The 144179-nt window shown below is 38.5% G+C and overlaps 4 protein-coding genes and 1 long non-coding RNA gene across 6 annotated transcripts; 3 read left to right on the top strand and 2 right to left on the bottom strand.

Annotated features, from left to right (window-relative positions):
- Positions 1 to 1093: 1093 nt before the first annotated feature.
- On the top strand, positions 1094 to 15257 carry igfbp5b (insulin-like growth factor binding protein 5b). Its single transcript, XM_072397911.1, has 4 exons — positions 1094 to 1844; positions 10617 to 10831; positions 11103 to 11222; positions 12077 to 15257. Exons 1-4 carry the CDS (start codon positions 1511 to 1513, stop codon positions 12206 to 12208), a joined length of 801 nt encoding a protein of 266 aa, XP_072254012.1. The 5' UTR covers positions 1094 to 1510; the 3' UTR covers positions 12209 to 15257.
- Positions 15258 to 16506: 1249 nt separating this feature from the next.
- LOC140320113 (insulin-like growth factor-binding protein 2-B) lies at positions 16507 to 53009 on the bottom strand. 2 transcript variants are annotated; one of them, XM_072397910.1, is made up of 4 exons: positions 52556 to 53009; positions 41131 to 41282; positions 31834 to 31974; positions 16507 to 16902 (listed from the first exon to the last, which is right to left on the bottom strand). In XM_072397910.1, the coding sequence occupies exons 1-4, from the start codon at positions 52914 to 52916 to the stop codon at positions 16810 to 16812; spliced, it is 747 nt and encodes a 248-aa protein (XP_072254011.1). In that variant the 5' UTR covers positions 52917 to 53009; the 3' UTR covers positions 16507 to 16809. The 2 variants fall into 2 exon arrangements, with proteins under 2 accessions (XP_072254011.1, XP_072254010.1); XM_072397909.1 differs by lacking the exon at positions 16507 to 16902 and adding an exon at positions 28109 to 30002 and having other exon boundaries at positions 52556 to 53007.
- LOC140319932 (uncharacterized) lies at positions 19847 to 22900 on the top strand. The gene is made up of 3 exons (XR_011917990.1): positions 19847 to 19963; positions 22520 to 22575; positions 22837 to 22900. It is a non-coding gene; the product is annotated as an uncharacterized lncRNA (long non-coding RNA).
- A 9311-nt stretch (positions 53010 to 62320) lies between the features above and the next one.
- On the top strand, positions 62321 to 70385 carry LOC140320116 (receptor activity-modifying protein 1). The gene is made up of 4 exons (XM_072397912.1): positions 62321 to 62543; positions 63422 to 63467; positions 64636 to 64789; positions 68206 to 70385. Exons 1-4 carry the CDS (start codon positions 62475 to 62477, stop codon positions 68438 to 68440), a joined length of 504 nt encoding a protein of 167 aa, XP_072254013.1. The 5' UTR covers positions 62321 to 62474; the 3' UTR covers positions 68441 to 70385.
- Positions 70367 to 138811, bottom strand: slc4a3 (solute carrier family 4 member 3). The gene is made up of 23 exons (XM_072397908.1): positions 138631 to 138811; positions 126518 to 126866; positions 114310 to 114484; positions 111085 to 111335; positions 110756 to 110943; positions 107398 to 107624; positions 95933 to 96078; positions 94345 to 94525; positions 93912 to 94047; positions 89274 to 89457; positions 88376 to 88481; positions 87967 to 88151; positions 87506 to 87725; positions 85724 to 85939; positions 85497 to 85645; positions 85206 to 85400; positions 84907 to 85098; positions 83580 to 83669; positions 83322 to 83488; positions 82942 to 83195; positions 81143 to 81312; positions 79687 to 79860; positions 70367 to 76525 (listed from the first exon to the last, which is right to left on the bottom strand). The coding sequence occupies exons 2-23, from the start codon at positions 126569 to 126571 to the stop codon at positions 76448 to 76450; spliced, it is 3738 nt and encodes a 1245-aa protein (XP_072254009.1). The 5' UTR covers positions 126572 to 126866; positions 138631 to 138811; the 3' UTR covers positions 70367 to 76447.
- Positions 138812 to 144179: the final 5368 nt, after the last annotated feature.

Raw genomic sequence — 144179 nt, 5'->3', positions numbered from 1 at the left:
TAACAGACAGCAGAGAAGATGTGAGAGGGCTTCTCCGCAGTGTTAACCGTTGTTAAGAGCGCCTTCTGGTGGTCAACAGCTGCGCAAGCCACCTCTCAGAGGATCCTGACATTACACATACACTGGGTCAAGAGAAATTATTTCCAGTGAGCAGATACGGGAATGAAAACCAGCCAGTACACTCCACTGAAGGCAGTGAAATTCAGTTTTAAGGGATTGAAATCGGTCACATTCATACTGCGTATGTGACACGCACTCTGCAGCATTCAGGCGTTTTTTTTTCCAACTTAACGTTATATGCTTAAAGTTCGTGACATCCCCTTGGTGCTCACACACATATGTGTGAGAAAGGAGAGAGCCAGAGAGAAAAGTTGTTGGTGGAATTCCCTTCTGATTAACGCAAATGGTGTCCGAATGAAGCAACAGGTGCAGGCTTTAAAGGTGACTGACAGACCGCAGCAATGCTAACCAAACGAAGCGGAGAAAAAGCTGTCATTTAAGCAAAAGAGAGGCAATTTCCTCGGTCCAACCCTTATGTAAGTGGATGATGCAGTAATGATCCCACACATCTTTTCCTTTTCCGATCCGTGAATGTAAAGCACCACTAAAGTGGTTCGCACACACTTTTCCCTCCCTTAGGATGTTCCGTTTAACTCGTGAAAAAATAAGGCACTTCTGAATTAAGCAATGGGTTTACCGAGGATTTTGTTGATGTTTTTTCTTTTTTTTTCAAATCTGAATTTTGCGCAGTTAACATGCAAAATAAAAGAAAATATTGGCTTCTCTGAAGCGTTGTCTGGAAGTGCAGTTTTTGTACACTTTGTTCCTTTGAATCTCTAAACAGCATAAAATTCCTCACCCACAGTAAAATAGAAATGAACAGAAAAAAGACTGAGCGTAGTTTTTTGTAGTGTGAAATAAAGATCTACAGGTTTTGATGGCTGCTCAGATGGTGTCGCCTCTTTCTGCTGTCGCTCCTTGTTGCACCTCGGCATCAGTTCAGCCCTCAGGGTGAGAGAGCGATCCTCCTGCTGCTGAAAAAATGTTTGGCAGACTGCCAAGCTGTGGAACAAGTGCGCCTCCCTTCCCTGCTGTTTAGCGTATTCGGAGTTGGGGGGTTTGGGGCACGGCTGTTTTTAAAAAGGCAAGGCAAGTCTCAAGTTGATCAGTCTGCTCAGGAAACTTGTGCTGGAGAAAGTACTGGAGTCTTAACTGAAGGGGCGAGAAGTTGAGATTTTATCCACAGACTTGTTTTGCTCCTGCAGAGGAAAATATTTCCGGGAAAATAGCACATATATTTTCAATTGTTCATTTAAAGTAATTTTGCAGCGTGCATAGCGCAAAGACTGCCATTGATGTTTTTATACATAGCACTCCTGGATAAAGACTATTGGCTTTAACTGTAAGAATCGGATTATCTGACTGAGGCATTGTGTCCATTAGACCAGGCTACTTCCCCCCCTCCTCCTCGCATTTGAGCTTTATGCTATAACTGAAGAGAACGCCAACGATGTTTCTGAGTTTTTGCCTCTTGGTGACATTTATCTTGGGGCTGTCGGGGTGTTTGGGCTCGTACGTTCCGTGCGAGCCGTGTGACGAGAAGGCGCTGTCCATGTGCCCGCCGGTCCCGGTCGGCTGCCAGCTGGTCAAGGAGCCCGGTTGCGGCTGCTGCCTAACGTGCGCCTTGTCTGAGGGCGCGGCGTGCGGTGTTTACACCGGGACGTGCACCCAGGGCCTCCGCTGCCTGCCCCGGAGCGGAGAGGAGAAACCCCTGCACGCCCTTCTCCACGGCAGGGGAGTGTGCACCAACGAGAAGGGATACAAACCTGCTCTCCCGCCCGTAGGTAAGGACGCGCACTGGCTGGTGAATGCATGATGGACAGGAGTGATGTGGTTGTGAATGCTTTAACCAGAAGAGGACCGCGGGTCTTCTCTCTCCTCTCGATTTGATGGCATGTTGAGGCTGTGTCTTTCGGGAAAAATCTTCATAAAAATGTATAACGGTCTAAGCATTTTTGTTTTGTTAAATCAATATCCTCAAGTTAATTTCCCAATTCCTTCTCCTTTATTTAGGGACCTTATAAATGTAACCTATAGGTGCCTCCTTCCCTGACTGAGACCAAGAGTTAATGATCATGTGCGGCTCAGCTTTGTTTGACAGATGGTTTAAGGTGCCATCTGATTAACTTCTATCCACTGTCTCGAGTAAACTGTGTGCAGGAGCTTATTCCGACTCTCTGCAGATACGCAGATATATGCACTTTCAAAATGTGAGACTCGGAACCCAGCTTATCATGAATACGAATTTCACAAAAATCATTGGCTGTGAGTCCGGTGCCAGTTCATCTGTTGCGCCTAACTCACCGGGGAAAGTGGCTGTTCAACTGCGGTTGACAAAGATCCAGGTAGTCAACTCTTCAATAATGTGTAGATTGGAGGCAGATTGGATGACAGAAAGGGCTAATTTTAGGAGTGTGTGTCATAGACGCTGTTATGCAGCGCACTTTATGTTCAACGAGTGAAACGCTTTATGAAAAGTGGTCTGTGGACTGCGTGGTAGTTTATTTATGTAAGAGATATTAACAGGACAGTGTGGCTGCGCCTGACGTGAGCTTGTTCTCCAAATACTCGACTTTAATATCCAGCCCACGATTTCCCTTTATTTTCTCCAGTTTTTGCGCCTTTTCATCATTCGAACGCTTGAGATGTGAAATCGGTCCCGGCAGAGAGAAAAAGTGCATACTAGCTCATATTGGAAGGAATCAGATGCTGCTCCACTGTCTGAGGGTCTTGTTGAAGCTGAATTTAGATAGATTTAGAACTGCAGGGAACCCAGGATCGTGTTTAGAGTTGGATTGCCACTAGATCTGCATGTGTGAGAGAAAAGAAGGAAAGAAAAAGAGTTAGACAGAGGGAGAAGAGGAACTGAGCCAGTTGTCTTGAATGATTTAAGACGTTTCTTGGTGTAGCAGGTTCCCTGTCACCGAGTTTTAGCAGCTTATCAGTGACAAGATTTGTAGGTGGTAACCGCAAAAGTTTTGGCTGAAGACGGGTGATGGCTGATGGAGTCATCATCAGGCTGTGCTCTCGGAGAGCAGCCCTCCCCTGTCCTTCTTATGACACCACAGGAAAAATGTGCTCTTTCTATAATTGCTATTGTTCCAAAAATAACAGTATGCTTTCCAAACCATTGATCACTATCTGAGATAATGTAAAAAGGTAGTCCTCCCTATCAGCACTGTGTGTGTGTGTTTCAAGTCTCAGTCAGAATGCTTTCTCTCACACATATTTGGGCGGGACTGTGTGGGTGTCTGGGTGTGCATTGTGTGTGATTGTTAGTGATGACACCTCAGGCAGTTTTGTCTCACTCTGGCCTCATACACACACACTCATGCACACACAGAAGCTGACTCCTTTGTTGGCCCTCAGAGGTAATCGGAGCATCTTTTCCTGCCTCTTGCAGTGCATTCATTGCACGGCTGCTGTGTCACATCGCCCGTGATTCAGCAAAATCCCTCCAGCTCTGTCTCCCTTTCCTCTTGAAGGGCCTTCTGTCAAACAGCTCCTTGGTTGGGAACTAGTGAGGTGAGCCTCTGGTTTCCTGTCGTGTGGGGTTGCAGCTGCTAGCTGAGTGAGGCAAACGCAGGGAGGTGGAGCTCAAGTGTCCACCACACTCATGAGGCCATGAGAGCTGCAGCCTAAATACTGACTTGGACAGTAAAACAATGGTAGAGATTAATCTTTGCTATCCTATAGTCCCCTCACCCCCTTCCCCCTTTTCAAGAAAAATAACCCTGGCCATCATTTTATGTTTGTCTTCATGTCCCAGTAGTGGATTCATTCATGCTTTCGTCTTGCTCTGTGATCCCAGGAGCTGCTTGAATTGTAAGGCACAGGCAGTGGTATGTGCTTAGGGGGCACTCTGCGAGTGAATCAGGCCCAGGAAAGCTTGCCAAGAGATATGACTTCACGGCAGCAGGCTTCTCATCCTTTCATCCTTCAGGCTTCTGAAAGGGCCTAATGTTTTAACAGATTGCTCTCTGCCAAGAAACAAAAGATCATAAAGGAGTAGTTCCAAATCCACGATACCTTTCTCACAGATAAGACAGTAAGACTGAGCTCCTTTTAAACATAGCTACAGGAAACCTGCTGCCCTCACTTAGAATTTTTATTACTTTATATTTGTTTCAGCATTTTGCATGCATGTGCATGCAGTTTGAATGCAGACAGTCTCAGCCGCAACAATGTACTGAAGACTTTGTGGTTTTTCTTTTGTGACATGGAGTTTTCATTAATATTTAGAATCATCAATAGGTTCAGTTACTGCAGGCCTCCAGGATTCCCAAATCATGTGTAATCACCATGCACAATGTCATCACTTACTTGAAGAAAGCTATTCAACTTTGAGCGTTAACATCTGCTTTTTCCACACTAACATCATCACTGGCACTGCCAGTTATTGGGCAGTTGCTGAGAGACCAAAGCAAGTGGGAAGAAGTAGATTCTGCTTCCCGTGCACTTTGACTTGTCATAGTAGTGTGCAGGCATGCCACGTTAGATGCTGCTCCAGTTATATGTGGGCCCAGTTGCCTTACAGCTGGATGGACCCTTCCAAATTGCCTCTGTCTTGTTCAGTGAGAGCTTATTATGCTGCAAGGCATCTGTAGCAGGTGCTTTGCAAGGAAGGTAATTTTCTCAATATATAACATGATGACTTTCAGAGAAAAACTTGCATTTTGTGGAAAATTTGAAACAACTTTTTGGATGTGAAGCTGATGCTGTTGGTTACATCAGTTTTACTGCCTGTTTTCAGTTACAGTGGGATCACAGGGACGGTCAACAGCACTGGGGTTGTCACTGGCAAGCAAATAACTTATTTGGCACACTTGCTTGATTTCTCCCTGTAAAACTTTACAGTGGTATTTGTACAGCTTACTGGTTACTGACACCTAGCCTTCTGGTGGCAACAGCTGCAGAAGACATCAACCCGCAGTGCAGACTTTTAAAAATGATATCACATGTGTTTGACCCGACCTGTGTGCTGTGATCTCAACTCCTTCACCTGGTTACATACTAGCATGCTGTAAGAAAGGACCAAAATCTTTTCACTGTTACTATGGGGCAGTTTTTAGAATTTCCACTCACAAGCAGGACAAAAAGGCTCAAGTTTCTCAGGATTTGGGAAACAATGGAGGCTCCAGTGAATTCTCTGGAATGTTGATGTTGCTCAGAATGTTAGAGTGAACCTTATACTGTTATTAAATAGCAGTTCCTCATAAATGATGAACAATGAATCTTAAAATTATTCAGGTCTGATAATGGACGTTTCTTCAAATTGCTTGCTGTATGCATTGCATCACATTAAATAGATGTTCATGAACTTGCAATTGATCAAAACATTACCCACTAAAATCACACAAAGAACAGTATGAACCCTGATTTTTGTTTTTTATTCTGCCTAAAGATTTCTGCACAACCTGGAGCACTCTTCTCTTGCTAAGAAAAAGCTGCTCCTGCCACCAGGAGGGAGTTAAAATTTTGTCACACCCAGTAATTGTGTTGTGGTGACCCAAAAAGACATTGCATCCATGCGCGTAGCTTGTTGAAAACCCAGAAATGGGACGAGACCTCAGACCAAAATAAGCAATGTACAGTAGAACAGTAATGCATGTCACTCTGATGATTTACTGTTCACACTGTTTTTTTTTTGTATTGTGAAAGCTGTAAACATGCAGATAGTTTGCTTACCTATAGCTGCATTTCCCTCTTGGAAAGACGTTGCATCCTCTCATAAGTCCTGTTTTGCAATTTATGATCCTTGAATTGTTCTTGTTGCTATTTATACCTTGCATTCAGAAAAGCAGGAAACTTTTGATTGCAATGAACAGATTCTGTGTGCACAATACTGCGGGAAGCGTTATTTCCTGCATATTCAGAAGCTGATTGAGAGCATGCACAAGGCCGAAACACAGAAAATTCCACTGACAACAGGACATACATGTCTGGTGGCAGAAAAAAAATTCCTCAACAAAACTTATTTACAGATTCTTCCAGCTGGTCTGGACGTGAGCTTCCTTCAGTCACTTAATCTTTCTCATGAAAGCACTTTTCTGTTTTCATCTTATGAGCAGAAGATGTATACTATTGGCTTTTTGACTGTGATTGTACATACTTGGATTAAAAGCACCCATCCATCCATTTTCTATACCCGCTTAATCTGTCAGTCAGGTCGCAGGAGGGCTGAAGCCTATCCCAATGGTCATTGGGCAAGATGCGGGGTACACCCTGGACAGGTTGCCAGTCCATCACAGGGTCACACAGAGACAAACGAGACAAAGAACCACACACACTGGATTAAAAGCAAGACTTTAAAATATACCTTTAATCTATAACTGCATTACATTGTGAAAAAAAAAAGTTTATAAAAGGCTCACTTTTATCTGTTCAGAGTACGTCAGCTAAGAAAACTTACCTTTACAAAATTCTTTTATTCTGAACACTCAACCTCAGCAACATAAACAGCTCTGTCTCTCAATATGCCGCTGCTACTTTCACAATTTTATTACTAACAGCTAGCATTAATGTTTAGTGACAGACCTGAGCTAACCAAACAAATTTTAGCTTAGTTTCATGTGGAATAACAATTTTCCGAACTGTTGTTTCTTTACCCCTTAAATCATATTATTTGTATGACAACAAAAATGTAAACAGGTTCTCACTTTATTTTTATTTTTGGTTTGGAAACTCAAGCTGGTTTCAGTAACTAATGGGTATTCTTGCCATTTGGAATAATGTGAAGTGATGAACCATCACTCACATCTTCCCGACACAGTTCACAATATGAAGTTAGATCATGCCATGTTGTATGCTGGGTGGAATCTTTTAAAGAATACTCGCCCATTATCTCTGTTTAAGTCCATCGTTGCCTGGTTAGATTTAGTTTTGTTTGGCTAAAAACTGTCCCATCTAGTGGAGTAGAGAAAGCAGACGTAGAGAGAAGATGGGCCTTACCAGGAGCTATTGAATCGCACTGCTAAATTTTAGATTTGCAAGCTGAGATTGTGCCAAAATTTGATCTCTAACAAAAACCCTGCTGTTTTTTGACTCAGTTATTTCAGTAAACAAATCATACATATCAATACATTTAGTTAAGTCTCAATTTTATGGAGTCATGTGTAGTGGATTTTATGAGACACTATCAATAATAAAGATATGTTTTAAAATCAAAAGTAATTTGAAATATGTTTTTTCTTCCTGTGAACAGATATGTTTAACATTTTGTTATAAGGATTAGAAATGGACTGAGATATGATCATTGAGGATGATCATACAGCATAAAATACACTATCCTGAAGTTAGAATTCAGGATCTGTACATACAAAAGACACCCTAAGAGCAAGGAAGATTACAAAATGGTATCTAAACATACCAACGCATGAAATCAACTTCACAGTCTCCAATGTGTGTTTAATGTTTGTTGTTTTCTAAGGGTCACTAAGGCGAATACCAACTTACAGAGAAATACTAGGCGAGTGGAAGGCACCCTGTCACATCATTCATCTGTCTTTGACGTTATGGACATATGGTTGTCAGAATGGGAAAACAGACATATTGATGGGTCATTCTTCGATTTTTTTAGAGAGGTACCACTGATTATCTGTGTCATCCTAAGACATTTTAGCATTACCAATCTTTTCCCTATTTTAAAATGCTTCCTTTTCTTTTAGTAGCCAGGACCTGACTTTTGTGTTGCGACACACAGTCACATTGACTGGCACAACTTCACACCTCCCTTTCTGCTCTAGAAACTGCCAGGTCATCAGGCCGTAGCCTGGCTTTCAAATATTAAGTAGTGGAGGCAGTGTGACACTGGAGGATGGGTTACTATAGTTGTGCTTTATGTGGCACAGGCCCTCAGGTTCATTCGTCCCCACAATTATGTTGTCCTACCCCCAGATGAGATTAAACAGCACCTCTATTCACTATTCTCTTACATCTTGTAAAGATGTAATTTCAGATGCAATACAGACACTGACTTAATCAAAGGCACGACATAACAAATGTGGTGTAATGCTGGGAAATACAATGAAATGGGGAAGGATCTATTGTCCTGGCTTTTTTGCTGTCTAAATGGTATAATTATAGTCTTAAAGATCCAGTGGAGTAAAAAAATCTAAAGAAGGGGTAGCTTATCTTTCAAGCTTGGACTTATGCCCGTAAGAAACTTGGGATATTCATGAAGCATAATTATGGGCAGATGTTAATTTTTAAACAGAGAAGTATCAAGTGCACCTTCTTTGGCTGCTCCGCTTCTCCCATTCTAATGAAATCTTTACCTGGAAACGAGGGAGAGATACGCCACAGCTTTGGGTTCAGCTGAATGGAGAACCTGCACATGAGTTGGCTCACTTGGCTTCCGTCCAGGGTCTTGGCTGTGTTTCAGGAGTTAAACCAGACCCTCTGAGCTTCCTTTACAAGCTTGGTACCCTTAGCATGGAAAAAATGAGTTTTTGTGGCCAAACTAAAGAGCTGAAGAGCCCACATCAGAATCAAATTTGTGTTTTTTTTGTGTTGATCTTTATCTTGTGAAAGTTACATGGATTTTAGAATACATGCTTGTATGTTGCACACATTGTTCTCTAAACACCGATTTTTTTTCCATAAAGTGACTGACTTGTAAGCGTAATTTATGTGCTACGGCTGTTTTAGTCTGACCATTTATGTGCTCAAATTAAATTACACATGAAACAAGAATGCATGCTAAAAAAACAGTCCTTTTTTCAGCAGTATGTTTCATTGCCAAATATGTGGCATTTTAATCAGGCGCCCTGCAAAATTATTGGACTGTACAGCAGAAATAAAGAGGTTTTCCACAGTAGTCACATGCACGGCGTACATAGGAATGCTTGTTTGAAATATTTATTTATAGCGAGCAATAGCTTTGCGGTCTGAGCAGGGAGACACAAGGACATATCTAAACACAAACCAAGGCCTGCCAAGTCATGAGTTGTGAGATTAATTTCAAAGAGACAGTAGTGCAGTGCAGAAGCCAAAGACCCAATTCTGGTAATCAACCTGCCCCCAGGCTCTCCACCCACCCCACCTCCCCTTCTTACCGAAAGACTCCCAGACACTCATGCTGTGTCAGGCTCTTTGAACGTCAGTTTCTCAAAGCTCATGGCCTTGCTCCGTCTCAGTGATCAGTTCTCCATGGTGGCAGGATACAAACAGGCTTATGAGCAAAGTTATGGCAACTTGTTAAATAATATTTTCCAACCTGTTCTCTATGTATGGAAGTTGATTTGTCATTTAGCAGCAGTTGGTCTATAGTCCAACATTCCTCCTTGGTTCAGAGCCTTTGGCTCAGTGCACCCAGGCGGGTTTCCTTGTCAGATAAATATAGCCAGGGTCATCCACTGGCACCATCACTAGAGCCAATTGGGGCTTGGCAAAGTCCCCATAACAACTCTGTACTTATGGTACAGCTAAGCCAAAAGGGGTGGGGGGTGGAGGGCTTCTTTTTGTGGCCTCAAAGAACCTCTGGCTGGGGGTTCAGGCTTAAGAGGCTGAGCCCCAAAGATAGGAAAGGGGGGGAGGGGAGGGTTTGGTTTAGGATAAAGGACCTGAACTGGTAAATATCCCAGCAAGAGACTCTTTCAGATCTTTAGGACTACAGTGCCCCCTGGGGGACCTGAAATTACATCTAGGAAGTATATAAAATGTGACACAAATGTACAAGCATTTATATTCACCCAGAGAGCGACTAGATTTTCCTCAGCTTGACATTTCAATCAGCCTAATGTAGGACACGTTACTGTAAAGTTACGACACCCAGGAGCCTCAGTCCCAGTCACAGTCAGCAGCCCAGATGATACGGTAACACATTTTCCAGGCAAAGTTTAGGCAGTCATGCTGCATGTGATACAGTTTTCCCAATCTGTTGAAGTCTCTCCGCTCAAAAATATGTGTCAGCTACTGTCATTGTGTCTGTATTTCTGTCTGTGCTTTGAGCTCATCATGTCTCACTCATAAATAAGAAAAAAAATTATGGTACATTGTTGGTACTGACTGCTATTAGTAGTTTTGGTGTCTGTCTTGCTCTCATAGATGCATCTCGGTGAGGTTGGATGAGAAAGTGTGACTTTAAACTGTTGTGTTAGCTGTATATGCTCATCAGCTGTTGGTTCAAACTTATGCCTCCCCTTCACTGTCAACACATGTATCAAAAGCAGAATCTTTTTTTTATTTTGATGCAGATAAAAACCTAATATGTAATAACATTACTAAACATAACTAAACTTCAATAGTTTTCTGTTTGTGAAATATTGCAAACTGTATACATTATGATTTAATTATGTGAGCTTTTTTACATTCCAGCATTTTGCGCCCCATTTCAAATAAACTTTTTAGTTTTTGTAGTTAAATGTTGAAATTACATAATATTAGAGAAAGGCGTGTACTTTTCAAGTCTTCTCACAGCTGTGATGCATTGTCCAACGATATTTTCTTTTCTAACAACAATAGTCAAACTGCTGTATGCTAACCACACACAAATAAAAAAAAACTTTTTAAAAAAGGTACCATTGTTTAAACATCTCTTTTTGGTTCTGGTGCAGATCGTGAGTCTCGAGAGCATGAGGACACCATCAGTCCAGAGACTACTGGGGACATGCTGCAAGCTAAAGTGCCACTCCATCCCAAAGACATTGTGAAGAGTAAAAAAGAAATCGCAGTGAAAAAAGACCAGAAGAGGAAGCTTGGCATACAGCGTTCTATGGGCTCCACAATGGATTACTCCCTTCTATCCGTGGACAAGCATGAGCCTGAATTTGTAAGTACTAGCATTTGTGACTGGCAGCTCTTAGCTGCAGAATAATACTAACACATATAGTTGATTTTTTTCAAGTAGACATTTACATTACTGAAGTGAGGCAAGGATTTAAACCACTGGACATAAAAAAAAAGAGCTGCCATTTCTAGATTATCTTAAATCACAAAACTTCATTGCCATAAATCTGCCTAAAATAGGCATTCACGTTCTCAACATAGCATAACTTTGACTATGTTGCTTGTTTGTGACCCTTTTTTGCATTTCTCTGAAGGGTCCCTGCAGGAGAAAACTAGATGGGATCATTCAGGGTATGAAGGACACTTCTCGTGTGATGGCTCTGTCTCTCTACCTTCCCAACTGTGACAGAAGAGGATTCTTCAAGCGCAAGCAGGTGAGCTTGGCCTCTTTGCACTTTCAATTTAAATGGTGATATTGTGCGATCAAAACTAATTGTTACTTACTATTACAAGCATTTTTAAAGGTAACCCTTTGCTAATCATTTGTTTAGTCTCTCTGTGCTTTTGGATCAAACTCTTGTAAGGGCTTGCTAAGGGAAATGGGAACTTGGGAGCTTCTAAAAGTACTACAGACCTTTATCGACTTTTTGTAAGATTGCATTTGCACCCCAGACAGAAACACTGAAGTGATGTGGTAGCCGGTTGGCAGTTGGTAGATGAGCTGAAGTAAAATAATTCCTCTGTTGTTCTGTAGCCCAATAAACCCCATTACTGCCAGCCCATTCCTCTTTATTTTGTTCACTGCACATTTGCATCACAGATGGTTTCCTTCAATGCTGGAAGAGTACCCAGCCTGAGGTTAGAGCTAGAAAGTACTCAACATTCTACAAATAATGATTATCCGCTGCTCCTGAAGTGTGTTATAATATGATTTGATACACTAAGATTAGATTTGATACAATGTGATACGATATCTTACGATACAATGCAATACGATACAATAAACTTTATTTTCCCTGTGGGGAAATTTTGCATTGGATTCAAATACTGTGCACATAGATACCTTCACAGTTACAACAAAAGATTATAAAAAGAAAAAGAAGAGATACTTCCTCCAATAGCTAAAAGACCTATCAAAACATTTTTGCAGTTTGAGCTTATTAGTAGCTTATTACTCATACATATATACATTATTCTTCCATATCTTGCCTTGTGGTGAACAGGGTTTGAGCACCTTTTGTTATACAGCTACATTTCCAATAAAACTGTTCTCTTTTCTCTCCCACAGTGCAAGCCATCACGTGGTCGCAAAAGAGGCATTTGCTGGTGTGTGGATAGATATGGTGTTCAGCTCCCAGGTACAGACTACAGTGGAGGGGACATTCAGTGTAAAGACCTGGAGAGCAGCAACAACGAGTGAAATGAGGAAGACCATCCTTGACTCCCCAACCCCTGTCCCCCATCCCAAAACCACCGTATGACGCAAGGCCCATGCCTCTTCTCTGAATCACACGTTTGTTCTGCCCTCTGTTCACTTCAAGATTTTTGTTATTCAAGTGGGGAAAAAAAGAAGAGATCCAGACAGAAAGAGCAGGATGAAAAAAAGACTAATATGTTTTCCTTTTTTTTTCTGTTTTTGACCAAGCACTCTTTTCTGAATGAGGGGGAAAGACCCTGAAAATTCACTAGACCCCCTGACTATCGGTCATGGGATCCCTTGTATGAGCCTGGCTTTGAGAAAACACATGCACAGAATGGATTTATTTTTGCAGGAACTGAGTATTACAATACAATACTTTATGTAATGTAAAATTAATACAAAATCATTGTGGACAAAAAAAGAAAAATGTAAAAGCATCATGCATAATGATTGAAAACAAATCAGTTTTAGGCTTTGGAACATGATGCCACCATGGAAGTGATGATTGGCAGACTAATTTGTTTTTTTTTGTCTGTTTTACAAAAGAAAAAAATAGAAACAAGAGATAAAGATATACCGTAACAGTTGACTCTATCTGGGTATGTGGTTCTGTCATAGCACTTACGAATAGGGGACCCTGCTTAGATATGTATAACTTCACAAAATTACGTGTGCTTGGGTGTGGGCATGTGTACAGTGTGAATGTGTGTTATATATGAGCCCATGTTGGTGTATGATGGAGAGAGCCTATTACAAAATAGAATGTCTTTTTTTCTTTCTCTTTTATTTGATTTTCTCACTACGAGTATTGCTAGTGCTTGAGGTGGTCTTGTGGCTGGCTTTCTCTATAATGTAAAGAATGTCTCTCAGAAACAAAGGAGTAAGCAGATCATCACAGATGAACCTATCTAAGTGGCTCTTTGACAATGTAGCTAGCCTGATATATGCCAACTGTGCCTATATGAACAAACACTGCCATGCAGGGCGACACAGAACTAAGAGAGCGCTGACTCTACTGGTGAATTAAAAAATTTTCAGCTAAAAAGATTGGGGCTCAAGTTTGAATTTGATCTTTCGAGTTGCGTGCATAATCAAACTTGCCAGTTGGGCCAGTTGCTTCTCTGATTCAATTGTGTGAAGTTTAGTTTTGTATGATTGTGTTTGTGCTGTTTTCTTTGCCTTCAGTGAAGTAAAAACTGCCCACTTTTGAGCCATGTTCCTTTATCAAGTGGTTTCCCCTCAGTACTGCTACCACAGTGTAACCATGGTGTATTGCATTACTTTTAAATATAGTTATTGAATGTTGATTTTCCTGTAGAAAGTATGACAATTATGTAAATGTGCTTGGAAAAAAAAACATTTTCGCCTGTAAAGAATTTGAATAAGTCCTTGTGGCCTGTCAGTAGAGTGGTCCACAATCATTTGACTACAGTGCAGTCAAAGCTAAGCCTCTGGAATCCTACTGATTACATGCCTCCATACAAAGGTTATCTGCCTCTATCTCAGAGGAGCATGATCAAAACAAAGGTTACAGGATATAACAGGGTTTAAATGGACTTGTTCTCTCTCTGTGTGCAAATCACAGTGCCTTCCTACATGCAAATACATTTAAATACTGACGTAAAAGTGTGATATCATATGACGGCAACCTTCAGACAGCCTCAGCTGGGGGCCGATGCTTGATATGACAATAAAAATGTCTAGGTTCAATTTTAATTAAAACAAGAACAATGAATGTGGTAGATATTTTAAATTATGTCAGCAATACATTGCAAATCCTGTAATCTCTGCATGTACCTCCATTTAATTCTGGACTAAGAAGATGTGCAAGGAATCGCTGAGTAACAGTCAGTTAAACCTCCTTCTCTTTCTTTGACAACCAATAAGCTAAGTTTCTTGCTTTTTCAAGTGAATGCCAATATATATGACAGTGAGAGAGGGGAAGCCAAAGGATGTTTGGATGTTGTGAAAGAGAAATGATACATACATCCTACATGGCTTCTGGTTGTGAAAAATGATCAAGGCTCCTTCCCCTATTTCCAACACCAAATACCTACTACCACTTTTGAAAAAATAAAAAGGAGCTTGCACTTCTTTCATTTACTCACTATTGATATTGATACCTAACGACATCCTACAGTGTGGTATCAGGAAGTTAGTGGAAAAACAACAACAAAAAGCTGAATGTTGTGTTATCTTGTGCTTACCATTCAAAGATGGTGCTTTGGAGTAATTGTAAATGACAGGGGCTGTAAAGCCCATGCCTGGGACATTCAATACAGCAACATCTTTTAGAAAAGAAAATAGTTGAAAGTAACAAGCAGCTAGAGGTGTTCTTACAGCCTATTGCGCAGAGATGACAGCTGATATAGAAAGGGCGAAAAGAGACAGAGGAGAGAGGGAAGAGCGAGCGCCATGGGCGGTGGTCATTATCAGGGCCTAGCCACTTCCCCACTGTGGGGTCACCAATTACAAGACATTAGATACAGTTAGTAAGACAGTTACAAGGAGTTGTAGAAATCTGGGGAATGTAAATACTGCAACAAGGTGCACAGGATCAGGTTTTGATATGAGTAATCTCTGGACCAGTTAATGATGCAAACAGGTAGAAGATTACTCTTTTACTGAATAAGCAATTTCCTGTTTCTTCACCTGTATGTGAGTAGTAAATTCCTCAAGTTTCTCATTTCCTGCTTGGTTTAAACTCATATTCACATTTCATTTTTCAGTAGAACGATAACTTCAGTACAGCTTTTTTCTGAATACATAATGCTTTTGGATATGATGAGACAGTTCAATTGGTTTTCATAATTTGGTGTTCACTAGCTTGTGAAATAGACCCATTGGTGGCAGGAGGATAGCAGGAAATAATGGTCAGTATTTGGAGCTACATAGGACAAATAAGAAAAAAAAAGACAAAAAATCTCAAATTATCAAAGTGAATATCACTGTGTAATATTTATTCAACTTGTAATTTATGTACTCTTTTAACCTTTGTCTTTTTTGTTATGACAAAGCATTTATTTAAATAAAGTTATGTATTCATTTATGCATTTTTGTGAGTTTTTCATTTGTGTGCTTGCATTTTTAAGAGGAGTAGCTGCTAAATTGGCTTCAGATATACAACATTGCATTGGAATCATCCTGATTGTAAGCACTGGCTAATCTCTAAGGCACGAGCTGTTAAACCTCTTAGACCTAAGTCTGAGACACTTAGGCTAGTCCATAGGATCCCATGCAGCATGCAGGATGTGACTTTATAAAGCCTCACCCGAAGGCAAGTCACCTGGTTTTCAACACCATAGTCAGAAAAAACGCACAGGAACAAGGAAGTCATTTAACATGAGTTTGAACTTCAAGGGAAGGGGGATTGACCAAGTGGGACCAGCTCAGTATTCAAATAATGGGAAAGGAGAGATTTTTAGCCCGAATGCTTTATCATGTTATGGAAACTCTGCCTTTAGCAGCACTTAAAGGCAGAATGAATTCCCTAGAGACACTTTGATTAACAATGACTTACATAAAAACATTAACCGCATATACAGATGTATTCACATGAACAAGGACAATTATGTTTGTAAAAAATATTAGCTTTTAATGCTGCAATAACTGAATATTTAGATATTTTCTTTCAATTCCTGCAGCAAGCACAGACACCCATAACGATGAAAAAAGGATGTGTGCTTGCATCTCGGGAGATGGGTGTCATTTTGATTTCCTCTTTGATTTAAGCCAGGGACCAATTAGGTGTACTTATTTATCTATTCATCATTTTATTTAAAGTTTTTTATTGGGGGGTAGGACCAAAGCCTTTCCCGAGGGTCCCTTGTCTAACTTTGACCAATTCCAGATGTCTGTGACAAAGGCAGGGTACGAAAGGGCTGAGGGCCCATCTGCTCCCGTATAGCTAGCAGATCAAGCCATGCTGTAAAGGTTGTTCAGGTACGTTCCTTGTTTCTGTGTGTATGTGTGTGCATGAAACAGGGACAGCACTGACTTTGGGGAGGGTGGAAACATGTGTAAAAGATTTGATTTGTGAGGCAGTGAACATGACAATTACCATTTGCCTTCAAAGAAACTGACAACTGCACTTAGGACTTCAAAGAATTTAAGCCCCTTTTATTACATGATTAGACCAACAACATTGGACGTTTACATGTGACATCAACTCATGCACCTCACTCCATACTAAAGCCAGTCCAACTGCTGTGCTTTTGACTTGTCTGTGCTGCACAAAATCAAATCATTGAGCAGGTTTAGATTATCTTCCTTACTGAATTTCTGTTATAAAAATGATCAGTACCCTAAAATAAAAATTCATGTGTGTCAATTTTCAATTTGAGTTTCAGCAACAATCATGGGACATGAGTATAAATGGTATGCAGATGTTTACGCTGCATGATTGGAATCTTTGCAAATCACTGCTTGTGCTCTTGCTTAATGTCATCTTTTAAAGAGGTAATAGTGGTTCTTGTCATCACTGAGATTGAGATGAAAGGAGATTTGAAAGAATGTACAGCGGTTGAGTAAATCACATGACTTCAGGGCGGAATCCGCCAATGCCGGTGGTAGAATCCGGGCAGACAAGTGTCTGCTAGTTTTTATCCAAGCCCTTTCATCACAGATGGACTTAGACCTGGAATCCCAAATGGAGGGTTCCTCAGCAGGGATCGGATGTGGCTGTAATTTATGTCCTATAAGCAATAGAAGTAGCATTTTAAGATACAGTTATGTTGCTGCTTTTATATTTGTGACTTTCATACATTGTCAGTGGTCAGTTGGAAACTCTGCAGAGTATTTTATTGGTCTTGGGAAAGCAGTGCTTTGTATAAGTATTAGCTTTGTTGGCTTTGCTAGTTTTTTGTAGATTTGACAACTGGTTCCATTTATGTTGTGCTCACCAAAGTATCTACATACAGCCCCAGTTCCAAAAGATGTTTGCTGTGTAGAATATAAATAAAATCAGAATACAAACATTTGGAAATCTCATTAACCAATATTTTATTCACAAAAGAACATAGAAAACATACCAAATACTGAAAGTGAGATATTTTTGTATTTCATTAAAAAAGTTGATGGTTGCAACATGTCTAAAACAAAAGTCAAGATGGTAAATGGACTTGTACTTGTATAGCGCTTTTCTAGTCTAACTGACCACTCAAAGCGTTTCACTACATGCCACATTCACCCCACTCACACACATTCATACACGTCTTAAGATGCTTAACTACGTGCTTTTCTAATCATTCATACACACATTCATACCCCAGTGATACACTGGGAGGTAACGTGGGGGTTCAGCGTCTTGCCCAAGGACGCTTCGACATGTAGCGACTGCTCTTCCTCCTGAGCTACAGCCGCCCTATAATGGGGCTATGTAAAGTAAATAGTATCTGGTAAAGTAAATAGTACTAAAAAACAGTGGAAAGAATGTGCTGCAAGAGAGGCAGAATCTCAAAGGTATAGTTAGGTCAAGGTTTAGCAATCTGCTAAAAACAGTCTACAATTATCATACAATTTCTGGCACAATTTGCAGACACAGTTTTCATGAAGTTAATCAGTACTGGATGCCCCTGATCTTCTGGTGACCCCCAGGTGACACCACATTAAAAACAGATATGATTCTGTCATGGAATCCCTGCATGAGCTCAGGAACACTTCCTGAAATGATTTTCTGACAACACAGTTCACGGTGCCATCCACAAATTAGGCTGCCAAGAAGAAGAATGTGAGGACATAATCTGGAATGCTGTCATCTACTCTGAGTCAAAGCTCATTTAAAATGGACTGAGGTAGAGTGGAAAAACTGTTATATGATCAGATTAATCCATATTTGAAATCATTTTTGAAAATCATAAACTCTGTATCCTCTAGACTAAAGAGGAGAAGTGCTATCCAACTTGTTATGAGCTCTCAGTTCATAACAAGTTCATCTCCGTACTATGTATGGTACTACGGTTAGTGGTGATGGAACTGGCAAATTTCACGTCTGGAATAATATACTTCCATTCTGACATCTTTTTCAGGGAAGGCCTTGCATATTTCAGCAATACAATTCTAAACTCCATACCGCATCTATTATAGTAACATGGCTTTGTAGGTGCTGAACTGGCCTGTCTACTGTTTAGAACTTTCACCAACTGAAAACAATTGATTTACCATCCATCTATCCATTGTCATCTGCTTATCCATGGTTCAGGTGAGAAACCCTGACATCCCTCTGCCTAGCGACACTCTGGTGGTCCCAGGCCAAAGGGGATATATAAACCCTCCAGCAAGTTCTGGGCCTTTGCCCGAGGCCTCCTCGCAGTAAGACATGCCCAGAAAACCTCCAAAGGGAGGTGAGCAGGAGGCATACTAACCAGATGTCCAGATGATATGCCATGAAACACAAAATACATAAAACATCATGAAACACAAAATACATAAAAGATGACCCAGGACGTTTGAGCAGTTAGAACCCTCTATCTAGAGACTCCTCAGTTCTCAGATGTTTGCAGACTGTAGTTAAAAGAAGAGGGTATCTGAACCAGTGGTAAATATGGCCCTGTCCTGACCTTTTGGTGTTGCTGCCTTTAAATTCATGGTAACTTTTTCAATAAATTGTAAACAATTTTACTTTCAATATCTAATATGTTTTCTATATTATGTTGTAAATGAAATATTAGCTTCTGAGATCTTGTTTATATTGTACACAGTGTCACAACGTTTTTGTAACTGGGTTGCCAAATAGGAATTCTTCAGGCTTTGAATCACAAGAAGCCCATGTAGTAGTCCAAATTGTAAAATAAAGGCCAAATAGCTGGAAAGTTTTCTCGATATGACTCTCCTGTGATAGTTTTACATGCAGTTTTCTTTTTAATCAGGAGATATTGGCTGATATTTCAAGTGTGTTCAGTTTCCATCCCAAATAAAGCCGTAAAAGAGTAATCGAGTTAACTGTCAAAAAATGACTACATAGCTGTGTAAATCTTGTGTAGGGTTGACTGCTTATTTTTATTATCCCCTTGAATCTACCTTCTGTGTTACGAGTTTCATTCGTGTTCAGAAATTAGAATAAAACCATGTTGTTATGAATTAGAGTTTCCCTTTAAATGGAAAGCTTTCACCTTCAAATCAGCTAAAAACAAATGCCACGGATGGAAATGTAAAAAAAGATTTTGTGGCGTGGTAATATTTATTAGCTTAACTGTCACAATTCTTATTTTCTAATTGTAAGTATCAGTGAGAACTGGAACTATTCAAGTAAAACTATATATAGCATTCATGTAATAAATAAACTGTGTGGGAAGAATAAGTTTTATTTTGTATTTTCACATAATAGTCAAAGGTTTTATAGTCATTGTACATGAACCTAGAAATACCAAGTAAGTTTTACTAGTGTTGCGTGTTTTGAATCCGCGCATGCGCGAAGTGACGCGGATGATTCCGATGCATGAATACAGGACGAATGGACTTCGTTGTCTCCCAAAACACAAGAAAAAGACGACGACTGCGGTCACGTTTAATGGGAAAGAAAGTTTAGTGGAGGCAGGAGCAGCTAAATCATCTTGAAGGTAAGTCATTAAGCATTTATTAGCGGCCCAGCACCACCTGTCCATGCGCCGGTGTTTGAGTGTGTGTTGTCCACCCAGTGTAGGTAGCGTATTGTGTGACGTCATCTGCAGACGAAGGACCCCGAGCCGATCTGGCAGCCGAGCCGATCTGCTACCTACACCGACACGCCAGAGAGACAGCAGGAGGAGGGCCTGCTAGGTACCCAGTGCAAAATAAATAAAAGTCACCTCATTTGGAGGCCTTTATTTATATCTCCCTTGTCTATATTTTGCTTATAATTTGATACAAAGCCTCATTGTTCACTGCTCTGATTTCGTTTACACTGTTTAAATTTATATTCTGCCTTATTCTTGATACATATGACACACCTCTCTCTCAAAGATGGCCAGCAATGCTCTACTGCTTTTTTGAGGAGAGGAACAGAATCACAGCGGCATAAATGCAGGATTTTATTGATTTAAGATTCAACATATGTGGAAATGGTTCTGATTCTGTGTGAAAGATGTGTATTTCCTTTATTTTTTTAGATCTGAGCGATATTTTAAAGTATTTTGACAGTATTTATCAAAAATACATCGGTTTGACAGTGGTACAGTTTATTTTGGTTACATGATTCTATAGTTTTAATGTGGTATTTCTAGTAGTAACCATGGATCAGGGATTAGTGGGTCATCCAGTAACCGGAAGGTTGGCTACTCAAAAAGATTGGTGAAACTGACAGCTGGAGGTGTGTCAGTCCACCTCCTTGTCATGGCCCATGCCCCCTTGCTCCCCGGGCGCTGTGACTGGCTGCCCACTGCTCCAGTGTATGGCAGGCGTCTATGAGTGTGTGACCCTGTGCACGTGCATGTTGTGTGTGTCAACAGGTGTCAACCAAGATGGGTTAAAAGCAGAGGACAAATTTCGTGTGTATGCATGTATTCATTAGGGATGCACGATCCAATATTTGGATCGGATATCGGTCCGACATCGACAAAATATATGGATTGGTTATCGGAACACATCGGTACACATCGGTACAACCGATCCATGAGGGCGATCCATTATTTTTTTTATTTATTTTTTTTAATTAAAAAAAATAAATTTGTTAATACTTCTCAACAAGTACATAAAAAAATCACACAGGTTATGTGAGAGACTGCACTAACTACTGCAGGCCCCGCCCCCTTTGAAAAACGGGAAAATCTAGGTGCTTGTTGTCTGTTTCTCTGCACACTGTTGGATGCTATTTACATTTTACACTTTTCATTCAAATAAGCTAACGTAGCTGCCACATATGTTTATTTTCATCTGTGAGACCTGCATTTATCTTCCAAAATGAAGCTATCCAGTCCGCGTCTAATCTCCAATAAACTGCAGGTAAATCAATCGGCTCGTGTTCTTCTACTGGTATGACGGGAGAAGTTTTGACCGCAGTTCACCTCAGCAGACCTGGGCTGGGCTGCCCCGCCGCTCTGTTACAGGTGCGGCTGGTCTGGACTTTTCCCACCACGTCGGAGCAAATGTGCAAACAAGCGTTATTTGGATAAACTGGCAGCACAACGGGGAACTAAACGGCTACTTTCTCGCACGAAAAAGCTTTAAAACTTGATGTTACCGCCGCTATAGCGTAATTTAAAACAGAGTTTCAAGTGAGCTACAGCAAGGGGAGGTTCACTTCCTGTTTATAAAATAAAAGCGCAAATTCTATCCTTATGGTTTTCTTTATAATAAAAGAAAACGGGTGTTTTAGTTTTGTGAAAATGACCAGAAGTGCATTACTCACTACGGCTGGCGTGGGTAGCAAAAACTCTCAAATCAAACTCTTTTTCAGAAAGCCAAGGAAAATCAAGTGCTCTGACCACAGCTGCACAATGTGCCATTGAGCCCAGTCCAGCCCAAGCAGGTCCTGCCCTTCCCAGCCCCTAACCTGTCCTGTCCTGTCCTGTCCAGCTCAGCCCCGCACAGCCCAGCCCTTCAATGAGTGTTTCTGTTTTTTATTGTTTTGTTGTGTTTTAATTAAATTAAATTGTTCTATTTATTACCTTGAGGCTTACTTTTAGCTCAGAGTACAGAGTCATTGAATGTACATTTTCAATGTAATCTCTATCTATTTTATATCTATCTATTTTATAATCACATCTATTTTCAGCTGCATTTGAATAAGCTTGAGTTTCAAAACGGAATCTTATTTTAACTATTGATTTTATCTTTTTTCTGATTTAATCTATTGTTCTTATTTCTTTCTTTTGTTTAAATTTTAAATCATGCTTTTTATTTCTTCTGTTTTAATTTCTCTGTAAATCACCTTGTCGTTGAATTGTGCTATACAAATAAACTTGCCTTGCCTAAAAACTTTTCTGAAAAAAAGGTACTAGTTCTGTGTTCAGTTTTCCGTTTTATTTATTTAAATTTATTTCTAACTTCTATATTATTATCAGCTGGTTCATATATTTTATTAACAAATAAACAATGGTTCATTCCTTTTATTTAGATCTGTTATTTTGTTTAATTTTAGGATAAGTTTAGTTAGCAGATATTTAAGTCAAACCTGAAGCCTTCCACATAGTGAGGTATACAGTTTGTAAATTCAATAATGGTATCGGATCGGTATCGGGTATTGACCGATATGCAAAACCCAGATATCGGTATCGGAATCAAAAAAGCTGGTTCCCTAGTATGCATGACAATAAAAAGCTGATCTTAATCTTTGTGTTGTGAAGTTTTAATGTATTTCTTTGTGTTTTTGTCCTCAACTTTCTGCACTTGACACAGTGCCTTCAGCAGCAACTACAACAAGCTGTCACAAGCAAAGCCATCTGGCTATTCAGGTAAAAAAATAATTTGAAATTGTGTAGTGCTTTGCACTTGATAAGTTATAAGAGGTTTACCATCATCGCAGAATATATATTTTGAAGTTATGTGTTGCGCCGCATAAAATGTAATGTAGACAAAAGTTGAATGGACAAATTGATGTTATAGCTGTTCTAGTGATATGAATGTAACCCAAGAAATGCTGCTTCTCCATTATCCCTGGCATTAAAGTAACTGAGTGTGATGCATTAATGATTTTTCTTTTTTGTCTTTTTCAGCCTTCACTGGGAAAGCTCTCCTGCTACAGTATTTGATTTGAACGGCTATACCTTGAACTATGCCTTGTTGTTTCACTTAAGAAAAATAAAGGTGTTGTTAAATTAAACGGTTCCCTCATTTTTTTTTTTAGTCATTGTTTCAATAAAGAAAAACATTAAGAACAAATGTAGGCAATCTAAACTGCAGAAATTGTATGTAAAATGTTGTGTAAATGTTACTTAAATATAGTCCATAAATAAAAGTAAAAAAGTATTTAAAAATTACCTTAAAAAGCCATTGATTTTAGGTGAGGTTTTTCAGTGGGAAGCAGTCAGAGTCTAAGTAAAACTTAAAAAGAAGGAGAGACTAAAATTCAACGACCACATTAATAATAAGTAAATTACCTGAGGTTTGCTCGTAAAAGAAACTTATATCCGCATGTCAAGTTTACTTGATAATCGCCCTTGTAGAATTTACTTACAGTTTCTAAGTGCAAAAACTTTCCTAGGTTTTCACAAGTAAATAACATGCCAAATGTTTTTCAGTGAATAAAACTGACAAGCATTTACTCGTGCACTATTCCTCTTTTCTTTGCTCAATGCACATATATAAGTCCATACTCCCATCTTAGTACATTCCTATCACGGTATACAGTATAGAGCAGTGTTTCTCAATTCCGGTCCTCGTGACCCACTGCCCTGCATGTTTTCGATGTTTCCCTCCTCCACCACACCTGACTCAAATGAATGGCTCCTTATCAGGCCACTGCAGAGCTTGATGACAAGCTGATCATTTGAATCAGGTGTGGTGGAGGAGGGAAACATCGAAAACATGCAGGGCAGTGGGTCACGAGGACCGGAATTGAGAAACACTGGTATAGAGGGTTGAAAGCTTTCCTGCTGTGATTAGCTGAAACATAATATTTGGCTTTTTATGTTCGAAGATAAATGTCTATACTTCCCACTAACATTGGAGAACCTTGTCATTCCGAAAAAGATAAAACAGCAATTATTTTGTGAACATTCAACAAATGCATATTCTGGGTGTCTTTGAAACAAGCCAACCATCAACATGTCAGGAGAATGTTGCTGAATGCTAACAAAATAAATGCTAGGTCTGAAACTAGGGCAGGTTTGATATTCTTTGCGTTAATATACACACATAGAGTCATGTGATAGAAAAAGTACACACTTAGTTTTAAGGTTTCACATCTCAAAATATAAAAGAAAAAAAATCTGGTTCTGTGCTTTCCCAAATTCAAATATAAGTGCATATGAATAAGACTTGACTTACTGCCCAGTGTGTCATTATTTATTGAACAAAAAATAAGGCTAAAAAAACATCGTGAAAAACTAAGCACAACCCACTATTCAGTTAATGGTGAATTTCCCACATTTATAGAGTACTATTTTTTAAGCTCTTCAAAGGGCTTTTTATGTTGAATGAATGTTTCTCATTTATCTATTAACAGAGAGTCGTTCAGCACTGTATGTTTGATATAATCAGCACTTTATTCCCTATAGTCACACACTGATGAGCACATCAGGGGCAATTTGGGTGTAATGTGTCTTGCTAAAGCACACTTTAGCACAAGGGGAAGGATATCAAATTACCAATCTTTCAGTTGGAAGATGACCACCTGAGCCATGGTCACCCTTAAAATTGCTTGTAAAACAACATTTAGCAGCATTAACTTGAAGTAATCATTTTCTGTATGGCATTATCGCTTTCTTACATTGTTAGTGGAGGAGTTTTGGCCCACTCAGCTTTACAGCATTGCTTCACTTTGAGGTTTGCAACATCAATTTATGCACAGTTCTCTTAAGGTCCAACTACACCATTTAAATCAGGTTTAAGATTGGACATTTACAAGACCTCTGCAATAACTTGATTATTTTATTTTTAGTAATTTTGTTTTACATTTGCTGCTGTGTTTGGGATCATTGTCCTGTTGTATGACCAAATCTCAGCTGATCTTAGGCTGTCAGACAGATGGCTTCACGTTTGACTTCAGAATACTTTGGTATCCAGAGGAGTTCATTGTTGACTCAATGACTGCAAGGTGTCAAGGTCCTGCGGCTGCAAAACAAGTCCAAATCATCATGCCTCCACCACCATGCTTGTCAACTGGCACGAGGTATTTGTGCTGATACTCTGTGCACTACGATCCAACAACTTTGGTTTGAACTTTGGTTTCATCTGATAAAGGATATTGTTCTAATCTTGTAATTTGTCCAGATTAAACTCTGCAAACCTAAATCATGCTTCCATATTCCTTTTAAAGAGAGATAAGTTATCCTGCAACCCTTCCAAACAAGCCATACTTTTTAGTCTTTTTTTCTGATTCTACTGTCATGAACTTTAACATTTAACATGCTAACTGAGGCCTGTAGAGTCTGACATGTAGCTCTTGGGTTGTTTTGCAGTTTCTCTGAGCATAACATGGTTTGACCTTGGGGTGAATTTGCTAGGATGTCCACTTCTTAGAATACTGGCAACTGTACTGAATGTTTTCCACCTGTAAATAATCTATCTTTCTCACTGTAACATAATGGACTCCAAAATGTTTGGAAATGGCCTCATAACTCTTCCCAGATTAATGGGCAGCAACAATTGCTTCTCTAAAATAATTGTTGATGTGTTCTCCTTCCTTGTCATTATGTTAACGCACACCTAAATACACTTTCAGAAGATCAGTTCATCAAGTGCATTTGATTAGCAGCACCTGACAGCTACTTAGACTCTTAATTCCCATGGAAGCAGTAAGGGTGGGCTTTTTAATAAATTGTTCTTTTATGGTATGAGAATTACTTTGTAATATGTCACGTGTTGTTCATCTGAAGTTGAAATGATCAAACTTTACGATCTTGTCAGGATCAGATTGCTTAATTATTATGTTCTATATGTAAAACCATAGAATTTTGTGAGGGTGTACTGTACATTCTTTTTTAAACGCACACAAAGACATTATAATTTATGGACATATTCTCAACCCCACTCTTACTCCCACAGCTGAACTACCCTTCTTGGCCCATTTTGCCTGATCTGTTAACCCCAAAACAAAAGAGACTTGTTTTGATTTGTTCTCATTCAAAGGCCAGCCTAAAAGTACCATTAAATGTGCTAAACAACCCGAGGACGCCCACAATCCATGAACAACACCAAGCCAAACTGCCAAATATTTATAGCAAACTCCCTGCCAAAAACCAGACACAAATAAAACAAAATGAAAATAAATCAGAAAAAAAAACATGTCACATTGTCTGAGTAGAGCTTGTAAGATTGTTCATGTTTTGCTCAACCTGATTAAAGGCAGCTTTAGACTGGTGCTGAGCTAACTGGCACACTGGCACTTGTATAAGGTTACAAGGCCAAAGCCAGTCAGGAGTGGTCTCATATGATACGCTTGTGGTCAGAACTACAAAGAACTCTTTCTTTCTTTACAAGTCCTGAATCATTTTGATCACACATCTTAGGTGACTTTTAGTGGGGACATTTGGCAGTCTTTGCAGTATCAACCTCATGAGAAATATACTCTTGTCTGTTTAGCATGTATAACATAACATATAAAACATGGATCACAATTAGATAAACTTAAAAAAAACCTCTATCAGTTGATGCAACTTTGATCAAAATGAATCCTTTCAATTATGACTGACGCTTAAGAGAAAAGATGTAAAATATATTTTATCAATACTGACAATACAGTGCCACAAAGGTTGTGCCGCTACATATTGTATCTTAAGTGAGAGATGTAGATAGATCTTGTTCAGAGCTAAATTTGATCCATTTGACAGTAATATAAGACTTTTTGAGACAGTTTGAGTTACCTCCTCTGACTGGTAATTTCATCTACATGTTTACTACCCACTGCCTCAATTCATGTGAATACAAGAAAGGATCCTACCAGTGTGAAGTTTTCCCATAGCCTAAGATGACCAAATCCCCCAAATATGACATTTGCAGTGAGGTGATACCTAAGGCAAATTTTGCAGTTTTGCTTGAAGTTGAAACAATTGCCAAAACTTTGCTGATCAAGTTCCAGACGGTCAAAACCTAAAACTGCCTCGACCATTTTACCATCCTTTTCAGTTACAGTATAGTTGCCTTTCAAGGAGGTCATGTCATTGCTCTTATTAACACTGGGAATTAATACAAAACTGGAACTGAAACTGTTAGTTATTGAACCATTAGTTTTACAAGACAATATATTGCTGAAGCAAGTCTTCTTCAGAGGTTTCCTCAGCTTCAATGCAGTAAGGAGCACTAAAGGTCATTCCTTTGTTGTAATTAATTTTTTATTGATTAATTTATATATATATATAGGAGATGTATGTTTACAAAAAAAATGCACCGTCGCCTCACAGCAAGAGGGTTTCTGATTCTAATCCCAGCTCTGGCCTTTTTGTGTGGAGTTTGCATGTTCTCCCCGTGTATGTGTGGGTTCTCTCCAGGTGCTCTGGGTACGAATTGAGATTAGCAACAAAGTCCTAAAGCCATCTCTTTTTAATCTATCAATTGAATTCCTGTCAGAGATTATGGTCAATACCTTTGTGGTTGTTAATGCTCATAACTTCCCAGGTCCTGTCTTCAGTGTCCTCATAGTTTTTCCTACTCTTTGTGGCTTTGAATACAATGCCACATTTTTCAATTGAAACAGAAACTTTGGGGGGAGTTCTGATTTTGTAACTGGGCAAATTATTTTATTATGCTACGCTTGAGAGAAGCTGGTTATTCATTTTTATGTCTTTGGATAACCATTGTCTGAATCCACTGTCCCATATCGATGGGAGGAAACCTATGTTGGCAACTCGTTCTTTACAGAGATAGTGCTCCTCCTATGTCTTTCTGACTACAGTTCATAGAGAGCTATTCCATACATTCTTTACGTTAAGCTTATTCCAGAATTTTTCATATAGAATGGGCAAGGCTTTCCTGTGTTCTGTTTTACTCTGATTTACTTGATTTAACCTTGTACCTGAAACTGGACCATAAGTGTACAAACTGTTTACAAGTGCAGGGATCGAAGAGATTTTTGTAAAAACAGTAGCGTATTGTCTGCATATAGGTCTCTCTTGAGCTGAACTGCTAGTTTTTCTATTATACCTCCGATCTGAGGCTTTTGACTTTGCTTCAGCAAGAGGCTCTATACTATTAATGGCTAACTGAATGAGTTACTGTGAGTTATTACTCATTCAGCTACTGTAAAGTGATATACCAGATTGAGTCATGTTGTAGCAGAGTGATGTCATCTAAAACATTAAAAGATGTAAACATGCTAATATAACTTAATGAGGGTGTTGGATATTCTTTAATGTCATGTTACTGTACACATTTGCTTGATGACTGGCAAAATATACTATCTGCAAATAGCAGAAGGCTAACTATATGGCTAACATTAGCTCTCTACAACATGACTGTGTAACACACTGCAAGGAATGAGTTAAAAGGAATGCTGGGTGCTAGAAAAAAGATGCTTTGCATTAATAAGTATAATTCTGTGGCAGGGGGAACGGGGATATAACCCCATTGTTAAGAAACCAAAATAAGTACAAGTACAGATTTATCTGTGTTTTAATATTTTTATCAACATTTGGGATAATGTAATAATAAAAAAAAAATCAAATTTTACATCAATTATCTTGTCATTTGAAGTCTTGTTTTAAAGATCGTACATATAATGAAAAAACAATCAGCAACAAGTCGTTGGTGTGCTTCAGTTTCATCTTATATTTATATATATATAAATATATATAAATATATATATATATGTCTGTATATATCAGGCTGTTATTAGATTGTTTACTGAGGTGTTATTGCGGTGGGCATTGAGAGATCCTCCTGAAACCTGAAACCTCCTGAAAAATGCCACATTTTTCAATTGAAACAGAAACTTTGGGGGGAGTTCTGATTTTGTAACTGGGCAAATTATTTTATTATGCTACGCTTGAGAGAAGCTGGTTATTCATTTTTATGTCTTTGGATAACCATTGTCTGAATCCACTGTCCCATATCGATGGGAGGAAACCTATGTTGGCAACTCGTTCTTTACAGAGATAGTGCTCCTCCTATGTCTTTCTGACTACAGTTCATATAGAGCTATTCCATACATTCTTTACGTTAAGCTTATTCCAGAATTTTTCATATAGAATGGGCAAGGCTTTCCTGTGTTCTGTTTTACTCTGATTTACTTGATTTAACCTTGTACCTGAAACTGGACCATAAGTGTACAAACTGTTTACAAGTGCAGGGATCGAAGAGATTTTTGTAAAAACAGTAGCGTATTGTCTGCATATAGGTCTCTCTTGAGCTGAACTGCTAGTTTTTCTATTATACCTCCGATCTGAGGCTTTTGACTTTGCTTCAGCAAGAGGCTCTATACTATTAATGGCTAACTGAATGAGTTACTGTGAGTTATTACTCATTCAGCTACTGTAAAGTGATATACCAGATTGAGTCATGTTGTAGCAGAGTGATGTCATCTAAAACATTAAAAGATGTAAACATGCTAATATAACTTAATGAGGGTGTTGGATATTCTTTAATGTCATGTTACTGTACACATTTGCTTGATGACTGGCAAAATATACTATCTGCAAATAGCAGAAGGCTAACTATATGGCTAACATTAGCTCTCTACAACATGACTGTGTAACACACTGCAAGGAATGAGTTAAAAGGAATGCTGGGTGCTAGAAAAAAGATGCTTTGCATTAATAAGTATAATTCTGTGGCAGGGGGAACGGGGATATAACCCCATTGTTAAGAAACCAAAATAAGTACAAGTACAGATTTATCTGTGTTTTAATATTTTTATCAACATTTGGGATAATGTAATAATAAAAAAAAAATCAAATTTTACATCAATTATCTTGTCATTTGAAGTCTTGTTTTAAAGATCGTACATATAAGGAAAAAACAATCAGCAACAAGTCGTTGGTGTGCTTCAGTTTCATCTTATATTTATATATATATAAATATATATAAATATATATATATGTCTGTATATATCAGGCTGTTATTAGATTGTTTACTGAGGTGTTATTGCGGTGGGCATTGAGAGATCCTCCTGAAACTGGCTACAGTTGGGATCCCCTCGGACTCTAGGTGTCTCTGGTATCTGAACCCCTGTTAAGGGATTAACACACCAACACTCGCCCCGCTGGCCATGGGTGGACATGTTGCACTAGAAGGAGAGAAGAAAAACACAAACTAGACAAGTTGGAAAACATTGAAAAAAGGAGGAGAGGGGTAAAGATGCACAGTGGGAAGGAGTGGATGCGTTAATGAAGCATGGCATACTGTGGCTTGAGAATGTGTGTGGATGTGGATGTTTTGGTGGTGATAGGCCATTGAATGAGAGTGAGGGCTATAACTCGGGTGGGGCAACACTCACCCAATAACAGCCCATCCTCAGGTCATACCCCTTATACACAACCCACAACCTATCCACAGCCACACGTTATCACAGACACACACACATACACACACAGGAGCATGCCAGTGGGCTAGGCCCCCTGCAGAGACCCCTCCTCTACTCAGAAATGAGGTCGTAATTGAAGTGGACACAGTTTAGGCCGCGCACGCGGGGCAACTGAGTAGCGGTCGGCATAAAGAATAAGGAGCTGTGGGGAAAGAAAAGACTTTTAATTTTCTTCCTTCGATGAGAAAGAACAAAAAAAGTGACAGTTACAGTAATTACGGCGCAACAAGGAGGGACAACTCCAAAGAGGAGCCAAGTGTTGAGGAGGTACAGTGTTCCTCCCTGGGAACTGAGGACTCCAGTCAGAAACAATGCTGTTGTTTGTGACCAGTGACGAAAATTGGCTGAGTGGTTGAGAGCCCTGCTTTCGGAAACCGTGGCGTCTATTCAAACCTTCTTTTCTGCTCCACTATCTTTGTTGAAAAAAAATACAAAAAAAACACTGGATATGTGACCTTGTTTTTCCTCCTCTGTCTGATTTCTATGGATGAGCAGAATTCAAATTCCCCTCAGTTGGAAGCACAGTTCGTTCCTCGGCTTTAACAATAGTCTTCCCATGAAGTACGCCAAACACTTTTATTGCCTTGTAACCTTGAGCTCAGAAGCTTGTTGCTTCATTCATGATGACAACATCCCCTCATGCATGTCTATGTGTGTGTATTTCAAAGCAATGTTCTATAGAAAGGGGAGGATGACGTGTTTTTGGGGCTGGTTTAAAAAAAAAAAGTGTGATGCATGATTTTACCAGGCTGATACAAAATAGTTGTGTGATGTGTGGGATTTAGTCTGAGAACAGAAAAACAAAAAAAAAGAGTGGTCTGCATGGACTTGAGTGAAAGGGAAAGGAATTAAGAGGTTAAAATTATAATCAAACTAGAAAAATATAAGGTCAAGCTGCACCAAATCTTTACGCATTATACATGTAAAGTTTTAAACCTACTATTTCTAAAGACTCTTGAGTCTCTTTTACTCTTATGATACCTGTGACTATACCACAAGTGAATCGCACAAAGTAAAAGAAAACTGGTGCTGTGCTGCTGCACATAGGCTGAATTTTAAAACGTCTCACAACTATGAAAAGACAAAAACTAACTTACTATCGGGTGATGTTACAGTGTTTTACCTTTTGTGATTTCACCTGATTATTTTAATCTTTTGATGATATTATGAACTGCAGAAGATTAAATATTCAGTCTCCACAATTATACAACCTGATCAGTTGCAATATGTTCCTCCTGCGGTTTCATTTTAGCATCACTAGCATCAATTGTCCCAGCCCAGACAAGTCACCAGTCCATCGCAGGGTCAACACAGATAAATGAGACCATCAAACAACCATACACACTTACACTCACACATTTACACTCACTCCTACAGCCAATCATAATCACCAATTGACCTAACATGCATGCTTTTGGAGGATGAGAGGAAGCCAGAGTACATGGAGAAAACCCACCCATGCACTGGGGGAACATACAAAGTATTAAAGCCAAGATTAAAACCAAGAGCCTCCTTGCTGTGCTCCATGACTCACCTGTTTGAGGTTGTACAGCCCATCTCTGTCACAGTTTGGGAATTTGAGCCCATACAGGTTCTCTAGTGGGCCTCTGCTATCCTCAGATGTCATTTTGGAAATCTCCTCTAAGACCTTGTTTAGTTCCTCCTGACAGGCACTCTGATATAACAAAGGAGTAAACTGTTAATGCTATGACAGTCATTGTGAAGCACATATCAAAGTGGAATTACAAACACAGAAACAGAATTTCAGTTAGACATAAAAACAGATGTTCTATTCGACAGAAAGAATGATGATATAAAATACTTCTGTGTATTGTGTAAAAACATCTCACATATACTCATTTGTAGCTAAAATTTTATGTAGAACAATTAGAGACAAGCAGCAGGTTAAACCATTATTACTGATGTGAGTCTCTTTGAGTGTAACATGAGTGACTCGATGCACACTACTCCTTAACAGACCATTGCTCATGGAATTCACACTTATTGTGTATTCACTAAGTTTGGTCCTTGTGACATAGACACAGTCTGTATATCAGTACGCCTGTGGGATCAAAGGAGTCCAGTCTTATGATTAGTTGGCTGAGGATAAGAGAAGAGGGCAGGGACCTTATCAGACATTTGAACATATGGATGAAAAGTACTCTTTCTCTCTCTCTCTCTGGGTCTCTTTTTCACACTGTCCCTCAAAGTCTTTGATTCTTTTTGTGCTCACTGCCTCATAATGAGGCATTGCAGAATGGTCCAGTTTCACACGATGACATGCATCCCCTATCCACAAGATATTATTTTACTCTGCTTATTTCCATTTTATTGTGATTACTTGCTGTGCTTTGGGTCGATTTTGGTTCAGTTAGAGACCTAAGTTAGAGATTTTGGGTGCTTTGTTCTTGGGATCAGGCACTTTGTTTGGGAAAGTGTTTTTTTTCTTTTGTCATTTTGTCCACTTGTGGTTGCATTTTCCATAGTCATATAATTCATCTGTTACAATACAGATTGTTATGTCTGTTTAATATTATCTATATTGCGTGATATGGCTATGCCCTTTGAGAGGAATGCGCAGTAAGTTAAGATTACTAATTAGAATTTGAAAAAGCCAAGTCATTTCATTAAACTAACCATGGTCCTTGTTCATCTTAATCTACTGAAAACTGACATAGCTTTCCTAACTGAGATCCACATGCCCATGTCAGACCATATAGTCTAAAGAGAAGCTGGGTTGGACAAGTATATCACTAATCAGTTTACTTAAAGATGTATTTGATAATAGTTTTAAGTCTGGGTGTCTCACCCCCAACCCTACACCAGGCATAAATATCCAACCTTTTGAAAAAGGGCAAGCATCCACTTAATTACGCCTCTTACCATCTAATAAGTCTCCTTAATATGTAAATTTTAGCTAAGAGGCTGGCTCTGTCTTGAATCTGTTTTGCCCACCCTTGTGTCATCTAACCAAACTGGATTTATCAAAAATAGACTACTATTTTTTAATGTCAGGCATGTATTTAATATCCTTCTCATATCGTCCTCATCTCAGCGTCCAGAGGTACTCCTGTCTTTGGATGCTAAGACAGCTTTTGATCGTGTGCAATGGAATTATTTGTTGTATGTTATCAAGTGGTGTGGTTTTGGAAATACTTTTATTTCTTGGGTTAAATTGTTGTACACTTTCCCTCTGGCTTTAGTTAAAACTAATAACACTTATTAACCAAATTTTCTTCTTTAGTGCAGGACTAGACAAGGTTGTCCCCTGCTACCATTAGTTTTTGCACTGGTAATGGAACCCCTTGCAGCCACCATTAGGCCACCATTATACAGATATCAAGATCTTCAGAGCAAATTAGGAGCACAACATTTCCTGATATACGGATGATGACCTTCTCTATATATCTGATCCTCTCACATCTATCTCACATCTATCTCACATATTCTTACTACCCTCAAAGCTTTTGGTAGCTTCTCTGGCTATACACTTAACCTGGACAAAAGTGAGCTCCTAACCATTTATATAGCTGCCAGATCTCCTTTAATTCTTTACTGTTCAAAGTAACCAATAACAGACTTTATCTTGGTGTATCCATTACAAAGTCGAACTCACAACTAGTGGAGGGCAATTTGACCACACTTCTGAAGCATTCCTAACATGATCCTACTCACTGGTCCATGCTGCCCTTATCATTAGCTGAGCGAATTAGTATAAGTAAAAAAGACATTCTTTACCAAGCTTGATAGTGTTATTTAATTTTTTACTTGGAATAATAAAATACTTAGGAATACTTAAGGAAGCTGTTTCTACAAAGACCTAAACTATATGGTGGGGTGGTTCTATCAAATTTTCAGATTTACTATTGGGCTGCTAATATCAATCACTTATTGTACTGGTGTAGGGACACATCCTCCATGGATTTTCCAGGTTGGTGACAAATTTAACCTGGTTCTTGCGGTCCAATCTCACTCTCAGCTCTTTTTTTTGTTAATCTATTCCTTTACATTCACTGCCTTTACATGAAATCCCATTCTTAATTCATAGGGTTTAATATGACGTTGGTCCATCCTTTGCAGCTATAACAGTTTCAACTCTTCTGGGCAAGCTCTCCACAAGGTTTAAGAGTGTGTTTATGAGAATTTTTGACCATTCTTCCAGAAGCGCATTTGTGGGGTCAGAAACTGATATTGGACAAGAAGGCTTGGCTCGCAGTCTCTGCTCTACTTCATCCCAAAGGTGTTCTGTCGGGTTGAGGTCAGGACTGTGCAGGCCAGTCAAGTTCTTCCACACCAAACTTGCTCATCCATGTCTTTACGGACCTTGCTTAGTGTACTGGTCCATAATCACGTTGGAACAGGAAGGGTCCATCCCCAAACTGTTTCCACAAAGTTGGGAGCATAAAATTGCCCAAAATCTCTTGGTATGCTGAAGCATTCAGAGTTCCTTTCACTGGAACTAAGGGGCCAAGCCCAGCTCCTGAAAAACAACCCAACACCATAATTGCCCCTCCACCAAACTTTACACTTGATACAACGCAGTCGGACAAGTACCGTTCTTCTGGCAACCGCCAAACCCAGACTTGTCCATCAGATTGCCAGATAGAGAATCGTGATTCGTCACTCCAGAGAACATGTCTCAATTGCTCTAGAGTCCAGTGGCAGCATGCTGTACAACACTGCATCCAACGCTTTGCATTGCCCTTGGTGATGTATGGCTTGGATGCAGCTGCTTGGTCATGGAAACCCATTCCATGAAGTGCTCTATGCGCTGTTCTTGAGCTAATCTGAAGGCCACATGAAGTCTTGTGCGTACTGTGCGCCTCAGCATCCGCTGACCCCCTCGTTATTTAACATATTTAATGTTATAATACCACTGACAGTTGACTGTGGACTATTTAGTAACGAAGAAATTTCACAACTGGACTTGTTGCACGTTTGGCATCCTATCATGGTACTATGCTCCTAAGAGCAATCAGTTCTTTAGCAAATGTTTGTAGAAGCCACTAGAAGAGCCTCACAGACATATTTGTCTAAAAATGGACAAAATGAATGGTCTTTATCCTCAGTGAGGGAGCCCCCCCCGCTCAGCTGCTAACATAATACGGATGGTGCCAGGGCCCACACAATTTGCAGTGAATCATGTTCAGGATATCAAGACATCCTTAGAGCTGCTGATTCCTGACTAAGTTCAGAAAATGATTCTGGATATGACTAATATTGAGGGAAGTGTTTTTGTTGACCAGTGGAAAGAGATAGACATCATGCATCTGCATGCCTACTTTGGCATTCTCATCCTTGTGTCACAGTCTGTCATGTCATAGTTTATGTTAATCATGTTTTCAGGTTTTGTTCTAGTCATGTTTTTCCCCTGTCACGTTCAGTTCACTCTAGTCACCTGGTTAATTGTTCACAGCTGCACCTCATGTCACTGATCACTCCCCTCACAGTATTTAGCTTCCTAGTTTACTTTCAGTCACTGCAGAATCCTCACAATCCCTCCATGCGTTGCACAGAGAAGTCTGGGTTTTCCTGCCTCATAGCATTATTAATAATCATAGTCATAGTGTTTTTTCATAGCCTTGTTCTGTCATAGCCTTGTTTTGTTAATGTTATGTATTTTTTGAATCCGGCTCTGCCGCGCCCTTTGTTAATGCTCCCTGTCTTTTTTTGTAAATAAACCTTTTTGAACCTAAGAGAGCAGCATCTGGGTCTTACTTTCCCACCGATCGTGACACCTTGCTAGTGTCTATAGGTCAAGAGGGAAGTCGACTGAAAGTCTGTGGGCTGCTGAGACAGGGAGAGCAAATTTTAGAGCCACACTGTCTCTGAAGAGCTTCCATGTATTCTCCAAGATAGGCATGATTTATGATACTCAAGTCTTGAGTATAGTAGATTTTTAACATCATTATAGCCTTATGACAAAAAGAGTAGACACGCTTCCATTGTTAATTGTGATCTAGTGAAGACTGATTGTATTCATTAAACATATATGTTATCTCAGTTGTTTGAAATTAAGATAAAGACAATATACTGTATGTTAATAATTTATGAAGTAAAATTTTGTGTTAGAATTGTTTTAAAGCCCCAAATTTGTCCCGAGGGACACAAGAGGGTCCCAAAAGTGAAGACCATACAAGGGATAGTGTATTTCCAAATTCCCTCTTAGATAATGCATTCGTTCAGTGGCTTAAGACCGTCAAATATTAGAATGCTATATAAGGATGGCATCTTCATGTCATTTGATCAGCTTAGACAGGAGTTTGCTTTACTAACATATAATTTTTTTAGATACCTACGACTGATACTTTTTATACAAATCCACTTAACATATTTTCCTTCATTACCACAGACATCATCACTTTATCTAATCCTAGAAAACCCAGCCTGAGGTCAGGGGAACTATCAAAGCAGTACACAAATATATTTGACACGGGAGGTTATTCATTGACAATAATAAAGGAAAACTGGGAGAAGAATATGGGTACAATTATCACAGATAATCATTGGTCTTACATATTTCCAAGAATCCAGTCTTCTTACATTTGTATGAGGCATTGTCTTATTTAGTTTAAGGTTGTACACTGACTTCATATGGTTAAGTTATACAAAATCTTCCTAGGGGTTAATCCTATTTGTGTTGCTTCCTATGTTGGAAAGCACCTGCTTCTCTATTCCACAAATGTTGGTCATGCTCAAGTCTGACTGTATTCTAGTCCTCAATATTTTAAGTGTAATCTGCAATTTCAGGTCTAACTATTGGTCCCTGTCCTTTTAATGGACTCTTTGATGTACCATGAGTATGAGTTATATGAGCTGTATGAGTTTGACAGCTTAATAAAAACAAATTGCCAAAAAAATGAAGAGGCTGGTCAGCCTGATAGTAATTTTTGTAAAATACCTTGTTAATAGATCTATGAACCACTATGCAGGCACTCTGCACGTTGCACAGCTTCCCAATAATTTCAATACCAACGTTGGCTGAAGTTTTGTCTGGAATGGAACAAGGTGATCATTCTTTCAAAGTAGCAGTTTGTTAGCCTGTTTACTACTTTGTTTTTCTAACTTCTTGATACACCATTCAATCTCTCCAATATGTTTAATGCTGTTCAGACAATTTACAGAAAGAAAGAAAAAAAAACACACCTATTAAGATCTACAAGATTTCCAATTGGAATGAGTAGACTCTAGGATAAATCGCCTACAAACACACACATATGTGGAAATGAGCCACAAGCCACCTATATCCTTTACTTAAGCCACCACTGCCCCAAGCTAGAACATCCTCAGATCCTCCTATCATGGATTCTGCAAGATGTTGGAAATTTCCATCAAAGTACATCTTCATTTATATCATATTATTTTTTACAAATCTGCAGATCTCTTATTCTTCCACATCCCAAAGCCATTCTACTAGATTCAGAACGTGCATGTTGTCCACTGTCCTTGTTGTAAGGTTCACAACACCAGTTTTGAACAATACATGTGCATTATCATTCTGGAAGTAGCCAGTAAAAATTGTAGCTGTCAAAGGATGCACATGCTCATCAAGACTTCTGTGGCATTCAAACAAAATAGAGTGGTAGAGATGTGTCAGGAGAAACTTTCCCACACCATCACCCCCCATCAGCAACCAGGACTTCTGACCACAACATCACTGGATTTATTCAGCTGATGCTACATTTTGAACCATCATCTTCAATCTCAACATAAATGGAGATCCATCAGACCAAGTTTTCTCCAGTCTCCAATTATCTAGGTTTGGTGAGCCTGTGTGCACTGCAGAGCTCAAGTCAACCTCAAAACTGAAAGACAGGACGCCAATCAGGCCAGCCATTCTCTTTTGACCTCTGACATAAACAAGGACTTTAGTCTACTCACTGCTTGTTTTTCTCATCATTCTGACTAAACATTAGAGGTGAAAAATCCTTGACTCTTTCAGACCAGCCTGTCTGCCAACAAAAGTCATGCTGCATTTAAAGTTTCAGAACACACATTTTTATCTCCATTCCTGATTTGATGTGAACATTAATCCAAGCTCTTGACCTGCGTGTCTTCATGCATTGCAGAAGACTCAGGAAGTGCATGACTGAACAGGTGTACAGGTGATCCTAATAAAGAACACAGCGAATATATTGAAATATATACATCACCGAGTCTGGCCCAACTCCAGCTGTGACACCATAGCCCACATTTATATAAAGTTCTATGACCTCACAAGACCACACACAACGAAGTGCATCCATGCTTGACACCAGCCGTCTGAAGTTCCTCCCCTCAGCCAGCTGCTCGACTCCTTTCACTGCACTCTCTTTTGTTGCTCTTAATGATCTTGGCATTTGAATTGTCCCGCTCGACTTATTATATTTTTTGTAATTTTATTTTGTTTTGCTTTACTGCAAGCAAGTGAGTTATATGAGGGAGAAAGTGAGAAAAAATATATCATTGTTTGCATTACTGAGACATACTGTACTATGGGTCTCCACATGAGTAGCCCCCTGGGCAGAAGCTCATTTGAGTGAAACAGAATATCTGTGCTTGCACACCATCCCATTGAGGATTTTCAAAGACTTTTTTTATTTTTGGCAGAGCTGTATTTGAGTCTGTGAAATCTTGACTGAGTGTTAAATAATAAAAAGGGGGGCGGAGTCTGTATTCTATAGAATGCAACTGCCAACGTATTTTCCACTGTGCTGAGAAAAAGAATCACAACATCATGATTCTGAGGTTTTATATATCAGAAAATTATTTTAAAAATGGTCTGGTACTTACAAAAGATTAAACTGACATGAAAACAACAAACACTTTATATATTTCACCATGCAGTGTATTCAACTGCAGAATTAGTGTGTTAAAAATCTAAGTCCACCCTTACTGTTTCCATGTGACTTGAGAGGGTATGTAGCGGCTTGATGCTGCTAATGTGTCCTGGATTAACTGATCTTCAGCAGGTGTGAGCATCTCTATATAAGCAAATGTTTTGGAAGTTTTCTGGTCGGGAGCATCAGGTGTGTGTTAACACAATGCCAAGAAGGAAAGACATCAGCAATGATCTCAGAAAAGTGATTGTTGCCCATAAATCTGGGAAGGCTTATAAGGCCATTTTCAGACAATTTGGAGTCCACCATTCTACAGTGATTACTCACAAGTGAATAACATCAAGACGGTTGTCCATCTTCCTAGAAGTGGACGTCCCAGCAAGAAAATGCAAGAAAATCCAACAGCCACATCTCAGACTTTACAGGCCTCAGTTAGCATGGAAAAGTTCATGAAAGTACAATTTGAAAAATTTAAAATAAAAAAAGATTGCTTAGAATTGAGAAAGTCAAACACAGCATATTACCACAAATACCTACTGCATAGTGTAGTGGTAAGATTGCTGCCCTTCATGTGGGTGACTGGAGTTTGAATCATGAATGAAAGGTAGGGGTCCTTACGCTACCTACCTACCTGGGATAGGAGTGTAAATTGCTTTGGATTAAAGCATTTGCCAAATGCATACACATAACCTTACAGTCGTTACTTGAATTCTTTGTTACCCAAACATGAGGCCATTTTTAGCAGATCTAAGCATAGCAGAATGTCTGAAAAAGAAATTAATCAAGGTGTAGACCCAGACAAAGTCCAGACCTCAACCTGATTGTGATGCTGTAAAGTTATTTTCAGAAAGCTGATTATAAATGATCATCTGCAAACCCAAATGAACTCAGGTAGTATTAAAAAGAAGAATGAGACATATTTTGTCCACAATATTTCAAGAGACTGATAAAATCATACAGAAAACGATTACATGAAGTAATTTCTACTGAAGGTGTAATGAAGGAAGAAACTGCTTCAGACTGTCTCTTTGAGTCTTGGTTATGAGTCATGAGTTTTTTTATCCAACTTTAAGACTTGGTAATGACCAGATGATTTTTCTTTTTTCTTCATTTCATCCAGATATGAAAAAGCTCAACATTGAAGAAGTTGTGCTTTCTTTTAGATGATGCAAAAGAGTGTTAAACACAAAGCTTGCATTTTTTTAAGGATGACATTCAGAGCATATAGGCTGAACATCTCAGCATGTCTATTTGTTGTATTATTGTTTTATGGAAAGTGCTTTATAGTCTAAAAATTCTGCTGTACGTATACACATAAGTGTGTGTGGTATGATTAACCTCTTTAACCCTAAAGCCCATGTTATCAGGGGTGGGAGGGGAACATCCAGTTTGATCCAGCTCTGATGAAGTCTCACAAGCTTTAGCTTTATTTTGATAAGATGGTTTACACAGAGTTTACAATTGCAGAGAAATACTCAGCTTTTGGGCATGTCATTTTCAAGCAGGAACCCCAGAAAGACTCTTGGGGCTGAACCATGTGTGGAAAAAAATCTGGCATCATACAGAATATACATCCATTAAATGTGTGCCTTTGTGTTTACCCTGTGCGTGTCTGTCCATGTGCGTCTGAGCCAAAGAATGCCCAGAGGAGGGCACTGCTGTAACAGGCCCTCACAGCACATCACTTATACATATATATGCATATACACACCAGCCTGCCATGCACAACTACAGTAAGCCCACATGGGAGGCAGATGACGCTGTGAGAAGAGAGAAAAGAAAGGTAGGAAATGGACCCTCACGTTTAGATTTCATGTCATATCTATTGGAAGTCTTCATTTTAACTATCTGCTACAGTGTCTATATAGCAGTTATATAAAGCTGCAGGAGGGTTTACAACATAGAGTTGTTTCAGTTTTACATTGAAAATTTATAGAGACATGTGGATACACAAATCCACAAAAAGACAATCACATACAGATAACTTATAAAAACTAAACATAAGGCCTGACCTGCAGCTTTCTCTGGGCTCGGTGATCCTCTGACTGATGTATCCTCATTTTGGTTCTGCGCTCATTCTGGTGTTGCTTCCTGGCAGACACCTGCCAAAACCGAGCATCTATGGTTGGTTTCTTGCTGAGTGGATTTTCAGTCCCATGCACCTCTGGAAAATATAAAAGCAAACAAAAAAAAAACATGCAAACCAACTTAGACAGGCAATTAATCTAATGCAAATGTTCAAAAAAAGGGACTTTTTGAAAACAGATTTTGGGTCCAAAGACCAGTTAAATGTCATATCTCCTCTGGCGTTGATCCTTTCTAAAAAATTCTGTACTGCTTTTAATAGACACACACAAAGCTTCTTTACAATCTGCTTTCTAAAATACTTACATTCATCTGCATTTATTGTCACCATAATCAGAAGCTGATGTTATAAGTAACCATTTTTCTAATGGCTGCCCCCTTTTACAGGTCTTAATCTTGGAATTAGAAGACATTCTGTATTCTGTGTACCTCATAATGTGACTAATGGTATGCTGACCCACCATCTATTGCAATGGTTAGAATTACTATGGCGACAGCGAGAACAGACAATGTGCTGCATCTAGCCTATTTTGGTTTGAAACACTAGGTTCATGTAACAGATTACACAATCTCCTCTGAGCAGAGTGGTGTGTTCATCATTTGGTGAAACAGAAAATATAAAATACAAACAGCGACAACCTCAATTCTAAAAAGTTTGTTTAAAACATAAGAAAAAAAAATATTTTCAAATCGTATTAGTAATATCTTACTCAGAATAGAACATATGAAACATTTAAAAATGTTTGCTCATCAAGAATTAGATGGTGGGAAAACGTCTCAACGGGGTTGGGACAGGGACAACAAAAGGCTGGAAAAGTAATTAGTGCTAAAAAGAAAGCTGGAGGAACATGCTGGAACTAATAGGTGAATTAGCAACAGGTCAGTATCATGATTGGATATAAAAAGAACACCTTAAAGAGACAGAGTCTCTCAGATGTAAAGATGGGTAGAGGTACAGTGATCTGCAAGAAACTGTATCTGCAAATAGAACTTCAGAACTTGAAGTATTGAATATTTAAATGTTCCATCTTCTACAGTATATCACAAAAATATTACGAGAATCTGGAGACATCTTTGTCTGAAAGGGACACAACCAAAAATCAGTATTGAATGCTCATGATTTTTGGGCCTTAAGGCAGCAGTACATAAAAACAGACTTGATTCTGTCATGGATATCATTGCATGGGCTCAGGAACATGTCCTGAAATTATTGTCTGTGAACACAGTTCATTATGTCATCCACAAATGCCAGAAAAAGCTCTATTATGCAAGAAGAAGCCCTATTTGAACGTGAGAAAGAAATGCTTCCATCTTTTAGAGGTCAAAGCTAATTTAAAATGCTAATTTAAAATTTAAAAAAGTCAGATGAATCAAAGTGTGAAATTATTTTTGAAAATCATGAACTACATGTCCTTTTATCTAAAGAATAGAGGACTAAAGAATAGAGGGACCATTTGGCTTGTTATCAGTGCTCAGTTCAAAACCCTGCCCCTCTGAGTGCATTAGTACCCATAGAACTGCCAACGTGCACATCTGGAGAGGCCTTATCAATGCTGAAAGGTATTTACAGGTTTTAGAGCAACATATATGGCCTTTCAAATTTCAGCAAGACAATGGCAAACCACATAATGCATCTGTTACAACAGTACAGCTTCACTGTAGAAGAATGATGGACCAGCTTGCCTGCAGTCTAGACCTTTCACTAGTTGAAAACATTTGGTGCATCATGAGGACAAAGAAGACCCAGGACTGTTGAGAAGCTTGAATCAAATGTCAGACAAAAAAGTGAAGACATTCTTGAAATGGTAAAATGTCTCACTTTAAACATTAAAGGTTTTCTATTGTGAACAAAATATTAGTTTTGAGACATTGCAAATCATTGCAGTCTGTTATATTTACATTTTACATTGTGTCCCAACTTTTCGAAATTTGGGTTGTAGGTAATTCAGAGCAGACAGAGAATGATGGTAAATGACAATAAATCGCACAGTGTGGCACGGATAACTATGATGGTAAAACCTGCACAGTCGTGACACTGTTCCACAGAAAAACCAAGACAAGTGCAAACAGTTAGTCACCAGAGCCCAGGGTGATGAAGATGCACATCTGATGAAGGCATTTGTGCTGAATAAGAATATTTTTCTTTCTGTTTTGGATACCTAGCCTACAAGCCAGAGGCTTCTTGTGTGTGTGTGACTGTGTGTTTGTGTGAGGCTGAGTGTGTCTGTAATTAGCACTGAGGCACAACTCAGAGGTTGTAAATCATGTCTGAAAGGACACCCCCCCCCCCCCCCCCCTCCCCCGCCTCTGGCCATTCCTCATAGTTCTACACACATGCAATGACTTTCCTGAATGTTTCTCCTTGTGTTCACATGTGTCTGTGCACATGTGTGCACACTCTGCCAGGTGGGAAACCTAAAAAGAGTGATATTGTAATATTTAGTTTATTTCTGTCAACCCTGCAGTTTTGCTGACCAAGTTTTGATTCTTTAAACTGAATTATTTAGCCACAGAGAGTGCCAAAAGCATATCTAAAAATGCCTCAAAACTAATTAAATAACTGGATAATGAAATGTTTTGAAATGAGGGACTGTTTAAGATTTTTGTATGGTAATATATTGCTTTATTATAACAAAGGTTAATCATTTATGATTAAAAAGGAAAGAAGATAGTTCTCAAGCTGACGTTGTCAGTTTACAGCACATAAGGTGTGCAAAGAGAAAAACATTTGGCATCGTTACACTAAGTGCCAAAATCTGTCTTTTCCTAATTGCTTAAACAGAGTTTTGAAAAGAAAGCCAATTTTGTCAACACAAACCCCAATTAGCACAACTACACTCACACACACACAAGAACATGTCTAATCATTGGACAGTGATTTGGAGATGTTGATGAAACAAGTTTTAGATCAGTCTATATCAGTGGTGCTTTGTGCTGTACACCATTGCTGAATTGAATTATGGGCCTTTGGCTTTACTTTGCTCGTGTGGCTTGCAGTGGAAAGTTGAGAACAGTACAGCTTTCTAAGCAGCCAATCATGCACCACTCAATCAAATTTTTGCTTATCTGATCTTGTGACAAAACCCAGTTGCTACAACTCCACTTGCCAATAACAATCACGTGTTAACGCATTATATGAATTCTACCTGAGAGAACAAAAGAATGTGCACCAGCCCCATGACATTGATTCTACAAGTTGAATTAGCTTAAAAAAAATACAGATCTTACGATGGTGAGGGAGCACAGTCAAAAAATACAAGAGATACAGATGTTCACCGACACCAGATCTGCCCAGCTGTCGATTGTTGCCTTGGTGTATTAAGTCACTAAAAGTCGTCAATCCCAACATCCAGCTGAGAGCATAAGGTTAGAATAAACTTCCAAGTTGTGCAATATCATTGTCCACTCAACAAAGAGTTTATTTTTATTTTTATTTGTTTAGCTATAAAAAAAAAACCTTTAAAAAGGTTTCAGGGCAAATTGATGTTTTTCCCTCAGAAGTGTTGAACACTGTTGCTATGTGTGTATGATAAGTGAGTCAGGATATTAGGAATGTTGCATTATAGTTAAACAAGCTGAGGTATGAAAGTAAGCTTTTAATGTTTTCTGTGGTTGAGTGTAAGACGCTGTTTAGTAAAAACTGTTCTAAAAACTCATGACAGCACTCTGCAAGCAGAAAAAAACTGTATTCAACCAACAGCTGTTATCTAAATGCTATGTTGTTGACTGTGTCTCAGTGCCATAGAAACAACCTGCCTAAAGCTGTTGGGAGGCTTGGCTTTGATTTTTGCCTTTAAGCAAAGTTTTCACAATTCTCTCGTGGCATATAATGAGTGATGTTGCTGCAGTGTTGCTTAGCATTAATTCATTTTCATATTCATGTATACAACGCAGGTGTGTCTCAAATACTTGACTTGACTCTAATGGCCAAGAAAGTGACCTTGCAAAAATAATTCGTCTGTGCAAAGGTTCCTAAGGCTTGATCACTTCAAACACTTTACAGCTGGCAAATCTACAGCTAGCTCCAGAATAATGAAGACTCCCCTCAGACATTTTGTGGTTCGCTCTTTCAACACTTGATGTTGCTCTGCGTCTGTGTGGTGGTGTTTGTCGTCTTAACTAAAGAAGATGTCTTTGTAGCTTTTGGAGGGAAACCGAATCAGACTCAAAAGGCAAAAAAAAGTTCAATGTGATTTGTGAAAAAATATGCACTTTTTCTTTTGTCATAATTGTTCATATACACTACCACTTGTTTGAACACACCTTCTGATTCAATTCAATTAAATTCAATTTTATTTATATAGCGCCAGATTACAACAATTGTCATCTCAAGGCACTTAAGTAATATAGTCCAATTCAAGCCAATTGGAATTCAATTTCCTTGTAATCATAATCCAATTAATTCATATAGAGCCAATTCAAAAAATTAATATCCTAGCTAAGGAAACCAACAGATTGCACCGAAACTTGTCTTCAGTCCAATCTCCCGTCCTGAGCGTGCCTGTAGCGACTGTGGAAAGGAACGACTCCCTTTTAAAAGGAAGAAACCTCTGGCAGAACCAGACTCAGGAAGGGTGGCCATCCGCCTCGACCAGCTGGGGTTTGAGAAGACAGAAAAGAGGGGGGAAAAACACCATAATGCCATTGAAAGGATATCTGTTGGAACAGGGAAACATACGTTAATAACCAAAATAATGTCACATGTACATAAAATCAATTGAGAAATTAAACAGGGGGAAAAAGAGAGCAAAGTGAGGAAAGGTGTGACAGATGAGGTCCCCCAGCAGTCTAAGCCTATAGCAGCTTAACTATGGGATGTTTCAGGATTACCTGAGCCATCCCTAACTATAAGCTTTATCAAAAAGGAAAGTTTTAAGCCTAATCTTAAAAGTGGAAAGGATGTCTGCTTCCCGGACATTTACTGGCAGCTTATTCCACAAGAGAGGGGCCTAATAACTGAAGGCTCTACATCCCATTCTACTTTTAGAAACTCTGGGAACAACAAGTAAACCTGCAGTTTGGGAGCGAAGTGCTCTGTTAGGAAAATACCTTACAATTAGATCTTTAAGATATGATGGCGCTCGGTCATTAAGAACTTTATATGTGAGAAGAAGAATCTTAAATTCTATTCTGAATTTAACAGGGAGCCAATGAAGAGAAGCTAAAACTGGAGAAACATGATCTCTCCTGTTAGTTCTCATCAGAACTCTGGCTGCAGCATTTTGGATCAGCTGGAGGCTTTTCAGAGAAGATGTGGGACAGCCCAATAATAAGGAATTACAGTAGTCCAATCTTGAAGTAACAAATGCATGAACTAGTTTCTCAGCATCACCCTGAGACAGGATGTTCCTGATTTTAGCAATATTACGAAGGTGAAAGAAGGCAGTCCTAGAAACTAGTTTTATATGTGCGTCAAATGATAAATTCTGGTCAAAAATAACTCCAAGGTTCCTCACTGTAGAACTAGAAGCCAAGGAAATACCATCTAGAGTAACTATATAACTAGACAATTTCTCCCTGAAGCGCTCAGGTCCAAAGAGAACAACTTCAGTTTTGTCTGAATTTAAAAGCAGACAGTTCTAAGTCATCCAGGTCTTTATGTCTTTAAGACAGGCTTGTAGTCTGACCAACCTATTGGTTTCATCTGGTTTCATAGATAAGTACAGCTGAGTATCATCAGCATAACAATGGAAATTTATGCCATGCTGTCTGATAATGTTACCTAATGGAAGCATGTATAAAGTAAAAAGAATCGGTCCAAGCACAGAACCCTGAGGAACTCCATGACTTACTCCAACGTGTGAGGAAGATTCTTCATGTACAAGAACAAACTGGAATCTATCAGATAAATATGACTTAAACCAGCCTAATGCAGTTCCTTTAATCCCAATAACATGTTCAAGTCTCTGTAACAGAATGCTGTGATCGATCGTATCAAATGCAGCACTGAGATCCAACAGGACAAGCACAGAAACAAGTCCGCTATCAGAAGCTAACAGGAGATCATTGGTAACTTTCACCAGTGCTGTTTCTGTGCTATGATGCACTCTGAATCCTGACTGAAACTCTTCAAAAAATCTAAACTGTATTATATTTACAAATCTACATTTATAAGTAAAGATGAAACATGTATATTATTCTTAATAAATGTTAAAACATGTTTATGTTGTAGTAGGTACTCTTGATTGAATGGAACAATATTTTTTGTGACTAATAATCTATATACATGTATCAGTCAAAAGTATTGGAGAAATATGTGTAAGTAGATTACTTGAGTAAATCTATATAAATTTAACCTGTGATAGTAAATTCTGACAATTCTTGCAGTGATATTGTGCAAGCTGTAACCTCCCAGCACGAACTGCTTTAAGACTAGCAGAAGAAGAAGGGAAGGCCCCAATGCCTCAGGGGGAGTTTTGTCAGAACTGCAGGCACCCACATGCTACTCCCACCCAAAGTGATCACTTAGAGCTTCACCTTTTCACATAATGTGTGCACCACAAACCACGAAGAATAATGAAAGACTTGAGAGTGTGAGTGCAGCAGGGAAGCAAGTTTCAGCAAAGAATCACCCCGGGGACAACAGGGGAAGTCGACCATCCACAGCAAGAAAAAGAGAAGAGTGATGTATAAATATTGTTCCTACAATAGCTATACATGGCTGCTAATGCAGAGCTAAAGACAGACGCTTATGGCAAAGAAACACTAGTTAATTTATGGTTTAGATAAGGGAAAACTGTGGTCATAGATAATGGGAAAGTCATGTTTGATGACAATGTGATGGGGCACAAACTCTTGTGTGTTTTTGTTTCTTTGTTGCATGAAACTAACTTGCTGTTTACCAGTACATGAACAAGATCACCATGTGCTTATGTCCTTCTGGCTACATAAATCACACACTACCTGCTGTATCAGGTAGTGTGCATTACATTTCATTTGTCAAAAATTTTAAACTAGCTCAGTGGAACACATGTTGGTCATAGTTTAATGAAATTTGGCTTGGAAATATGCTTTTTGTACACGTGCTTTATGTATTTATTATTTCCTGAAAATGTAAACTGACTATAACATTTCCTGGAGACTGAACAGAGACTACCATTACCATACTTCTATGTTTTTGGCTTGTTTTTCAAGAGGTAGCTGTGTTTTATAATGCCTAATTATGTTCAGCCAACACACTGAGTGATCTCTTTTTTTTTAAGCCTCCAGAGACACACTTGCCCTCACAAATGTCCAAACTACTGGCAGCAGTTTCAGTATAGAAATTCAGTTTTTCAATTAAGTCAAATGTGGATACAGAGTTGTGCTGAAGAAAGAATATGCTTTGCTCAACGAACCCTCCCTGCATAAATACGTACATGTTGAAATGTTGATGGCTAATATAAATACTGCTGTGTAATGATGTTTCCGTGTTACTGACAGATGACCCACACCTGCCATGGACTTCAACTCCTCGGGACAGACGGTAAATAATTTTCTTTCTTCTTCAGACTTCAAAAGGTGGGAATGTTTGGTTTAATTTGGAGACTAAAGCTCACACTCGTCAGAACTTTCTGGGTCATGACTGGGAGACTTCAACTCCTTTTGTAAAAATAGATCAAGTGGAGACACTTAAAGTGTTGTTCTATTTCTAATAGAACCTACTTCTCAGATTGGAAGAATTTAAAACATATTCTTGACAATAGTGCTGATGTTTGCAGTAACCTTTGCAATGTGGAAGTTTTGAACTGTGTGGAGGAGCAAGGCTGATGAATATCACTTTGAGACATCAGGCTGCCATGCTATTTATTATGGTTTATTGACAAAAAGCCATTTAGATTCAGGATCAGACCGAATAACCACAATGGTTACTTCGGCCCAGTTAGGACACCAAATCATTAAGAGAGGTTAGCAACAGGAACAGGAGCACCAACTCCAAAGTGCATTTTTATGGAAGGCAGATGGTGACATTTGAGAGCCAGCTGTTACTTATGCTTGAAAAATCAAACTTAACACAGTGAACTGAGGGCAAACCACAGTCTCAAATGATTCTCATTTAGAGTTTTTTCCCTTATGTGGTCTATGTGGTTTGAACACCAAAGATGGTAAGTCATACATACCGCACAGGCAAGTCCATCATGAGATCAGCCAGGGTTACAGGGACTGGGACAGGATTCGTTTCAATTACCCTCACCTATCAAAACTTCATCATCTGTGGTTTTGAAAAAAAATAAAGAAAAAAGTTGAACCCATCTTCTACGCTCTGAAAAATTTTCAGTGTTTATATAAAAAAGGACCCGTTTGAGTAATTAGGTTACACCTGTTGCTGTGGAGATTATTTCCAACAACAAACTGAATGTCTGCCTTGTGCATAATCTGTAGTTGCTAAATCCAAGTTCCACTACTGAATCTGCTTTAAACTTTTTAGTTGTAAAATGTGTCTTATACTGCCACGTTCAAGTACCGTGAGCCACAATCTTCATCAAAATAAGACAACTTTTAGGAAATGTTACAGACATGCTCTGGGTTCACTGTTGAGATACTGCTTGTTTTCAACTGTAGATGTGGGTTTGCCATTACTTGATAAAAGCATTGCATATGTCAACATTCCTTTAAAAAAAAAATCAATAGTGACCTTTGTCCCTATTACCTGTAATGTAGAAGAGCAACGCTTGACATTTCTGTGTCCTTTCTGGGTTTTTCGTTACTGGTAGTTGTTTGTACCTGACACTTTTGATGTAGGTGGTGGTTTTTCAAGTATAAAAAAAAGTCCTGTAGTAAAATATCTTGCTAATATGATACAACTTCTCAGTGAATCTTTAAAGCTGTGATTTTACATCACGCATAGGCATGAAAACAAGTTCAAACTAGCTGGCTGGGTAGTGCTGGCTCACTTGCAAAAATCAATTATAATGTCCTCTTTTGGTGGCAATATGCTGATACTGCATCATTGTCTATGACAAAATCACATACAACATAAAAAAGGATGTAAAGTGGTGCAGTGGTTAGAGACATGTTATCTCAGAACCCTTTATTTAAAAAAAAGTTAGATTTAGCAGCTAGAAATAGCCAAAAAAAGAAATAATGTTAGATTTAGCAACTGTTTTATGTTCTCCTAAAAGCTCATCCAAGTTCCTTAAAATCATATACTTTGAAGTTTTTGCAAAAAAAACAGCTAGTAATGGACATAAAATGGCTTTACCATTTTGCTGAACCAGAGGATAGGGATCTATGAATATGCAAGTTTTACTATGCCTTTATCTCAACAGAACAGAAGACTCCAACTTCTTAGAATGTAGGTGGTGCTCTGCTGATTCAAAACAGACATCCTCAACCATAGCACTGATGGTTGATTTTGTTCATGATATGTGGTGTAACACAAAAAAAAACATCTTATGGATATGTTGAAAACTTTTTTAGAGACAGGGACTTTAAACTAACAAAGGACACTGTTAAGACAGCCGTGACTCAATCAACTAGATGAGACAGATAAACTTCTTAAGTTACAAGAGCAAAACTGGATAACATCCAACTGTTATATGTCCAGAACAACAAACACATCTGGCTCTGCGCTCCGAACGCTAACCTGATGCATTGAATGGTTTGTTACACAGATCCATCTTTAAAATTGTTGTTGTAAAATACTAAAAAAACACTTTTAAGTTGATTGGTTGAACCACCAGCTATTAAAACAAGTGTAATTGGATATGATCAAGTTAAACAAAATATAAACGTTAATGCCAATTCATAAAAAAAAAATCATAAAAAAAGTTGCCTCAAGAAATCAACAGATCACATAGAATCTTAATTTTGATTCAAAGAGTTGAAAATCCTCCATTTTTTAAGAAACAAAAGAAGAAAATGTCTGTCTTCTCGACAAAATAACTGGCCCAGTCATTTTGCACTTTATAAGTATTTTGCTTCATTCACAGCCTTAAAGCATTAATCCTAGTAAAACTCACCTGGTAATAGATAACAAAATGTGTGATGTAACAAACACAGTGTCTTTACACATTCATCACACACTTTTTGGCCTCAGGGAAAATGTTCCTCCATAGATGCTGAAAGCTTCTGGATTATATTTACCATTGTCCTAGAAATAAACCTCCATCCGAGCCCAGCACAATAATTTTAGAACTATCTAAACAAGCAGTCTTTTGTGATTTTGTCATACAACCTGTATGTTCATGAATTTTATGTCATGGACCTACACAAAATAATCCAAAATGGTTAAGTGAAATTAGGAGAAAAAAAGAAAAAAATGGGATATAAAACAATGAAAAGTAGTGTCTGCATAAATACTCACACCCTTTGAAATAAAACCCTGAATTAGGACCTGTTGCTACCACTTACTGTCAGAAGTCAGACAATTAGATCAGTTTAGTCCACCTATGTGCAATCTAAGAGTCACATGATCTTGATATATGCACATCTGTTGTGGAAGGCTTAAGATTCTATATTAGCATGATGCAAAGGTCACCACCGAGAAAGCAGCACGATAAAGACCAAGGAGCTCTCGGACAAATTTGAGACAAAGTTTTAAAGAAATACTGATTTGGGCTGAGTTGTGAAAACTTTAAAACTTCTGGGTTTAATCTCTATTCTCTTCTTGGGAACGGTAATAAATCCATTACTAAGAAAGTTTCTTTACATAGGACCATTCCGACTCTGAAAAGATTGTCCTTGTAGACCAATGGCCAGTGTTTTGAAAAATCAAAAAGCCTGTTTTAAGTTCAGCAGGCACTGAATAAAATTATCTAAAGCTAACTTTTTTCCAATGGGAATTGGTGGGACAAATCTATTGTCCCAAGAACACCATTTCCTTTATATGGTGGTGGTGGCAGGATCATACTGTGCTAATGTTTGTCATCAACAGGAATGAGAATTGGTCAGAATTTCAAGAAGGATGGATGGTGCTAAATATAGGTGATTTCTTAAGAAAAACCTGTTTTAGTCTTCCAGAGAATTGAGACTTGCTGCTAAAACAACACTGCGATGGCTTAAGAGCGAGTGAAATGTCCTCTTCAGATAATTTTTGGAAAGGTTTAAAGATGGCTGAAGAACTGATATGGCTTGAAGGAGATGGAGTAGTTATTCCTGTAGGAATGGATAAAAATCCCAGTGGTTACATGTGCCAAGTTTATAGAGACATGTCCCCAGAGACTTGCAGATGCAATGGCTGCCAAGGGGTGTTATACACCGTATTTACTTTATAAAGTACAATATTCCAAGTAATGCAACAAAATAGGAAAAATGCTAGAGGGGGTGAATACTTTGGCAAGGCGCTGTAGATCTGAGATAATTCCAACTGTAAAATGATTGATTGCTGTATTTTTTATGTTTCTCTTAGACTAGTCTTCAAAAAAGTCTTACCATTTGTTGCTTGCTGGTCCACACTTGCAGTGATATCCGGATCCACGTTTTGTCCACATTGCCCTAAACCCTGTATGAGCTGATGCAAAGGGAACTCTTCACCCACGCTGGGGTAGCACCTAAGGCCGCTGGAGCACCTCGCCGTGTAAACCCCACAAAGCTCACCTTCCAGCCTGGCACACACTGGACAACAGCCACAGCCCGGCTCCCTCACTATTTCTGTACATGCTGCAGTGACTTTGGGACACACAGCCAGACGCTCTGCTGAGCAACTTGGGCAACGGAAAGCTAAATCCCCAAGTAAGATTCCAGGTAAGGCAAAGTATGCAAACAGCATCCCATACATAACATATATGATCATTTTGGCATTTACTATGTTTATATGTGACTACTGAAGGTAAAAATGACCCTTGGAAGATTACGGCATGGACCTTAGGATTACCTCCACTGTCAACTATTTTGGGTAAACATTCTGCTGCCATCGACAGGGTCCTATCTGCTCTCATATTACTGACTGACACATAAACATGAGAGCCTATTACTCAAACAATAAAATACAATAACTGGAATTACAAATTTCATTAATAGTACATTTTAGAAATACATTGGAAGATCTCTTGTGCAATGAAATCAAGAAAAGCTCTTAGCATTCACAGGTACTCCAATTTTTTACATTATTTGATTTAATTAGACTCCCTATCTGCTAAATTACAGTAAATTTAACAGAAAAAAAAGAGAGTGGTCTGCTCAGTATAAACTTTTGCTTTAGCTTTGAGTTTCTCACAGTACCTGAAATAAAGAATGTGACTCATTTCAGCTGTACTCCATATATCCACACCTATGTGAATAGCTATAAGTCCACTTCGGAGCAAAACATGGAAAGGCAGATCTTTCCGGGGAAAGTCAGTGCTGACTTTCTGGTGATTTGGTGAAAAATACAAGCAAGCAAAACCTAAGCAAATCTACAGCAGTGTTCCAGGTACCTGAAATCTATCCTGTTGGGATTTACATATATCTGTTTTGTCCATAAGCATTTCTATACAACAAACTTTATTTCTTACAATCATCTTATCCCTTCATTGTTGGTCTATGGTAATTACTCAGTCACTTTCCCAAAAACTATGTTTACTAACCCACAATGCAGTAAACTGATAAATCAGATGCCGGTAGAGGCTGCACAGCTCAAGGAAAGGCACATGGAATCCTTTGATGTCAAACTTCTGCCAGAGGAAAAACTATTTTACAGTTTCAGGCATAGCCCACCACTTCCATTGGCAGGAAGTAAACAAGAAGATTCACAAGATTCATACATTGAACTGAGACCTCTACACCACAGTTGGTGTAATAATTCCACATGGTCCTGTGTCTGTTTCTGTTTTATCCAAAACTTCAAATAATTGAAAGCTCAGATAATGTGGACACTAATATATATTAAACCACTGTGAGATGGTCATTGGGTTATTGCCCCTGGTTCCCGGGGGGCCTCTCCCCTATGCTTATGGGGGCTCTGTCCGGGGGCTTCCTCAGCAGTCTACTGGGTGGATGCGTGGTTGTCCCTGCGGTGGGCTTCCCGGGTTCTGTGCTCCGTGGGGGCTGCTGGTGGCCTGAGTCTTGTGGCCCTCTCTGCCTGCTTCTGATTGCTGGGGGGTTGTGGATTGTGGCTCTGTACACTTATACACTCATAAGTAAGCACAGTTATCATGTGGGATGTGCCATGTGTATCGCATGTTCACACACACACACACACACGCACACACACACACATTCATTATTACCCTGTGGTTTGAGGTCATCTATATGCACAGTTGTGTTGTATGTGATTACTGCTACTTGTGTTTTTTTTTTTTTTGCTTGTTTGTGTGTTTGTCTTTTTCTCTGCTTGTCTGCTTTCAGGTGCTCCTGGTGGCTCTAAGGCTGGATTCCCCACAGAGGCCGTGGAAGAACTTCTGTTTTGTTTTTACAGGTGGTTGTCTGGTTTTTCATTGTTTGTCTCTTTCTATTTCTGTTCCATTTCTTTTTCTTTGCTCTTCCTGTTTCCCTGTCCCACGTTCCGATTCAACACTATTACATGTTAAATATTGTAACAAAAATAAATAAATAAGCAGTTGATGGGCATCCAGAGGAGCTTTACATTCATAAATCTTCCCTTGGCAAAGCAAATCTGTTTGGCATAAACAGTATTCAGATTACAATTTGGCTGCCATAATGCTGGACAGGACAAGGGGGGAGTTAGACTCAGATCTGGATGTGGAGTTACACTTTCACTGTAGATGGGTTCCTCACAAAATATATCCCATTCACAAACTCGTGTACTGGCTTACCAGTGCTGTCAGGACTGCTATGCAAGCCTGGTAATTAACTTCCAACAAAACCAACTTGGTGTTCAATGCTTCACCCGAGGACAGTTAGACATCTGGTGGGGCCAAGGATCAAACTGCCAAGCAAATGCCGACTGTCAGCATCTAGAACCCAATAGAGAATAAAAAGCTAAAGCTGATTTAGTATCTTACTGGTAAGATTTAGTTTTTCATTAAAAAAAAATGCAAAAGAATTTGAATAGTTAGCTTAAATAGAACAATATAAAACAAGTTGCAAAAACAAAAAAAAACAGTTTTTCCAAAATTGTATAATTTAATGTAATGAGCTTTGATGCCATTGGTGTCACGGTGGCCGAGAGGTTAAGGCATGGACTCAAAATCCAATGGAATTTTCCCCGCACAGGTTCAAATCCTGTTTGTGATGATATTCTTTGTGACTGGATAGTGTAGTGGTAAGATTGTGGGTGACTGGGGTTGGGATCCTGACCCCTGCCTGAAAGGTGATACCTCCTCATTAGGGATCTTTAGGCAAGACCCCCTTACACTACCAGCCTTTGGATTTTACTGAGGAAAAATACAGAAATTAAGATCGCCTACTGCGTGAGGAAGAAATTTCCTCTTCTTTGAATGACCAAAAGATGCACATTATGGTTTCTAGCCCTGCAGTACAGCTCCAGTGTGATGTCGGTGTAGCTCACTGTATTACATTGTTCAGCTCAGCTGCTCTGGTGAATGAAGTCATGTCTGACAGAGCCACTTAGCCTGATTGTAAGACTTTCTGGACTGGAGGGTGGAGTTATGGGAGGGTTTTACCAACTTGTCAACAGGACTCAGTTTTAATGTTCAAATGTAAGAGACTCTAGTTATCTTCAAAACTAGACTCTCTTAATTTTCTATTTCAAACATACAGACAACATTCTAGCAGTTCTTGAAGCTTTCTTGAGGCCTTGCTCACAGTTTTTTCTGTGGCAGCATGATGGCCAAGCTGTGCGTGAGTGCCTGGATTACATCTTTGACTGTGACACTGATCAGTGGGATAGAAGCCACGAAGTTGATAGCGAGGCGGCTTTAAAGGAGGAAGTGTCAGAGATGGACACAGATTGACATTGGAACCTTCATTCAATTCAATTTAATTCAATTCAATTCAATTCAGTTTTATTTATATAGTGCCAAATTACAACAATTGTCATCTCAAGGCACTTAAATAATATAGTCCAATTCAAGCCAATTGGAATTCAATTCATTGTAATCATAATCAAATGAAATCCAGTGAACTAATTTCAAAATAATCCAATTAAACATATGGAGTCAATTCAAAAAACAATATCCTAGCTAAGGAAACCAACAGATTGCACCGAAACTTGTCTTCAGTCCAATCTCCCATCTCATTGGTGTGCAGATTTTGTGTGGTCTACAGATCAAATAATTAATCTACATCCAGTTTATGATTTTTGGTGTTTTTGTGATTTATAGATTGTGGAGATTTTGTTTTTGTTATTGTTGATACTGTCATTTTTAATCTTCAAGACTGAAAACAGAGTTACACACGTGAAGAGTGATGCAGCACTGAGGAGCATTAAAATAATGCTATGGAGCCTGCTGTTTGTTTTCAGAGCTGTATTAGCAAAAAGACATTTGTGTTTAGAGATTACTTTCATAATATGGTTTTATAATAATTTTTCTTGTATAATTTTGGGCTTTTATCATTACTAAATAAATCATATATGTCACTTTTGACCAGGAACAGAACAATTACTATTTTGTGCCACTAATCACACAATTTAAATGGATTCAAAACTGTCTCTTTGGTAAACACTGAATTTAAGTGCTCTGCGATAAACAGTACAAAATGCTTAATCTGAGTATGTAATATTGTCAGAATAATCTACATGCCATGAATAGCAAATGGAAGTTCAGAATTTGCAATGTTCACAAAAATTTGAGTTAACAGAAAGTTCTAACACATAGATAATTACATATCTATTATTATGCCTTTACAATCAACTAAGATGGGAACACAGTTAAGACTTGCAGTTTCCTCCCCCCTCCACATGTAATCACATAGTCATTTTGGATAAAAGCGGCTGGCAAATGCATAAACATAAACATAAACATAAACATAGCGATGGAAACCTTGTGTTCCACTGAGCAACTGGCATATCACAGGATATCTATTTTGGGGCCTAATAAGCTGTCAGGGCCGTCATCTTTTTGTACATACTATTTAAAGAACATTATTTGAACTGAGCATAGTTAAAAATGTTCAGTTCTTTGTGATGTGTTGCAGGCTTTCTTACCTGAGAGCGGTAACCAATTTCAGTCACAGTAAAACTGTAAAACAATGCTGTACATTTATAGCAGTACAGTGGTACAACCATACTCGCCTGTTTGTTTTGCAATCCAAAACCCCCTTCTCAAGCACATGGCTGCCCTTCCCGAATGTGGTTCAACCACATTTCAATGTCATTAAGGTTTTGTGATGGAGTTACACTCATCTGTCAAGCAGAGTTTTTGTCCCATCAGACACAATACTTTTAATGCTTACTTTCTTCGTTTTGGTTTAGAAAGAAATCGATTTTGTTTTGTCATTATTTTTCCTCCAGCTTTCAGTCATCACTCGGTTCAGTTTAGAAATTAAGAGCTATGATATGTGGTTAGGTGAAGTAATTTAAAAGTAAGTGATGAGGTTTAGTCTTTAAAATCTACTTAGTTAGGGTCAGGAGGACATGGTGGCTTGCATTTAAACAGACCCTCTCATAACATACAACATTAAAATCTCTTTTTCTGGCTTAGTAGCTGGCAAGCCTGGGCCCTACTAAAAGAATATAGAAAACTGGCTAAAAAACATGAACAAAACTTTTTGTTCATGTTTTTTTAGCTACTACTCTTTGACATACGTTACTTTTAAATCTGTGCTGAGTAACACACATAAAAAATGCACAATCCATGCCCTTCAGCACAAATACAAAGATTTTGGTTTCATCAGATTTTACCACAAGGTTGGTTAGAGTAAAGTGATGTCTTTATAGAAGTCTGCAAAGTAGATCTTTGATGCTGCATTTGATTATATATTTCTCTTCTTGCAACATCTGCTGTGTGGGTGATCATTTCATATTCATACTGTCTGCATCGTTGCCTCTCCTCCTGCCCAACTTTCATTGCAGATAATAGTAATCATAGAATGCTGATTGGTGCACAAAACAAATAAGTGGAGTAGGGTTAAGGAGGCATGATGGGATAAGGAGTTATGCCACCCCGCCTCTTCACTTTTCTCCTGCTTCTACCCCGTGAAAAAATTTTCCATCAGTGTAAAAGATAGCATGTGCACCGTCTTTCACTGGCACACAGCATTTTCCAGAGCGTGTCTACCTGCTGTGTACTCTGTTTGCTTTGCCACTTACACAATTATGCTCTCTAAAGAAGGAACAGGAAATGTTTTCTTATGACCACTCCTCAGCGTTTCTCAGCTCACAAAGGCACTGTGACTGTATTATGTGTACGTGCTGCTTAGCAACTCTGAATGAACCGGCAAAAGCTGAACAATGTTGAAACGTTTAATTTTACACTTAAGCAGAACAACCTGATATCGCAGTGCTGAGCGATGTTTTAACTGGGCTCCTGAAAGATCCATCTCTCAAAGAGTCATTTAGTCAGGACAAACAGAATACCACAGGAAGGCGGTCACATTTTCCACAGTCAGTCATTTTTCTCAGTCAGGAGTATGAGGAGAGAAGTGAAAAGGAGGCCTTTTTTTGTGAGGATGCAGATGTGAAGCGTTAAAACTGATGAGACAGGATTAAGAAAAAAAAATCTTCAGAATAACTAAACCAGGAAGATTAGGACACCAAAAAAAAGAATTTTGGCTCATTCAGTGTGAATGTAAAATAAGTACTAGAATGAACAGTACTTATTTTGTGCTGCTATGGTGTTCTAGGTACAGGTTCATGTCTTCAAGGTGTTTTTTTAATAAAAATATGAAATTTCAAAAATAACATTCTGTATTAACTTTCTCCACACACAATAATAACTTTCTGAAATGTTCTTGGTGTACTCGGGGAAGCAGGGTCAGTGGCAGATCTGGGAAGCAGATTATCGTGCAATTACTCCAGAGCAAACCAAACAGCCCCGAAGCAAGAAGCCGGACTCTGTCCAACCTTCATTGTATGAAACAGTGGCTGTGCATGAGGAAGTGGGGCTGAACTGGAATCCAGTTTTCAGTGGTCACCTTAATCAGTAGGTAATAGGAGGTTTTGGCACCACAGTTGTCTTTCTGAATGCCTGGCTCCATCCACTGTACTTCTACAGTTACCACATGGGTCTACCTCTAATAAGAGAGGATTTGCTTTCTTGTTTCACTTCAGCTGTTCCTTGCAATGATTTACATGAGTAACATTAGCTATACTGCTAAAAATTTAATGCAGTATATGCAATGATTGAAATGTACTCATGTAAAACAATGACAGTGAACTCTGACAGCCCCACAGAGAGTTCAAGGCTGCACCTCCTAATATATCAGGACTTTGTCAGGGCTCCAATGCAACACGCTGAGACGCATGAAGTACCCCTTTTTTCATAACCATAGCTGAGTAGCTTTGGTGTCTAAATAAAATCAAACAGCTAGTTAGACTAAAACAGAAAAACAGTGGCGTGACAGGGAACTCAACCCATGTTGTCCAGGATCGAAATTATGATTCCGGCCACACCATTCATAGCTGTCTTTGTAGACTTCAGCACTTCTTAACAATTTAGCAAGACTTTACATAGTTTGCTCTTGGCATCAGGCATTACTGGTGTGGTTGATGGAGGTGTGATAATGTCTTTAATGAAGATTGTATCTATTTTATATGAGTGCAAGATTTCTTACTTTCATGCTCAGACACCAAAGTGCTACACCTCAGTTTGCCCTTGTCAGTACCAGAGAGGGATTCAGGACGCAGATGCAGGGTCTTACGGCTCGAGATGGTTTTATTATAATAAACACAGGACAAGATAGCGGCACTGCAGGGCGCTCTCCCGGCAGTGCGAACGAAACAGGCTATAAAACGCCTAAGCGCTCTCCTCTGTAACTAAAGTGGAGGAGGAGCGCGGCTATGAAAATTAACAAACGTAAAACCTCTCCACAACGGGAGGAAAACCAAAAGCTGTGAACTCTTAACAAACTAAATCACGCTCTCAAAATGAGGCGGATAAAACAAAGGCGCACTCGTTACAATAACAGAGGCTCTATGAAACTCAACGCTCTCCTTTAACGGAGGCGACCATGACAAGAAACAACGAAAAATCACTCCGTGAAAATGGAGGAAAAGCAAAGCTATGAAACTTACCGTTCAATAAATAACTAAGGCTATGTTACAAGGATAAATTACAACACAAGACCGCACTGCAGGAGAGTCGCTCGCTGCAGGCTCGTGGAATACGTGGGTTCCAGACAAGACAAGGACAGTGGCTGGTAATGAAGCTCGAACAGAGACAAAATACTGGCCCAAGACAAGGGAAACGCAGACTATTTGAACACACGGAGGACCAAGGGGAACAGGTGAAAACACTTGGAATCAGGGAAGACAATCAGACGCTTGATACGTGAGGAAGAGCAAGTTACCTGAAACGAGAGGGCAAGATTAGTGCTTTTCAAAATAAAACAGGGAATGACGAGACAAGACGTAAAACGTAAAATAAACCGTGACAGCTCTCACTTTCAAAAAGTCCAAGTTTGTGTGGAAATAGGCTCCACTCTGCCTCAGAACTGCTTGTCTGCACTCAGATACCCTGGTGCTCGTACAAATGTTATGTGCTCAAGTTTGGGCGCTTATTCTTGCTCACAAGCTAATTCTGAAGTCTTGCTAGATTTCTGCTCTCAGATTTCTTCTTTCCTCTGATTGTCGTCTAGCAGCTCCTACACCACGCCTAAGACAATCCAAACTCTTTTCATGTGTCGTCCCACGATGGTGGAATGACCTACCGAGCGCTACCAGAACAGGGGCGTCCCTGTCTATCTTCAAGAAGCTCTTGAAAACCCAGCTCTTCAGAGAGCATCTCCTATCCTAGCACTTACCTTGTACTTATCTACCCCCTCTATCTTTGCACTTTATCTTTCTGCACTTCCCTCTATGCCTGCACCCTATCTCTACTCTGTCACCTCTGACAGAGTCGGACTAGTGGGTTTCTTCTATGTAGTTTATTGTTAGCTTTTTGTATAGCTTGTTATATCTTGATTTGTAAGTCGCTTTGGATAAAAGCGTCTGATAAATACATAACCATAAACATTCCACCTTGTGTGAATAGGCTATTTCATAGCTGTGATAACTTGCCATGATAATAACAATTGAACTTAATTTTGACCCTTTTATTGTGCCATGATGGTTGACCATATTGACAGACCCTAACCCCTTAACAGATTCCTTTACTGCAGGCATTAAATAAATACTGATTCATTATATGTTTAAAAATAATCATATTGCTTCTTTTTTTGTTACATATTTCGACAAATTATGAGAAACTAACTGCATGTTCATCTCCAGTAATCTCCTTTTCATAGAGATTGGCATAAAGATAATTTCATTCAAACATAAGGTCTCCTTAACTTTATCAGAAACCAATTTGACATAATACATGTTTACTTAATCCACTCGGTGACAGACTACATTCTTAAAATACATGACTGTTTTTTTTTACCTCCATGTGTTAGCTTGTCAATTTTACTTGTACAGTTTTTCTAATATATAAACACTGACATGTGGAAAACAGAAGTAATAACATCCTCAAAATGAAACGTTTTCATTGGTTGTCATCATACTTGCCATTCTGTAGGTTGGGGGAATCATGGCAGAGTAATTATGCAAAAAGTGAAAAGCAGAAGAGCAGAAGGTTTGTGCGTCTTCTGAAAATGCCTGAGTACGAGGAGAAGGACCCACACTGGAGAGCAGGATATTCAAACATGCAGCACTGTATCAGAAATACAGCTTCGAGGTGGCACAAAGCATATCAGAATCCAAGCAGAGTTTTGAGTGTGAGGGAGAGCGGTAAACTATAATATCTAATCTTGAAAAGAAGGAATTATGTTAATTAAAAGACCATGCTTAATTCAAGACAGAAATATAAAAAAATCCATTTCTACTTTAAAAGCCTTCACCTGTGTGAACTGAAATGAACTTTTATAAGAAATGGGGAAAAATATAGTGCTGTCGTTCAACAAGACAATTGTACAACTTTTTTCAAGCCTCAAGTGAGTTGACAGCCCTAAATTGCCTCTGATTGTGAATATTTGTCTTTCTATTTGAAAGTCTGCTGTCATTACAATATAGTCTACTTTCCCATCTCCCCCCAGAATTTTGACTGCATGGGAAAAAAGGTCTTGATAAAACATAAGCACTGACATCCCATGTAACGCTTAGGCCATAGTTCAAGTATCTCTGGGGCATTGTGAGTTAAACTTGCCTTTGGAAACAGCCAGGCTCAGCCTGGGAAAGGAAGCAGACTGTCCTTTGCTGTTGCACAATCCAATTCGCTCCGATAAGAAACCAAACCATAACATCAGAGAGGCTTTGGTGTTACCAGTTGTGCATCTGACATCTGGCTGGTTTAGAAACAGACATTTTCAGCAAATGTTCTATTTTTACCAAGGATCTGCAAGAGGAAGAAAATTACAGCAACAAATGGACAGAAATATTGAGGTTTGTGCTTTTAGGACATTTTATATTTATCATCTCCAGGTTTTTACTTTATAACTGATTTATGACTGATGCATGGTTTGTGTTCAGTAGCTAATTCTAATTAGATGGATAGTTATGGTGTTCTTAAAACTAGTTTGACCTGCCACCAACAGAGCAATTTTGAAATTTTAATCACTGATAGTGTTTCTTTTTTTCATATAAGCACAGACAATTCATGAGTGCAGGTTTTTAAAAAAATTGTAAATAAATTAAATTGCCCCTTCTCACATTCCTCTGTAACATCTGTTCTCAGTGTTTGCCTCCCATGAGATATATTTGTTAGTTTGTTGGAATGTACAGGAAGCAGATGGACATCATCCATGCTTTTCTTTTCTTTTCAATTTTTTTATTTCAAAGAGTGTGGCTTGACTTCAGCTAAAAGTTGGAAAATCCTGCTTTGGAAGATATAGAAGACATAAATACTTATTATCTTTTAAATATTTGGAGATTTCATTCCAGTAAGAAACATGGGTCTTTTTTTTTCTCCGTCATGTATATTCCAACAGCAAAACATTTGGGGTACAGAGAGATTGTGAATTGTCTTTTTGATTTGTTCATGTATTTAATGAAAATGTTGTCTTACATAATATAACTCAAGTGTGGGGATGGAATTAGAGAAAACTGATTTTCCCAGTTTGGATGTTAACCTGGACATGTCAAATACCACAAGCTGGTGGCATGGCCACAAATCAGTTGGTGAAAACTCATATGGTTCAGTGTGCACGTACAGTATAAGAGAGGTTCCTCATTTAACTTTCATTCTAGTTGCAGCAGCTGGTCTGACACAACTGGGGCAGATAAAAATTTAATTTCTCCTAATGTCGTCCTTCTTTCAACAGATGGTATCAACTGCCCTCTTGCCAGCATTTATCTTTACTTGGACAGGTGAGCCAGAATTTCATTACACTCATGTATATAGTCATCATAAGCCTCAAAAGAGAGTTTCAATGAAAATGTATCAAGAACACCAGTTTTCTACACTAGTCAAGGAATATTAAGATGTCTCTCACATCAGTTATTTATATAAAATAAAAGATGTGATATGGTATGTAATATACCACTGAGAAATGTCTGACAAAGGTAGTTAGTACTTCTAAGATGATAACAAATTAAGTTAGGACATATCAGGTTTTATACACATTTTTGGATCCTTAAGTTGTACAGTGCAGAAGAAGCTGAACCATCCATCTCTGCTCATATCTTAGCGATTTATCATGTTACTGCAGAAACTATGGTCACTAACACCAACCTTAACCTGTCAAATTGGATGTGGGTGGAGTTAGGTGATCCAGCCCTGGATTATACTTAGACATACTTCAGTAAAATGTTTCATAATTATTCAGTCCTTCAATGACTATGCAATCATTTTTTTACTTCAATAGTGGGTTCACCAGCGAAAATAAGCCAGTCAATTCCTTTCTCACTGCTAGTAGTAGCATGTTTATCGTCAGTCCTCTGGGGACTACAATGAAATCCCTCCCTACTCAGGGACAAGCCTCTAACTACTACAGCATGACATACATACAAGCTAGCATCCCTTGATGTAGCTTGTATGTAACTTGTCCAATGTGAGGTATTGGTAGTTATTTGACTGATCCTGAAAACCTTGAATCTTCCAGAACACTGAGGGTAAAGGCACTACGACTGACAATGGGAAGAGATATAATAGCCATACTGTAGCGAGTGTACCAACGTTAAAAAAAAACAAAATTACTTAGTGGATAGATGACATAGCAGTGCACAGGAAAGCATTTTCTTAGCTTTCATATCAACTTCAAGGCACACACTTGTTGAATTACAATCTGCTGTATGCTACTTTCATGTTGATGTAACACGTTTTGTCCTTTTTTATTAAAATAATTTTTTATGGTTAAATCAGCAAGGCAATTTCTGCTCAGCCTCACTGTCTGCATTGAGAAACGAAAGTCTAAATCATTTTTTAAGCAGAAGGTCAAATTAAAATTTCCTGCAGTGATTAACTGAGATTAAACTGGCATTTGTCTTTATTTTGTGTTTACCTGGCCTACTACTAACTCTCTTCTATGCTGTGAAGTGTTGTTTTCTCCAGGAATAGCTTCCGAATTTGTAGTTCTACCATGTGACCAGATGAGCTTTGGTTTTCATGTTAAAAACTGCCTGTCAGATTTCAACAAGAGCATGGAGACAAGTGGCTATCAGGAAAAGTGCCCATGGCCTAATGTCAGAAGGTAAATATATGGCAGCTTTTATAATCTTTTTGCAAATTTACTGTTCTCGCCTTGGTATGCATGTGTTGCATGAGCTCAGCAAGGCAGATTCCAGTGAGTGAAAACACAGGAAGGCCGGATAAAGTGGAATATTACACACTTTTTTTATTGCCTTTTCAGTAAAGATATATAACTTTGAGTCATGGGAAAGTCAGATACTTTCCTGTCTTCTGGCTACATTTGGTCCTGGTCAAAGTTTCAGCTAATTAGTCATATTTTAATGAAAATGTGCCAGACTGTTGCTCCTGGGCTCATATTTCCAGACAGGAGTTGTTTGTGGAGACTTAAACTTTTGCCAAGCTACCTACAGTGGACTGCATTAGATTTTAATTATGGCTGTAATCGTCCATATTTCACTCTCAACATGGTTTGGGGCTGAGGTCTCAAATGTAGGGTGGAGTATCTATCATCACAAGTAGCCCAGCTTGTTGATCAGGCTTCCAGCTGTCAGGCTCAGCTGAGTCTCAGTGGATGTTTTCCATACTAAAATCTGTGACAACTGGTTGTGAGATTTATGGTGCTTTAGTGTGGCCATGGTTGCCTCTTCAACCTGTAAATACAGCAGTGTAATACTTATGGTGAAATGTAAGCTACAACAAACCATCAGAGAGAGATTTCTCCACTTACAAGCTTGGAGTCACTAAAGTTAGATTCTTCTGGCTGGGGTCTTTTTACAGTTTTTACTGGTTAAAGTTTGTAAAGTGGGAATGCATCCCTTTTTCCTTTCTTTTAAAGACAGCTGACTTTAAATCACATATGGTTAAGCTCAGACAATTTCCATGCTAAGTTTAGATTTATGATCAGCTTTTACATATTCTCTCAGTAATCAGTGGCAAAGCCTTTATTTGCCATCACAGCTATCAAACAGATTTAACAAGCTTTTTTAATGTCTTCACTGGATCTTGGGCCCCCTCTTCTCCTACAAGACTTTGACTTTGGAAGTCTTTGTTGCCATCACTCTGGTCTCCACTTCCCCCTTAAATTTTGAATGGGCCTCTGACCAGGCCGCTCAATAATGCTGATATTGTTCTCTTTTAACCATTTTTTGACAGCTCTGTCTGTGTGTTTTGGATCATTGTCTCTTTGGAAGGAAGTTTTTCTATAGACAACCTGCTGTTTTTCACTAGACTCTTCATGTTATCCTCTTTTGTCAAATTGCCTTTAACTTTGGGAGGGGTGCCTGACCCACTGAATGGAAAACACCCCCAAAACATTACATTCGTGTCATCATCCTTGACTGTGGAGATTGTGGGGATGGTGTTCTTGTGAATAACTTGTTTCCCGCAACAAAAGCAACATCTCTGTATCTAAACAACTTAAATCTAAATACAGATTTGCTGACTGAAGGCTGTCTTCTTTGTACAGCTAAACTTTTGCAAGGTCTTGTTGAGGCTTTCTATTCCTGTTTTGAGTCCACCTTGGTGTGCGTTCATGGAGCCAAGCTTTGTGCTGTGTCCACTCAAGTGTCTGTCGTGAGATCAGCAACTAAAATATCCTTGGGTCTTGGGCAATATTTGAAAAAAAACAAATAAGAATGCAAGAAAAAGTGTAATAATATCAGGAACTCTGAAGAAAGATTGTTCTTGAACTGCTTGAACTAGTTTTCCAAAACATAATGGCAGATGAAAAGCGTATAAAGTTTGAGTGTAGCAAATTTAAAATCTGTTTACGTTTGTTTTTGTTTGGAGTTTGTCACATTGCAAACAAATGTGTTTTTAACCAAGCAGCCAAACATGATTAAAACATTAATCAAGTAACGTACGTCTGAAAATCAAAGGAAAGTAAGCATTTCCCTCTCCTCTAAGACTCTGGGATCGTGTCTGCTGAAACAGAGCAGAGTTTGATTTAACCAAACTCCCTAAATGCACACACCATGTCACCAAATACATTTTAGTCACATTTCAGCTGTGGACTGAATTATCAACATTGTAGCTTGCTTACACTCTCATGGCAGGGATGTTGTAGCTGCTGAGGATCCAGCAGACAAACCCCTGCACAGTGGGATTATGCCAGCAGGGAAATGTGAGACATCAGTGTTTTGGTGTATCCACAAACTAGTTATTCCATGAACTGAACCTGACACCTCACAGCACCGGTGTTGGCTTTTCACAAGATTAGTTCACAGCGTGTCACTCCAGTTTTTATTATTATTCGTTTGCATTTTTTTTTTTCAAAAGAGAGCCCAAACTCTGCAAATTATGACATGATGAAGTATTTCCATGATGAAAGCGGAACAATTTGCTAGCTAGTCGCTGGTCTGAGGATAAATGTATTTAGTAGGCGTATTTCTAATGTTCCAGGGTAAGGGATGAGGTTAGGTTTTAGGCTTATCTTGTTTACTTAATTCCACTTCATCATAGAATTGTGAATTTAGATTTGCACTATTTCCATTATTCTGACTTAAACCGAAGATCATGTGGAAGAAAATAAGGAGTGTACATAAGGAGTATCAGAGTGATGGCAATGATGTCTTTTAATCTCAAAGACCTGGTAATCAAAGAGCCAAAGAGCAGTGGCTCACAACTCATGTGGAGACAATGAGACAATGATACTGATTGCTACTCTATGACTGCAAATTTAAGTTTTCTCAGTGATTGCTAGGAAAGGGCATGAACCATTTTGGACAAGGCATTTTTACTAAAAATTTAAAAATGAGGAATCGGGGAGGAATTCTGATTGTGGAACTAAGCTCACAGCTTCTCAGAATGGGGACAGTAGAGGAGCACATTTTTTATTCTATGTAAAACAAGACAAAGCTCACAAAGTTCATAGCAGTCCAAGCAAATGCTGATCATTTGACGCCAAGAGCCGCTGTGTCAGAGCTGTTGGATAGCTTACTGTTGGACTTTATTATGACACAGATTTAAAAGATATTAGATTTTTTTTCCCCCAGGATTCCAGGTCATTTTTCACTTCAGTCTAGTTAGAAACTAGATACATTTACACCATCTTTCAAAAGTGTTCATTAGTGTGAGGGGTCCTCAGTATTGTGACTCTGGGGTTTAATAGTTGTTTTTAAAATTATTGAAAAACATTGAAAAAAAATCTAATTTGGTGATTATGTTAAAATAGAAAGCATTAAAAACAGTGTCCACTTTCAATGCAGAATTGCTTTCAGGAACCATTTGTTTGATCCATTTAAAAATGTAATTAAAGACACCACTCCATGTGTTTCTCCATGATATGAACCGATTTGGAAATATTTTGAGCACACTTGCAAACACAACTCATGGCTATTATTGTTGTTGAGTTCAGTGTCATTACTATATAATAATTCAGAATCACCACACAGTTTAAAGAGTTATTGAAATCTCTGAGTGCTAAAATTCATTTTTATGTCATAACGTTTCCTTCTGTCTTGCTTTCTACTTCTGCAGCATCTACATCAAACTGAAGACGTGTGTGGAAAACTACACCAGTTCGACATGGTGTAATGGATCCAAGTTTTTAGTAGATGAACTCTTCTTAGAGGTCCACCGAATGTACTTTCCACTCTGTGGAGAGGTCCACGACCCTCCGTTTTTCACTCTGGTCATGTTAATTGCACCAGTTATCGTCGCCACATTGTTCCTGCCTCTCCTGTGTGTTCGTCTCGCAACCTGGAACACATGAGTGCCTTTTTGGGCATGCTAAATATTATGCTAAATAATATAGGAAAATTGAGGAACTTTTAAGCCAAAGAGATTGTGCTCAAGCTTACCTGCAGCATCCAGTGAAGAAATTAAGATGTCATGTAACCCCTGCAAATGCTTATAAACATGATTTTTACATAAGTAATCCAAAATTTTTTTCTTTTTAACTAAGTAAGCTTGTACGCTTTATGTGCATTTAGTGGATTTTGTATTGGGAAGCTCAATACATTTGGACAAATAGACATTACTGTAGACGTGGCTATTGGACCGATTAACACTGGCCCTTTTCACATATCCCTTATCAGACATGTGCCATGCATGCCAGACAGGTCAGCTTTGACCCCCCCCTCCAAAAAATAAAAAAATAAAATCACAAACCCTTTTATCATGTCGGTTGGCGCAAATAAAATAAATGCAAATAATCCGTTGTTGTTCCTCCCTGGTAATTCACAAGGAGACCGAGGCAGCTGAACCCAGAGTCATGACACCATCTGCAACAGCAGTCTAAGCTTGAAAGGTACGCATGAAAAGGCCTCATAAAGTCATACAGGCAGCTTGATATACTTATCTAAACCAGGGTACATGGACAAAGAATGAGGAAGTAAAAAATGGCCACCTGAGGAACAATTACAAACACCCTGAGGGAAATATTTTTGTAGGACACAATATAGTATCTGATACTGCAGCCTGTAGAATATGTTATAGCCAATACAGTTTACCTTTAAAGTTGGAATATATTTTTAAGGCAATAAAAACTTAAATTTGTTCTTTGTTAACTTTAGACAAAAATATAGAGGAAATCATTTCAACTTCCTTGTATTTAGAAAAAGAAATCCATAATTTTATACTAGCGGCTCACAAAAAGGTTGGGAGAGAAGCAAAGAAAGATGCAAAGTGAAGTTTAAAGGGTATACCAGTCAAGCAGCAGCAGATTGATTGGTGACAGTAATGGTGCCATGATTAGATATAAAATGAGTTTTGCAAAAAAATCTCCCAGGCAGGATAGGTTGTGGCTCAAGACTTTGGCTAAACTTGGTCAGAGTCAAGAAAATATTTCCAAATCCAAAATGACAAAGAACTTTTAACATCTATAGTGCAGAATATTGTGAAAAGATTGAAGAAGTTTGAGGAAATGTCAATGCGTAAAGACCTAGGACTGAAACAACCTTTGAATATGTGCGACCTTTGAATGTTCAGGCAGCACTGCATGATAAACTGCTGTCCGTGCACAAGTTCATCTAAGATGGCCAGAAAGACAGCAGACACGTGTTCTCAGGCTAGACGGTCAATTTTGTTACTTTTTATAAAAATTCCTAATATTTCTGGTAATGGGGGTTGCATATAAACAGTTACAGACGTAAGTGTGACATATGCAGTGCCACTTCACTGTTATATGCAATCAGTAAAAAAAAAAAATGTTTTGGATTGTACAGAACATTCCTATCAGTTGAAAATAAATCTTATTGTGAAATTAAAGACATAATTTTCAAACAAAAATCAATATGTTCAGACTCTCAAAACCCTAATCCTGTCAAATTGTCTCAAGCTTCTTGTTTATAGCATCAGTTTTTATCCTCGAATATTAAGTTCTGTTTCTCAGTAGTTCAGTGTACAGTAATATTTGGCAAATCAGCTTGTAGACATGTACTTAATTTGGTATATCTGAATATTTTTCTCCAAATGTTTTTCACATTCTCATCATTTTGTTATATATCTTCAACGAAACTTATCGATGGAATTAATAGTAAGGACATACAAACCAAGATGTACTGCAATCTGTTCTCCATTCAAGTGGCACTTGATTTGTTTGTTTGTTTTTTGCTGTTGTTGTGTTTTTGTTGTTTTATTTTTTTTGGGGGGGGTACAATGTTTTTATGTTGATGAAAAAAATAACTTTTGTTTTTTTTACACATAATAAATATTTATTTCAGACAAAAAAAAAAAATTGTTGACATTTGTGAAAACATCTTTACAGTCATATGGACCTGCTATTCAAATATTCACACGGCCAAAGTGTCAATCTGCATCACAAACGCAAATATATTGCATTTCATAATTTATAACTATTATATTTTACATGAGAATTATGAAACATGAAGAGTTGTTTGCTAAACTAAACAATGTAAGCCTCCACCAAGCCATGTTATGAATTTCAATACGATTTCAATAATGACTTTTGCAGACAGTGTAATCAGCTACCTGCACTCTACTCACCCAGCATAGTAAAGAACGGCAATGTTGATTATCTTGCAATCCAAAAAGAGCAAAACACCAGTTTTCCCAAGAACTGCAGGGTAAATTGCCGGACGCCTGTGTTTCTCTTTTTCAGCTTTGAAGTTATAACTACATTTATAACAGTGACTGTTGTAACCATTACATATTGAGGAGGTTTGTTTCTTCCTATGTTCCACAGATTTGATGTTTTATGAAAATCAGGTCCTCAAATGAGTATGGCATGTTTGTTGAAATTAGTTCTGGATGAAAATAGTTCTAAAAATACTGGAATAAAACTTTTTTATATTAGAGATATTTTGTATCAGAGACAGTAATGGTGGCTATTTACATCAAAGAAAAATTGAAAAGAAAAATAATAATTTTACAACTGAAGAGATCAGCAAATGTTATACTGAAGACCAGAATTAAGATTTGAATCTTGCTGAGGAACTAATGCTTTAGTATGAGTGTAATCGCATAAAAAATTAAAGACATTCTAATAGTATTCAAAAGATACTATTTACACTAATTTTGTTGCACTTAGGAAAACATCAGTGATCAACCTTACCTGGAACATTTGATCCTTTTTCACACATATCTGATTTATAGCTCTATAATAGTTGAAGCCAGTACACTGTTCCATATGCTAAAAGTCCAAGGCTGCCAAGAGTCTTTACCCAGGCTGATGATGGTGAATTAGAAAATAACAGAGCTAAGTCTCAGATTTGGGTGGGTGGTCTGCCCTGCTACAATGGAGGTTTAAGGTGACAAAATGTGGTGAACTCAGAATACAGACATGGCTGAACCTTTTAGGGTCAAAATTAGTATTTTTCTTTTCATATCGGATATTTTAACATCCAACGCTCAGACAGTGCCGAGTGGCAGCTCCACACCTTTCATTATTACAAATGATAGCCACAATTTAACTTTTTCTCTCGTGTAAATACAGGAGGGATGTTTTGCTAAGAATATGTCGGCCAGTTCTGTCTTGGTTATTCAGACACACGGATTCTTGTCATAACAAAAGCATGTGGATGCGTTGACCAGTCTAACAGACTTTTTCAGAATTCTCAGACAGCAGCGAACATACATGCAACACAGTACCTTCCTGTAGTGAATCCAGTTAACATGGGTTAAGAAACTAATTTGCAGTTAGTTTTGAATAGGAAGAACATTTCCTGACAGTTACTCAAATCATTGTTCCAAGGCAGATTGGTCTCACAAGAAAAATACTTGACTGGAACTTGGTTCTCTAGCATCGCAGCCTATTGTGTATTGCCATCAACATGTCATCAATGCAAAGTCACATTTGTGACAGTTTCCTGTAATGCTAGATGTGAGCATACAACAATTTGCAAAGGAAAACATACGAATGTAGCATTTTATGAGCCTTGAAATGGAGTAATTTTCTAAAACTTAATGCATTTGTGACAGTTTTACGTAGTGCAATATGAAGGCATGTTATGATTTTGAAAGGCAGACATAGGCTAATAATGATTTTGTGGCCCAGTGTGGAATGTAAATGACATCCACAAGGGTGAGTCATGTTACACAAAAAGAGTGTATTTTTGCTTTAGTTTAGTTTTGTAACCTTGACCCAGTGATGTGCCTAAATCCAAGGCAGGAAGTGACCAATCTTCGTCATATGTTGTGTTTACATGCAGCCAAGGTACCAAGCAAAAAAGTAATACAAATATTTCAGTAAAGTCTTTTTGTGTATTCTTATATATTGGTCTTGATCACACATTACACAAAAGTGCATTAAAAGCACTGAATAAGAGTGTTTCTTTTTTCTTTTTGTGCAACTTGTTCCAGGTGTATCCCTTTGTCTTCAGACAGATTATCTATGTTTATCAAAGCAAGTTGTGAGAATACACAGAGATGTCTTGAGAAAAAAAAAACTCGTTCAAAGGGTAATTCAAAACAATTTGAGGACTTCAGTATCAGACTTCTTGCCAAAACATGTCTGGCTTGAAGGCTTCAAAAAGACTTGTAGATGTCCAGCCTTTGAGAGCCCCTTGAGTGGAAGACTAACTGTTCACTTTTTAAAATGTTATATGTATATATGTAATTATCATAAAAAAATTTTGTTAAGTTAAATGTCTAGGTTGTTTTAAATGTTGTTACTGTGGGACAGTATTTGATTTAGCTATTTACCTAATAACTTTGTAATGAATCAACTTCAATAAATGGAACTTGTGAAAACACATGGCCTTCATTCAGAAATACTACATAGTGGAAGCAAATACTCTTAAGAGCAAGTCTCAGGGTCTTTACCCTTAATTTGCCATTCCAGCCTTTGTAAAACCTGAAACATAAACACTTGGTTGAAAAGGTCCATCAATAATGCAAGTCACTTTAAACTAAACTGCTGCAAAGGACTAATGTAAAGCACATTCTGTGACTCATTAACTAGGGGAGCTTCAGAATTGAACACAGACTACAGCAGGTGTTTGCTTCACATCAAAGTGGGGCTTCATGTGGAGGCCTTAAGAGAACAATCCGGGAGAAAAACATGATTCATTTACAGCTACACCTCTACGTCACCTTGCTGCAGTAAACACATAATTTCTTCACTTGACCTTTTCACTCCATTGTATAACATAAAAGCCTGGACTGTGGGTAATATATTTTTACGTTGCATGTGCTTGGTCAATTTTGACTGCTCTATGTACACAAAAAAGTCAACAAACTAAAAGGCTGGGAAGTAATATTGACAGATCGAAGGTCATTTTCCCCCAAGGCAGAATTCAGAAATGTAGGACAGTAAGTGAAATGAGATGCACTCATTTTAGTTATCAGTATACATAGATTATAGTAACTTTAAAAGTAGGATTTTATTGGACTTAAGGTGTATTTTACAAGACCATAAAAGGTCTTGATGAGACTAGAGTGCCCTTACAGTTTGACTTATATTTTTTGTGATCTATTTGAACAATTGGTGTGTTGGTCCTGTTTAGTTATAATACCCTGCCAGTTAAGCGCTCTGCAGACGCTATTGAAAAGGGGGAAGATGTGACACTTTATATGATGCATTTGGAACACATTACTTGTTTCAAAAGTCTGATCGGTGACAGTATAGATGCCGACTGTGAGCACAGCTGTAGTGGCCTGGCTTTGAGAAGTGAAGCTGCAGTTGGAATTTTGATTTTACCGCAATTTCACTGAAAGCTCACCCAAACCCCAAATTTACTATTAGCTACTGCATGCCCTGTTTTTAACTGGTAGAGTAACAAACGCTAGCAAGAAAAGCTATCATGAGAGGATAGTCACAACACTCAGGCATGTGGAGAGTGGTCTGTGGAAGTACTTTAGATTCTTAATGATAGATGTAAAAAAGCAGCTATTTTAACACAACAAGAAGTCTGAGGACTCATGCTAGCATACCACAAGAGTGAGGCTGCAGAAGCACTAAAGAAAAGCAGAGCAGAATGTTCAGCCTTCTTTGACTGCCTGCTATTTGGCACAGTCAGCCTCAGCAGGCTCCGCACCATAGTTTCACATAGTTCCCATCATCACAACCAGGAACTTCACCATGCTCTGAAAAACGTCCTTGTTGGCAGGTAAAACAGTAAATGAAATGGGAGCTGCACATGTTTCTGTCTGATGGGATCAAAATTACGCATCACTTTACATCAGTGCTAATATAATTGCAATGCAACTTATGGTGACTAACAGCCAAATTATTTCAGTCAAAGTCGAAAGTAGTTTATGAGTAAATTAAACAACAACTTTAGGGTGTTCTGTTGCATTTGGAAGTGATTAAGAAGACACCTCTTTAGCATTACTGACTCTTCCATATGCTATCTGCTGTGGAACTTCTATGTATAATGACTTGAAACCAAACTAAATATTTGGTAACACTGAGAGTGCAGAATCATTACTTAAGCTAAGCTAAGTCTTTGTCATACCTCTGTCTAAAAATGGTCTTTGATTTAGGTTTGAAGTTATGACATCTCTACTCTGCTAGATTGTTATCAGAAACCAAGGAGCTCACACAGCTATATTGCACCACAGACATACTGTCAAGAGGGCAGTAGACTATTATATCTTCATGACCATCTGCTGATATCTGATTTTTGCCCACCAGGTTTAAAACACTGCTAGGAGGAAAGAAATGGGGAAAAAAAAGCTTCTAAGGGCCCATGAATAATATAATCTTCTAATAACCTTCTTCACCTCAGCTTCTTATCGTCATTACACACAGAATGCTCTTTTAATATGAATTCTGATATTAAAAACCTCATTAGTGTCTGAATTCTCTTCTGAAAGCTTTTCTGCGTGGCAAAAAGGTGGCTTCTGAAAGCTTATGCTGATTAATATTCTCTTTATGGGTTCAAAAATATGGGAGGTGAAAAATCTCCTGGTCTTGAACACTGATAATGATAGCTTATGCTGATTAATATTCTCTTTATGGGTTAAAAAATATGGGAGGTGAAAAATCTCCTGGTAATGAACACTGATGTTACATTGTAATTCAACGCTCATAGCCCTGAATGTAAAAAAATCATACATCCTGCTAGGATCCAACTGCTCCCTAGAATTTTCAGTACTTCAGTACTTTGAGTTTGTGTAGTTCCTATGGTTTTCCAGTCAACTGTGTTAAATCCCTGATGACATCTGTGAAAAATGCACCTCCCAATAGATATCTTATAGAAAAGATATAAGAACAGATGAATAATGACATCTTTTCAGTTTCAGATGTGTCAACCTATCCTATGTTCCTTTTTTATTTGAAACTAACTCTTTTAGTAGTTTAAGGTACTTAGATTCTTAACACCAGTGAGAATCTTGCATGGCAAAAAGTCCAAAACATCACAAAATAAATAGATACAACAAATTAGAAAAATAAAGGTCAGGAGAATGTTAGCTATAAGCTTTGAATTAACACACACAGACACACACAAATATATATATATATATATATTTGTGTGCCAAGGTCACAATAATATGATCAACGGATCAGTATGAAGGATGTCAAATACCTGACAAATCCCAGTAACACTATTGCATGGTCTTGAGGAATTTTGGCTTCAAGTAGACAACTACATAAAAAAAATATTAGTGTTGGGAGCTCTTTTGAGTGTTATTTTCTAAAAGTCTGTGCTAAAAGTAAGGGGGTTACTTGGCTTCTTGCTTACATATCATTGTAACTATCATTGTAAAAGGCAGTGGTAAGACAGTGGCAAAGAGGAAAAAGGAAGGTAAACTATAGGCAGTGAAATGTATTCAGGGTTTTGAAGTTAGGGCCAAATAGTCTGAAAAAATGTTTGATGAAAACACTTGTCCTGAAAAACAAAATAAGAAATGTATTCTTTTTTGTGTGGGTGTGTGGGCTTGGTTCAATGCCAAAAAAAGCCTAAACTTTCCAGCCCACTGTTGTCCTAGAGGTCACCATCATCATTGCACTTATGCCCAGAACCCATGGAGGAATTAAAAGGGTTTAAAGAATAAAAAGTGTTCATGTTACAAGTTATGTGTTCTGCTAGATCTGTACTGTCCACTTCAGGTACGCACTTTGAGCTATTTTCTGGCTTCTGACAAAATAACATCTTCAGGGAATTTAACACCACCACCACCACTATGATGATTTAAAAAAAAACTGGAATAAACAAAGGTGAGAGGTGCTTATCCAGTGATAGCTTTCATGGTATTATGAGACACCATTACAGTAGCTCCTTTTGCCCTCGTCACAGCTACCCAGAGACACGGAGGTTTCCAAGCTTGTGTGCTTTGACAAATTAAGTTCTTATCACCAGGGTCCACTATAAATTTACACTAGCATATGGATCTCGTTGTACTCGTCTCGCCCATCCTCATCAAAGTTGGGAGAATCCTCATCGCAGTCCAGCTGTGGAAACACAAATGATCTCTTTTATTTTCATTCAGGTCAAAATCAGGAAACTTACATCTATTTCACAATGGGAAAAAACAAAAAAAATGTTAACACTAACTAAAGGTATAAGAAACACACCAGTTCCATATAAAACTACATTGGGTAGACGTGCTAATATTTGATTGTACTGCGCTCACATTCACTGACACTGAAACTGTCACAATCACCAAACAACAGATAAAAAGAAAAGCGATGGATCAATTTCAGCCTAAGTAATATAACTGATATATCACTTAATGGCTACCTTATGGCATTTAGCATAAACACAGATGCTTATGTGGACATTAGTGAGAGGACCTGTGTTAAATCCTTAAATCCTTTCCAATTGTAAGTAGTAACAGGTTTACTTTCAGTGCTCTGGGGACTTCTATGTTTTCAGAACAGGTCCAGAAGCTGTAGGTTACATTGTAACCTTAGTTGCCTAAAACCTGCTATATATTACACATATACAGAGAATTTAACTGACCTGATAGATGAATTGAATAATATTTTTTCCAGATCTTTGTAGACCTGAAAAATCTCTGTGATGCAGTAGGACAGTCTGTGAGTTCAAACTGTGAGCTCATTTTGCCCTGATCTACAATTGCAATGCTTTAAACAGTGTATAATGAGGACAGAACAGCCCTTGCTTTCCCTCTGCCTGCAGAGAAAACAAGTGGCACAGCTTCATTGTCTGACTGAACATCTCTTCACAGTCACCTGATAGAGCCATGGATGTGAGGGTTAGGGGGAGAAAGGTTCTGGTGAGCAGAACTACTTTCCCATCATTTGGCAGAAACCTGAAAAGCTCCTTGTGATCTGATGCTTTCAGTTCCCCAACTTCCTTTGTTGATGTCACAACAAACAGAAATGCTACGTTGAGTGACAGCCACTTCAGGCTCACCGACTCCAGGGGTTTAAAATGGGAGCGCAGCAAGGCATCTAGGATCAATGCAAGATCCTCAGGCAGTACTGCTGGGACTTGAACAGGAGCTCTCAGTATTCACACATCCTCAAAAAAATGGGCAATAATGACCCTGCAGTCCTTATAAAGTTTGTGCCTCGCTGCTTTAATTGCAGCCACTATGTCAAGCTGATCCTGTAGAAACTTTAAGATTTCTTGAGACCATACGTAAGTGGGTCTGCCTGGTTAGCCTTGCTACCCACAGTAACTAAAACATCCTCAAATGGTAAGACAGTGTGTCCGCAACCAGGGAAACGTAGGGAAAAGAGGGAGCATTAAGACGACTCCCTGGAGACAAAAGGATCTGCAACAGCCATCCTGAAGCAATGGTACATCACTTCCACTATCTCTGAGTGGAGCCTCCATTGTCCCAGGCCTGATCTTCTTTTTAACAAACAGTTCGCAGCTTGATTCTCCAGACGAGGCACTTTCAGGGAGTGAAAGTGTGGAAAAGCCCATATCCAAAGCTCATTTGCCACTCTGCAAAGGCATAGAGAGCCAAAGTCTCCACTATGCCTCTGCCTTTGTGCACCACACCTCAGGCTGAAAATTGGTGTCATAGACTTATCTAACGACATCAACTGCCCAAGGTATACTGGATCCTGCCAATTCCTCCTTATAAGATTGCTCAGGCATCTCCACCAGCACAGGGCTTGTTACCAACCAATCACATGTACTTTGAACTACAGCTGCATCTGTTGGTGCAGCCTTGAAAGTACTCTGCCTCTGCTGGTAGACTCCAGTAGTGGTCCTGGAGTCTATGACAATGCTAAGAAACTGGGTGCTTAATATGGCACCAGCCTGCTCTTCCCCGTGTTGAAGAAAATACTTGTTACAGGACTCAGGTGATGTGTTCCCATCAATACATATCATAGCCAGAGCTGATAAAAGCCCACATCTTACTTCATAATTATTTGATGCGGTTAAATGCTTATGAAACACTTCACCGTTCCACTTTAAAGCCTGATATTAATGGGTTTTTTCAACCCATTTAAAAAGGACAAATGTGTTCCTTAGGGAGGTCATGGATTAAAGTACAAAAAGCGTGGAATATTATAACTCCCTGAGCTTGTGGATTTTGGGTTTTATAACTGTTAACACTAAATGTAACTGGTATATAACAATTATAAAACACACAAGAGGTAAGGGAAAAACCTAGCAAATGATCTCCTGATCTGTATATGTATATCTTCTTATAGGGCCTTTGCAAACACAGGAGGAGTTAAAAGAAAAATCAACAAATCAAATTAACTAAAAGCAGAACCCATTTGTTAATCGATGTTTTTGCCAAATTAAATCAGGGGAAGGGCAAAAACATCTGTTTCACCAAAAAAAAAAAAAACTCAGTGCTGTTCTCTGCTCTTCTTTCAACAAAGAAATGCTTTCATGTTTTGTTCTAACTTTTGCTTTTACTGGATTTAGACTAGCCTCTTTAGGCCACACTGTTGTTACACCTAAAACCTTCCCATAGCTGTAAATATGGGATGTTGATTGATGTGACTTGATATGTCTTGGCTGCACTAAAGCTTAGCCAGATAGACTCTCTTTCGATCATGATCTCTCAAATTTTGCAAGAATCTAGAAACATACCTTTGTTTTTCAGTAACAACCAGATGAATAATAAAGCAACAAACAAAAATGTTTAAAATGTTTCAGGTTTTGTTCAATTCTGAGATGATTTTGGGACAATTCTACAATTCAAAGGGTTTATGAGACCTTTGGATGATCACAACACAAATTGTGGTTAAGTTACGAACAAAGCTGTTTATTCAAGCTTTCAAAAAGCTGACATTATGGAAATGGAAGCCTTTAATCTGACAGTGCTGACATAAAGGGGATTAAGAGATTGAGCCAAGAAAACATGATACCCAGCTTCATCAAAAACTATGTCTCTTTTTCTGGTTAGAACACAGAGCAAAAAAAAATATTTACACATAAGTTGAAAAGTTAATCAAAAGAAGAGAGCTGTCCATTACATTAGAGCAGAAAATCATCAGGAATACTGGGGTAAAGTTCATTTTAGATATTTTAGAATTAAACAAATATAAAAACAGGCCAACCATCCATTAAATGTTAAATTTGCTGTAAAATAAGTATCCTGAGGCCATGTCGAACACGATGATTGTGGCATCGTTTAAAACATTCCTGGAATGCTCCTGCTACCCAAACTTACCGCCTGGAGCTCACGTTCCTCAAAAATCCTGGAGAGAATGAGGCGGCGTAGCGGCACCGTCATAATGAGGATGAAGGGGAACGCCAAGGAGACCACAGTGGACTTCACTACCCACAGAGCCACGATGCACGCCAGCTGGATAATTGTAAACATGTTCATACGCCATGTCTTCACCTGAAGCAACACACATAGTGTTGGTTGGAAACCACAAAGAGACACATTAAACACACTGAATTCTACAACCTCTCTTTTCCACAAAGATAATCTATATGTTTAGGGCTCCATCTAGTGGAAAGCTTTGAATCTAGTGTAAAATTTGCAAGAGTGGCTAGATTATTTTTTTAACAAGGAATAAGCCATGGAAAACAAAACAATTTCTAAATACTCAAATGATTCTCCAACTTATGAGTTTTCTGTTTTGAAGTCTAACATAACAACATGTAGGTAGTTTTAAATTTGAATTAAGACAGAGAAGAGTCGTGTCATATTAGAAAATTCAAGGGTATTTGTAAGTGGAGGCATATTGTTTTAGGTACTGGTGAAACATGAAATACAATCCAGTTTGAGAAACAAATCCATGCCTCAACCATGAAAGTTTTTCAGACAGCAGAACCCTCAACAACTGGAAATAGTAGTTAAAAAAGATTTTTTTATCATCTCTGGAAAGTTGTCACATTGGCAACACATCCATCTCTTGTCACTAAATATTGCACCAGGACCAACTCTGCTTTGGCACCTTCAACACACAGCATCAATGTGCCAAGAGAGCCACCTCACTCAGATTATTCTCTACAACGAAGAATAGACAAAGCATCTATGCTGAAAAAAGTTGCTGTAAAGATTCACACACAGCTGTGGCTGTGACAGCTGTGGCTCAGAAGGGGGATACAGTCATCCACTAATCAGAAGTTTGGTGGTTGAATACATGTGAAAATTTGCTCAGGGAAATTTGCTCAATTTACTCTTGAAAGAAACAGGTGTTGTTTCTAAAAACAAAAGTATCATGTGAATAAGACCATGACAGTAAGATGAGAAAAGTATCATACAAATGCAGTGATGAATATGGTAGTGACCAGGTGGCCAGAAAGAAAATTATGTTTATCCTGAGTTGACATAACTCAGTTTGGGGGCCATACTTCAGCAATACTAATATGTGAAGAATAATGAGGTTACTTTGTCAAAACAAAGCCAAAAATTATAACTCAAAACCAGAACACTGGTGCACATGTTTCTAATAGGACATTGCCATTACTCAGGTTTCACTGACACTCTGTTATGATTCAGACTCTTCAGCTTCCCAGTCTCTCTGTTATTTATGTACTGACGCAGTTAACTCAGTGACAGAGAAGGCAGTTTGAGTTCTGGCTGCAGTTGCTGCACTGCTGGATTTGGTTATTCCATCTGACTACTGACAATAGGGAAGAAGGCGTGTAAACAAAGTCATTGAGTGTGTTACCTTGGTGACATAGATGTGGTCAGGGTGGTGCTTGGCAGGAGTGACCATGAGTGTAATGCGTTCATATAGCTGGATGCCCGTCAGAGAGGTGACCCCCATGTACAGGAAGATACCAAAGAGAACAGCCAGAGGGATGAGGCGCAGCACATCAGTCATCACTATGGACATACCTGGGGGGCAGCGAAGGGTTAAACTGTCAGAGGCCTTTTTTTTTAACATGAATATTCTCTATATGTGCTGGTTGAAATGTTACTTATTCAAACAGCATTATAATCAAACAAAAGGTACAATAATGTGGATGTACCAATTTGGTTTTATACCTAAACTGGATCAAACTGTATTCAACACTACTTCAGGAGGACAATTTGTAAGAACAAAGAACAATTGCTCTAAGCTGCTGTAGAAGATACCAAATGAGCTACAGAGTTGCCACTTCGTACCTTCCATTTCACGTTTACTTGCTTGGAAATTCCAGCACAGTAATTAATCTCGACAAAAATATATCCCCTGCTGTCTGTTGATTATTGTTTGATTTTCCTTTTCAAGATGCTACATACATTTTCCATTGGAGTCTGATCTGGACTGCAGGTAGGCCAGTCAAGCCCACACACACTTTGTCTATGAAACCACTGTTGGAAACTGTTCAGAGCTGATCTCACATTATCCAGCTGAAATAATCATGGCACTTCTAGGGACATTACCAAAGCTTAAGTATATGTCTCTCCAAAATTAAAAAAATTGCCTCTGCATCAGTAGTACCCTCTCACGTATAGTCGTCCATGCCATCATCCAAGGCATCCATTTCATTGGTCCCTGGTGCATTTTTCACCATTACAGATGTTGCCTTTTGCATCTTTCTCTGATAAAAGACGGGATGCTCTTTTACTTCTTTGGCACTTACTTAGAACCAGGCTTTTCCCAAAGACAGATGAAATGTGAAATCATCTGACCACATTGCCTCTCTGTCAATCTGAAATTAGCTCCTGTCTAGAGAATTCTGCTTTTCTTGATGCAGTAGCTGCCTATGTTGAGTGGAAACAGTTTTGTAAGTTATTCTCTAGATCAGATGGATATATTGATCAGGGTGGTGTGATGGTTTTTCATGTGCTGCTGTCTTAGTGCTCAAAGGTCACGCATGTCCAACAGTGGTTTCCAACCTTGGCTTTTATGTACCAAGATTCCCCAGATTAAACATTGTAGTTGGTAAAAAAACAGCATTTTTTTGCAAATTTACACTGAGAAATACTTCTTCGGAACTTACAATCAGTAAATAGAATAGAATAGAATAGAATAGAAAAACACTTTATTCATCTCCCAGTGGGGGAAATTAAAAAAATCAACGTGTCCATGGCAGAAAGTCAGCAGCGTTTTCAAATAGCTAAACATGAACTAGAATTTAGCTTAAGTTTAGCTTGTACATAGCCTACCTGATTACTAATGTATGCAAAATATCTATCTATTTTTTGTGTTTTAGTGTATTGATCAATTATGTTGAAGCAGTATTTGGTTGTATGCAAGGCAGGAAGGGTGTCTTTATAACTCTCAGCTATTGTCTATTAAGGATTAAGTGTTTGATTTGCTTGAAACAGGAAGTTTGTTTGTCTATATCTTAATATATCTTGTTTTTGTTTTTTAAAGGGCCAAAACAACTCCAAGAAGGACACCAACTTGTTTCTTGCATATACAAAAAACTGAGTTTGAATAGCCAGAGTGCCGAGCTAAAGTTGATACACTATGGTTTGAAGATGAGTGTGGTAAATATCAATCAGGAACCCAATGGTACCATCCTTTCCTCTTACCAACAAGCACAGACACAAGAAGCCCAGTCAGCCTCTGCTCTTTCACCTCCTGGATCATGGGCTTCTCGCCAGGAGCTGTTGCCTTGCTCATGACCGTGAGCGCGTTGACATGAGTGACAGACCGCACAGTGGCTGCTGTGAGCCATGGCAGGCCGAAAAGGGGACATATGGCACCAAGGACAACAATCAGTAGGAGATCCAGGTGGAAGCCCGAACCTTTAATAAGGCGACGTTCCTTCTTACTGACAATTAATCTGAGAAATTTGAGAAGAAATAGGAAAACTATTTAAATATTAGTCTTTATGAATATCCTTCATCACACATAAATATGTCATTGAGCATTTAAATTATCAATATATTCAAAATCATAGGGCACGCACGAAGTGATTTGAGTTTCCATGAAAATGAGAATGAAAACAAGAAGGGCGGGGACAACAGATGCTCCCATCATCCAGGTTGGAAAGGGATGCTTGTCACCAAACGGACTGATTAACCAGGCTCTCTTGTCAGGGGATGTGACAGAAAAACCTGATGGCACGTTCAGTTTCTAAAATGAAAAATACTCACATTTAGCTTATGAAATGTTTAGAAAAAAATGCATTTGAACTGTTGTCTAAGATTACTGACAGTGAAGTTACCTGTGTGTAAGTGTCAGTAATGGAATAATCCACAAATACCGAAACTAAGATTGAGATAGGGATGCCAAAATCTCCAATAATTCTTCTGGCCTAAGAATTTTGAGAAACCAAATGTTAAAGTCATTAAAAATACATCACAAGTCACAGTAAGAAAGCTTGCTTCAGAAGCAACCTTAGATTAAACCAAGGGTACATTAACTTTTTAGCTAAACAAAATAACCTTTGTAAACCTTTCCCAGTATCTTTGGTCTTTTTATATAAATATATATAAAATAAATAAATTGTGTCTGATGTGCCAATTTCCCTTCAAGCATCTTCTACTATTCATAGTTCCTGAATTGCTACTCACTGCAATAGGATTTATGGTGGCTAAAATCAACACTAAAAAAGTTATTTGAAGTTATTCAATAATTCTACTTGTTCATTATACAAAGTCTCAAATTTAAGAAAGAATTAATTTAAACGATTACAACCCATTTCACTGTGTAAGATGTAAATAGAACCAGAATGCAGTGTTTTACAAATCTCATAAACCAGCTTTTTTTTTTATCAAAAATAGAAGATAGGAAACATATCAAGTCTGGCAATTGCCATTTTAGTTGCAAGAAGTTCTTCCTACTGTTTCTTTTGAGCAACACTTACTCTTCCAGCCTGTAGCTCCCATCCCCAACCTTTTTGAGTCATGTTGATGCCATGAAATTCAAGATGAGCTAGTATTTTTCATGGATCACAAAATGTCTCACATTCAGAATCTGGAATGTTTCCTCTGTTGTACTGTGAATAAAAAAAGGGTTCCTGAGACATTCAAATAATTGCATTCTGGTTTTATTTACTTTTTTTTTCTCACAGAATAACAACTTGATCAGTGTAAGACCCTTTTGTTTTGATGCATCACTATTTGCACAAGCAAAGTTTGACACGTCTCCTCATGACTTTTCTCTGCAGCTGGCTGTATTGTGCAAAGATTAATAAAAATCTTGCAAAGACAGAATTCAGAAATCCACTTGGTGGGTTTTGGTGAGAAACCAAACATAACATTTCAAAATATTTACAATTGTTAAATTACAAATCTTATCTCTACACATGTTTCTCTTTCACCCCTTCACATAGACACTCGTGCGGGGCTTCTTAGATATGCACGCTATGTACAATATGCAGCGCTTTTTCAGTACAATCTCACACCAAAGGACATACCGGGGGCAATATAGGGTTCAGTATCTTGCGCAAAGACACTTCAACACATGGATCAAACAGCCAACCTTCTGGATGGAAGACAAAGATTTATATCAACAGTTAAAAATTACAGTGTCAGTTCTAAAGGCTTTACCTTGCCACCTAAAAAACGACTGTTTCGGAATTTCCTGAGGAAGAATGCAACAAAGAAAGTGCCCATCATGAGCACCAGAGACAGAAGAGCAGTATTAGGCTGGTTGAAGATGGGATTATCAAAATTTGGAAAACGATTTGGTGTAGTGGAGTCAGTGGGGTATATTGCCATCAGTGGATGTTCCTTAAACACCTGGAAACAAGGAGATGTTATATTGTATTAGCTTTTTGTATGTATGACAGTTAAAGAATTAAAGCAAATTCAAGAGCTGTGGGGAGTTAATAGTATTAATAGTTTACCTTGATAAGCTTAGAGAAAGTCTCATAAATGAAGATGAGGGAGATAAGGAAAGCAAAAATCTCTTGTGTAAAAGGTGAAATGTAGCGGACAAGGAAGCTGCCTTCTGCTGCCACAATCACCAAGACAATGAAGATGAGCCAGAAACCAATCCATACTCGACCAGTCAGGTACTCAAATTCGTAGGCCTGACAAAACTGAGAGAAAAGACATAAAAGTTACCTGATCTAGTAAAAAATGCTAAACTGTTTTCAGCTTCTATATGTACTGTATATTTGTTCTGATTAAAAAACCTTATAGTAGGCTTCTTCAAACACCAGTAAGGGTCCTGAGAAACCAATGATGAGAAGGGGCTGACCAGCAAGCAGAGAGAATATTACTCCAAGAGTTGCAGTTGAAACGATGAGTTCGGTCACTCCCATCATGCCCTCTGTTTTCTCTCCTGTATGTAAAAAAGCCATTACAGCATACTTAGACTATTGAAATGACATGGAATTCAGTGTTGAAAGTTATGGTTTACCCAGCAGCCCTCCAAAGGTAATAGTAGGTGACAGTGCGGCAAAATAGATGAAAATGACGGCAGCGATGCACTGCATGTCCAGGGCGTCTTTCAAATCACTGGCATATTGTGGATAGCGCCGGCGGATATCATGGATCAGGCCTCCGAATGGGATTCCTGAGCGTTTTAATGGGTCCACCTCCTGGTCTCCCTCCTCCTCTTCCTCGGGACTAATGTCTAGGGGGATTGTTACAAACGTCATTACAACAAAAAACTACAACTGATCTTGACACACACAAAAAAATTAAATATGCAAGTCAAAAATAGACACTTTCACACAGCAAAAACCTTTTAAAAGTTACTATGCTATGGGAGGAAGTCCCTCCTTTTTTGTCTGACCAACCCGAAACACAGATTATTATCAGAGTTCATAAAACTTTTTTTATAGGGTCTTTTTTAGCTCGTACCTTGGAGTAGGTACATATGAGGTAAACCTTCAGTGACATGACAGTACAGTGACTGTACAGAGTGGTCTGGACAAGAGAAATGTATGGTGATTGGTTGAACACAGGGACTGACAGCTGCTATAACAAAAATGACCTAATAAAACATAGACTCAATAAAAAGTTACCCTTATAAGCAACAGTTCTTAAATTAGCATTAAAAATAATTAAACAAAATACATTGGACGAAAAGCCTTTACAACAAAGAAATTGATTTGAATTAATCTACCAAATATCTGGCTGTTCCCTCACATCAAAATTACATCTGTGGTGTAAAGACAACAACACAAAAAACTATTATATATATGTTATCTTTTGGGAGACTACTATTACCCTCAGCGAGCCCCTGTAACTATTTGGTCTGAGAGAGCTTGATGTGTAATTCAAGAGGAAATATCACAAGCAAAACCGACCTACAAACAAAATATTACAACCGTATAAAAAAGCATATATCAATCCAATTTCTATACCCTCTTCATGTTATTCAGGGTCAGGAGGACTGGAGCCTATCAAAGCTGCTGTAAGGTGAGAAGTCGGGTATACCCTGGAAAAGTCACCATGCCATCACAGGACTAACACACAGAGACAGATAACCAATGATGATTACACAACTAGAGCACCCATATAAAACACAGACAGTCTAAGCGAGAGCATACAAAGTCCAAACAGATAAACCCTAGCTGTGATTCCACCCAGGAACCTCTTTGATGCAAGCTGTCAGTGCAAACCACAGCATCATTATGTTGCGCTTCCTGTGGCACCTTCTGAAGTGTAACTGTTTTAATTTATTCTTCAGAAAGAGCACGATAAGCTGCTGAACATAAACATCACAAGCACGTGACATTTTAGAAATTTTTAGTGCTCCAAAGTACCGACATTTTGAGAAAATACTACTTCCCAGACAGGGACTTTCTAGGTGGTAAAACCTTTCCCCAATAATTTCTTTAGTCCTGAGAGCAAAGACTATGAATATGTTGAGGTTCCTGCTGCTTAACATTAGTTATAAAGTCCAATTAGAGAGAATTCAAATTGTTTGGTTGGAGAAATGAAGATATCTTCATTTCAATGATAAAGCATTTTATCTAAATGGGTTGACAGTTCTTTTCATAGGAAAAGATGGTTATTTTGACACAAAATCTTTTTTCTGAACATACATCATCTTAACAAAATAATCTAATTTATGAATCCGCTGAGTGATGTTTTTCATTTCTGAATTCAAGCTGTAAAAGTAGGGAGGAAAATGAATGAAAAATGAAGAATTATTCTTTTCATTTAGGCCCTATAGGTTTTGACGGCATACCTTTATTGTCTGGTTCCGCTCCATATATGGATTGGTGCCTCTTGCCTTCTCTCTCTTTTCTTTTGCGCAACAACTGCTTCTGGAAGTCAGCCACTGTCTTCAAGAGATCTTTGCCCTCTACGTCAGAGGGTGGAATCACGATGCTGCAGTCCAAGAATTCATTGATACCATTCAGGAGGTCCTGCCTGTCATCAGCAAAGTAGGCCACCTCATGGAAATTCTACAGTAAAACAGAACTGGGTGTCAGCAGTGGAATCACAAAGACAGAGCATACAAACTAAAGAGACAAACATAAGAAAATTATTATCAGGACTGCTTCAATTCTAACTTTCACTTTTTAAAACTGGAATCCTCAGTTCTGGCCTGTCCTCTTTGCAAGAATATTAATTCTCATAAAGTGATAACAATCCGTATGCCTTCTTCTTTGTGACTGACGTTAGAGGCATACATTTTATATCTACCTTGTCAGACATGAGAGTGGCGAAGGAGCGTCCGATCTCATGGTAGTCCACATTGGATTGACTGGGGCCAAGCAGAACAAAGAGAAATCGAACAGGAACGGGGATCTCGAGCACCGACTCCAGGAGGGTCGCCTCGCTCAGCCTGACGAAGGCCATGGCAGGCTGCTCCAAAAATTCAACACAGCCTTAAAAACAAGAAAAGAAGAAAAACTTGCTCAGCATATGATATATTTTAGCACAACACAGAGAAGTAGATACCATAATTATGAAGATCTTCTCATGTTTGAACTGAATCATTTCACAAATGAGTGATGGCCTACTGGAGAATTTTCAATAAGTTTTACAAAAACAAAGAAGTAAAGAAAAGATATAATCCCTCTAATTGATCTCCTTTGTCCCTCAAGCTTACCGACTAAAACAATGACAGCTTCTGCGTCTTTGGGAATCTTGGCGAGCAGTTTCAAGGATGTGGCTGCAGCTGGATGGCTCTCCGGAGGCACAGGGTGGAGAGATTTCTTGGAGGAAGAATAGTGTAAAGATTACCCACTTTACTGTCCCGACCAGCGTGTTGCTACACCATAACTGTGCGTGAGAGCAATGGTGTGAATTTACTGAGGGAACTGTGGGGGTAAGTTTATCAACAGTCATATTCTAATATCCCCATACAGTTCCTTTCAACCAAACATCTGCGTAACTGGTTCTTGTTGCTCAAAAATACTTTATTTAATTTTTTTATAGGCTGGTTTAAATTTGCCAACATTTTAAGCTATGGGGAACATTAACTCACATTTAACATATCAAGAAGCTTTAACTCGAAGCACCTGTTGGCTGACTGAGAACAAAATTCAACACATGTGGCAAAGGGAGGCCTGCTGTCTTTGACTTGAAGAACAACCTACATGACTTCTGACCTCATGGATTGTGTTTCCAAGAACAATGTGAGAGCCACTAGCCTTACATCAAGGGTTTTGAGTAATCATAGCTAAATCTCTGCTTACCAGTGATTCTTAAATCTTAATTCAAACCATAAACTAGAACAAGACAGTACAGTGTTGTTTTATCCCCATCCATTTAGATTGCCGAGTTCAATTTCTGTGGTGCTTTCTTGTCAAAACTAGTTCATCACCATCTTTGGCTTTGTCATAACAAAGAGTCTGCTCCCTGCATGCAGCATTTAAGCTATGCCAAAGCCTTTCATCACTCCAATCCCATACTTTTCAGGTTTGTGTCATGAACTTCTCAAATCATAAACGAGACGGCTACAGAGCTATTCTACTTTTATAATAATAAAAAATTAGGAATCTTACAAAGAGGCTGACAAACACATCTTGTTTAGGGTCGTACACCGGCCCTTTGCTATCGTGATGCTCGTCAAGCTCTTCGGCCACCAGTGGCAGACTTGTGTCCTGGACATGGTTGTGATTGAAGCTGCCGTGAAGACTGGCGGATGATTGGTGGCGGTGAAAGCGATGCTTCAGATCACTTGGATGGCTATAAGTAGAAAGGCAAAACTAGCTCAAAGCAGCAGTAAGCAGAAAAGTACGGCCCATGCTGATGGGAATGACGTTTTCTATTACAGTTTATGAACCAAAGCAGCATGAGCACAATTCAAATTGTGATTGGTTTAATGGCAGATCAAGATTACGAGTTCAGATGTCTTTAGAAAACAAAACTTCAAAGTCATGGCAGTACTGCAGAAAAACGTTTTTTTTTCCTTTAATTTTTTTCCTTTAATTAGGTGCTAGTTCATTTAGTAGTAATTAGTATCTTCCTATCCAATACAATTCAATGAAGTGAAATTAAATTGAATTGAATTACATTTACTTATATGAGCCAACTCACAAAAGTCATCTTAGTGCGCCTGCAAGAGAAAGTAAACAAACCTGAAATCCCAGCTAATGCCAGTAGGACAAGTTGATAAAAGTCGCCTTTTAGAAGAAAATATCGCTATATTTTTCGTCATTCATAATCACAACATGAAGTGTATCCATGACCAAGTATAAAATTTCGATCTCAACTCAAAAATAAACATTAAATTCTCTGCGGCTCTACACCTTGACGCAAACATTAAAATTAATATTTAAGGCTAACAGAAAGTTAAAAGAAAAGCCTCAGCAGGACCACAGTTTTCCAAATGTGACATTTGCACAAGAACATCAATAGAACAGAGGCTATTCTGTGTAGAGTCATGTTCTGATCTTTAGTGCATGTGAGCACATTTCATTCCCTCATGAAGAGAGGTATTTAGTGTGTCCCACTAGCCAAGTTTTTCAGCAGTTTCATTACATCACTGTTAAGTCCACTGGTGACATCACCTCGCTCATGAGGTCCACATGGTCCTGTAAGACTGTGCTTCAAATTGGAAATGACAGGGCTCTGAGACAAAAGAACGAGGTGTCATGCTGAAGTGAATTGTGCTCAAGACGTCTCCAAAGGATCCTTAAATGGTTTGAGGAAGAGATGAGCTAAGTTTTAGAAGCAGCCTAATGTGTTTCTTTCCACGTCGTAAATCTGATCTCTCGGGCTGGTGATGATCCTAATGAGAGTGTTTTTTTCCCCTGTGGAAAAAGCCTTGTGACATGCTGGGAATTTATGTGGAAAGGCAAAACAAGATGGAATGAACACAGGACTGCCAGCTGAGAAGGATGTATGCTGGCCTGCTTCTTTTACATGCATCTGTTGTGTGGCTCCGTGAGCATGTTTGCAGAATCCATCGTCTGCATATCAGGTTTTAGTGAAAAGTAATATTTCGTGATTTGCTGTATTCCACTGGCCTATAACAAACAGCACCAGGCGAGGTTGCTTTTGTTGATTAAATGTGGGTCATATTTAGAGGGGGAATTTTTTGCTTTAAGCTAATATTGATCAAAATGTTTAGAATTCCACATATAATTTCTAAATCCATCTGCTGAGTAAGAATGTGTGATTTAATCTGCAGTCCGGAAACAACTAAAATAACATTTGGATTTATTTTGAGCAGGTGTGTGTTGTTCGTAATCCTTTGCTAACAAATTTCCTTCCTGTGAGTGCAACAGTTCTGCAAATGATGTCAGCTTGTAACATAGCTCCAGATTGTTATTTTTCTTTATTAGCAGTGTTGGTCATAGCTGAAAAGTATAGAAGCACCAGAACAGATTTTACTTGCATCAACTTTAATTCTACACTTTCATGATTCTATCCTAACAGTATAGTACTACATAAATAATTTTGTAGTAATAAACAGTTTACAAAAAATACTAAAATTCTAATTTATCTGAAATGAAATTGCCACAGAATGGAGTAACACTAATGTATGAGAAAAAAGCATGAAGTTAAACAGTGTTTTTTTTTTCTAATGTAGATGCCATGAATAAATCCCTTAACATAGATTTATTCCTTTAAAATAAAACAGCATCTTGGAATTCCCATGGGCTAAACTGCCAGTTTATTACCAAAACATTTATCAATAATCTTTTAAGAGGGAATGAACATTATTGATATCAGTTGCATGTTGAATGATTAATTGGTTCCACTTAGTTACAATCACCAATGAGCTCAACATTGTTGGGGTTTTTTCAGCAAAGCAATTATGACCCAAGAATGTGATGCAAAGCAGTTTTTCCTTTACCTTCCTACATTCCTTAGCAGTTGAATGTCGAATTTACTGTTGTTTCCTGTCTTTAAAATACAGCGTGCAGACGTGTAACAATTCAAGTTTTTCATGTTTAGAGTTTGTGACCAAACTAGAAAACTAGTTGTTTAACAAATGTTGCGCCACAAGAGCAGTAGCCTATATGAAATGCATGACAACCTTTAACTGAAAAACCTTATAAACTCTGCATCTCAGAAGGATTGGGGTTTTCCTGTTTTCAACCTGAGCTCAACAGCTGACTCCACAACTTATCCTCATCATTAATTTGGGATATCATGAAAGAGGAGACTTTAAATGATCTTTTAAAAAGTTTTTCTTTGAGCCTAATGGCTGAGTGAAATTACCACAACAGTAGTGTGATTATCGACCTGACAAAGGTAAATATCAATTGGTGCCCATTTTTTTGTAGTAATGACAGGCTGTTATGAAAGAAAAAACAACAGGAGGCATATTTCCAAGTTACATGGCATTATCTGATTTCACACTGCCCCAAAAAAGCAGTATAGAGCCCTGGGCTAACACATTTCCAATTCAAAAGCAATACAATAGTGGATTATCTACCTATCTCATCCAGTTCAGTTCATTCAGTTTAGCATGTTGTAAAGTTATTAGCATAATTGCATAACGTGCATAATTTCTAATCAGTATTAAGCAGAAATTGGAAGTGAGGGGAATCTTAATTCTGGAAGCAATTTAAACTTTTAACTGCATGTTGTGAGAGTCCAAATCCTGCGGCAATGCACTCAGTGTCAATTGCTGATCCAGCAGAAAAGTCAAAGGGTCACCAAAGTCGTTATATTTCATCTCTAATCGTCTTTCATTATAATGCAAATAATGGTGGTGCTAACAGAAAAGTCACAGGGCACTTTAGTCGCCAGGAACCTTAAATGTCATTCGATACACAGCATCATATATTCACTGGCGTTCTTACATGGACTGTCATTCCTCTGGTAATTCAGTGTGACAGTCACCTTTTAGTTAAGTTCTTATGTAAGTAAAAACAAGTTATAATTCACTAGGTGTCCATTGGCCATGTCAGGTCAGTTCAGCTAGAACATCAATGCAAATGCCAATCAATAAATGCAGAGTGTTTCAGTTTAGGTCACATTCTCTTACTGTATGTCTATTAGCACACAGGATTTCATTTAACTTCCATCAGATGTTTGGTAAAAACTTTTACTGAAACTTATAGTTAACAGAGAGCGCAGCAGCACAGATCGGAGTTTATTATGCCTCATTAAAATGGGAATATGACACTTTTGATGACCATTTGCTTCTCTTGTCCATTCACAGCCACTTCCGCTGAGTTGACATCACAGCCAATAATTTCCATCAACCCAGTTGACCTAGATTTCAGTAGCAGCTGATTTGGTTAGCTGCAAAGAACCTGCTCACGCAGAAACAACAAAGCACCATAGATTCAAAGGCTAAACTGACAATTTTGGCACAAAACACATTTCTTTCAGACTCCTTTAATCCCAAATTAAATCAAATTAATTAACATTTGCCTGGCTCTATGAAGCTGACTTTTTACTCGGTTTTTAAGATGGCCAGGTGTTATAGTTTATCGATATCTTGTGTAATTATCAGGCTTAAACACACACAATTTTATCTGAAATAAGAATTAATCAGTCAGTAAAATGTATTTAAAAAGCAACAATCATAACTAAGGCACAGATCAAAAGTTCAGGAAGGTTCACATGATGAAGGATAAAACTCAGTGCAGCTACAGCTCAGTATTGACACTTGAAACTCAAAAAGTCAAAAAGAAAAGGGAAGAGCCCCAGTTCATGAGCCAAGTCTTGTTACTTTTTGGAAATCCCCTACCTAAATAAATCTTTTGTTTACATGCTCCATTGAAACATCCATTAAAGTGATTTATGATGAGAAAGGCTTGGGTTTTAACCATTTAGGAAAAACGTGTAAATATATCTTCATGAACACAACAGTAAACAGATCAAAGGTCAATTAATTTAATGAATAAAGAAAGTACCAAGCCTGAGATCGTATTTTGAAATGATTGGTCAGTGTACTCAATTTGATTACTGAAGAATATTAACTTATATTTCTGTCCTTTCTCACTTGATAGAATGAGACAACAAGAACAAGAACAAGAACAATAAAATAACTGCTGGTAAAATGGAAAATCTTTGAACTGGAAAAACACCTGTTTCTAACAAATGAAAGGTGATGATTTTAATGACAAAATAACAAGGACCCATCCTGTATTACAACCCAACTGTTCTCTCTAAACAAAATGCAGCAGAAATAATTTCTGTTACAAGAAAATACAGGTGTTAGCATGCATACTGACCTGTGTTTTAGAAGGAGAGCACGCAGAACACTGGGTCTGTCCTCTGCTTTGATCTGATCAGAGATAATCATTGTCTCCACGACCAGATGGGCAATGCCAGGAAGAGTGTTCTGCTCAAGGTCCAAAAGTATGGCACCTAAAAAAGGAATGTAATATAAAACAAGCAAAGAAAATGCCTGCTAAGATTGGATAATCTTAAATGATTGTCCTATTATGTACTGAGAAGTCCAGTATTTGGTTCAGAGTTAATAACGAGAAATTTTTTTAACACTCAATTTATAACACTGTTGTCAAATGAGCAAACAAGTTGAACGTATGTTTGTTTCATGTTTATTCTTAGGAGTTTTTATTTCTCCTGCACAGGGAAACACCAAAAGCATTAGAGCGCTAAAGTAGCGATCTGCCTTGACGCATGGATGCACAAACGTTTTACCATGTGTGATGGTGCGGCGAAGCTCCAACAGGCTGCGGAACGAGAGTGATGCCACATGAGGTTTGCCCCAGCGCTCTGTCTCCTCCTCCACATCCTCCTCAAACTTGATCCAGCGAGCCCGTTCCTTCCAGCGCATTTCATGGTCTTTCTCCACTATCAGCTCATTCAACTCAACAAAAAGCTAAAGATGAAGCATGAAAGGAAATTAGCACCAAAGCACAGCTTTACATTTCATGCTGAGTATAAACATATCTATGAAGTTATCGATGGTGTATGTTCAATTTTTAGACTTCAAAGTGAAGCTTTATACATCCACCATAAGTACCTAAACTGGCTACTTTAACCTCTTTAGTTTTTATTTTCACGAAAAACATACTACAGGCAGAGAAAATCATCAGAGACAGCTTTTTACATGACAGAGTCAAAAGACATGGCCAACTAATGGAAAAACCGGAATATAAATTAACAAGTGGTTTGGAGGGACGAAACACTTAATCCTCAGATCAACACAAAATTACTAATTGTTGCTAACTAAAAATAAGTTTTAGTCAAATCTGCAATACACAATATTCCACATTAGCAGTTGATTAAAGGTTTCCATGCATAGTATGAGAGGTGATCAACAGATATCAAATAAACACCCAACAAGACAATTCTCTTTAGCTAAGATCTTTAGCTAGTAATTTGTAGTCTGCTAAATCTTGTTGTTTTTGGTTTTATAGTCCCAGTCTAGGTAATTCCAAATGCTCTTATTTAGACAAAAAAAAAAAATTAAAATTCTATCGTACAATAACTGCCTAGCAAATGATTGCTAAAAGACAAAGTTAGCAACTAGCTCGGAAGCATATTGAAGCAGTTTGACACTAAATTATATTTTGATAATACTGGCTCTGTGTTGTCATTCTTGCCCTTATTCAAAACTTGAGAGCTCTAACGTAAAACTTCCATGTCCTGCTGTTTTTAATAATGTTAGCAACATACTGTATGAATAATTTCCATCTGATATTAACATTTAGTTGACGAGGACTGCAAGAGTGAGGCAGTCTCAGAGGAAGGATCAGAGGCAGGCTCCTGCATACCTGTAGCTACCCATTTCATCAATGCAGGGAAAAGTCAAATGACGGACGTGAAAACAGATAAAATGTTGGTGCATACTTGAAATGAAAGCGTTATTGCAACCAAAGCCATTTGTATTATATTTAACTGGATGAAAATTGATAAGAGAACCAATATGAAATCAATAAGAAACCGAATCAATAAGCGAATATTGGAACCGGAATTGCTAAATTCTGAACAATTCCCATCTTTAACCCCTACTGGACACAAAAATCATAAGTAGTGCTTTAAAGGTAATTAGTGTTCTTTAAAAGATTTTTATTTTCTTATTTAACATTCATTGAACCAGGAAAAGTTTCATTGAGATTAAAAATCTCTTTTTATGTGTCCTGACCAAGACGGCAAGATAAAAATGTATAATCAGACATGTCAACCTCATTTTATAATTTCAACTTTCAAATTAATCACCTCCAGTATTTCAGGTATGTGTTTTGATTAATGGTCAAAACATAATCTTATCTCTTATGCAAACCTCGTGAGTTTTCTTATCAGCTGCTCTCTTCTTCTTCTTCAGGCTGCATAACGGCGCAGAGCTGTTGCTGGCTCGTGTCAACTGACACCTGGATGACTTCTTCACCAGGTGGCGTCGTACCCCGGGGTTGTCCTCAAATCTATGACCTGAATAGTCAAATGGTTAAAGGTCAACATTGCGAAGTCACGATGAACTTGAAAAAAGTTGGGACTCGGTATCTAAGAATCAAAAGCAATTCACAAATAATTGAAACCTTGTCATTAATTCAAATAGCACATAGACAAAAATCCAATGTTCAAACCAACAACTTTTACTTTTTTTGTTGTTGTTGTTTTTAGAATAATCTAAAAGCAATGATAGGAAGAGATCACCACGGTATGAAAGATTGTGTGTGAAAAATGTTCCACTAATTCATTAAATATGAGATAAGGTGAAGTGAACTTGTGTTTTTTTAAATTCCTCATGATGCCTCCTCCAGGTTACAGTTGAGAAAAGACCATCAACTAGTTATCAGCAAACAAATCAAAAGATATATGATATGGGGGAGACGTCTTAGAGCATATAATGAGCAACTTGCACATCTGCAAAGATACAATTAATGTTGAACAATTTTTTAGGGTTTTCAAAGAAAACGTGCCTTACACCTCTTTCAAAGAGGGCCTTGCACGTTTCAGCAGTTTAATACCAAACCACACTCTGCCTTTAATTTTTTTTTGTGTGTGACTGGTATTAAAGTTAATATTAGGGTACTTTTCCAAAACATTAACAAACATTACGGACATTCTTCTGAGAGTTTAAGACAGGGCATTTGTCAGTCCAAAAATAGATTATTAAAAATGCTAACAAGAAATATTGCAAATACTGGGTAGTAAGAAAGACAAAAGCATCTGTGGGGCAATATATTTAGAGCGTAGGCCTGCTTTGAGGTTATAATCATAATGAGGCAGATAGGTATAACATTGCAACGTTTATGCAAATAGGTTTGACCCATTTTCAATGGATTACATTTTTTTTACATGTCTGTCAACTTGTTTTTTTGGGAGATTTTATTTAAAATGATCAAGCTTTAACGAACAAGGGCAAAATAAATTAGATGGTAAAGTTGCAGAGTGTGGGGTTGGTCAAAGAATGGCACGTGATTATGCATGTGGATAAACTGCGGTAAGTGGAGTGTTTTTCACTGCATCATGCCTTCTACAGTTAAACATAGTCTTCAATTTAGTTTAGCATTTCAAGGCAAAAGTTCTACAGTAAGGCCAACTTTTTGTGTATATTTCTGATTTAGATTGATTGTTATCTCTTCTTCTTACATTTCTGGATGTATCTCTGCTTCACTATTCAAACGAGGGGGTAGAGCGAATAGGAGATAGCTTTCAAATTGTATCAAAGACTCAGTTTCTGACATACTAGTTGATCACCAGGGTGCAGACATCCTATACCACAATATGCTGCAACATCATCCTTCATGTCACACCATATAGCTATTTAGGATCTGCAACAGCTTGTGTTTCCTGAAGTTACTAATCAATATTGCTAAAGTAGAGTTACCTTTTAAAGACTTGGAACCAAAAGGTTTGATCCACATTGGACTGATTTTAGACCATAGATCCTAGAGGTTAAGCTAGCAAGGTAAGTTAAGTTTGATGAAACTGACCTCCAATGACAAAGATACCCCCCATCCACTCACACGCAAAAAAAGAAATACCTTTTCTGTGATAAAGCAGAACGTATTTCTACATTTATGTTTGCTTTACACAGTTTTACTCCTCCATATGGTGCCTTGTGTGTGAAAATAGTATCAATAAAATTATTTTTTACCATGCTCTGTAACTACTGATTAATTATCATCACAATCTGATAAGGCTCTTGTGGCATGAATTTGGGGATTTTTAATCTTTCACTATAGATCTGTAACTCAATTTATCCAACAGTAACTGCCATGCTTAAACTGGAGAGCACCCATGCCTCCTTGGGTTGCTTTGCTGTTGCATGAAAGTTTTACCTAAAATAAATACACTATATGCAGGATTTCAGGAGTTCAGTTGTCCAAGGTGTGGCAGTCAAACATAACCGCAATTTATGGATAATTTTTTATGTTTATCAGGACATTGTGATACAGACCTAAATTATTATTTAAACTTATTATAGTTTCTTTGACCCATATCTGTGAAAATGATGGCAGCAGCTAACGAGTGGCCTTGACTGTTACTTGAGAAAGATACAAATCCACAGACACATTTAAATTCAGATAAATGCAAAGAATATAAAAAGTGAATTCCTATCAGAAGTGACGAGGCAATATGCTTGTACAATTCATTATGTTGATTGTCTTAGTGAATGGCAGATGTTATGAAATGAACAAGACCATTAAAAAAAGGTCTCCCAAAATGTGTCTGTGACTGTGTTCAACAGGAACCTACGTCCATCGTAATTTTATGAAACTTAGTCTTAATGCAAAATTAAACTGGGTTCTGAGGAAAATCAGGTGGGGCCTGGCCTCGGGATGGTTCATATACTGAGACAACCATGTTTGACTTTTTTCATTTAATATAACAGACCTGTAGAATACCTGGAACTAAATATCACTGTAGAAAGAAGATAGCTGAATACAATATTTGCAAAATACAATGCAACCAATTTGTCACAAACTTGTTTTTTGTTTGTTTTTTTTAAACATGGGTAATATGTTCCGTCACTTTACATCTACTTTTAAATAGTTTTCTCCGTAATTTTAGTTAAGAACACAGGCACAGAGGATGTGTTTTTGTTCTCACGCAGAAACTGAGGTTGACCAATCTTACATTAATCACTGAGAATAAAATCCTTCTTTATAGGATTGAGACAATAAAATTCTTTGTCTCAGAATATTCCTACTTAAGGATTTGATTAGTTTGTAGTATGCAAGGACCAAAGCACTGTAAATTTGGTTTATTTTTACCTCTTTTACAAAACTCTAGACAATTCTCTTCCACAAACTATTTCATGATAGATTCTTCTAAAGATGAGCTGTTTATATACAGGGAGCTACAATCCAAACAGCCTATCTTTAAAATTCAGGATCTACTGTGACTGATTGACATTTTTCATTGGGCACAACTGGTGCCCCCAATAAAAGGGGCATGCATGTCTATACGATACTTCATACATCCTAATGATAAAAATGTATTTTTGCTCAGGCACAAGGCAATACTTTGTCAATTGTTGAGTTACCTTTTGAGTATTTCCAAACTCAAAGAGTGTTGTGAGCTGTTCTTCATTGTGGAAATCTTTACTGAAATGAGTTTGTGTAACTTCAGTGAAAGTGAGATGAATAAGCTTCAACAGGCCATCAACAAAACTATATGCTGCAAGCTGAGGCTGAACTTTGGCTAAATGGAGCTTGGCACTAAAATTGTGAACACACTAACTTAGACATAGTGGCGATGCTTACGTGCTGTTATTTACCATTACTTGGTAATCACAGTTTTGTACCAGTTCAATTAGTAGTAGTTGATACATTTAATAGTTTCATTTCATAATTGATCATTTCATAATTATATTCTTTAGCTCTAAACAGTATGTGTTTGAGTGTACTTCGGGTTCAGGTGAGTAATTTGTGAGACTGCAGTATTGACAGCCAAACTACAGGGGACACTAAGCAGCTGCTAACACCGCAAAGTTAATTAAAACAAAAATATATTTTTTTTCATAATTCAGTTTACTTATATTGAATGTGAAGGAACAGCTCAATAGAAACAATGGTATTCAATATTTGGATGTTGAATACATCATATCTAGAATCTCCTTGCCGCGTTGGTCATCAGTAGCATGTGGCTCTGGACACCTCTCTCCTGAGGTGTGCTTTTCCTTCTTTTCCCATTCACCACAGAAAGCTGTTGCTAGATGGGCTTCCATCAGTTTAACTGCACTTTGAGGCTTCCCTATCCAATGGACACAACACTCCTGGTGGCCTTCTCCAAAGTCATAATGAACTTGACAATATTGTGTTCATTGAGGCTGAGGGCAGGGCTCCCATCCCATAACTCAATGTCTTGGCCCAAACTGCCCTTCAGAACTATAAACTCAGCTCAGTGCAACAGTGTTGCACTGGCTGTCTCTTCCCCCATGCCAGAGAGTTTGAATACCAAGCTCTCTGTCTCTCTGTTCATGTCCATCTAAAACACCATCCTAAAAAGGACATTTGATTAATTTAGAGCAGTGTTTTGTTAGGTTGAGGTGGATATGTTTGGTTCTTAAAAACTTCAACATTCATCCACATTTCTGTCACATGGCAGGCTAACCACTTCTTTTACTTTTCCATATTAGTCACTGGGGGACTAATATTTCATGTGTCCAAATAGAATTAAGGAAGCAGAGCCACACATTGTTTGTCAATGAAATATCTTTCCGCTCTAGCTGTATCTGAGCCCAAAGCCAAATGGATGACACTAGATCAATACAAAAGTAGGAAATAGCATCAGTGAAGCCCCATGTCAATTCACTCAATACCGTGGACAGTTTTGTTATGTGTGTGGCCATGAATGAGCTGTACATGTATGAAGCTGACAGGAGTTATTGTTAATGCTGTCAAACATGCATAAATTAAATCTCCTCACTGAACAAACAGAAAGGAAATTCTACCCAGCAAGAAAATAATGTCCCCCCATTAAAACAAATAAAAAACGCGAAACACAACTTACGAATGGGTTCGAGTGGTGACCCCAGCTGGGTATGAATTGACTCAAGCAAGTCAAATTCATCAAAATCCAGAACGAACTCTTCAAAGTCCTCAAACCCATCCACATTTGAGATTGAGCTGCGGGGCTCATATTGGTGCTGCATTGGGGTGCCGAGGCCTTTCTGGACACTGCAGCGATCTGCTCCATGGTTGCCAGCTGACTTCCTATCTGAAGTCCCATGTCCTTGGTTCTCCTGTTCCTCAATGTCTGTCATCTCAACAGCCGGTTCCTCCTCTTATCCACCTCTCTCCAAATGGACACACTGCTCATCCAGGGCCTCCAACTCTCGGAGGCCGTTGCTCTCCTTTGGATCACTGTCCTGAACAGTCTTTGCTCACTATCCTCTTCCTTTTGATTTTGCAGAAGCAGGTAATGATCTAATGCAACTCATGAGTTGCAAATAGGCAATGTAGGGATGCTAACTACTGAGAAAGTGTTACATCAAGATTAAGAAAACATAAATTGTGGAAATTCTGAAATAATTTGTTCAGGAAAATATCCACCCTCAAGTCCAAAATTATGAACAACAGAAAAAAAAAATCCTCAATTTATAAAACCTTCTTTGCACTTCATCCAAATAAAATACAAAATGGGAGTTAAATCCTCAGGCAGAATCCCAGCTGCTGGGCTGAGAAATATATAAATGATTACATTTGTCTTAGCTGCAACTTTAAAAGGAATTATTGACAAGGGATGATGTACGATCATGGGACATGTTTGTCTGCTGAATGTTTGCTCCGCCCTGTTTTAATGATGCCCACAATCCATTGATCTTTGCAGCTGTTGGGAAAGTCAGATAGAGTGGACAGGAACAGGAAAGTAAATGCTCTTTATATCTATTTTGCATACACATTTCCAACCGTGTGATGTGTTGGAGGCACAGATTGAACTCTAAAGCTTGGTGTCTACACTGAAAACACACATATACACATGACAAGGATGCAGGCAAAAACAGAAACTAAATAAATACAATCATCTAAAATAACATCCAACTGATGAAGAAAACAGAAGAAGGCCTATCTGTTCTAGCTGTCTGCTCAGAAGAAATATCCTGGAGCTAATTACCAGTTAATTCAGCACCAAAACTACCCATGTGTCTCCATGGACACCATGCATCCCCTAAGGTGTTGTGGTCAGTGTCAACAAAAGGTGCACCAGTGTGAGCTAAATAGGACTATGTGTAGGAACATGTGTGCATGTATGCTTTAATTTTGTGTGTCTCACTGTTGCATTTTTCTACATGCCTATGAAAAAAGTATTTTCTATTCTATTCTATTCTATTCTATTCTATTCTATGAGTGAATATTTTGGACTTATTCATATGGGACAGCTGTCACAGGTTGGTCTATCTTCATCATGATTTCCAGACTCTGCTCTGCAGAGTAGATCCAGTCTGCTGTTCTATTTTCTTTTTCTTCTGTGGGAGTCAAATTAGTAGAGTTTACACACTAGTATTAATCAGTTAATGGAGCTACAGATAGTAAGTGTATTTGAATAGGCAATATAGGATGACTGTGATAATAACCTCACTTGGATTTGATCTGTTAATAAAGACCACAAGAAAAGTTCCTTTTATTCCTGCTATGTCAGAGTGAACAAATACAACAAGCCATCCATCCGTTTCCTATACCCGCTTAATCCAACTCAGGGTCGTGGGGGGGCTGGAGCCTATCCTAGCTCTCATTGGGCGAGAGGCAGGGTGTGCCCTGGACAGGTCGCCAGAACATCACAGAACAACAAGCCAACAGCTGAAAATGATTAATACACTGCCAGTTTCTACAGGAGAGTCCTGACTGTGTTGGCCTTGTTAAAAGTCAGATTACACGCTCTGCTTTTCAAACATCACTAAAGCACGGAGTGTCGTTTCTTACTCATAGAAACAACACTTGATTGAGATATCTTAGCACTGAATCACCACTATGGAAGCTAAGCTGAACTGTACAATCTAACAAAGTGATGGACATTACTTTGTATAAACAGATAGGATTTTAGAAGAGTACATTTATTATGTTCATTGTGAGTGTTCAAAGTACAAATGACCAGAATTGAGCAGGAAAAAAAATCTGATTTCTGTCAATGTGAAGCATCACGGGCTACAAATCCAATGCCCCGTTTTCTATTACCAGATGGGTCCTAAACAGTCAATGATTACTCTGCTCTGGTAAAGCAGGAAAGGCCAGAGGCAGGGTCGCTTTTGAAGGGGAATCGACTGCAACCTCTGTTAATTAAGGCCCCCTGATGCTGGAAGAGAAAGCTATCTGTGGCCACAAAATCATTTGATTTCCAATCTGATTCTCATCTTCTCTGCATTTCTTTTTAAATGCTTTATTCTTTCTGTTTAGGCTATCCTAAACTTTAGAGTATGATTGACTTCTACTGTAGATGAGATAATACAATACTTATACCTGGCAGTTATCTAGCATGACAAGGTCTGTTAGCACTAGTACTGTAAGTGAGGATTTATCTTTGAAGAGGAAAAAAAAGATGAGGACCTGAGCTAAGTGTTATTGCAATTTCTATTTTTTTGCACTCAACTGCAGTGAACCTTAGACTGAAGTTAGTAGTTATCAATGTTAAGATGAATAGCAGTTGGAATGTCACAACATTATCTAACAACTCAGTTTGTAAATAAAATTAAACAAGCTTTTTATACTGTAGGTGCAACATGCATGTGATGGACCAAAAAATAATATATCAACGAATTTTGAGTTGATGCTGCATTTGTTTCTGGCCTGTAACTTTGGTGCTATTTTGTTGGAAGCTTGCCCTAAACAGTGGAAGTGAGGGCCACAAGTTGTGTGGGTTGGTTTCGTGAGGCAGAATGTGTGGGAGGTTCACAGTGTAGCCTGATCATCACTGGCAGAAATATTTGTCAGGGATCACCGAGAGTGCAGCAAAGAAGCAAAGGATTGATTTTGTGTCCATTTTAATCAAAAGTGACTAACAAAAAAAAAAAAGCACGGAATGACAGCCATGTTTTTTTGTTTTTAATCTTATAGTTGCTAATCACTTATTTATTCTATGTCAGATGAAGGACTTGAATACAAAAGAATGAAAAAATATTGGAAATATTGGAAAATTGTACTGATTTCTTGGGTTTCAGATGATAGTCATGACAGAAAGTCTAGCAGCAGTTTTTACATTGGGTGCTGAACCTTTCTAACAAAATTAAAATTAATTTAAGCCTTCCAATCAAAACACAGGTGAAGACATCAAGTGACCAGAACTTGAGTGGGAAATTGAGTGTTTCAAACTATAGCCACCCAATGACACCAAAACTCAGATTATATTTCTTATTCTTTATTTACAGACCATTTTCAGCTGTAATAAAGATGATAAATGATTAAAGGAGAAGTTAAAACAAAATGATCTGCTGATAACTTGCATGTTGATTTTAAATTATGGCAACTGACCAGTAGAACGAGCAAGTCAAGATCATGTACCCTAACCCTACGTCGCATGTAGCATCGCTTTTATTTTTGTATGTAAAAAAGCCCCACATGACTACTCTTACGCTCAGCCATTCTTATCCCATCAAACTTTGTCCGTCTTGATACAGCCATTATTCCCCTCATAGGCAGAAAGAGATGTAAGTTAGTTCATGCCAACCAGCGGAGAGTAGGTGCTGTAAATGACAAAATAACTATGTATGGGTTGAAAAAGTACCTGTCAACACAAAATTAGAGCATACTTGTGAAAGTTTCGATACTTTTAATAAAGTATCGATCCTAAAATGGACATTGTTTGGGAGCACTAATGCAGAGTCTGAATATGGAACTGTGCATGCTCATGATCAGCGTGCAGAAGTAGCTAAAGTAAAACGTAAAAACTCATATCAGTTGTTATCAAGTAGGCCAGATAGAGAACTGATAGAGCACAGTAGGTAGATGATATACACTGCATAAAGATACAATGAGTAAAACCAGCACACATACAATACAAAAGGTTTCACGATTAAATTAGATGATCACCAACTCTGGCATTCTTGTCAATGACCCCTAACACCATGACCTTTAAAGTACCTGGATAATCATGTAATCACAACTGTAATGCTAACGCATAATCCACATTCCTTGTCTTAAATGGATTTTGTGGTCAGCATCGCTGTCTTTGAGCCATCTCTTCATATGTCCTGGCATCCACAAGGGCACTCCAGTCTGTAAATTACACCTGTGGTTTTTCTAAGCTTTTTGTAGCCAGGTTGTTTTCTTTTTGTTTTTTGTTTTTTTTAACACGGGGAAGGTACCACCTTGTCTTTCAGAGTTTGTGCACACCATAGTGAGAACAAGGCTGGTGATTACGTAGCGTTCATTTAATTGGCTCTGCATGAACAAGACCAATTTGGAATTGTAACAATTTGATTTGACTGGATTATAAAGAATTGGATTCTAATTGGCTTCAATTGAGCTGTATCTTTGAAGTGCCAACATCTTTGTGATTTGTGATATAAATAAAACTGAATTGAATTGAATTGAACTGAGGTGATGAATCTTAAAGTTTTGCTTGATAGTGGTTCTTATCTGTGATTATCTGTGATAAGAACCACGGATAAGAACCAATTATCTGTACTTTGTCACAAAATAAAACCTTAACGGTGTTGTTCTCTTTTGATCTATTTGGTAGTTTCTCAGTCCACCTGCAAAGTGCCCAAGCAATCACGTGAATATGGAAGAAATAATGACACCAGAAAAAACTGACGCATTGATGACCTGAAAGACTATATAACAGCTTTAACAAAGCATTGATTTTATGTCATGTTACTCTGAAGACCTATTACAACAAGTTGCATTTTTTTTTACAGGTGTTACTAATAAACTACTTTAGATTTAGCATTTATTACTAATTTTATGGCAGGGTCACTGCAAGAACCTCAAATATAATTCCTCAAAACTGTAATCCACTGTCAGTGCACAAACTGTATATTAAACTGCAAGTAACCATGGAAACAATACTTTACGTTTTATGCTTTGCTAGACTGAAGCTGGAGAAAAGAAAAATTGTGCTGCCGTGTATGTTAACATAAACAAAAAGGCTGTTAAAGGCTGAACAGTTCTTACGCTGATGCCTAACAAATGTGAGGCTAAATCTTACAGAGTTTTTGGAGGTTTGTTTGTGTTTAAAAAAATTTGCTTTCTGTAAGGGCCGAGAACAACATAGATGGATGCCTCCATAGAATAAATACAACTGCAAATTTAGCTAACTTTCTTCAAGACACCTGCACTGTGTCCTGTTTCTTTAAGCTTTCCAGGATTTGTTGTACCAATTGACAGCTGGTTTATGAGTTTGAAGGTTCACATAAATTAAAACTGAACTAGTTTATATTCATGAAATTCTGAACTAAGTTCAGTGTTAGTTCACATTCAAAATTTTCTATGAGCTTCTTTGTATTATCCTTCTCACCTTCATAGTATTGTGGAGTGTATTGGAATGTGGGCCCCACAGCCGTGTGAGCAGGCACATGCACATCTCTGCATTTATCTAATTCATTTAGTATATAACCTACCTGATTTGACCATTTCCACCCATCAATGAAAGCATATTAGCCTGCCTAGAGACAAGCTCTTCAATCTAACAATTAATATCCCACTGACAGTGGCACTGGATAGTGTAGTGGTAAGAGTGGCACCTTTCATGTGCATGAAAGGTACTACTACCTCCACTAGGGGTCCTTAGGCAATGCCCCCTTACCCTGTCTGCCTACCTGTAAGCTTTGGATAAAAGCGTCTGCTAAACACATAAACATAAGGTAACTTCAGCAGCATGTGAAAGAAAAGCAACTTCAAAAACAACCAGCAACAACATGTTATATGCCTGAAAGAAACTAAGAAAACAGTGCAGCAGTGATGAAATCTGGTGTAATATGATATCCTTTATATGTCTTGGACTCAAAAGCAACTCAAATAAATGCCTTCCTAGTTACACTGGGGGAAAAAACACACACACACTCACCCACATAGAAATTACACATAGTTCCCAATGTTGTCTTGCATGGCCATTTGAAAAAAAAAAACATTAATTGCACAATCCCCACAGCCCCACCTCAAATAAAATCATACATAGTAGTATTTCAGGTGAGGACAGAGTTCACACACAGTTCTCTGTACAAGGCCAAAAAAGGAGTTCAGCTTAATCACTTAGGTGATTTGCTCTTTCCTTCTGCTGTGCTAAGTTTTATTTTTTTATATCCTTCTGATTTAGATGACAGGCATGACTCATTTTTCACTAAGGTGCTGTCTTCTGAAACCTTCACACCACCTTTTTTCAGTTTATTTTGTGCTATCTGTTGGGGACTCATCAGTTACACAAGTCTGTGTATTTATGCTAGTGATTGGCGCAGCTATCATTGCAAGGTCTGTGGCTTCCACCCAGGGGGCACGGGCAGGGACAGTTCAGCATGACACTGTCAACACTATCTAAGTTTAATACTATGAGAGTGAGTTGTGCTCACTTCATGTTCAAAAACTGTCCAGTTTTTTTAACGTTCAGTTCAATATTATAATAAAATACCAGTAATTTTCACGTGCTCGTGCACAACACTGCATTCACATGCAGCTTGTTTTTTGCTGACTCACAGAAAAGGTTCAAAATATATACTTTTACTCACCTGCAACCAAAGTTACAAATTTTCATCTATAAACTAATTGTTAAGTTGCAGTTTTGTGTTACTTTTACACTCTTGATTATCGGGCTGACATATAGCTTTCTTGCAAATTTGCTCTCAAAACAACAAGCACTTAAAAACATTACTTTTCATGTCATCTAGATCAGCGCTGGCCAGCATCTGGGCCTCAGCCTCATCAGTGGGAACCTGCTGGTAGATGGCAGTCTCCAGAGTAGTCATGCTGCCGATGCAGATTCGCTCCCGTAGGTCATAGTTGCTTCTCTGGGCTGTCGGTGGACGATGGTGGACAGGCTTCTTCTGGAACCAGCCGCGAGTTGTGGTTAAACTTAAGGGATCTGAACCTGAAAAAGAACTGACAAAGAACAAATACACAGTAGAGAAGAGAAAAACAGAAGATCTTCCTCCTTAAAGTCACTGCTTTCAATTGATCTTCCCAAGGTTCCATGACACTGAGTTAGGAAAATACTCCAGATTTGTTATATACTGTCTGTTATCATCTCCGGGTTGCATTGACATCACATAAACAGCAGAGGGCTTTACAGCACAGCAATCATCCTGAATCTCCTCACCAAACCTCTGAGTCATCCCAGCCTGTGCCTGCTCAAACACAGAAATACAATTGTACATGGCAGAGGCATGATGGCTATGTCTGCACTTTTATTCAGGCATTATCAGAGACATAAACCTGAATCACCATGGAGCCCCTGACCTCCTGGCAGCAAACTCAATGCATAATTCAAATCATTACAGAATAATTTATAATCTGATGAATTTGGATGCCAGTCACCCAGATGGGCTTTTTAATATGTAAGATTTGGCTGGAGCCTTTAGTGGATAATAAGTGCCCAGAGAACTACTTTTATATGTGATTTGTTTGATGTTTACATTACCTATGAATAACTATGGCTTCTGACGACAAATTCACATATCTAAAAATATAGTCTGTGTAAGCAGAAAAATCCTCTCGTAAATTTTGATCTGTATTTCATATCCTTTGCTAAGAGTTTCATAATTGGAAGACAAAATCGACCTCTTAAGATTATCTGTTTAGTAGTATGTGTGGATTCCTTTCTTATGCATATCGTGCCCGACACAATTCTAATTTCTGGCAGGTAGCTACAACATTTGAGCAATATTTTGTTTTGGGAAAATGTAATCAGTCTATGGAGACCGTAAGGCATACTTCAGAGAAGATAACCAAAGCAACATCTGTGTAAAGTTTGCTGTGTCATACATAAACAGTGAACTATCCTTGTACAAATGGGATGGGTACAAACGGGTAAAAACCTAGATTAATAAACTAAACTGAGAGCCATATACCTTTAAAGCTGTATAATCACTATGTTATCGGTGGATCTCTGTAGATTAAAAGATTGTGGAATGTGCTAAACCTACAGATTCAATTTCCTCAGCTATGTGGTTCCTTAGTGCAACGAAAAAAGAAAAGAATCTTTGAAAATGAGCACTACTTTAATTACCTCTTCCTACTTCCATTAACTTTGCTTTTTAACTTCAGCCGACAGCTGTTTCCTTGAAGGGAAAATCTCCGATGAACACACAGCAGATAGACAAAGTGCACTGTTGTGTTCACAACATTCAGTTATTCTTAGCCACATGGTGACAGCAACAGCGAACACAATACTGCAAACAATCCTAGCAGTAAAGCTTCTGCACTTTAGTTGATCCCGTAATTGTGGTAATGGTAGGATAGTGCAGAGCTGCAGGAGTAAAAATGCTTCATAAAAGCCTTTATTTTTTGCACAAAATTCAACTTAGTATAGCGCTTCTTTTTGACGATTAACTCCAGTTGTGCATTAAAAGTTAATCTTGAGAATCGTCACAGCTAATAAATCGGTAATAATGTCTTCATCACTATCTGCTACTTGAGTGAGAAAAAAAACTAAATGGCCAGTCTTCTGTTCGTTAGAGACATTCTCCAGTTAACACTTACTCTTAGCACAGTTACATGCACGATAAAGTCAATTATGGTTACAGCATCATCTAACTGTACCACCGTACTTGTAACAGTATATAAGTAAGCATGGCCAAAATCACTGCAAAGTCCATGTCTTTAAGTTATGTGAATAGTGATTTTACCAGATGATGCAGTAGTTACAAAATCAGGATTTTATTAGAGCTGAGATGCCGTCTGGATATGCTTGACATACCAGATTTTCAATAACAATTTCTTATGTGTGTAGCAGCAAAGATACAAAAAATATGTGAATGAGAGCAGCTTTTTGGGGAATTTGGCTGTATTAATGTACTTTTATGTTTTACTGTTTTTTACAAAAAGATGGAACTTTGGAGAGTGCCTGGGCTCAGGTAAGTCTAATTGAGCATTAAATGGAAGAGTGATTCTATCGTAAACCCCATTATCAGGTAGTTTTAGCCCAGTTTTCAGAAATTAAATTTTTGTATAATTACAGTTTGATTAACATGTTCAGATGCATTTTTTTAAAAAATGGTTTTAGTTGGGACAACATAATATTATTATTATTATTATTTTCCTTTTTTTTCTGTGTTGTGTAAACATGCTTACTGAACAGTCCTCAGGTGGTCTATTGTTCATGGTCGCAAAGCAGGCAAAACACAGCCCATCCATTTAAGGAAAAGGTAGGCTTGTTCAAATTAATTGCCATTTCAAATAGACCTCATTGAATTAGTGATCTGTTCCTTGTTCCTGAGCCAATGCATGAGTCAGGTTGAACTGATGAGTCTAAGGGAAGTGGGGCTGGAGCTTATTCCAACTCTTATTGGGTTAGGGTTAGACGTAGGGTACACCCTTGACAGGTTGCCGGTTCACAAGAACACTTCAGGAAAATTAACTTGTACCTGAATGATGGTGAGATAAAATGTATGGCAAAGGCTTTGCACAGCTCAAAACTAAAGGCAGAAAGACCCCAAAACAAACAACAATTGAGGGCCTCTGCTGCTAAGGCCTTTGATGATGCTCATGGGTTAAAGACTTCAGTGACTTATTGACTGCAAAATAATCATCAACATAGCTTAAAAAATGCTAAGATGATAAATTACATTTTGGACTCTGAAAAATAATTTTCTACACATTAAAAAGCTGTAATCCTAAAACCTTTCCTCCAATCTGAATGTAAATACACATTAAAGCCAAGATAAAAGTTGCAAGTGTCCAATGCTATATCTGTATATGTTCGCTGTTAGCAAGCTAATCACTGATTTTGTTTGGTACATTTTCGTTTGTTACATCAGCAGTTTATTTGAGCTATATACTGAAAAAATGCCCAAAAGTGTTATGGCAGTGATATTAACTTTACATTTGAGAACCAGAAAGCAAAGAAATCATCAGAAAAGACTTGATAAAAAAGAGACATTACACATTTTTTTTGTTCATTACCATAACACAACTTGACACATCACAGTGTTGCAATATCTTGGATCCTGTTTTTACATCTGCACAGACAGCAGAGAAGAGTCAGTCCAAACAGAATAAGTTGACATCCCCACCTGTTGCGAGCTGTTTCTTCTCTTTCCACCTCATCACTCTGTCCAGTAACAGCAGTTCCTCCAGTCTGAACCGCCTGCTTTATCAGAGTAATTGCGACTTTCCTCGACAGTGGATGTTCTTCGTTTTCTGTGTGGATGGTAGCGAGTGGTAAGGGTTCATCCAAGTCCTCTTGACTCCCAAAACTAAACTAAGAGGAAGAGGAAGATCAGTGAGAGGAGAGTAAAAGGCCTTTGTGTGGTTAAACTGTTTCATTACCATTTCATCAGCTACCGTACTTAAAGAGAGTTTCACATGAATTTCTTTCACCACTTTTACAGAGTTATTTTACCTGTGGCTGGATATCAGATAGCTCTGTTGGCATGGTAGTTATCTCATGCCCCTCGGTCTCAGACTCTGCCTCTTCCTCGTCTACCTCTTGTATGGTGGGCGTAACATCGGAGGGGGGCAGTGATGTCTTTTTTTTCTTCCGTTTCTTTTTGCGCCTTCTGTCCGAGCTGTGCACCCTCTTGCGTAAGCGCTGGGGTACAGGCAGGTGGGTGGACAAGGGGTGGTGCGTATGGTGAAACATATGTCTGTGATCTGGGTTTCAAGAAAAAAAGAAGTTAAAAGTACATCAGTGTTTATCTCTTTGTACATATCTGATAATGGTGTGTCCAGTTGTGCTGTTTGCAAAATATTTAACAGTTATTATTGTCAACAGATGGCACACTCAAATGCTTGGGACATTATACTATTCACCGGTCGGTAGTGCCCACCAATCGGAAGGTCGGTAGATCCACTGCGGCTTCCTCGGGTCACTTGTAGAAGCATCCTTGGGCAATACACTGAACCCCACATTGCCTACCGATGCATCCATCAGTGTATGAATGTTTGTGAATGCAGTAAGAAACACGTAGCTGTATAGACTAAGATGTGCTGTATGAGTGAATGGGTGAATGTGGCATGTAGAGTTTAAAGTGCTTTGAGTGGTCAGCTAGATAAGAAAAGCGCTATACCAGAACACTCCATTTACCATTTACATACACCATAAAAGAAAAGAAGATTTTCAAAACACAGTGCTGTATCGGAAAGAATTATGTTCTCCTAGGCATTCTCTTAGACTGTCAAGTCCATTAAATAAAAAAGGGAAAAACTGCACAACTTTCAGAGGAGAAACACACTCTCCTTCTAATTCCCTGCTGAACTCTCAAAAGAGAATGTAAACAAAACTTTTAATTTTAATTAGCATGCAATAACTGAAAAACACTGAACATCTAAAGAAAGCAGCTCTATCCAAATTAAGCCACTGACAGAGGATGTGGTTACCATTAGCTAACCCTACTAATGCTAACTCCCCATACTGAGTTTCGACAAAATATAGTTCCTTGCTCTGAATCTAATCTCTTAATTGATACAGAGGTGAAGATCAGGATCTATTTTTACGCATGTCTGTGGAAACACCTACAAACACATTGGATTTCATTCAAGGACTCATACGAACAGATTTGTTCTTAAGTGATTTGTTACTACGAGTGATTTAAGAGAACTTGCGCATTTACCAATTTTTTCATATTTTGAGTTTTCTTACAGATACGAACAGATTTTACGAGTGATCCAGACCTGTCGTAGGAGTAAAATAGTCCGCTGTTATTCAAATCAAGTCTGGATTGTATATTTAAATACTTTGAAGATGTCATAAATAAATATATACATTATACCCCATAATTATGCTGACATTATTCTGTTTGACTTAAATTAGGCACTAATTGAAAGTTAATTTGACTCTGGATATAACAATGTCAATGGTAAGTGTAAGCAGTGGCTGACTTGCTACTTTTGTATGCCTTAGCACATCAGGCTCTCGGTAGAGAGCATGTGTTTCGAGACCGTGTAGATATCCTTCTAGAGACAGACGAATGGCTGACATCGCGATTTAGATTGCAAATCACTGTGCTGCTGCAAATATGCAGCTTGCTAAAGCCACAACTCCAGAGAGAAACACGCCGATCAAACCCAAATCTTTGGTGACAGGAACCTTCCAGAGAGATTGGAGACCGATTGGGTGTGTCCCAGTCCTCTGTGAGACATGCGCTCCCCTTGGTCATCAAAGCTCTCATCACTTTATCACCCATGGTACATCAAATTCCCATACACTGCTGTCGAACAAGTACAAATTAAGAGAGACTTTCATGCCATAGCTGGACTGGCAAACATAATCGGATCAATAGACTCTACACTTACTCCGTACACTCTGACAGTCGGCTAACTTCACACGTAGTTTGCTTCTGATAGTTTTGTGCAACATGGCAGGATATTTATCAGATTTTGACAACGTGGATGACAACTTTGAGTACGATGGACGTTGTTACCGGAGTGAATGAGCTGTGATGCAGTGGCGGGGCATCGATAACGTCATCCCAGTAGACGAGTGTGCAGAAAGCCCTGTATAAGCCCCCGAAAGCCGCCAATAACAACACTGCAGCTATGAACTAACAGTGCAATAGTATGCGTGCATTCATTAATTCGTCTTAAAGTTTTGGTGAAATAAAGACAGATAATCCTTATTTAGAGGCTGCATCGTCTATGCCCCGTTCACTCCGTTATATGGATCTCGAGGAATCTAAATATCTTCCGAAGGACACCAACTTTCACCAAACTGTTCTCGGTGAGTAAATGAACGTATTTCATGCCAGAAATAAGGTCTAGGTTTAAAAATACCGGAGTTCCCCTTTAACTGTGGATGGTGTTGTTCGCAGTGATATAGAGCTATATAGTTCCATTTCGAAGGCAGGTAGCCAAGGGGGAGTTAGCAGCTCAGGTGTTAGGAGGGGAGGCTGAGTGTCTCCTGTAGCCAGACCAGGGTCCACATTTGAGAGTGCTGGGCCACCAGCGCTCCCTGTGCGGCCGCTACAGCTTGTTGTTGTACGAACAAGTACCACTTGTACTTGTTCGTACAAGTGGTTTTTGCATGAGGCCCACAGTTTCTGGCCCCTGAAAGGGAATTGTTTTAAAAAAATGCCAGACAATAAGACATTTAAACTATGGTTACATGGACAGTGCAGTTAGGGTTTTTACTGTACCTTGTCAAGTCAGGTTGTGCGTGGCTCCTTTGTATGATGTCATAATATGCCACAATCTCCACTTCATTGACATGGCAACAGTAGATGCCAACAAGATAGTGCTAAGCTAACCTTGTCAACTTTAGACATGACTGCACATAAATATACAGTAACTCTATCCTATACTGACTATGCTGAAAACTATACTCAAATTAGCTTATTGTGTGACTTGTGAAGGTAACTGGCACACCAGATCTTAATTTAGTTTTTTAAAAGAAAGGGATTGAATATACATACATGCACTACTTCAAAGTTTGAGATTTCAGTTTTCTGAAACATTTTTATCCTTTGATTTAACTTGAACAATTTTGGCTACCTCACATAGGAATATTATGTGAAAGCCTGAAAACAAATCCCTTTTAAATTACAGGTTACAGTGCGATAAAATTTTGAAAAAAATGCCAACACGGGTGAATATTTTCGCGAAGCAATGTACAATGTATAGCTTAGCTCACTCTCAAAGTCTTTTTCAGTGTAGTGTCGGCCCATCCTGTCTCCGCCGGTAGAAACAGAATCACTAATGATGTCTCCAAAGCGCTCCACAGACAGGGCTTTCTCCCAGTTCTCTTCTTCTTCTCCTTCCTCCTGTTCCTCCACAGAGACGTCCTCATCTTCCTCCTTGACCTTCACCTGGAGTCAAATAAAAAATGACCACAAAGACACAAGAAAAAGTCAACATGATGTAAGCAACGCAGGAGAAGAGCAGAATAAAGTTCAGCAAAGAAGTGACAAAATCTTCAAATCTTTAAATATAACCAGTCCACTCCTGATCGTTGAACTCTGGCTTAAAAGACTCTAAATAAATAAAAGAGTATAATTTCTATGAAGAAAATCTATCAGGGAGCTTTTCTTTATGATGAGCCATCGCTTATATTACAAGATAAGCACCACAATGTATTCTGCAAGATTACAATAGGTATAGGCACATACTGTCTGTATATTCATGACTACATGCAGGTAAATCAATACAACAAAGTGCTAAGCAGCAAAGAGCTAATGTACTAGACAACCCCTGGAGACAGTAGAGGATTATGGGAGTGTCCTGCCAAAGCCATTCGCTGCCTCTGATAGGTCAAATCACTAGGAGAAGCTGTTTCCGCCACCTCAGATTGGCGCTGGCTCAGTAAGCACTCTGGCTTCAGCTCAGAGGTCTCAGATTTCTCTGTGCCAAGGCTCCATTATTTCCTAATTACCATTGGGATGAGGGGACAGGATGCATTTAATGATCTGTGCAACCTATCTACAGTACACAAGGTGGAGGCACACGCAGCCAAGCAGACCAAAAAGGGTGAATCTTTTAGTGAGTAAGAAACGGCACTGGAGGGTCAGTTCATGGAAAATAAAAAATCATATTTACACTGGGAAGTACTGTTCATCAGAATGTGATGCAAGTGAGAAAAGTACTCTGCTCTACTCTCTAACTAAGATAATCCCAGAGAAGCTAGTTCCTCTGAACCTGATTTTGCTTTGCTTTGTTTGTGCAAATGACTAAAAAATCTTTCATATCTGCTTTGAAGTCAGTTGGGGTGGAGAGACACAGGAGGTGGACAGCCCAGATGGCAGAGCACCATCTGAATGGGAGGAGGAGGACAAACAATACACCAATCAAAGGGATTTCTAAATCTATAAAAAATATGATTTTATAGCTATTCATAGTTTCAGTTTTGATAAAAATCATAAACACTATACTATAAAAATAGACTACCCAAAGGAAATCTGAGATGCAGCACTTTAAATGATTTATCGAAGTACTTTAAAATGTATACTCCCTTAATGTAACAGGCAAGGTACGTAATATCCAGACGTCTATTATCACAGATAAACTAGTACCAAAAACAGCATAGAATAATAGGTTTAGGTGATGTATTTCAGAGTGAAGGAGAACAAGTGGATGAGTTTCTATCTACAGGGGATTTAATAAAATCTACATACAGTTATAGTCATGTGCATGTGCTAATGGAACACACAATACATACATAAAAGGACATACTAATTAGTTAGTAGCTGTTCTGACAGTCAAAACCTCTACAGTGTATTTTGAAAGCTATCCCTTACTCATATTTGCAGTATGGTCAAATATTTTTGTCATATAGCTTTTAGTTCTTCATAACTTTAGAGCAGTTTCACAACTACATTACAGGAGAAATGACTCGCTGATAGGTAGTTTACATGTCACGGTTTATGTTTTGATTATTCTTATTTTCAGGTTCTGTCACGGTTTATGTTTTAATATTCTTGTTCTCAGGTTCTTTGATATGTTTCAGGTTCTTGTCATGTTTTTTCCCCTGCCACTTAGTTTCACTCTCGTCACCTGTTTTCTGTTTCCCAGCTGCACATCATCACCGATCACCTCCCCACAGTATATAGTTTCCTGGTTTCTCTCACCCATTGCAAAATCCTCACTTTACCTTCCACGCTCACACCACAAACGCTAAGTCTGGTTAGCGTTTACAGTAATTTATAGTCTTGTTATTCATAATCCTGTTTTGTTATTTATTCCATAGCCTAGTTTTTCCATAGTCTTGTTTATGTTTTCATAGTTTTTTTTTTTTATCCGGCTCAGCTGCATCCTTTGTTCCTGCCTACGTGCCTTTTGTTAATAAATATTCTAAATTTTTTAAGTCTGCGTCTGGGTCCTCCCTTCCTGCATCGTACCTGACATTATAGCTACAATCATCAGGTTATTTTGTTTTAAAGGAGCACTGCCACAGTCTTTGATAAACATTAATGTGAATATAATTGTTGAAAATATAAAAGGGACACCTTATTCAGAGTGTATCTATACCACATATTCAAAAAATATTTATTACACAGCGAGAACCCTCCTTTTTTTTTAAAGTATGTTGCTTCTGAAACAGTTCTTTTGGCTCATGTGTTAAACATAACGAGGCAATGGATACTGCGTGAAATTTTTCACCCATTTTCACTTTATACTTTTTACTAACATTTATAGACAGTGGTCTGGTTTCCATTTACTAGTGAAGCAAATAAGAATAAGCAGCTGTTTTAAACAAACATTGAGTAGAACAATGTGGACATTTACAAAAGGCAGAGTGAGCATATCTTTCAGGAATCACTTGTATCTCTGGGAAAATCTACGATTTCTATATCGTATCTGTGAAGTTGCTGTCAATCAGGTAAGTTTATTGTTTTCTGGCCCGGACCAGAAACAGCTGGTTAGTTTTATTGTTTAATCTCCTCTGTAGAATTGCAACCTTAACGTGATGGAGGAGTTTGACTATCACAGTGAACCCCCCATGATCCATGGAGCCAGGACTGGGGGGTTCTCATACTCTCTTACTCTGGAGTTGCCTATGGAGAGAGGTGTCGGGTGGGTATAGGGATACTCATAAAATAAGTTTTTAACAAGTTTTCCCCAGCGAGTGGGAGTGTTGCCTTACTGCAGGAGGGAAGGTTCTGACTATTGTTTGTGCGTATGCACTAAACAGCATTTCAGATTACCCAGCCTTCTTGGAGTCTCTGGGTGTCGTCCTGGAGAGAGTCACATGAACATTCCATTGTTCTTCTAGAGGACTTCAATTTCCATGTTGTCAATGATGGAGTGACTTGGAGAGGCATGATTGGGAGGAACGGTCTCCCTGACCTGAATCCAAATGGTGTCTTGTTTTTGGACTTCTGTGTTAGCCATGAATTGTTCATCACAAACACATGGCTCATAAGTGTACATGGTACCAGGCCACCTTAGGCCAAAGGTCAATGATCAACTTTGTAACTGTGTCATCAGACTTGCGGCCATATGTCTTCGACACTCAGGTGAAGAGCTGTAAACTGATCACTACCTGGTGGTGAGTTGGATCTGTTGGGGAGGAGACTGCCGGACAGACCCGGTAAGCCCAAACTAGTCGTGAGGGTGAACTGGGAATGTCTGGTGGTGGCCCCTGTTAGTGAGGTCACCCGAAGCAGCTGACAGGTACCTAGCAGCTAAAAGGGCTGCAGAATTTGTGGTTGGTCAAGATAAAACTCAGGTGTGGGATGAATTCGGGGGGGACTATGGAAAAGGCCTCAGGGGTGTTCTGGGAAACCATTCCAAAACTCAGAAAGGGAAAAAAGGGACCTTCCTAGGTTGTGCTTGAGTCTGAGGACTCGGGGGAAGACTCCTCCATCACCTTGGCGGGAGTTGTCGAAGTCGTCAAAAAGCTTGTGGTGGATGAGATTTGCTCTGAGATGCTAAAGGCTCTGGAAATGGTGGGGATGTCTTGGCTGACACGTCTCTATGGAGTGGCAGACCAGGGTGGTAGTTCCCATTTTTAAAAAAGGGGGACTGGATGGTGTGTTCCAACTACAGGGGAATCACACAACTTGACCAACCCGGGAAAGTTTACTCCATGGTGTTGGAGAGGAGGCCCCGACCGATTGTCGAGTCTCAGGTTCACGAGGAAGAGTGTGGCTTTCGCCCAAGTCGTGGAACAGTGGACCAGATCTTTACCCTTGCAGAGTTACTGAGGGATCATGGGAGTTTGACCATCCAATCTCCATGTGTTTTGTAAACTTGGAAAAAGCTTACGACCATGTTCCCTGAGGGATTCAATGGGGGGTACTGAGGGAGTATGGGGAACCGGAGACACTCTTACGAGCTATCTTGCTATACCAAAGCAAGAGCTGTATCCGTGTCCTTGACACTAGGTCAAACTTGTTTAAGTGCGTGGTGGACTCCACCTGGGCTGCCCCTTGTCACCAATCCTGTTTGTGATTTTCATGGACAGGATCTCAAGGCGTAGTCATGGAGCGGAGGGTGGCTGGCTTGGGAACCTCAGGATCGCATCTCTATTTTTTGCAGATGATGTGGTTCTGTTGGCTTCTTCAAGCCAGGACCATCAGCGCATACTAGAGGGTCAGCTCTTCCAAATCCAAGGTCATGGTTCTCAACTGGGAAAAGGTGAAATGCTCTCTCTAGGTTGGGGATGAGTCCTTGCCTCAGGCGGAGGAGTTTAAGTATATGGGATTCTTGTTCTCAAGTGATGGCAGGTTGGAGCGACAGATGGACTCACGGATTGGGGCTTTGCCAGCTGTAATGAGGGCGCTGCCTCTGGTCCGCTGTGATAAAGAGGGAGTTGAGCCAGAAGGCAGAGCTTTCAATTTACTGGTTCATCTTCTGGTTCATTTACTGGTTCATTTAGTTAATTTACTGGTTCATCTCCAACCCTCACCCATGGTCACGAGATTTGGGTAGTGAGCGAAAGAATGAGATTGCAGATACAAGCGGCTGAAATGGGTTTCCTTTTGAGGATGTCTGAGCTCAGCCTTAGAGTGTGAGGATTTCTGCCATCAGGAGGGAACTCAGAGTAGAGCCGCTGCTCTTCTGCATCTAAAGGAGCCAGCTGAGGTGGTTCGGTCATCTGGTTGCAGAACCAGGACTCGCTTGGCTAGATTATATGTCCCTTCTGGCCTGGAAACGCCTCATCTGGGGAGAGGGATGTCTGTGTTTGTCTCCTGGACCTCAACCAGACCTCAGATAAGCAGATGAAAATGGATGGATGGATAGATAAGAGTCAGGTGAGACATGATTAAGCAAAGTCCTGATTCAAACTCACGTCAAGCGAGTGTAGAACTCTTTTGAACAGTTTATTTTTCTATTTTTCATCATGCAAATCAAAGATGACATCAGAAAACACAGCTAACGTGACACACTGATTGATAAAGGAATATTTATAATTATACTGCATATATATCATAATCACTTACCATTGTCGAACATTTGACCTTTTTTTTTATAAATTTGGTTGAGCACAACACAGTTATTTATTTAATTCAGTCTGTCGCCAACATAGAGGTTGTGGCTTGTGGAGGTTTCTCAATATTCTGTAAATACTGTTACTTATAATGAATACTAGGAAAGAGCTGCCATCCCTTTCCAACCAATTGACTGTGAGTGATATCATTGTGGGCTATGCATGAAAATCTAATTTTTTCAATCAAAATCAAAAATTTATTTCAATCAATTACGATGAGGGGAAGCGTCAGTTTAAACAGTCTGACAAATTGAGCCGAGCTGCACTTCAGCCTAAAACACAGTTTAACCTGGTCTCTTAAAGAGCCCAACCTCTACTACAACATTAATATTTAATATTAGGTGAATTGGTGAGCCACAGAGATGCATTAAAATATTTATCAGATGGTGGCTATCATTCGAGAGGGCATACATGTGTCTGTGTTATGTGTTTGTTTGTCAGGATGAAGTGCTCTCACATTCATGACCAGGAAACAGTTTCTAAGAGAAAGCCATTTGAGTCCTTCACTTTAAATCTAAATTTACAGCTGTATGTTGGAATGCGTCATGTTGCTATTATCAGAGTCACCCGATGGCAAAAAATGTGAAATAAGATGGTTTGAGAAAGCAAAATTTTGCTGCAGTATATAAGCTAAATGTCCTTACACTGAGTTAGATTTTAATGTTAGGCTGAATGAACTAATATCTTGCAATCTCTAATGCAAAAGCAGCAGCAGTAAAAGAAAAGAAATTGCAATCGGTCGCAGAGCAAAACAGTAAAAAAGAAAAAAATAGCAATACTCCCTTTTTAACGGTTTTGAAACACAAATCAATACTTACACATTAGAGCTCTGTTTCAACATGTGAAACTTCCAGTGACTCAATGACCCATTTAAAGTGAAAACCTACAGTCTGCAAACACTTCAAGCTATAGACTATTTTGAAAGATTATAAGCAAAGCCTCTCTCAAATGACAACCATGACACCAAAACCTCTGTTTAGCACTGTAAATGGTAAAGAATATTGTCATTTGTCAACTTTGGGCAAAGCAGCTATCTTGGCTCTGATAGTTTGCAACCCAAATGAGGCATCAGGGGCATTGCGTGAAAGTGAGGTATTGTCAGGTGTACAGTGACATGGGAATGTCTGTACAGTTGAGCACAGCCAGCTTCTTCATAATGTCTGCCAGAGGCTCGTGAAAATGCCATAATTGATAAGATACCAAGACTTGAATAAAATTATACAGAGCCCAACATCTGAACTAATTGGAAGAATATTAATTCATTTAAAATAGTTCTAAACCATATATTTAAAAAAAAAAAAAATAGCGACTGCCCTTGTCCACACCGAAGTTTACATTCTGCTGATGGAGCCTGAATATGTGTGTAGATTATATAACAAAACATAGGGTACAGCAAGAAGGAAGGAGATGGTCATTTAATAATTTTTTAATGATAATAGTTATTATTATTAGAATCATTATTTGTAATCCTCATACATTTGTCATTTGGGTGAAGGAGAAAGGTTGAATGTTCAAAAACCTCCTGATATGAATATGTTTCTTTTGAGAAAAATATCACCAGATACTTCAAACAATTCAAACTACTTCAGACACTATAACCAATAGCATCTTGAACCAAACATGAATCTCACTCAATTCAGTTAACTATTTCTGAAATAAAATATACATATGCATATTACAACCTCCCAGAACAAATTGTTTGAGAATTAAAACTGTAACTTAATGAAAATAAACATGAATGGGAACTTGTTATGTCTTTAATAAATGTTAAATTGAATTCAGTTTCTAAGCCTGTATACTTGTTTGATAGTCACTGAGAGCATTTTAACATGTTGCTTTTGTACACCTCTGAGGAAAAGTGGCTTCATGTTAAACAGTCATGATGAATAATCGGTTAAAGAAAAACTTCACAAAAAAACAGTTTAAAGAGCTACTATCTATTGTAATTACACTTGCAAGTACAAACAACCTAAACAGTCCAAGCAAATAGTGAAGAGATTGAGTTATCTATTACCTACTGCATGTTATAATCCTAATCTAATAGTCATGTTGGTCATTAGCATTATCATTTTGTAAAACCTGAAATTCCTTACTGATCAGGCTGGTTAAATCAGTTTCTATCCCAGTAAAGTGCTCAGCTTTTGTGTTTTGAACAGGAGGCTCTTTTTATTTACCAGTGTTTTAAAGCTGCTTCCCACTCTGTTCATGCCTCTTTGATTGAAGGAGCTGGCATACTTCCCAGAGAAACAAATCATAAAAACATTTTCATAAGGATTTTGCTTTTCTATTCACTGTGCAGCTGATGTTTATGATTAATGATCTGAAAATGTTTCACCCTTTTATTGAATATAATATTTTTTTGCCTCACAAGCCTAATTATTTCTGTTAACCATTCTTTTCTGTTTGCATTAATTAACAAATATGGATTTGTTACTTAATCCAATTCTAAGTTATTTCCAAGTCCAACTAGCTGACTTATGCTATGAGATGTTTAACAGCAGACTACCACCAACGAAGCTGTGTTGTGATAGCCAATGTTACACTAACTGTCAAATCAACTCTAAAATAACTATGCAGAGAAAGTTAAGACATAATCGTGGGTATTTTTGTGATTGTGATTGCTTGCAGAGGAAAAACACAATAAAAAAAAACAGTTTAAAAGTAAAGTACCCTTATTCAACTCAGTCTTTACCTTTCGAAGGTTGTGAAAATAATCTTATTCCACATTGTTATGACCAGTTTTGAGGGATTGGGCTGCTTAATTCCAGCCCAATACTGGATCGGTTAAAGGTTTAAGGTATTTTTTTTGGGGGGTGGGTTGTTGTTTTTTTTAATTGCCAGACCTATTACAGCCTGGGTAAAAGGCATTGTGGTCCAGTGCCTTTCTGTGGTCTAGTAGTTGGGGACCCCTGGTGTACAGGCCCTGTTCTCTATTATTTCAATCAATCAAACTTTAATATCAAAACATATATGCAATGCTAAAATCCACCCACACTCTAAGCTAACAGCAGCAGGTGATGTTACTGTGGCAACCTTGATTCCGCTGGACTTTGTATTCTTTCATGTCTTCCACACACATCAAACCTTTTCAAGAAATGATAACAACCATTTCTCTCCTGGCAGCGTCAATCAGCTATTGGAGGAAATAGTGCAAAAGAGGCTGTTTTGTTACTGTGAAAGTGGATGTTTAAATACTATTAATACATAATTGAGGCTAGAAAATTGAAATGTCCATTTATGTAGCCAAGCATGCAGCCTGTTATTTCCTTCAAACCAGTGTGAAAATATGCTACACATGCCGTGGATGACGCAATCCCTATTGTGCATAATTGCACATCACCTACTTATTTAGCAGAGCTGTTTTTCCCTGAGAACACTCGCTTGAATAGCAGCTAGAAAGCTTTCTGCTAAGCAAGACATGAGCATTTTCCAGAGATCTGAGGGTGACTCATCCATGTGGTGAGACTTTAATGGGAATTCAGTCTAATAGAGCTTTCTTTATTCTTTTTTTTTTCTCTTCTCATTTCAGATAATCGTCATGCTAATGAGTGGGAGAATTGTATTCCTCTATCTTAACAGTATCACAGTATCGAAACAGTCTTATGGCTTTGGTGAACTCTCATGTGTAAATTTGCTTGATTCGTTTTACAGGGCTGAACTTGAAATGAATATAGAGATGGAGAATCAAGAACAATGCAAGAAAAAGTCACTATTACTTTTACACTTATCATGTGCTAGGCTAACTACAGAAAAAAAATTTAAAGTCAATAGCTACATTAGTTGGTTTCAAATTAGTCACCATTGCAACCATATTAACTAACGTATTAAGTGACAACTAGCTAGTTAGTTTGTCCACAGTTAGCTCATCAACAATTTGCCAGGTAGTCCTTCTATATCAAAATGTTATTGATGATCTTTTCAAGTATACAAGATTTAATTTTGCTCACACACCTCCTTGCATGAATGTAGCCTAGGAGACAGAATGTGAAACACATATTTCTAACTTCCTAAATTTACCAAACTCTTTAGGTAGGGTGACCAGATGTCCTCTTTAACCTGGGCATGTCCTCTCCTCCTTTTGAGAGCTAAAACTTGCATCCAGCTGGAATTTTGAAATCGTCCAATCAGATTTTGCTCTATCTCAGCCTCAAATATGTTCACATCACTCCCTATACTCACTTATTATTATACACTGCTCTCCTCTTAGCCCTATAGCATAGTTTGAGTAGACGTGCATAAGGGAGCGGCAAAGACAAGGTACAAGTTTTGGACAGGGTCTCTCTTATATTGTGTTATTATGTTATATTATCTCTCATATTCTTGCACAGTATCTGACTATTGAGAATTAACATCATTGGTCTATTGCCTTCTCTCTTCAAATATTAAATTGGTTCGCACGATGATGAGCACCAATGACTGCCCTCAGCATGAGTTTCTCTGTTTACAACAGCACATGCTAGAAAATGCCAAAATGTAAATGGAAAAAATGTGTGATGCATGAGAACATGCAAAGCAATGGCCTAATTATGGTAATCACTTTTTTTCTTATTCTAATCTATGGCCATATAAAGACATAGGTTTTAGTTTTTTATATCTTTTTTTTATTACTATTGCTTTATAAAGGGACAAACATTGACACACATTTTTCACAAACTCCAATCTGGTCACCCTACTTTCAGAAATAATGACTTATTGACAGTAAATGTTATTAAAGGCAGAGTAGCCATGTACAGTCTTTGTTTGACTTTATACATGTAAAAAACCTGTTTGGACAGTTTATTTTTTTTCAGAAATATTGCTATTTCTCTCTTTTTTTTTTGTCAAGACACATATGCTGTTTCAAAGCGTAAAATTTGCCTGAGGGCTCTAATAGTTACAGTCAAATACCTATTTTTGACATTAACAGTTCTAGCAAGTTAAAAGAATTAAGAATTTATTTTTTTTTAAATACAGCTTGGGTAATTAATACCAAATTGTATTTTTCTGCATATGTGGTACAGCACATAAACAAGTTTTAAATTGACAACACTGCTCTTCAATAAATAGGCATTTGACTGTGAAAATGTAAACTATGTTAAAGCACAACATAAGACTAGTGAATTTTTGCTCTTTGGCTTGACCCACGGTTATGGGATGTAACACCAAGGTCATAAAAACTAAGCTCTGTTTGAGCCCTGCTCATGAAATTGTTGTCATGTTGAAGAGACCTCAAACATGCAGAGCAAAAGTCCGCATAGTATGTCAAGCAAACATAAAGAAATGCTGCAGTGCAGAGCTGGAAACCAAAGTCATGAGGTGTGTTATCTCTGCCGCTGTGTGCTCCAAGACAGGCCCAAGAATGCACATAACAAAAGTCAATGTACTTCAGAATGAGTCAGAAGCACATAGGTTTAAGGTTCACAACTTCTCTCGTGTTGCTTTAACTCTGGGCTAAAAAGTTATTTCATAACTACTTGTCAAACAAGCATCTAAAGAATGTTCTCTCATTCTCTTCATTTCCAATCTTAATCTTCCTGGCAATAAAATCTCTAGTATTGATAAATAATCTACTGTAGCATTAAATTATATTTTTATTGGCTCTCTGCACATGGCTCCATTGTCCAAGCTGACATAACAAAATCTTCCTCATACAAACAGCTCAGTTTTCCATTTCAAAGAGCTTAGCTTTGAGTCAAACTCCTCCACATCCTCTTTAACTTCAAAGCAGTGCACACATAAAGGCAGCAGTCACAGTGCTTTCCTCATTAAAATCTCAATCTGATATGATATGTATATAAAGTTATATAAAAGAGCAGTCGTCTCATAATCAATTCCAATAAGTATTTCTTTTTAAATTTTTTTCCAAATATCTAATTTTGAAACACAAGGATAATAGTTTGAAAATAATGATGTAACGAAAAATTCAAATTGGATTTCCTGCCAACTGTTTCTATTCAAACCCAAACTCAGACGACACCTTGGCGTTTGAAAGCAGCAGAAAACCCAGACACATCCCTTTGTTCTTTTCGTATTTGAGTTAAAGTATTGACAAGAAATTTAGTAAAATACACATACTACACTAGCTATAAAAGAGAAAGATAAGAAAATCTGAACTACTTTCATATGTGTGAGTTATGAGGAGTTTTACGTAAAAAAAATGGAAGCCAGAGACAGTCTGCCTCTTCCCTGCACATTTTTTAACCCGAATGTGTGATATTTTTCTTACTATGGCGTAGTTGTGTTAGCTTTTATGGATTAAACATGTAAAATACACAATGTTAATTAGTAAACCTCAAATATGCCATTAGGTGGGTGTTAAGCTAGCCTGGTTCCTTTAGAAAGGCAAAATAATGTTGTTATACATTATCTTTGTATGGATTAAACAAGCTGGAAAAAATGTGTTAATTATTGAGCTTTAGTTATGTTGGAAAGTCCATCTTTGTTTCTTTTTAATGGTTCTAGCATCGCTGTTTCCTCCTGTTTCTAGCCTTCACTTTCTGTTTTTATGAAATGCATTCATGAAAAAAGACGAGACCTGAAAAACAAGTCTTATTGGATTAAAAAACAACTGTGTGAGGTTGTTCCTTTCTTGTCCCAGAGAAACTGTTCGTCATCACTCAGTACCTTGGCAGAGCTCTCAGTTCTAATTAGAGCATTTCTAATCAAACTGAAAGCTTGAAGCTTTTATACAAGGTTATGCTAGTCAAAGCTCAGGACTGCACAGTTAATCTCCCGAGAGGGCTGCTGGCCAAAATGCAACACAAACTCCATCGTGAGGGACATGGCTAAATAAAAGGTTTTGTTACACTTTGACATTTGAACCACGCAAGGATTATCATGCTAGTTGTTTGAAATTAGATGACTTGGTTGTCATATGTTTCATAGCTTCATCATAACAGATGAAGTCCACGAAACACCACAGAATAATTCCTACCTGTTGTAGGTTGATCAAAACATCTATGTCAGGGGCATGACCTCCTGTAGCCATGGGGCCTAGCGTGCAACCTCTGAAGAGAGCCGGGGCCTGCAAGGAAGTCAGCTAGTATGGCTGCACGCAGAGTGATATGATGGGATGTGACAAGAGGTGGAAGATCACAAGGACGGCAGAGGTTAGGGGTGGATGGACGAGCCAGGTCGGGTTAGTGTCGTAAGGTAAGGAGGGTAAGTAGAGGAGGGGAGGAGTGAAAAGATGGGGTGCAGAGCAGCAGGAACCTGGAGGAGGACGGGGATCAGCCCTTCTCTTTCACGGTTGGGGATCCAGGAAGCCTTTGGGGTGGCATAACCTAAGGGGTAATTGATAAGAAAAACAGAATTATTCATCTGATTTTACAAATATTTGAGCAGTAAACAAACACACAAAATGCCCTGAAAACACTTTAAAGTTTGACTGAAATGTGCTGAGGAATATACACCCGCAGTTTAAAATAGATTAAACACATTTCAGGTCAATGCTGAAATTAAATTCAAAACACATTCAAAATAATCTGACTAGATTATACCAGTAATCAAGCTATGGATCTACTGTAGCATTTCAGTGCTGTTTCACATTTTCAAAACAGTATTTGAGTGTGTGGACATATTTTTCAAATGAAAACATTCTGCTCCAATGAAATGATGCTGATATGCAAAAGAGTCTTTGACTGTCTGTTCTGTCTGGAAGACTAGATCGAAATAGCTAACTTTTAATATGTTAAAATGCACTTCTGTTCATCTCTCAAAGTCATTTTCAAGTGCAGCCATTGAAGCCAAGGAACTCCATGCAGCAAACATCTCATTCTAAAGTGTACAGAAACAAATCTCTCTCCCTGCTTCTCCTTACACAGAAAATGTCAGAGGAGGAATATTCCCTGACAAAATTCCTCCACTTAGAACACCTTCTAATGTCACCAATGCAGCCATTACTTCTTTTAAGCATTCAGTCCATCTAATCAGCTCAGCTACCTGCTGCAACTGCTTCAGCCATTTTAATGTTAACAGTGTAGTGACTGTAATGCGCATAGTTCACCAACATCTTTAAAAGCAGTGTATTTCATGTTCAATACTTAGCGGTAATAAGTATCATTGGTTATTGGCCTGGGCCCCTTTCAGTGGCCACGATGTTTGATGACGTTTTTGTGTATGGTTTTGGCAGCCATATTGAGTGAGCTGTACCTGTTCTGGTTTGTAAAGAGACAGCACGGTCAAGTGTGTTTGTTCTGTGGAAAATTTTCAATTTCCCACAACAGCCTATTTAGTATTCCATCCCTACAATGGTGTGCTCAATTAATTTTATCACTTGTGTTGGATAATGTTACAAAAACAAAATTTTTTGCAAATAATACAGAGACCTAAACATCCCATGTCCTGGTCTACAGGGTGGAGACAGAAAAATGCTTTAGCTATTTGTTTAAAAATCATCCTCATTATCAGTGGTTTCTTCCTTCCCCTTCCCCTCTTTGACTATAAGTTTATCTTAGTACTTCCAACATAAAGTAATCACGGAAATGTGAAGAATAGTGTTATCCATATTTCTGTATGTGTATGTATATTTCGAGAGAGAGACTACATCTACGCAACCTTAGAAAACCACTGGGGTCATATCAGAGTAACAGAAGTTGCAGAAGAACTTTGAGAGTTAAGCAGTTCACAGGTTGTCTTTATCTCAGGAAAACCAGAGCACGGTTGTCTGTGGTCTTATTCCTCTTGTGTGTGAGACTTCTTAGCTGAGGTGCCTGGCTTATTTAGAGCTTGGTTTTTGACATACACAGTAAGCAGTTAAGAACATAATCACAAGTCAATTACCTCATATAGCAACGAGTTCTGTACTGACATGATAAGCTTCAAAATAACTAACCTTTATGGTAGAAAAAAAGCCCAGCCTTGAGTAATTTTGAATCAATATTCAGTTGCCTGTTGCTTGTAGTCTGTACATAAATTAATTTGATTTATCTCTTCTTTGGACCTCTTTTCAACACTTTTCTAAACTCAAAGCATCCCACTGACAGCTCAATAATTGGTTTCTAACTGCACCTACTGCTCCAGCTCAGCCCATCACCACCCAATTCACTGCAATCGGAATATCAAATATCCCACTCCCTTCATACTATCTGTATGATCAGATTGTTCTGAATGGCTCATTCTTTAATGTGTGAAAGAAACACTGACATATAAAAGTGAAAGACTGGTGGTGCAGCCAGAGCAGCTGGGGAGGGCCTGCTGACACTAACATGCACACACACATAAGGAATAGGAAAATCAAGACTTTGGTGAAGGACTGCTCAACAGTTTAAAAGACACCCGTACAAAAATCAACCACATATTTAATTTAAGAAGTTAGAAAAGGGAAAGTCAGTAGAATCCTACTCCTCACAGTCTCAATAAGCTCAATATCATATTAAAGATCTCAGACTTTCCTAACAGAGCACTTTGCTCTCAGACTGCAGATGAACTCATGGGTGTCGTATTTTTAACAGTAGAGTGGGAGGCTGAGACTTCAGTTATCAGGCTCTTCTTTCCCAATGTTAGGTTTGGGAGGCGCCACACTCTCTAACTTTAGGGTTAGGTTTAAAACTTTCCTTTTTCATAAAGATTACAGTTGGAGCTGACACAGGTGATTGTGACTCATCTCTCTAGTTGTGCTTCTACAGGCGTAGGCTGCTGGTGGAGCTGCCATCATGCAGAGATTAGTTCTCTTCCCTCGGCTCTCTTTACTCACCATCTATGTATATCCCAATAAAGCTGTCATTAACTTGTGTTTCTTTTTCTTTCTCAGCAGATATCCCTGGCTTGGTGTTTTGGTGTTTGTTGTCTCTTTCTTGTCCTCTCAACCCCCAACTGGTTGAGGCAGATGGCCGTCCTTCCTTCTTCTGGTTCTGCCGGAGATATCTTCTTATTAACAGAGTTTTTCCTCTGCACCGTCACTTGCCGCCCAGTGTCTGCTCAGGCTTGGGGATTTAATCAAATGAAAGATTTAATTCAATATGGTGGTTTCCTTAACTAGGCCATTTTCATAAATTTGGATAATAGGATGTATATATATGACATATATATATATCATATATATGTCATATATCTATAATGACTGTGTACAGTTATTAAGTGGGCTGAACTGGATTGTATTTAGCTCAAATTATGTATATTGAACTTGTTTACTTTTTTATTTGCCATGTTTAGTTAATGAAAATGGCCACCTGCACAGAAGGCTCCAGAAGCTGGACCTCATCAGAGCGTTTCACATATAGAGACCCGAAGAATGGCACTGTAGTCAAATACAAAATCTTAAGCACCTGTCTACCAGATTTCTGCACCAACTTTATAAACCAGAAATGCAAAACTAACCATCGTATGTGCAGCATTTGTTAAACTGAACATTCTATATGAGATTTGAAAGACACATTAGAACAAGGAGTTCTATGGAAAGATGACTGAGGAACCCAGATTTTATGTTTGATGTGTTTCAGGATCAGTTCACCACACTGGGTAAACGGGCACCCAAGTTTCATGAATAGGAAAAGCTCTACCTGCCAGCTAGCAGCCACTGCTTGTACAACACCCATCTCAAGCGTAAACTGCGGTAGCGACTGTGGATAAGGTAAGATATTTTTAACAGTATGGACTACAATTCTTAGATTGCTTACTTGTGAATTACTCATTTCTGTTATCCTTCATATCTGTAAGTGAAGTCTCAGCTGAGAAACAGACCACAGAGGGACCACCCGGCAACTGGCCTTTTCTGGATCAGTGTCAAAGCAAGGAAGTGAAGTGCTCTCAGTCAGACAGCAGACATTGCCTCCGAGGTAATAAATACGCCACTATATATGCCATTATTTACAACATAATAAGTACATTTAGTGACCCATTCACATATCAATTTTCTATTTTTTGCACATTTTATACATGAAGAAAGTTTTTACTCTACTGGCTAACAACTTCTTTCTCGCTTTCACAGATAAACTAACGACTGAACCAACTATGAGCCACTGCTCTCTGAGTACACACTCAAATCAAATAAAAAACTGTGGGTTGTGGCTTGAAGAATTGTTTTTCCCCTTTTTCCTGCAGGGACACTTGTTGATAGGAACCATTTTTAGGAATTTGTTTATTATCAAAAGGCCACAAGTAGGTAGCAACTTTTTAGACTTTGCAAATTCTCCAACACAATTTCTACAACAAGAGTTTGTTTTAAATGAGTTATGATCATAGAGTGAGTTGTTAATATCACATCTTGTCCTGCCATGAACACACACCAGAGCACACAAGCTTTCTTATACCTTATTAAACCTTTTAGGAATGTCATGTTCTCTTGTCCCTATTCTTCCTTCCCCTCATCCATCCATCTGTCCATTATTTGTATCATCATCCATCCATCTTTTCTCCCTTTCTCTCATCCATCTGTCCATCCATCCTCCACCATTATCCATCCTCTATTTGCCTCATTCATCCTTCCTTCCTACATTAATTTTTCTTTTACATCACCACCCACCCATCCTTCCTCCCTCTCTCTCAACAATCCATCCGTTATCCATCTTTCAACTATCCATCATCATACATCCATCCTTTCTCCCTCTCTTCCATCCACCAATCTATCCTTCCTCCCTCCCTCTCTCTCTCCCATCCATCCATTATCCATCTTTCCCTCACTCATCCATCCACCTCATCCCATCCCTCACCTCATACCTACCCAACTAATCCTTGTTCATATCCATATACCCACTCTTTCCTCCTAATACCGTCTCTTTCAGGCATTATCTGTGAGGTCTGAGTTGGTTCTGGTCAATGACCTCCTGAGATAACCCCCACTATACGTCTTTTTATGCCATGCCACCGATCACAAACACCCCAGATGAGCCAGACAAGGGAACTTTCACATTAATCCATACCCCAGCTTTTAGTTGTCCTTCATACTATCAAATACTTTGACTCCTCATTAGATAAGTAATCTTACACCTTTAAGGCGTGGTCATTGATGGTGAAACCATATATATATATATATATATGGTTTCACCATCAATGGCCACTCTGAATATATTGAATGAACCTTGAATATATTGAATGAACCTTGAATATATGGAATGAAACTCTGAATATATTGAATGAAACTTGAATATATGGAATGAAACTCTGAATATATTGAATGAACCTTGAATATATGGAATGAAACTTTGAATATATTGAATGAAACTCTGAATATATTGAATGAACCTTGAATATATGGAATGAACCTTTGAATATATTGAATAAAACTTGACTGACCTCAGTCTTCACGGAAGTGCCTGCGGCCATCTTGTCTAAGGTGTGGATACTGTGGCGAAAAGCGAATGACAATGAGTCAGTCCGCTCGGAATTTCGTAGGAGGAATATTAAAGTATGAGGACATCATTAACACACTGGCGAATGCATGTACGGGCCAAAATCCTCCCGATAACCCTGCCAGTTCTTCTAACGAAGAAGTTCGCTCGTGGCAGATTTACGACAACAGGCCAGGCAGCTGTTTATCAGGCCAACCTCAGCATGCCTTCAACCTCTCAGGAGTGGCCCAAAATGGCAATGCAGGCTGAATATTTAGTTAAGTAATGAACGTATATGATGATCCATGACACAACTTTGGGCACGATGCATTTGTCTGTCCGCAATCTGCTGTGAGTAACGTGAACAAAGCTGTGTCGCGGATCATCAAATACGTTCAATACTAAACTAAATATTCAGCCTATATTGGTCTATGAATGTGGGTGATTCTTATTGTATCTAAACAATATAGTAAGAGCTTCTCTTTCAGTTCACGAAATCCCTGTAGCCGCAGCAGCTTCTCCAGTGCCGGAGAAGTGCCGCGTCAGAACGCAGTGTCATTACGCACGGCCATTGTGTTTCACCTTTATTAAATCAACTGAAAACTTTATCAAGCTAACTATACAGACCTACATACAGACCTCTACACACAACAGACTGTTCTGTTAGTCGTTCTGCTTTTGTTTTTTTTTTAAGGAGAAGCCGTGTTACAAGGGCTCATTATGGCTGCAGTGAGGTATTGTCTATATTACATCAGGGCCATCGTGTTGTTTTAAATAAAGCCTATCTATTCCAACATCTTGTGTGTTGGACCCTTTCTTGTTTACGGGTGGAGATTGCTCACAGGGACTGTTTTGGGGCACTCCCGAGAGGTGGAAGGCATGCTGAGGTTGGCCTGATAAACAGCTGCCTGGCCTGTTGTAAGTCTGCCACGACTTCTTCGTTAGAAGAACTGGCAGGGTTATCGGGAGGATTTTGGCCCGTACATGCATTCGCCAGTGTGTTAATGATGTCCTCATACTTTAATATTCCTCCTACGAAATTCCGAGCGGACTGACTCATTGTCATTCGCTTTTCGCCACAGTATCCACACCTTAGACAAGATGGCCGCTGGCACTTCCGTGAAGTCTGACGTCAGTCATTCAATATATTCAAAGTTTCATTCAATATATTCAAAGGTTCATTCCATATATTCAAGGTTCATTCAATATATTCAGAGTTTCATTCCATATATTCAAGGTTCATTCAATATATTCAGAGTTTCATTCAATATATTCAGAGTTTCATTCCATATATTCAAGGTTCATTCAATATATTCAAAGTTTTATTCCATATATTCAAGGTTCATTCAATATATTCAGAGTTTCATTCCATATATTCAAGGTTCATTCAATATATTCAGAGTTTCATTCAATATATTCAGAGTTTCATTCCATATATTCAAGGTTCATTCCATATATTCAGAGTTTCATTCAATATATTCAGAGTTTCATTCAATATATTCAAAGTTTCATTCCATAAATTCAAAGTTTTGGCATAATCTCATGCATTTGTCTGTCTGTCCGCAGACCGCTGTGTGAGTAACGTGCCCATAGTTGTGTCGCGGATCATCAAATACGTTTAATACTAAACTAAACATTCAGTCTGCATTGGTCTAAGAATGTGGGTGATTTTTACTGTATATCAACAATATTTGAAGAGCTTCTATTTCAGGTTACGAAATTCCTGTAGCCGCAGCAGCTTCTCCAGTGCCGGAGAAGTGCCGGAGAAGTGCCGCGTCAGAGCGCTGAGATATAGAATATGAGCTACATTTTTATATGCACTGAAGAGCCCTCATGTAGTTTTAAAGAAAGCCTAGCTATTCCTACATCTTGTGTCTTGAGCCCTTTCTTGTTTACAGGTGGAGATTGCACACAGGGACTGTTTTGGGGCACTCCTGAGAGGTTGAAGGCATGCTGAAGTTGGCCTGATAAACAGCTGCCTGGCCTGTTGTAGCAGGTCTGCCACGATTGAAAAAGGAGCGAATTTCTTCGTTAGAAGAACGGTATTGGGGCAGAGGTATCGGGAGGATTTTTGCCCCGTACTGTAGTCGCCAGTGTGTTAATGGTGTCCTCATTCTTTAATATTCATCCTACGACATTCCAAGCGGACTGACTCATTGTCATTCGCTTTTCACCACAGTAGCCACACTTTACACAAGATGGCCGCTGGCACTTCCGTAAAGTCTGACGTCAGTCAAGTTTCATTCAATATATTCAAAGTTTCATTCAATATATTCAGGGTTTCATTCAATATATTCAAAGTTTCATTCCATATATTCAAGGTTCATTCAATATATTCAAAGTTTCATTCCATATATTCAAGGTTCATTCCATATATTCAGAGTTTCAATCCATATATTCAAGGTTCATTCAATATATTTAGAGTTTCATTCAATATATTCAAAGGTTCATTCCATATATTCAAGGTTCATTCAATATATTCAGAGTTTCATTCAATATATTCAAAGTTTCATTCCATATATTCAAGGTTCATTCAATATATTCAGAGTTTAATTCAATATATTCAGAGTTTCATTCCATATATTCAGAGTTTCATTACATATATTCAAGGTTCATTCAATATATTCAGAGTTTCATTCCATATATTCAAAGTTCATTCAATATATTCAAAGTTTCATTCCATATATTCAAAGATTAATTTCCTGAACGGCATGCCATAATATATATATATATATAAAAAGCTCATTAGGTTTTGTAAATCAAGTTCAATGCTTAAAATAGAGCTGCCATTAATACACCACCTGCTTTATTGACAGACTTAAATCTGCAACAAATACTTCAACTCCACTACAAGGTTGTTGTTGTAAAGTTAGTAAAATCATATTATCTGTGAACTATTATAACACAAAGAAAAGCTGAAGAGGAATTCTTCTTGGCATCAATGCAGAGACATCTTGCCGAGTTTCACAGTAGAAACACACTGACAAACATGGGCAGGTGTTCACATTACAGAGCAGAGGGAGAGTGTAAGATCGTGACTAACAGCAGATCACAATTAACCTGTTAAATGAATCAGTTAGCTGCATTGCCAGTACTTCTCAATATTTACAGTTGCTTCACATAAAAGGCAGGACTACCAAAGTATAATATGTTCAGACCACAATGCTGTTTTCTGGACTACTTACCAATCCCTTTAGTCAGAAAGTCTAGGGTCTAACCAGAAAGCACCAGTCGAGTTATCATTCACAGTTTTTTGCCTGACAATAACCACTCAACACACTCCAGGCTACATCAAGCCACTCCAGACACCACAGTGTGCGGTTTCTTGATGTATATGTCTATATTTAGAGACAAGTGGGCAGTAAACTCAGAGAAATGGCTGCTCATAGCTTTACAAGGCAGCAAACGAGACTAAAGACAACAAGTGCAACAAATAAATGAGCTTGGAGAACAAAGCCAAGGTGGGAAAAAAGGATATATCACTAGATTGGTAAGTTATGTATATCCATACAATGAGATTGTAATTAAAGTGATCAGATCGTTCAGAGTGGCCAGAGTTCACTAGGATTATAAGAAAGAAAGAAAAACAAACTTAACAGACATAAGTGACTTCCAGAGGTGAACATATGCTTCTGTTTCCACAGGAGTCGTCTAATGTAAATAGAATTTACTTAGTCACAGTAATGGGCAAAAAGTGTAATTTTTTATGTTTGCTGGAACTACTGGCTAGAACAGAAGTTGGAACATACTCTGATTTCCACAGTCATTTCTAAAGGGATATTATGTTAGAAATAAAAATATGGCCAAGACAGACATGAGGCTTTACAGTAACAGTCCTATCTTGAATACGGATTCTAATATTTTCACGGCCTGAGTGCAATTATCAGGTCAAAACTGAACTAATACTTTGTTTTATAATCAGACTGTCAAAGTAATCCAATAACATACATGTTAACACAATTTCAAAGTGGGGGGGGTTGGACAGATATTCACTGTCGGTGTGGTTACCACAAGTGAATATGCAGATAGATTAAATCACAACTAAAACTAAAAGGGTCTGTGCTGTATTTGGTAATGATTAGCAGGTGTTTGCTAACGTGTTAGACTTTTCATACAGAATGCAACATTGGCACCACACAACTTTGAAACAATTTTCCACCCAAAGCTGGCATGTCAGTTTTAACTGCCAAATTACTTGTTGAGTCCAATATGTGGCTCTGTATACAATACAAAGTGATGGAATTTGTCCCCTATGCATCCTAAGTGGCCTTACCTTGTCCCTACAAGAGATCTGGTTGGTGCACAGGCTTCATTGTTCTTATTAGCTTTATTAGCAGCACTTGAGAAGGTGTGGACACAACTCTTGCTACTACTTGCCATGTTACTAAAGCCCTTTTTTCTATGATCTCAACCTCCTTTTTCTGTTATACCCCTAGAAGCCAGGTTATAATACTCTTACTGGAACTTTTTAAAACTGCATATTACTCTGTTCTCCACAACTTCCATCAACGCTTAACCAAATGGTGAAGGCTGCAAAAATCACATTGTATGTGCATGTAAAAGGTTTAGTGATGTGAGATTTTGAAAAAATGAAAATCTGCATCAAATTTGATGTTTGTGGCTGGATTTAGAAAGCCAGCCTTCTCTACTATGTACCACAGTCGATGGAGCGGGTGGAAGAGATGACGTATCCAGGGTCTGAGGAACCTTTACTGTACATCAAGGATTAATTCTTGTTTATTGAGCCCTTACAATTTTGAAAATCCATCTTTGATCAAGTCAAGACATTTCTTTACCTTGAAAACATGTTGAGAAGATCTTTTAATATGTTTCAGAAGACATATCATGCTCAGAATCAGCCATTAATGCTACAGCTCACGATTTATGCTTTGAATCTGTAGAATACCACAGTCTCAGAAAGCCAGGGTCAGAGAGCCTTTATGTTCCACATAGAACTTTGAAGGAACCAATCTTCTACTTTTGAGACGGGACATCACAGCTAATGTGCATGCGTTGTGAGTAACTGATTATATGAGAAGCTAGTGTAGGCTATGAGGAGAAGGTATTGTAGCTGCTGGCACAGCAATGACTGTAAACTAGTAGCCTAATGCCCTGCTTGCTTTGCAGTCACGCAAGTGCCATTGGCAGTCTTATGGCTTCAGTCAACAAGTTGTAGAGGCCTGCTAGCCTCCGCTGGCTAGGTTGTAGCTAGGAGGGTCTGGCCAAGCTGTGGCTGCTAGGCTGCTAGCTGTAAAGAACCTAAACAATAATCATTTTGAGGAACACAGATGACATTTTGGAGTTAATTAACTGCTGGAGTAGGACTTTACCATTCTCTACATCCATCCACATTGAATCATGGCCAAGCAAGAAAAAAAATGTAACATGATAGCGACAGCTGCTTAATCATCTGTGGTGTTGCAAATGTGCTTGCTGTTAGTGCAACAAACCTATCTAACTGGTTAATATTAAGTGTTGATAAGTCAGGGTACATTCAGATAGCAATGAAAGAATCCTTGAAACGTACAATGCAGGCAGCTAAAATTTTGCTATTCACATTTTTTTCATCCTGTACTTCGAACATGCAATGATTGGTAGTAGTCAGTAGTTTTCCTGCTGAGTGTATGTTTATGTACTGATATGTTATGTTTGTTTTTTTCCTATTTGTACTGCATAATGGGTAATTCAACTGGAGCCTATCCCAGCTGTTATTGGGTGAGAGGCAGGTTACATCCTGGAAAGATTGACAGCCAATCAAAGGGCCACATAGAGACCAACAACCATCCATACCTGGACAGTTTAGAGTCACCAATTACCTTACATGCATGTATTTGGAGTGTACCGAGTACTTGGATAGAATCCAAGCATTCCAAATATCCAAGGAGAACATGCAAACTCCACACAGACAGGCCCCACACCACCGTGCAACCTCTTCAGTTTGTGTAATGTCAAATAATGTTTCTGTATAATACAGAAAAAAGAGACAACTATAGACTCAAATATATTTTTTTTAAATGAAAACTTTAAAGCTTTGAAGTCTTAAGCATCTCTGAATTCACACAGCTACTAAAAGCCCACTTTGCTCCTCCTGGAAAAAGACATACAGAGAGATATACTGATCAATACCTGCAATCTGAAAGTCCTTATTCCCAAACAGAAGCTGAAGGAATCACCTCGTTTCATCTCGTTTCCACAGCAACACAACCGCCATCTGTTTCTTTAACTTTCAGTTTTTTGGAAATCTTGTCGGCGCCATAGTTTCCTCCTCTGAATAGATGACAGTTGCTGGTCATTACTACAGTGTGTGACCTTACTCCTGCCCCTGTTTGAACTTGTGCTCGCTTTATTTATTAGGTCAACAAATTATCCACAGAGATTCTGGTCTTTTCTGGGCGAGAATTGAATGCACTTTTGCCTGCACCGGGCAAAACACAGCAGCACATTACGACTTATAAACACACTACAATCTGTAAGCCACCGCCTCCGGTGCAGCGCGCTGCATCACCTGTACACAATGAAGAGCAGCGCAGTATCCAAACACAACACTAAGCCTGTAGATACGCACTCTCTTCGGCGCTTATTTGCAAGGCTACACATCTAATTTTGAGCAAAACCCTTAAAATTCGTGAAATTACACAGTCATTGATTTTACAGAATCACATAGCTATAGTGTCTTTTTTGCAGAAAAAATATTCAGGCAGACTCAGCATCATTTTAGTTGCAAGTGCGTAATTCATTGTTCTAAGGTTTGTACTGATGAACATCGCATTTGTCGACCTACCTGGGATTTAGTAGAGCAGTCCAACTGCAGAAGGAAAACAAATCTAGAAGCAGAGGAAGCTTTAACTACACACGGCAGCAGCCGAGCTGGTCCATTTCGTAACGTGAAGAAGACACGCCACGCAGCCCTGGATCTGTCAAGGATGTTCAGCACGACCACGTGACTGTGGAGGACAACCTGCTTGTCTCAAGTGGACTGCAATAACTGTTGACAATGTTCGCGTTTTCTCTGACGACAAAACGTTGAGACATCATCTCCACCGTCATGTATGCGCACTTATCACATGTCTGCCCTTTTATGGTACATATGATCCATTTTTTCGCAAACTCACCAAAACAGCCAAATTACTTGAATGAATGCTATTACAGTGTACTCCGCTGACATTCTTTAAGTAATAAGCTTCGATCCAAAAGAAAAAATCTAAATTAATAGTTCAAAGTCAATGACACGTGAAAAAATAAAGGATAAACGTCAGTGTCAGAAGATGATGACATGGCATTTTAAGATAGAACTTACCATGTGGTAATTACCTACATGCTGATTGTTGTTGTTGATGCTTCATATAAGTAATATATTGAAGCATGTCACTTTATACCAAATTAAGTACACTGTTAGGTTCACAACTACACAGGCCATTAGCCCGAAATTGAGCGATTTTCAGTTGGCATTATCATGCAAATGTGTAATATAAGTCACGTTCTATTGTATAAGCTGTACACAGTACTGTAGACTGACACAACCATACCAATGCATTTTCTTCGCAAATGGGCAGTTTTCACAGCTTAAGCATTCTCTTTAGCTTAAAACATTTTACACACACTTGCTTTACTCATTGAAATAGTCTATAAATACCTGTTTATATGATATTTGGTATGACATAGCAAAAAAGTACAAGTTTTTCTACATTTTATATGTACCATCTTGTTGATAAGTACACCCTCTTTCAGTTCCAATATTTCATGTATCAGGACATTAAAAAAATAGTTTGGAAATGGGCTCATAACCCTTCCCAGGTTGACAGGCAGAAACAACTGTCTCTGTAAGATCAGTGCTGATGTCTTTCCTCCTTGGCATTGTGTTAATACACATCTGAATAATGTAGACCAGCAAACTGCCAAAACTTCTTTTGTAGAGGTGCGCACACTTGCTGATGATAAATGAGTGCATTTGATGATCAGCAACTGGCTGCTACCTACCCCCTAATTCCTGTGGAAGCAGTGAGGGTGGACTTTGTTTTTCACTGTTTCTGCATTTTAGCTTAGTTTGTGTAATAAACATTGACACATTGTAATATGTTGTGTGTTGTTGTTCATCAAGGGTTGTTTTTACCTCATTTTAAGGCCTGGTAAGAACCATGTGATTGTCCTATTATATTCTGATATGTTTAACTTCAGAATTAAAAGAGGATAAAATGTATTTTTCATGTGACAGCACATCTTGAATAAAGACACTAGCAGTATTTGTAAGTTGCATCACGGTGGAGAAGGCTAAATTTCAGTCTAAAGTAGATGGATTAGATACATCATAGTTTAAAATACGGACAGTCATTTTATTTAAAAGACATTCCATTTTCTAACACTTCTGAGATTAAATTTGAGTCCAGAGTGAGACATGCTTCTTGAAAAGACCAAAATATACCTCTTTAAAACCAGCAAAAGATCGCAGACTCTGTAACCACTTGCCTTTTCCTTTACGCATTCATTTACAATACAAGTTTTGTGCAAACTGTGCACCAAATGGCTTGTGCTAGTTAAGACAGTTCACACCGCCACGCTTCACAATGTGTGAGCTCAGTTCAGTGTTGCACAAACCCAGCTTCAGCACTGTTTGTTATAGCATTCGCCCTGCTTTTGAGCATCCTAGTTGTGTTCTTAACAATGACCAGCATGCCACAGTGGCACAGAGTTACAGATGATCGTGTTTGGCCCAATTCCCTATTGTCATTGTGCGAGAGGGAGGACCCAGATGCAGAACTTCAAAAAACAAGATTAACAAAAATGAGGAGCAAGAACAAAACTGCATACCAAAAACACTAAACTGTGAACAAACAAACAAGATAAGGCAAGACTGTGGTAACATGACTATGAATAAATGTCTTGGTGAATAAGAAATACACTGGGCTCTCTAAACGGGCTGTGAGACAGCTGCAGTACATACAGGATGCTGCTGCTCCAGTCCTGACTAGAACCAGGAAATACGACCATATCAGTCCAGTGCTCAGGTCTCTGCACTGGCTTCCTGTCACTCAGAGAATAGATTTTAAAGCAGCTCTACTTGTGTACAAGTTTCTTCATGATCTAGCGCCAAAGTAAATCTCTGACATGTTAGAGCCATATGAACCAACTCGGACTCTGAGAACCTCAGGGAGGGGTCTCCTGCTGGTGCCCAGAGTCAGGACTAAACAAGGTGAGGCTGCGTTTCAGTTTTATGCTCCTGAAATCTGGAGCAGTCTTCCAGAAGATGTGAGACAGGCCTCAACTCTCACAATATTTAAATCCAGGCTGAAAACAGTTATTTTTGTCTGTGCATTTGACAACTGAAAGCATTTTATATGCTTTTAATTGAATTAATTAATGATTATTTTTATGTTTTAATGATTTTATTTGCCTTCTTGTGATTTTATGTAGCTGTGGAGCACTTTGAATTGCCTTGTGTATGAATTGTGCTCTATAAATAAAATTGCCTTGCCTTTGTTGAACTTAGACAAGGTTAAACAGATGCTATATAAATGTGGACTGTTTAATTAGACTTACAGTTTAAAAATGGTTAAAACTGACAAATAATTTGCTTATAACTCAAGCACACCCCTTGTCAGCTCAATCTGAGAATGGATTTAAGTGCTTATTCTGCAATAAACTGTTAAAACAATATCACCAGATCATGTAGTCAAAGAAAGGGCTGAAATCCTGTTCCTGTTTGTCAACCATAGAAATAAACTCTATATGATGGCAGCATCTAATTGGATGTCTGCTTGTTAAATATTTACATACACCAAATCTGTTCCATCTTATACTAAAACAGTTGTTCTGTGGTTGGTGATGATATTGTTGTTTTTTCTGTGCAAATATGAGCTGCTTTACATATTCATCCAGCAAAAAACATCTGTTGAGTTGTCACAACCAAGAAGAACAGCTGCCTACAGATAGTTATCCACAATTCCACAATTTCATCACAACAAACACAAATTTTGATTGTTGATATAAGAACCGAGTGGCAGCGCAGTATGCAGGAAACATGTATACAGTCTCTAGATACTATATACTGACGACCAAACTTTGGAACACTTTTGGTGGCATAACATTAAGGATGTGTTGGTTACTGTATGTGTCATTTATGATCAAACAGCAAAAAACAAACCATTTTGCTGATAATTTATCAAAAACATAATGGGGGGTGAGGAGAACTAGTAAATTTTATAGCTGCTTGATTCTGTTCAGAGTCACAGGTCTGTCAGCAGCCGAGAGTTGGGGTGCATCCTGGATAGTTTACCTGTCCATCAAAGAGAATCTAACAGAAAACTTGTGAACAAAGAAAAGAACACCCAGTACATAGTACAGAACCTTTTGAAAATGAACCGTGAGGCACAGAAGTCAAACTAAAAATAAGCTCTAAAAAACACTTATGCCAATAAGCAATACGGTTTCACTCCACTAGAGGGCAGCATATGTTTAAATATGATATGGCATTTCTTTTCTCTTCTCTACAGCATCTTCCTGTTACTTGATGGTAATTTAAAGTTGCTTGAAAGCTTTAGAGCTATAAAGATACAATGAAATAAGAAGTAAACTGAACAGTTGCTGCATTATTTTGTTTGACATGTGGTTGTTACACACCTCTCAAGATGGGGAGATGAGGATATGAGACACTGTTTACTTTAATGTTTTAAGTCTGCAAGACAGATGTTTCACACCTGAAGGATCATCTAATGGAACAGTTTACATTGACTTTGTTTGTGAAAGAGTGCGCAAAAAGAAAATGTTCCATTTCATTGGTAGCAGGGGTGTCTCTTTTTCCAATCAGTTTCCTACTGCTTCTTTCAGTTTGGTGATCCTAACTATTTAATTTCAGTGTCAGAGAGCAGAAGGTAGGATTTGGAATCAATGACAGTTAAAAGTTTAGATCAGTTGCAGTTGTAGAACTGCACATTTGGATGTTTGCTCTTCCTGAGAGCAGTATAGACAGTTCCTGCTTGGTAAACACATTTGGTAAACTTAAAGGGGAGGTAATCACTCGTTTTGAGCCCTTTTCCTAATGCTACCTCAAACTGAGGTTCCCATACAGGATGTTTCTTTTGACTGCATCATTACCTAAAGCTCAGTTCAAGCAGCTGAGGAGCAAGGGATTACAGGTCTCCCAAAGGGAATTAACATTATCATTATTATTATTATTATTATTATCATTTCACTCTTTTTCAAACGACTTCTCTTCCGACATACAGAGACAAATCAGTCCTTGTGCAACTTTAAAGCACTATTTGACAAGAGCAGTTCAATTAAGGCATACTTATCACTTTATTTTAAATTAATTCAACTCAAGTTGCGACCCGAAATCACTTGAAACCAATATCAACAACCCCAGAGACATTTAGATCTGGGTTACAACAGGTTACTTCCTTCTCTCCACCCGTCGGCTTGGTAGACAGAGGTTGGAGCAAAAAGTCCCCCAACTGATACAACCATATAGGTTGTATGTTTATGTGTTTGTACTCTAAAAAATGACTCATCCTGTAAAGTGCCACCCCCACAAGCAGCAAGAAGGAAATACAACTCATATGAGCCATCAGAGTACAATTCATTCTCGAATACCACATTTGGTTTGGGTTTAAAAATGATCATTGTTAAGTCTAAAATACATTAGTTTTACAATATAGCCTTCATCTCTATGGGTGACATTTTGGAGGTTAACTTGGTTACCAGTAAACACATCACTTAACAGCAGAGCTTTGTCACTTCTTGGTTCTCTTTAAGCAACAACATCACTTGGTTTGGTTTAGAAATTAAAATTACTTGGGTAGACTTAGAATACGATGGGTTAGGGCTAAAAAACAATATTTTTATCATGTGTTTGTCACCCTCATGGATACCATTTTTACACTTTTACAGTTGCTCTTATGATCACCAGAGATCATATATTCTTTAAACCAAGTATAGGTCATATCTGCCCGATTGAACGCACAAGCCGTGGGCAAGTTTTGGGGAGGACAAAAGTCTCAACTGGACATGAAGCCTAATGCTTTTGTCACAATCATCCTTGGCTGTATTGTTGCTTTGGTTTCTGAGTCTTAGATGGGGCGTGGCAGGTTTTCTGGGAGCCTGGGCCGGAGTCTGGATTGCTCCTGCTGTCACACCAGCTTCTCATGTACCATCATCAGGACACCTTTTTAGGAGCTGCAGGAGCAACCTCTCAGATTGTCTCCCTATCTTAGTGGTAATTAGGCCGACTCCTGTGTTTTTCATTGCGAGTTATTCTAAGTACTTACCTTGCCTTTGTCTCCTTAGTGCTTGTTTCCCTTGTCCACTCTCCGTGCTCTGATTTTCTCAGGCCAGTAT

The sequence above is a fragment of the Leuresthes tenuis genome, unplaced genomic scaffold, assembly GCF_036924035.1.
Source record: "Leuresthes tenuis unplaced genomic scaffold, fLeuTen1.0.hap1 SCAF_12, whole genome shotgun sequence".
In the NCBI taxonomy this organism is placed as follows: domain Eukaryota; kingdom Metazoa; phylum Chordata; class Actinopteri; order Atheriniformes; family Atherinopsidae; genus Leuresthes; species Leuresthes tenuis.
The sequence above is the reverse complement of the archived record's forward strand: the minus strand, read 5'-3'. Positions and strand labels throughout refer to the sequence as shown.

Bases quoted from the DNA above. Each gene is read 5' to 3' on its own strand.
- igfbp5b (XM_072397911.1), top strand. From the start codon at position 1,511: ATGTTTCTGAGTTTTTGCCTCTTGGTGACATTTATCTTGGGGCTGTCG. The intron at 1,845-10,616 runs GTAAGGACGCGC...GTTCTGGTGCAG, and splicing joins ACCTGCTCTCCCGCCCGTAG to ATCGTGAGTCTCGAGAGCAT. The intron at 10,832-11,102 runs GTAAGTACTAGC...ATTTCTCTGAAG, and splicing joins ACAAGCATGAGCCTGAATTT to GGTCCCTGCAGGAGAAAACT.
- LOC140320113 (XM_072397909.1), bottom strand. From the start codon at position 52,916: ATGATCATATATGTTATGTATGGGATGCTGTTTGCATACTTTGCCTTA. The intron at 41,283-52,555 runs GTAAGACTTTTT...TATATTTTCCAG, and splicing joins GGACCAGCAAGCAACAAATG to AGGTGCATGGGACTGAAAAT. The intron at 31,975-41,130 runs GTCAGGCCTTAT...TTGTTATATCAG, and splicing joins GAGCCCAGAGAAAGCTGCAG to AGTGCCTGTCAGGAGGAACT.
- LOC140320116 (XM_072397912.1), top strand. From the start codon at position 62,475: ATGTTCTATTTTTACCAAGGATCTGCAAGAGGAAGAAAATTACAGCAA. The intron at 62,544-63,421 runs GTTTGTGCTTTT...TTCTTTCAACAG, and splicing joins AAATGGACAGAAATATTGAG to ATGGTATCAACTGCCCTCTT. The intron at 64,790-68,205 runs GTAAATATATGG...CTACTTCTGCAG, and splicing joins CCATGGCCTAATGTCAGAAG to CATCTACATCAAACTGAAGA.
- slc4a3 (XM_072397908.1), bottom strand. From the start codon at position 126,571: ATGGCTACAGGAGGTCATGCCCCTGACATAGATGTTTTGATCAACCTA. The intron at 107,625-110,755 runs GTGGGGATGTCA...GTTCTTTGTCAG, and splicing joins GAAGAAACAGCTCGCAACAG to TTCTTTTTCAGGTTCAGATC. The intron at 85,099-85,205 runs GTAAACTATTAA...CCTTGTTTCCAG, and splicing joins CTTTCTCTAAGCTTATCAAG to GTGTTTAAGGAACATCCACT.